The sequence below is a fragment of the Hippoglossus stenolepis genome, chromosome 20, assembly GCF_022539355.2.
Source record: "Hippoglossus stenolepis isolate QCI-W04-F060 chromosome 20, HSTE1.2, whole genome shotgun sequence".
Lineage (NCBI taxonomy): Eukaryota > Metazoa > Chordata > Actinopteri > Pleuronectiformes > Pleuronectidae > Hippoglossus > Hippoglossus stenolepis.
In genome coordinates this window covers 10,526,875-10,655,561 of record NC_061502.1, presented here as the reverse complement: position 1 = coordinate 10,655,561, position 128,687 = coordinate 10,526,875, and the positions used below count along the sequence as shown (strand labels likewise).

At 41.7% G+C, this 128,687-nt stretch overlaps 6 protein-coding genes and 2 long non-coding RNA genes across 22 annotated transcripts; 3 read left to right on the top strand and 5 right to left on the bottom strand.

Annotated features, from left to right (window-relative positions):
• Positions 1 to 9,772: 9,772 nt before the first annotated feature.
• On the bottom strand, positions 9,773 to 13,115 carry LOC118099142. The gene is made up of 2 exons (XR_004694247.2): positions 10,437 to 13,115; positions 9,773 to 10,129 (listed from the first exon to the last, which is right to left on the bottom strand). It is a non-coding gene; the product is annotated as an uncharacterized LOC118099142 (long non-coding RNA).
• A 16,937-nt stretch (positions 13,116 to 30,052) lies between these two features.
• Positions 30,053 to 53,889, bottom strand: LOC118099430 (cAMP-specific 3',5'-cyclic phosphodiesterase 7B). Of its 3 annotated transcripts, none has more exons than XM_035144049.2 (14): positions 53,806 to 53,889; positions 53,596 to 53,726; positions 49,807 to 49,870; positions 38,789 to 38,878; positions 37,339 to 37,502; positions 37,166 to 37,229; positions 36,955 to 37,050; positions 36,690 to 36,790; positions 36,128 to 36,259; positions 35,868 to 35,959; positions 34,999 to 35,143; positions 34,695 to 34,791; positions 34,050 to 34,130; positions 30,053 to 33,907 (listed from the first exon to the last, which is right to left on the bottom strand). In XM_035144049.2, exons 2-14 carry the CDS (start codon positions 53,614 to 53,616, stop codon positions 33,702 to 33,704), a joined length of 1,353 nt encoding a protein of 450 aa, XP_034999940.1. In that variant the 5' UTR covers positions 53,617 to 53,726; positions 53,806 to 53,889; the 3' UTR covers positions 30,053 to 33,701. The 3 variants fall into 3 exon arrangements, with proteins under 3 accessions (XP_034999940.1, XP_034999941.1, XP_047194034.1); XM_035144050.2 differs by having other exon boundaries at positions 49,807 to 49,867; XM_047338078.1 differs by lacking the exons at positions 53,596 to 53,726; positions 53,806 to 53,889 and adding an exon at positions 43,735 to 48,433.
• A 2,866-nt stretch (positions 53,890 to 56,755) lies between these two features.
• Positions 56,756 to 59,134, top strand: LOC118099525. The gene is made up of 5 exons (XR_004694291.2): positions 56,756 to 56,989; positions 57,727 to 57,822; positions 57,946 to 57,992; positions 58,078 to 58,173; positions 58,522 to 59,134. It is a non-coding gene; the product is annotated as an uncharacterized LOC118099525 (long non-coding RNA).
• A 182-nt stretch (positions 59,135 to 59,316) lies between these two features.
• On the bottom strand, positions 59,317 to 64,922 carry mtfr2 (mitochondrial fission regulator 2). The gene is made up of 8 exons (XM_035143973.2): positions 64,776 to 64,922; positions 63,483 to 63,665; positions 63,243 to 63,347; positions 62,934 to 63,058; positions 62,250 to 62,458; positions 61,867 to 62,152; positions 61,167 to 61,350; positions 59,317 to 60,739 (listed from the first exon to the last, which is right to left on the bottom strand). Exons 2-8 carry the CDS (start codon positions 63,552 to 63,554, stop codon positions 60,686 to 60,688), a joined length of 1,035 nt encoding a protein of 344 aa, XP_034999864.2. The 5' UTR covers positions 63,555 to 63,665; positions 64,776 to 64,922; the 3' UTR covers positions 59,317 to 60,685.
• Positions 64,923 to 64,987: 65 nt separating this feature from the next.
• Positions 64,988 to 67,845, top strand: armc1l (armadillo repeat containing 1, like). 2 transcript variants are annotated; one of them, XM_035143974.2, is made up of 7 exons: positions 64,988 to 65,107; positions 65,418 to 65,590; positions 66,096 to 66,187; positions 66,329 to 66,512; positions 66,595 to 66,711; positions 67,053 to 67,127; positions 67,239 to 67,845. In XM_035143974.2, exons 2-7 carry the CDS (start codon positions 65,438 to 65,440, stop codon positions 67,434 to 67,436), a joined length of 819 nt encoding a protein of 272 aa, XP_034999865.1. In that variant the 5' UTR covers positions 64,988 to 65,107; positions 65,418 to 65,437; the 3' UTR covers positions 67,437 to 67,845. The 2 variants fall into 2 exon arrangements, with proteins under 2 accessions (XP_034999865.1, XP_034999866.1); XM_035143975.2 differs by having other exon boundaries at positions 65,024 to 65,103.
• Positions 67,846 to 67,917: 72 nt separating this feature from the next.
• map7b (microtubule-associated protein 7b) lies at positions 67,918 to 94,884 on the bottom strand. 12 transcript variants are annotated; one of them, XM_035143963.2, is made up of 20 exons: positions 94,674 to 94,884; positions 81,029 to 81,193; positions 80,822 to 80,899; positions 80,007 to 80,170; positions 78,421 to 78,538; positions 77,908 to 78,009; positions 77,404 to 77,514; positions 76,677 to 76,772; positions 75,236 to 75,355; positions 73,719 to 73,891; positions 72,598 to 72,740; positions 72,122 to 72,372; positions 71,866 to 72,016; positions 71,622 to 71,781; positions 71,427 to 71,531; positions 71,289 to 71,339; positions 71,161 to 71,194; positions 70,896 to 71,007; positions 70,508 to 70,686; positions 67,918 to 69,732 (listed from the first exon to the last, which is right to left on the bottom strand). In XM_035143963.2, the coding sequence occupies exons 1-20, from the start codon at positions 94,867 to 94,869 to the stop codon at positions 69,722 to 69,724; spliced, it is 2,520 nt and encodes an 839-aa protein (XP_034999854.2). In that variant the 5' UTR covers positions 94,870 to 94,884; the 3' UTR covers positions 67,918 to 69,721. The 12 variants fall into 12 exon arrangements, with proteins under 12 accessions (XP_034999854.2, XP_034999855.2, XP_034999856.2 ...); XM_035143964.2 differs by having other exon boundaries at positions 72,598 to 72,737; XM_035143965.2 differs by having other exon boundaries at positions 73,719 to 73,867.
• A 6,823-nt stretch (positions 94,885 to 101,707) lies between these two features.
• Positions 101,708 to 123,471, bottom strand: ppp1r14c (protein phosphatase 1, regulatory (inhibitor) subunit 14C). Its single transcript, XM_035143599.2, has 4 exons — positions 123,114 to 123,471; positions 106,751 to 106,834; positions 105,961 to 105,993; positions 101,708 to 104,194 (listed from the first exon to the last, which is right to left on the bottom strand). The coding sequence occupies exons 1-4, from the start codon at positions 123,345 to 123,347 to the stop codon at positions 104,120 to 104,122; spliced, it is 426 nt and encodes a 141-aa protein (XP_034999490.1). The 5' UTR covers positions 123,348 to 123,471; the 3' UTR covers positions 101,708 to 104,119.
• Positions 123,472 to 125,357: 1,886 nt separating this feature from the next.
• On the top strand, positions 125,358 to 128,365 carry iyd (iodotyrosine deiodinase). Its single transcript, XM_035143594.2, has 5 exons — positions 125,358 to 125,577; positions 127,282 to 127,479; positions 127,597 to 127,756; positions 127,877 to 128,033; positions 128,146 to 128,365. The coding sequence occupies exons 1-5, from the start codon at positions 125,397 to 125,399 to the stop codon at positions 128,326 to 128,328; spliced, it is 879 nt and encodes a 292-aa protein (XP_034999485.1). The 5' UTR covers positions 125,358 to 125,396; the 3' UTR covers positions 128,329 to 128,365.
• Positions 128,366 to 128,687: the final 322 nt, after the last annotated feature.

The following is a 128,687-nucleotide window of genomic DNA, read 5'->3' as shown; positions in this document are numbered from 1 at the left end:
TTTATTATGTTAAAATGTATCCTTTTACACCGAGCTTGACACTTAACTTCAGAGCGGTGCACAGTTCTAAAAGTCATTGTTCTCCAAAAACACACGCGTGTATGAGCTCCATGTTCAGTCTCTTGAGGGACACTTGTTTTCCTGTGAGGCTGTGAAAGGCAAGGGGCCCAGACTTTGAGTTATATTTAAACCCCCCTCCTCTCCGACCTGCACCCCCACCTCACGTATATCCACCACAGTGCCCTCAAACATAGATCCCCATCTCAAGTGGGGGTCTCAGGGGGACATATACACAGAAATTACGTTCATTGGGACAGAAATAGTTTCCTGAGGGGTTGCAGTTATGCTTATTGCCTCAAGTGAAACTCATACAGTATAAAATCCTATTCATATATTGCAACATTAATGGTGTAAACTGATAGCAAATAGATGATAGTGAAGATTGTGTGCTTGTGTGTGTGTGTGTGTGTGTGTGTGGGAGTCAGTGGGGTCGTCTTGTGGACAGAGGCCAGAACAAGCAGCAGACTTTCACATTGGGAATTTCATCATCTTCTACTACACCCAAAAAGAAAAAAGAGAAAACCCCAAACCCCACGAGATTCACAGACACCTGCTTCCACTGAGTGTGAAGGCAGCTGCCTTTGTGCAAGTGTGTGTGTGTGTGTGTGTGTGTGTGTGCGGGTGTGTGTGCGGGTGGTTTTTTTTATTGGCAAAAACAATATAGAGCCAGATGAATATTGTAAGACACAACATGCTGTAGTGTAAAAAGTGATGGATGGATGTCAGGGTATTGCAGGATTTAAACCGAACACATCACATTACCTCATTGACTGAACCATTAAACTCACAGCTCTTCACTCTCTGCTTGTTTTCTATCAAGAGACGTATGAAGCAAAGTTTAAGGACAAGGAACGTGTTCATGTTATTAACAGCAGTGCAGCAAACATTTGTTTTGGGCTCTGTGGTGTTTTCCTTAGTGATGGTGAGATGCCTCCACTTGCATCCCAGGATTCACTCAGATTCTGGTTCAGCTTTTGGTCCGGGCTGCCATGGCAACAAGGATGTATAGACTTTATAATGACGTAAGATATATAAGTGAAAAAACGACAGGAGTTTAATGAGGGTGTACGTTTTTGAATGCAATGCCTGATGTCAGCTGCAGGAATGGCCTGGGATAAGCCATATATACAGCGTAATGAATGAATGGATGGAGACGTTGTTGGACCATGTTAACATTTTGACACAACATGAAAATGTTAAAGGGTAAACGTCTTTCAAAGGGATCTTTTGAGAAACATTCAGCTCCAAATGTCACTCTCACTACAATTTGTTTTCCCTTTTCAAATCAAACATGTCTGTCGCAAGCAGATTGGCTCATAAATTCAGTTTGACGTGTCACAATAGATTTATAGCCGGATGTTGCAGAAGTGGCGGGATTCTGAACATGCGCGTGCATACTCACAAAAACACACACACACGCGCGCACGCTCCGTGCACTCACATGGTGGCCAGCTTGCTCTGGGTCCGCATAGATTACTCTAGCCTGATTTCCCCATTCCCTGGGTGCTGTTGTGGTTGGAGATACTCGGGCAAGAGCAGCCGCTCCCTGCTGGCAGCGGTCAGGTAGGAGGGCTGGGCTGGGCTGTCCGGGCCTGATAACTACCCTACCCATCCGCGAGGAGAGGAGCCGGGGGCAAAGAAGAGGACAAGTGCTGAAGAGACAGAGACAGAGCGAGAGAGACAAAGAGAAAAACAAAGGGGTTCACCGGGTTTGACACGGGGTAAACCTCGGCAAACCTAGAGCCACCTGGTCTCCTTCCACATATTATTCTGCACCAACAGACACTGAACCAGAAGTTATGCATTCAAAATAAGAGTATAAATACAGGGTTAAGGGTCAAAAAGGTGCTTTTGATGTAACAAAGCAAATAATACGGCTTGTTTTAATGGTGTAGATTTAGGACATTTTGAGAAATACAAGTATGCCCACAGAAGATTGATTCCACTTTTGTGACTGTGTGTGAATAACGGATTTAAGAATTACATATTCTAACATATAACATATTTGAATGCTCAATTATGCATATTATATATTTATGGTTATTTGCTATCTTTATCTTATTTTTATCTAGCGGAGCATTGTTCAAAACACTCTATAAGTCAAATGTATTCTTAATATTCTGGGATTATATCTAACATGCCATTATATAATTTGGTTTACAATCAAATATTTTCTTTTAATTAAAGGAATACAAAAAAGTTAATACTACTACTATAAAAAACATATTACCCCAATCCCCAGATTCAGGGAGTCTCAGTCCAAAGTTAAAAGATTTGGCAGATTTCACCACCAAAGCTCACGTTGAACACAAACATTTATTTGAAGTCATTGACCTGAGTAATTCTCAGTAAACAACAGGTGCCAAACCTTCTGGAGTCTTGTTGACTCTGCGAGGATAGATCGCTCTAAAACCACAAATTGGCATTTTTATGGCTCTGTCTATGTACGAATTAAACAAAAGAGATGAATCATGCTTAGTAGAGCGATTCAGAAATGCCCGTCTGCGCATTTTTTTTTTTTGTACTTTGAAGAGAACCAGACTAAGGTTCCATTCCAGCTCTACAGCTTTATTCTCATGACAGTGGTTTCAAACTTCTCACATTACTCTTGGCAAGAAAGCAAATCAGCTAATTTCCCAGTGTATGGAAAGTATGAGAAAAGCTAACAATATGAAAATGAAGAACAAATGAAGCCCTGCTAATTATAAACCCTGGAGGCTAACACACATCCAAATATTATCTCAATAGTTACACAACTTGAGTAAATTAGTGTATTCTTTGAAAAGAATTCCACTTGTTAGTTATGACTGTTCTATTGAAATGACCAAGTATAGGCCAGATGTCAGCTGGCACATCTGGATGAGCGCCAACTGGGGCAGCTATGGCTCAGGAGTTAAGTCGTCCACTAACCAGAAGGTTGGCGGTTCGATCCCAGTCCGTTCTGTGTGCCAGAGTGTCCTTGGGCCAAACAATTACCCAGAAATTGCTCCTGACGGATTGACCAGCAGTGTGTGAGTGAGGTGTGACAGAGAGATGCACTGTGGGAATGGGTTTTTGAAAGATCATGTGCATATGGAGTGAATTGGTTCCCTTGAAGTCTGGGTAAATAGAATAAGACTATACCAAATAAACAAGGAGTAGCTCCCACAGCAGCTGATATGGTTTGATTAAAGATAAAGAAGATGAACCTTCTAAAGTTTGGGGATGGAAATAAGTGAGAAAACAAAACAAAAATGTTTTTGCAGCAATCAGGTAGAAGTTGATGTACAATCCGTCACATGGCTTTAAAGGCTGAGAGGACTTAAAAGTGAAGGAGCATGGACAATTGTCTCTCGCCCCATATGCAACATGTTGTAAATGCGATATGAGCTTTATCTTGATGTGCTGTAAATAAACAATAATGTACAAGGCTACTTTCAGAGGGCTCAAACAGACACACCTCATAACCGGAGTCAAACGTCCAATGAGACCAATTCTGGTTCTATATGTAGTATGTGTGTGTGTGTGTGTGTGTGTTGTTCATCCAGAGTAACACACAAATGGGTTAAGAACAGTGTTTTCTGTTGTCAGTTGTCTGTTTGCAGATAGAGGTGAAGGTGCAGGGCCGCCGAACAAAACGTCCAAGTTTGTCTGCAGCCACGTGACGACCATAACACACGGACGGCGTGCAATAGGAGCCACATGCAGCCATTGACTCGCAATCACAAAACGCACATACATACACATGCATAGACTCGCACACAACCAGAACACACAGATTGAGCAGATAGACCCCCTGCCATGTGGAAAGAGAGACTGAGGGTGGAGAGATAAGTGGTGGGCACGTCGAGAGAGAGAGAGGGAGAGAGAGAGAGCTACAGAGCGATGGGGACTGTTAGAGCTGCTGCTGCTGCTGAGGTGATTAGACTCGTCGCTAACAGTTACTGTGTCCCCAGATTTGGCTGCCAATCGTTTGGCCGTTTGTTTGTTGTTCTTCAGCACCGAAATGTATAGAGCAATGTGCCTGCCGCAGATAGCCCATAACAATAACTGTACACATTTGAAAAAATGGGTCAGGGCTGCTGAAGTCGTGCCAACGGTGTCAAAGAGCAAAGAAAAACAAAAACAAAACAACCACAAACGTTTGGACATTTGACGAAAGACTGACCAAGAGGGTAATTACCAACGACTAAGTGTGGAGAAGAAAACAAGAAAAATACTTGGATTGTTTGATTACTTACCACACAAAAATAATCTGATTCATACTTATGGCTATACACATGGTGATGACGTATGTATTTGTTTAGTAGAAACTAGACAGACTTCTACCTCAAGTTTCCTTGAAAGAGTCATTTTTTCAACAGGTTTTGGAAGAAGAATAAAATAAAATAACAGTCTAATCATCATCATTTAATGCAATTGTTTCCTTTTTTTAATCATAGTTTAACCATTTGGTCCCAAAAAATGTCAGAGATGGTGATCATAGTTTATTAAATTCCAAGGTGACGTCTTCAAATTCAGTCCAAACCAAGATATTCAATTAACAAGCTTCAGAGACAAATAAAATCAGCATTAGTCCATCAGACCAATGTTCAGATTTAGTGCTTTGATTATACGTCTAAAGTGGGAAAATTGCAATACATAAATGATACAGGTATACTAAGTATTTATATATGAAGAAAAAAAGCCAACTAGACTAATGATTTAAGATAATTACATACTGTTGCACTTTATTTAGGGCTCTTATTTATTCTCATTCCTTTATATAATTTAGCTGGATTACAGCATAATATCTTGTTATTGTAATAGTCATCACCAGGGCACAAAGTAAAACTGAATTCCACAATCTTTTACATGCAAATTTTCTAGGATATGCATGTATATTATTTTATTAATATCCATATCCTCTGATGATAAGTCACTTGGAGTTATCTGGCACCTGCTTAAATCCTAGTTAGATTGTTAAAGATCCAATATTTTATTCACATACCTGTTGTAATGTGAACTGGAAAAGAGTGTGCTAAAACTATTTCATGTTTTCATACAGCATATAAACCTATGTATGTGACAGAAAGACCAGAGAGGCTTCATAGAAACATGATGCATCTTCTACAACTTTTTCTTCATGAATAGAAAAGGTAGATTCAACAACGCTGCAAGTAAATCTAATTCATGGAGGCAGGTGTCATGAGCTGAACAGGATTATTATAAATAACCACAAACACACACATACACCGACAACTTTGCGCACACGCAGGTATCCCCACAGCCGTCTGCTGCTGAATGTGTGGTCAGGTTTATCACCCAGTTTCCTGACTCGCTGGGGCCTTTTCCCTGCAACACCACACCGCACACACACCGCACACACACACACACAAACACACACATGGCCGACACTATAACCTAGACCTCTTTCTGTCTACTTTCACATCTCAGTCTTCTTCGTTACGCGCATGAAAACAGAAACACAAAGAGAGAGGAAGAGAAGGGAAAAGAAAGACACCTAAAAGTAGTTTCATGGATCCAAAACATGTCTGGGAATTTCTGTGATTCTCATTATGTGTGTGTGTGTGTGTGTGTGTGTGTGTGTGTGTGTGTGTGTGTGTGTGTGTGTGTGTGTGTGTGTGTGTGTGTGTGTGTGTGCGTGTATGTGCATGCAATTGTTTGTGTGTGTTTCTGGGTTCAACATTGGAAGTGGGGGGTATGGGGTCATATGGCTCGCTTTTTGTCTTGAGAACTTGTGCTTACATACAGTCACAAGTGCTTAACCATTCTCTCACACACACACACACACGCACACGCACGCGCACACGCACACGCACACACACACACACTACAAAATGACATGTTTTCCCGCTCAGGCTTGGTGCAGCTTCCCTATTCACCTGGGTAAATAGAGCAGAAGGAAGGGCCTTTCAGCGGAGCACACACCACACACATGCACGTACACACACACACACACACACACACACACACACACACACATACACACAAATCCCCTAATTCCACCACTTACCAACACTGCAAATACATTGAAATACTTTAAGTTCCTACTCAATCTGACATCTAAATAGCACACACATTAATTTCCTAAACCAACTCTCTCCTTTCCTTTCCTCTCTCCTCTCCTCTCCTCCCATTCGTCCACTCCATTGTTTTCACTAAGTGATGCTGACAGGTCGATTCACATGGCACGATCACGCCTGACCGCCCCAATTAAGGACACTTGTCACCGGGCTCCCCCAGCCGTCAATAAATCTGCCCTCCACCCCTCCGAAACACACCCGCACACCCCGTTAAGATACACCCCCCTACTGCCCTTGAACTCATTTGGAAGGTGGGTGTGGTTGGAGGTAACGGGGTGAAAGTTGTGTGCATGTGTGTGTGTGTGTGTGTGTGTGTGCGTATAATTGCACCAATGAGATAACAATACTCAGACCTCAGGCTTGTTTGTGGTCTGTAGTTCAAAACACAGACAGGCTGAAAAGGCAAACACACACACACACACACGGATAGGCACAGACACTTGCTCTTTGTATGTATGACACCTGTTATGAAATAAACGGGTGAGCGGAGCCGTGACTGTCCCGTTCAGGCATCACCGTTGTTCCAAGTTTGACAGTTGAGGCAGACAAATGCTCCTCTGTGCGGCCACGTTTCCCTTTTCCTCTGTTGGAGAGGACATATGGGAGGACAGTGCACCATGAGGCAAACAAAACAAAACACAAAAACACAGTACAGCTGGCAGTGAATGCATCACGCAGCTTTATGGGACAGTATGGGAGTATTCAATGGTCATTGTTAAAGGGTCATTATGAATACACACTTTATTACACATGCATAAAACAACATACATATATATATATATATATATAGTCGTGTGTTATACAGTATGTTGTTTTGTTGTTTTGTATTCATATGATGCTTGATACAAACTATGGCAGATCATGAAGCATTAAATATGGCAATAATGACTCATCCTTCCATCAAGAATAAGCTGTAGTGATGAATATTTTTGACAGCCAATTTTATACATGTCAATCTAAACATATTTCTACAATCTGTTGTTGTTTTGTTTAAGGATGCTGATATTCAATATTTGTCACTGTCAAATAATTCCATGAAGAAAACCAACAATTTCTTGGTCCTTCTCTCAAAACTTTGTGACTTCCCCTTTCTGTCTGTGGCTCACAGTGCCAAATCCATTCTGCCTACTGAAGATGTAAATCTATAACAGCTAGTTTTTTTATAGAGCACTCTATTAGGAACACCTTGAATGTTTAAATCAAACATCAGAATGAGGAGAATGGGGGACAAGGATATGATCTCAGTGATCTTGATTGAGGCATGATGAGTGGTCTTGTATTTCTCACACTGCTGATCTCCACTGATTCCCATACATAACAGTCCCTTGAGAATGTTGATGAGAGGTCGGAGACTGGTTGAAGCGGACAGAAGAGGCTACAGTAACTCGGATAACAACTTTTTACAACCGTGATGAGCACAAAACTTTAACCATATTGTGCCATAGTAAGTTTTTACAGCTTCAGGATGGAATACATTGAGTTGTCGTACAGTGGCCGTGTTACTCATTTTACAAAGACATATATCATCCAGCAAAAGTGGTGTTTGTAATAGTTTATGGGCTATAATGGAGGTTTATGGTACAGAGGACTAAAGGGAATATTTAATAGACGGACCAGTTCACTGCTGCTTTTAGTTTTTTGTGGCAGTTTGAAAAACTAAAAGCAGCGGTATATTAAATGGATGGATGGACCACGCACACGCAATTCTACATTGACTTGACATCCCCTCCCACCATATATGCTGATGTAATTTAATTTCTGTCCTCCCATTTCTATTGAAACTAAGAGGAAGAAGAGCAAATGCTGACAAAGTACAAACTGGCCAGAGTGTGAGTGTGTCAGTGTGTACAAGTGGTGCACGCTAATAATGTTTTTTCCCCCCATGTGTAACATAAGAAGAAAGGAGGAAGAATAAATTGAAGTAAATTAAGAAGCTTATGGCAATAAACATATTTTCCGTGTCAAAATGTTGCCTGAAAGAGGCTTTCGGAATGTAATCAAATACATTTAATCTTTTCAGCTGCATATTTTCTTTAATTTAGGGAACAGGAACTAACAACAATGAAAAAAGCTGCAAATGGAAAATTATCTAAATTACTATATCTCAAGCATTGTTCCCTGCGTGTGTTATCAATACCACTCCTGCACAGACATTATGTTATCAATGGCGGGAACTTCTGAGCAAACAATTCTGCATGTGATTGTGTGTGTGTATGCGTCTGTGATAAACATACTGAGTGATGCAGACGGCAGGTTTTTTTGCAACACCTGTCCCCCTAAAGATAAGAGCGGCAGATATTAAAGAGGTGTGTTTCAGAGGTCTTATCTCTGCCCATGTAGTGATAGTGCTGACACATATATGTACACACACAACGCACAAAAGATTATGCAACATGGGGATCTATCTATCTATCTATCTATTAATGAGCAGCTGACAAATCTGCAGAAATTAGGATTATGTGATGCAGTCATGTCAACATGGTGGAAAGGTTTTAGACGTGTTGCAGAAGCCATGAGACAACAACCCAAGGCTGTTCTGAGAGGAAAGGGAGGAACCATCCATAACTGCATGGTGTTCCTAATAAAATGCTCAATTGTATAGAAGGCACTTTAGAATTGCATATAATTCACACTGGTTTATGGTGAGGTTAGTTTAGACTGAGAAAACTTTTTAGGACTGTTTATATAAACCCCTACATATCCTGGACACTTTAAATATGACAAATATTATTTTCTACAGATAATACCAATACATCAGTTCTCAATAGCCAATACTTAAAAATGAGAGCTGTATTTATGGATTTGATGTGTGAAAATGTCCTGTATCAAAACGCTCTAAAACAGATGTGCTTCGTCAGCATTCAGACTGATGAACGAGATATCAAAGTGAAGAGAAGTAAAAAAAAAAAAATCTCAACAAAGTTTTATATTAAAATCCGTTTATTCATGTCGTAAATTAACAGCATCAACAAATTGGTTCTCTCTCACTCTTTCTCTTTCTCTTGAACTCACACCCACAAACACACAAACACACAAACACACACAGAGAGAGAGAGAGAGAAAACCACAGGCTTCACAGTGTAGTTATCTGGAAGCAACATTGGGGTAATGTGACCAAGAAGAGGCGTCTTAGCTCATCAGCAGAATAAGAGGGGTTTGAGGTGTACAAGTGCGTGTGTGTGTGTGTGTGTGCGTGCGTGGATGTGGAGTGTGTGAGGGCAGGGGGGGGTGGCAGGAGCACAGCCGTGTAGTGAGATAAGAAGTTGTGGGATTGTAAAGTCGAGGAGGAGAAAGAAAAAAAAAAAGCAGAGACAACAGATGGATGAAGAAATGTGTGTGTCAAATGGATGCGTGTGCGAGAGAGAGAGAAAGAGTCCATACCACAACTTCGAGGTCCCACTTTGAGCACTCAGGTATAATAACCAACTTATTCCAGTTATAGAAAAATAGTTATTGTTGGACACAGTTACACTTAAGAACCTTTATTGATTCCAATGTTGCTTATATAAACAGAAAATCATTGTTTATAGTCAACATGAAGCTCAGAAATGATTTTTGTTGCGTATACAGAAGGGGATCACTTTGTCATGGTTTTGCACATTGATGAAAATAAAAGGAAAGAAGAAAATCCACATGCCACTCTAATAAATGTTTCAAGCCTTTTATTCTGCAGAGCACGAGTTAATAATGTACAACTGTCAGCCTCACCACGTACCATCTGCTGAGTGGGTGCAGCCCTCTACCTTTCCTTTATCACAAAAGCCGTTAGCAGGGGGTTCCCAATTCCTGCCAGAGTCTTATTCCTGTGATTTTAAGGAGGAGAAGTCCAGTAAAGCTTGATGGTGGTTAAAGATGGTGGTGGTGGTGGTTGGCGTTGCCGAATATTCCTCGTGGAAGAGACGGTGTTAGAGAGCAGGAACCAGAGCCTGATTGCAGCTCCACATGACGCTGATATCCAAATGAGCGGTGAGGATTGTAGTCCAGGTAGCGCATGCGTATTCCCACTGTTGCCACAAATACATGGACACACATTGGTGTGGGGAAGCTCACGCAGGACACGGCATGTGTATTCGCACACGCACACACAACAGGCAAACAGTTTCACACCTGCTGATCATGTTCATGTACAGTGATGCTGTAAAACCAAAATGTGAGAAACAACGCAGCAGAAACAGTGACGTGCGTTCACACGTTTTTCTCACCAAACCGAGACACGCAGCGCGGTTCAGCTGATGTAAGCACTTTTTGTCTTTGCTGACAGCCTCCTCACACTCCACAGCACACACACACTGACACACACACACACAGTACCTTTCATTTTCTGTCCTCCGGGAGATACAAAAGCTTAATTTACCCCTGAAGGAGGGTCCACGCTATTGCACATGCAGTGGACATTCGGGCAGCGGACGCCACGAGAAGCGAGACGAGAGCATGTGTGAGGAAAAGAGAAGCAGGAGTTATGCAAAACCAATCACGCGGCACAACTTCGTCACACAATCAGCATGCCACTATTTGAATGAGCTAAATTGGCAAACAATACTTTTTGGATTGTGATTTTAAGTGTGTGTTCACTATGGATGTGAATTTGTGCAAAAAAGTATAATGATTTCATTTTGTGTCCAGCACAAGAAGTCAAATCATATTTTGAAAATCTGCAAGCTTATATGAGATACATGTGCCAGATGTAATATAGAGATTTACAGTATACACACACACACTGTACACACAAACACGCACATACACACAATGTGTCATAAACAAATAGTCCTGTGGGAGGAAGTGCGAAGGAGGGAAAGTACCTCTTCAAGACATCAACAACAGCAGAGGTGCAGGGAGTGACAGCTGCTCACTGAGAGATGGGTCCCCTCTGCACCATAACAACAAACCCAGCGCTGCACAGCACGGCGACCATGCACAACTCCTGGTGACAGACAGAGGACCAAAATGTGTTGGACAACATCCTGTTGTTGAGGGGCGGCCTCTTCCACATGATGCACAGTCGTCTCAAAAGCTAAAAGTCTCTAATTTAGGTGTTTTCCAAATTGTGATTGGTTTAGAAAAAAAACAAAACAACAACCTTTAAACGGTTTTAATGCAGAAGTTCCATTCTGCTCTTGTTCAGCTTTTTACATTTTCGCAGTTTCGACCTCACTCCTCCTCTGGTCGAGCTCAATCTTGCTGTGTCGAAGCGAGGGAGGGCGAACCCGGAGATGCTAATTAGCCTAATTAGACTGTAGCTTAAACATGAGTAGCCTACATCGGCACTGAAGGTTAACATTCCCCTGAATGTCTCTGGTTCACATTGCAGGGGTGTTGCAAGAAGGTATGCAAAGCAGACGATTGCCTGGGGCCCTCAGCTGGGAGAGGGCCCCCCCGAGAATGGCTCATTAAGTTAGTCCACAGCATCAACAATTGCCCAGGTCCCTTGTTCTTGACAACACACAGACACCGGTGTCAGCTCTTACCACCACAAACTCTCTTGTCGTCTTGGTCGCTGTCTTCTACGTGTGTGTCCCCGCTTTTTCACCAGGAGATATTAGTTTTGTTTTTTCGATTTTTTACTCAACCCCCCCACTTGCTCGTGGTGAATCCCCTGCCCTGACTTTTCCCAGATTTCTAGAGACATTTCCCTAGGAGGCCAGGCAGACAAAGTCGTGTGTCACTCGGACATTTGCGTTCCCGCATGCACCTCCTGCGGAGAAAATACTGAGGAACTGCAGAGTTCAGTGCATGTCTGAAAGCAGGAGCCAGTGGCACACAAATTATCACCGTATTCATCTGTGTATCCTGGAGTCATCTTTGGAATTTATCCTACATTTCATCTGCAGACAAAGTATACGCCACAGACTTTCTGCACTTTCTTTTTGTGACATCACGTTGCTGCTTTGACCTTTATCACTTTTGATTTCTCAGTATAGAAGCCCCAGTCTTTTGTGGGTATGATAGGAGCAAGAAGCCCTGCCCTGCCACACCCATCCTGAGCACAAACCACACACACACGCACACGCACACACACACACACACACACACACACACACGCACACACGCACACGCACACACACACACACACGCGCGCACAATATCTGACTACAGTAGGTACATCTCTTGGCCACAATTGACTACAATCAAACCTACCCCACCATGAGCCATGGCCACACCTAGAACCCCCCATCCCTGCTATTATGCAAGACAAAGGCAATGCCTATTTAGAAGTGATATTTCATTTGAATGAGGGTACATGTTTGTTGTTATAATGGGAATCCCTGACCTGATGTTTAGCTGCATAGACATTCTATGTGTTACATAGTCATTTAGTCATTCATGAATGTGGACTATTGATAAGCGAAAGTTGTAAATTACTTACCTCGGGGGAACTCATGAGTCAGTCTCACACACATGCAAACAGGCGCACACCTGCCTCCAGGGGAAACCACCTCAACGTGCGTCGCCTTAGATAAATTGACTACTCATTGTAATACACAAAATGGCTGCAATAAACATGGACAGGAAACCCCCCCTTGCCCATTGTTACATCCAACAGTGGCCCCCGCGTAGAGGTATTTGATCTGACTTAGTGGTCACAAGTGTTATTGTTTGACGCGTTAGTCATGTGAGTTATAAGGTTCAGATCCACAGCCTTCTGGACAGATAACTTCAGGGCACGGAGGAGTTTTTCCATATGCAAACACACATTCTCATTCTCATGCACAGGTGCTTCCAGGTAGATAACACAGTGTCTGGCAATTTTATCATCTAGGAGGACGTTACAGTTTCTCACCTGCCAGTGTATGAAACTACTTTCCTCCCCATTCTTTACAGCAATAAAAGGAAAATGCTTGTGTCTCCTCAGCCGTCAAGTCCACGATTAAGACCTCTTCCTTTAAAGGGCATTCGCATTTCGTGATGAGTTTATTGTAAACTGGAGACATTTATGCAGAGTCATGTCATTTTGAGCACATTAACTTCAAATTTGTTTTTATTGAAGCCTAACACTACTTGATAAAATGAACTAATTTGGATGATAATACCTGTCTGTCGCCAGAGAAAATGCACTGTGGCCTAGAAGCATTTTATTAAAACTTTATCATACATGAAACCTTTTTTGAAAGATGGACGTTTAAGGAAGCTGCATAAATACAGTTCATGTATCATAGTGCTAAATGCCCCCTCTGAGGGGGGCAGAAAAACACACTGTTCCTGAAGCAGCTAGAGGCAGACGTTTTCTGGAAGGACATGGTGAGGATTGCAAAACAGGAAACACAGGGCCTTGATAACACACACACACACACACACACACACACACACACACACACATTGAGGGCACATACAAAAAGTGTGTGGGGATGTTGCATAGGGCATTTGGAAGGAGAGTGAAAAAAAGTGTGTATATGTGTCACAGTGGGGCCCTATCTGACACTCCACTCTACACACCTCAGTAAGTACAGTGTGTGTGTGTGTGTGTGTGTGTGTGTGTGTGTGTGTGTGTGTGTGTGTGTGTGTGTGTGTAAGATGTGTTTAGGGCCTACGGTCTGTGCCAAGATCATCACAAGTCCTGCAGGACGAACAGGTACCAAAGGAGGGGGGCCTGCGGGTTAAAAAAGAAAAACATGAAGGACAAACATCAGAAACGAAAGAAAGTAACACGAGTAAGTACTCATTAAGATGGATGAGTAGCTCCTCTTCGTCTCTGTTTCTGTGGCGTTATACACATGAACATGCACATTTGACAGGACGTTGTCTTTTCTCTGAATCGTGGACAAGTTTGAACACGCAGCCGTCGGCCCGTGATGACACAGCACACACAGATGCTGAACCGGTCAGGCAGCACTTAGAGCCGTGTAACACTTCATCAGAAACATGATATGGTTGTGTCATGAGTGAATTATTGTTGCAGTTGTTGTGACAAAAGATCCTGAATCCATGTTTGTGGCTACCGCTTTGTTTTTATGCCTGTTAGCATAAAAAAAAATTATTGTACATAACTCAATCACACTTTGGAGGTTTCCTCTTTCTTATGGCCTTTTCCTGTCTCATTTCTTTCATCCCATAGGAATTATTGTTTGTTGGAAATGTATTTTGCACATTTGTTGTACTCACGGTTCGTCTAACATGCAGGAGACTTTCTGATCTGCTTCCCTTGCTGTATTTCCTTGGAACTTTTAGCTTAAAATCTGGTCCCTGTTCAAGTGTTGGGAGTTGTTCTGATGAAAATAAAAAGGTGACCCCAAACTTGGATTCATTATAACCTTAAATTGTCAGGTAAAGACCTCAGTAGATAACTCATCACGTGCTGCAGCTGCTTCACAGTCATAAACCCTTAAACATAAAAAAAAAACCACAACAGTTAAAGAAATGGCATTTTGTCCTTCAGACATTGCTATCTGCTGTATAATTGTTTGTTATGACTTCATCCAGACATGACAATACCGATTCCAGAAAGAGCCACGCCGCTCATGTGATGTTTGGCACATGGTTTGAGGGAGTGGTGTCACTGCTGGAAAACAGCTGTGATGAAGACCGATATATTTTTTCTCTCAGGGTTGAAATTAGGTGTGAAAATGTACAGCCAAAACAGTCAGGCTGGTACAGTATTGTTTTCATCTTGTGACTCATCATGGCCAAATGTGGTCCTGGAGACACCGACTGTAGCTGTAGCTGCTACAGAGGAGGGTTTAAAGCACATTGGCAGGTGCATATGTCTGTCTGTCTGTCTGTCTGTCTGTCTGTCTGTCTGTCCACAGATTTTGTTACAGAGATGGAGTTACAGTCGTGCAAGATACAGTAATAAAACTTTACAGGTGTGAAGCGGAGATCAAAGTGAAGCCAGAGTTTGAACAAAGGTGTGGTCCACTCATGCAATAATGTAGAAATGTCTACTGATATTTATGAGTGTGTTCCATTGGTGGAGATCCAAACAAAAGTCTGGATCTAGAGAATGCAAATGTGGTTTTATAAGGGGACTATTGGGCCTTGGCAGAGGTATGAACTCTATGGAGTGCCATTCTAGTTAAGTATTTTATCAAAGACGACATGTTGTGTATATTGTCAGAAAGATATCTGTAAACTGGCTTGTGTCTGGTGAAAGGCAGTGGGTTAGGGAGAGGTTAATTTGAGTTATTGCAGAAAATGGCTGCTGCTTCACAACCAAAGAGCGTTTAACTGGTTTCTTTATCCCTAAAAACAAACATTCAAACCACTACAGAGCAAATAAAAAAAGATATGTATTTTAAATCAGCTGCAAAGTAAAAAAACCTATTAATAACTTCATAAGCTGGAACTCGCAACAATATTGATATGGCCACTGTTACTTAAGAGAAACACTATATGCAAATGTAGGGTTTTGTCTTACAGTATGCTGTGGTATGGATCCATGAATATGTGTGTGTGTGTGTGTGTGTGTGTGTGTGTGTGTGTGTGTGTGTGTGTGTGTGTGGGGAGGGGGGGTTCTTTGGAACAGGATGTAGCTGTGCAAACACCTAAATGACTCTTTTGCTTGTGTTTGCACAAGAGATGAAGCAGCAAAAACAGCAGATCCTTCACTGTGAGCCTCAGGTCCACAGTGTACCCATGAGGGGGACTTTACCACAACCTGTCAGTTTGAGGACCAGGAGATACAAATCTGAGTTTGGGATTTAACTTATCAAAAGATAAACCTCCAGGCGCATGTTAACAAAGGTTAAATAATTTTATAAATATAAAACTTAATGGATAAGTTGGCAAGCAAATGAAGCAGTATGCAAAACTATGCAAATAAGATGCAAAGGGTGAGTCACTGCTGATGATGGAAAATTTCTTTTTGGCCCAGAGACACATTGACATGATACTTAGCAATCATATTATATGTGACTGATTTCAATGTTTCCATTATGATTATGATAAATGTGATGACAGTAACTAAGTAACTTTAATCAAATACTGTTTCGGGACTGTTTTCATGCAGTGTACTTGCTTTTGCGCTTCACAATACTCTACTCCACTACATGCCACTACATGGATTTAGACAGCATATGACCCCTGACCCTTATGTTTGGAAGATACTAAATATTGATGCATCACTATCAGTCCTAGAGGCACTTTTTCTGCAAAACGTTTTATATCTTAACCCTCCAGTTATCCTCAAATTCACTAACATTGTTTATCCTAGGGGTCATTTGACCCCGGCAATTTAAACCTTCAAAACCCTCCCACCCACTGAATATGTCTAATTTTGATTAATTGATTGATTAATTGACCATATATTCGTAGTAATAATAAAAACACAAAATTCTGTGTATAATGTGTTGTTATCAATGTGCAAAGACACTTTACATAGACTCAAAACAGAGAAGAGCAAATAAAACCAAATAAGTAATAGGTTCACATCATTAGGAGTCCTGAGCTACTCTGGATGGTTGTTTTTTGGGCATTTTTACACCACATAAAAAAATTGGTTGTAAATTGGAAAATATAATTGTAAAACTGATATTACATTAAAGTAAACTATTTACTATTTGAAATAAAAAAGCAGGTGTAATCATAGGCCTTTCTGCACTTCCGACTTCAGTTTAATACAGTGCTCCACATTTGTTGTTATGATGTCTTGAACGGGTCATTTGATCACAGAGGCCTAATCTGCCACCCCTGAGAGTTAATCACACATCAAGAGTAGTTTTGTGCATCTCTCACACATAGTTTCCCTCGTATTCCTACACCAGGGTTTTTGTTTCAGTTGTTCCCTCCACAGAGAGGTCAAAGGTCAGGGGCAGTTACAGTTAGGAACCTCGCTGTAGGACATGTCGGCTGTGCAGGTGTGCGTTTCATCAGCTCAACCCCCTGAAGGGTGCACATGAATTATTTGATAAACAAAGTACTCATAGGGATCAAAGATCTAATAAACTAGTTGGGCTCTCACTCAGCTCATAACTCCCCTGTATGTTCCTCAAAAGAGGAGGAAGAGGCGATGGAGGAAATACATCCCTTCAGATCCAGCTGATAAATGGTGACAAAGAACAGGTTTGGCAACTATGACTTTATCCCCGCAGCCAGGCATGGATGGATGGAGGCGTTGGTAGGAAGACAGGAAGATGAGAGAAAAAAATAAAAGTCACGTCACTGGCAATTCCATGTAATTTAGTGGGTCACATGAGATTCAGCAGGCGAACCACACCCTGGCATTTTGTACAAATATGCGTGTCCACATAAAGCGAGGGTGCATTTAAGCTTTCACGCTGAGTCAGTTGTTTTCTTGGCATTAATGGTCTCCAAGCTGAACACACTCAGTAGACAGTTATGAAAAGAGGTGGCCAGCTGATGCCTATCTGGCCTTTCTCATGAATCTCAAACTTAATCCCTCTGACTATCAGTCTCTAGATGTCAGGCTGCCAAACACCCACCCTACCCACCTGCAATTCATCGAAACATGCCCCTAGTGTTCCCATGCCGCTCCATACAGTATGTATCTATATATCCATCTCCCCGTCTCCCTCACCTGTGCCGTTCTTTTTTCTTTTCTTTTTTTTCTCCTGGACCGAAAAGCGCCGGAGGTTTTTCTCGTGGGAAACTCTCGGGGAGGTATGTTGCTCCGTGAGCAGGGAGTGAGAGTGGAATCCCGTTTTTCTGGGTTTAAACTCATCACTCCCTGTTCCGTGATCCCATCCCAAGCTCGGTGTCACAACCGGCATCGTGTCAGGACTCGCCGCGGTGTTAGGAAACTCTCGCCCTGTTCTCACTCAGCCGGATCTCGTGGTTTTGGTTGCACACAGTAACCTATGCACTATTTCACTCAACTCTGATCCACTTCTAAATCCCTTTGGGTTTTTCTTCTTCTCTTTTCCATAATACAGCAGAATTTCAGATCTACACTTCCATGGAAGGAACATATTGGCATTTAAACATTCAAACTATCTGATTTGTTTAATTCATGCAAAGGTTTTACTGTCTGGGCAGCAGTTTACAAGGAATTTGAAGAAATAAAAAAGTTAATATTGATGAATATTGAATAACTTAAGCTGTAGTTTTAACAGACAATAAGAATCATTTATTAAAACCTGAGATCCTTCCCTCTGTTGTCAGACCCACTTATCAAACTCGCCACTCAAGTCAAACAAGGACTTCTCCAGAAGTCACATGGTTTTCAGTAAGGAGGTTTATTACTTAGGAGAACAAACAACTCTGCTGCACTATGTGGATTTAGATTTGGATTTGTTTCAAATGTAGAAAAGATGGTTAAGGTCACATAATGTCCATGTAATGATGTTTTTTATAGTATATTGTCAATAGGGTAAACAATAAAAAATGTTTAAATGCGCATGTAACCAGCCACTATGAAGAATAACATATTGTATTCGTTTCAATGTTGGTGAGAAAAGGAAGATGTACAATGTATGAAAAGTACAATAATTTATCCATGAAGGGAGAATAGATGCATCTTCTTCAGTGAGACATAAGATGTCAGTGTGTGTGAATGAAAGAATAAGGAAAGAAAGAAGATTTTCTCCATTAACCCTAAATGTGTCACATCGGCTTTCCCCTGTGACTTAGGTCTTGGTTCATGGCAACATAGTGTCAGCAGATAATACAGGTTGTGGTAGACTTGAAAAGATTAATTGTCAGACAAACAAATCTGAATCTATACCACGTTTATTGTTCCTCAAAATAAATGGCCACCAAGGTTCGTGGTGTGCGTACTTACTAACACTGAAGAAGGTCAGTGTGTCGATGAAACCTTTGTACACCAGGCCACTGCATCAAACGGTTGTGCTCTTCTGATTGTCGATTTTGGAAAAGTTACAAATACCATTGAGATGCGACTCCTACAGTTACTACGTCAGGGAGGTGTAGGGGGGGACGTTTTACACCCTGTTCAGAATTCTGACAGGAACACTTGAAATGTTCAAATAACCTTTTCGTCTACATCCGCTAATTCCACTTTCAAAATCTTCAGGGCAGATTGCACTGAAATGTACTTTTACCATTTGAATTCCTGTCTGCATTCAGAAGTCGCATGTGTTAAATGATGACGTAACAGTTGAGTGATTGAAAAAATCTGGATTAGATACAATCATTTAAAAGTGACTGCTCCTGCAAATGGGAACTTTCCGACAGCTGATTAAATCAGACATGTCAGTGTCTGAAAAGATTAAGATCTGTAAAACAAGACTTGGACACATCAAGATATAAACAAGTATGGAAAAAAGGATGATACAGTCTCTCCAGCTAACTTCCTCATTCCTCGTCTCCTCCCCTCGTTTCCCAGAAAGTCAAACAGAAACGAGGAAAAATTCTAAAGGAGGAACCCTGTGTGTGTGTGTGTGTGTGTGTGTGTGTGTGTGTGTGTGTGTGTGTGTGTCTCTCTCTTTTTAATACAAATATTTAAATTTGTTTGTGCATTTAATTATAATCTACCTTGAATACCAAGGTTGATTATAACCTTTGTAATTGTTCGTGATTTTTTGAATGATATTTATCACAAAAGGTCATTGTAAGTTTAACACAACTGAAAGGAGACCGCAGACATTAGCCACTGATGTATTATGAAATACGTTCAAACCAAATTTCTTTTAAGAAGCAGAGCCGGTTCACATCCCCATACTACTTTCAGAATCCCATTGTTAAACATGTACCCAGATATACTGTTAGTTTCTGTTTAGCCTCCAAATCTATATTAGCCATGATAGCAAAGAGATAAACAACCAATCAGAGAGCTAAACACAGAGACACAGACAGGTGGAGCGGCGAGCAAGCTGAACGACCACATGTCCAAACTCCTGTGGTAAGTGGGACACTGAAAACTCAAAAGGAAGACGAAGAAAGGAGCCAAAAGTGAGGACGAGGATGAGAGGAATGAAAGAAGCGAACACGACACAGACTCACACTGAGATGACACAACAGCAGCCGACGTCCTTTCGCTTCGTAGTGCCGAGATGGAAAAACGGCAGGAAACCGAAAATTACTCCCTGGATTTGAGTAGAGCCGCGGATGAACGGACGAGTAGAGAGTGGACAAGAGTAGACAGCAGGAAGTGATTGAAATCCGCTGGGGGAAGAGTATGACGGCGCAGCGCTTCCTAGGTCACTCACACAAACACACGCGTGGGCATACATGCACGTTTTGTGGACTAACACGACCGATGATGCAAGCGACGCCGTGGTGACATAACCACAGTTACGCATCAAACTTACATATGATAGGAGGTGTTTTCTGCTTCTGATATGATTTCACACGTTTTAAATATTTGTCATACACTTACATCTTTCACTCGTAGACTGGAGCCGATCGAGGGGAAGGTCACAGGAGAGGTCACGTGAAGAGCTCGGGAGCTGTTGGGAAATAAAAAACAAAACTCAATTAAGGTTTTATCTGGAAGCCGTTTGATTAAAAAGGGGGAACCATTTTATTGTTTAATCAGCTTGTGGAGAAACTCTTATAAGAGGAAGTTTGATACGGGTGGGGGAAGAAAAACTAAACATCCAGTTATTTTATATGTTTCACATTAGCAACGGAGCATTGGGTGTATCCATCTTAATGCAATACGCACGCAATAACAATACACACACAAGTGCACCCGCCCTGTGGCACATGCACAACAGAAAAAGAGGAAATTCACTTTCAATGAGGTGAACAATACTTGACATATCTTGCCATACTTTTACTACACACTTCCCCTCTTTGTGTCAACTTCCCCACAGTTTTCACTACCCGTACTACTACAACCTGGATATGAATGAAGAAAGACGCAAGCACACTCACACACATATGCAGAGGGAGAAAGAACGAGAAGAGTTGTTTTGCAATTGGAAAGAGGAAGGTGCATGTGTCACTCATTCTTTTGTGATGCAACATGCACAACTCAATGAACACACACACACACACACACACACACACACACACACACACACACACACACACACACACACACACACACACACACACACACACACACACACACACACACACACACACACACACACGCACACATTATCTCCGTCTCTTATCCAATCTCATATGCAAAATTTTATGGATCCCCTGGGTATATTTTCATGACAAAACGCCCTTGTTAGCCCAGGGACAACGAGGAATCTGAGGAGGCATGATGGAGCATGCAAGTAGGAATCCCTCCACACACACACACACACCCTCGTTTGAGCTGACCCACCCCAGCGTGTGTGCACTCAAGTCACACATCTCTGTCTGTGTCCACCTCACTGGAAAGGCAGATTTGCATAGAAATTTGCAAGTGAAATGAGATTCATGGGAAAGGAGGAGTGTAGCTTTGTGGAGAAAACTCCCAGAGAATTCCCCTCATCCAGAGGCCATTTCTTTACAACAACAACAAAAACCACTGACACCCACTAACATCTGGCTTTTGTCTCCATTGTGAGAGGGCACAACCAGCAAGACTGCAGTATAGTCACTGGTATTTATCAGCTCCAGCCCTGACCTGCAGTGAAGTAAATCGAGGAAACTTCAGGTTTTAATCTTTTTTATGTTTAAATTCAGTATAGTCTGTAAATTTGATCAAACAAGCCTGATCAATATGATAGTATTAACTTTTGTACATGTAACATCGTATAACATCCACTTTCAGACGAATGCAACAAAAACCCAGTATGCAATTTGAACACCACAAACTAGGGTGAGCTTTAAAACCATGATCACAGTCACTGACATAAAATAATATAAAAGACTGCACTGGTGATGTCAGTCTACTATTTACACAACAGGAAGCTGTTCCATTTCTTAATGGTGTCAATCTCCACGTTAACTAAGGACATGGTCACACATATGCAAATGCCTCAGTGACGAACCCTCCACTCAGCGAGAGCGAGGGGGCAAATATATCATCTGCTTCCTGCGGCAATGCAAATGTACAGCATGTCTTAGAGTGAAGTTCAAGTTTGGTGACCTTTGACCTCACTTGCATTCCTGCATGTGTTACCATGCCCTGATGCTGCACCTTTAACCTGATGTCAGTAAACGGTCAAAATAATGACCAATAAGATCACAGGAAAACCAGAGTCATCAATCTACAGGATTACAAGAGTTTCCCTGTCAGTAAAGAGACAAATAATAAAGAGCAGCAGGTATGTTTATAGATCATTGGACTGGTTTTGCTGTTCAAGACTTTTTCGTGTAACCTTGTGAAACAGAGCTCCAAGCAAACAGAGGGAGAGGCAATCATACTCATTTAATAAATATGATATCTTAATTTAAATACAGCCAAGATTCTCTGATTTTGAATCCGACTGTGTTTTTTTTAATTTTCTACTCCATTACTACAACTCATGACAACATAAGTGTCAAGTATATATTGGTTTGTATCTTTTGTCAGATTTTGAACTTTTTTTTCTTCTCAAATAAATGTACACTTTTTTCCAAAGTGGCACCTCTACTAATATAATACTGCTCACCCTTTCACAATAATACTAAAAGCTTTCTATCCTATTCTATAAAACTAAAACCCTGATATGTCTTATTATATAAATCATAAACACGCTGTACATAAATTTATATTTCCCATGACATGCCTTAATAACACAAACAGTCTTGACATTATCTGAACTTCTATTCATAATACTCTAGTAATAGTACTCATAGTAATTAATAATAAACGTAATAAATCCAGGACCACTGCTGCGGTCACATCGTGGTTAATGATGGTGGATCATGGATCATGGTGGTATCTGATCATAGACTATGATTACAACGAGACTGCTTGACATATGCCTGCTCACATATTCTACCATTACTGACAATACCTCCTCAATTCATTTGTCATTGCTGCTCCCTTCATCTCTATAAGACACTTTATAATGTAGAAACACTTAAAACATTCACACACTTCTCCATTATTATTACAAAGTGTTTCTTCTGATCAATGTTGTAAATACTGTTATTTTGTTGATGTTCTCAGTTACATCTGTTGCTCTTCTGTCTGTCCTAAGAGAGGGATCCTCACACGTTTCTCTTTCTGAGGATTCCCCCTTTTTTCCTTACTCTTGTTTTAAGGACAGAGGATGTGGCACCTTCTTAAACCCTATGACACAAATTGTGATTTGTCAACACGGGCTGTACAATTAAAATTTGATTCATGGTTGATAAAATTCCTGCAGCATCTACCCTTAGCCTTAATGTGATGGTCAACAATCATTTGGAGTTGTTCTTCTATATTCTAGTCATGCGCTTGTGTTGTTTACATTTCACGTTGGACTGGATTGACCTGGAGCTATGGGGGTTTCTTCTCATATCACATTTAGACAGTTATTCATTGTTTTTCACTCAAAATGGATGACTCACCGCTTCCTCACGAACAAGCCTGTGGTCGGGTATTAAGTTGTCGCTAATTGTCAAACTTCTTCCGCAATGTCTCCAACACACATGTCACCTGCGCACCGTGGTGACTTTAATCCATTAACACCGCAATGACACACCTTCTTTAACCGGCTACACACCTATGCTAACGACGCTAGCCATGCTAACCAACTGCTAGCTGCAACATGGGCCTGCAGAGTGTGTGCTACTAAAGAAGTTTTTCTTTATATGTATCGGCCTATGAGCTACACATAGTATGGGACCGCTGTGCTAACAATGCTAACTAGCTGCTAGCCCCAACTTGGGCCTGAAGAGGGTGTGGGACACCTATGCTAACGACGCTAGCCATGCTAACTAGCTGCTAGCCCCAACTTGGGCCTGAAGAGGGTGTGGGACACCTATGCTAACCAGCTGCTAGCCGCAACAGAGTGTGTGCTAAAGTCCTAAAAGCAGAAATCACATAAGACAACCTCACCTGTCTGTCTGTCTGTCTGTCTGTCAGTCAGCTGCTCACCATCAGTGTGGATGGGAAGACAAACTGTGTCCATGAGGTCCATCTCCTCTTTGCAGCAGGTTTACAAACATGCATGAGCTCATTTAGTTTTAAAAAGGTTGTGAGTCTCCAGAGTGAGTTAAATATCAGCGATGGTAAGTTCATAACTGTCGGGATTGGTCCAATGCATTGACACTAAAGCATGCATTGCACCTGCACCCGTGCGTGCAGGAGTTGGAAAGATCAACATTGCTTTGCAAACTGCACATGTTTGTTCAAAATCAGTGCAGAATAATTCACTGAATGTATTGACGTGTTCAAAAGTTTCCCTGCCATCGGGTAGATTCCAGAAATAAGTGTCGTCACATCATTTGTTTTGCGCGTACATTCACCGTCGATAGAGATGGAAGCGCCAACGTCTTTGTTTCCTGCTAATTGATGCTCGTGGGCGGTCGAGAGCTCGCTGCTATTCACTGCCTTTGATTTCACAGACTTTAATCCAATAAGATAAGATAAAATCAAACTTTATTGAGCCTCACACTGGGGAAATTCAGTGGTTTCAGCAGCAGGCAAGTCAGATTGAGAATAACAAAATAAAAAAGAAGGCAATAGAACAAAAATTCAAAAAAAAATTCAAAAAAATGCAGAGTATGTACATTATATACACCTTTTCACTGTAGTGGTTTGTATGAAATGTTATAAGTAAAGTGCAGTGACACAGAATGATTGTACATAAGGTTTGTACATGAGGAAAAACACGTTTGTAAATAAGAAAACACGGTTTGTACATATGCAAAATGTGCAAAAAGTGATTTTCTGTTGTGTAAATAGTAGACTGACATCACCAGTGCAGTCTTTTATATTATTTTATGTCAGTGACTGTGATCATGGTTTTAAAGCTCACCCTAGTTTGTGGTGTTCAAATTGCATACTGGGTTTTTGTTGCATTCGTCTGAAAGTGGATGTTATACGATGTTACATGTACAAAAGTTAATACTATCATATTGATCAGGCTTGTTTGATCAAATTTACAGACTATACTGAATTTAGCGAACTAGTTTAGCTGTTTACAAATTACTTTCATCCACATTTGAACATTTAGACATTTAGTTCTTGTTTATCCATTTTAACTTAAAAATTTTTTTCTAATAAGCTTGTCCACAATCTTTCCACATGAGCCTGCAGCAACTCCAGGGTGTTAGTACCCTTGTTTGTGAATCACGGCAATAGTCTAATGATGCATGCCACCTTTTATTGACTCAAATATGTATATAATCAAATGGGTAACAATTACAATACTGTAAAATATGAAATTATAAAACCACATCGTCTATCCATCCACCCACGTGTCACAGGAGGTTCTGGAGCCAATAAGCTATTATGTTATAAATCAATAAATTAACCTTAAACTCAGGCAAACATTATCATAGTAGACATTTTATGATTTTATTGGATCCATATCAGTCTGATGTTGAAGTGTTTGTGCCCCGGCTGCCGTCTGCCTTCATTTCAAAGATGATCCCTTTGAGTTTAATGGAAAACATGATTCACACCTCGTGGTTCTGCAGCAGTTTAGAGTATTTCTGTCAGTGACAAAGCCATAAATGTGCATTTTACTTTATTATCTGTAGAGAGTGAATTGCTGTTGATTCAAAATGACGATAAATGATGGAATTGAGGGTTTGTCCCCAGGATTAAAACTACAAACACAACCACAAATAAAACTTGGCCCTGCAAACCACAAACAAACATTACACATCCCCAAATCCCCAGAAATCTAGACAAAATAAACAGAGGCACTCACGGATGAATCCAAAACTAAGCGCTATGTTTACAGCAGCAACAATATTACAAAGCTTGTATAATTGTAGGCTTTGATGGCAATATAATTTGACTGATGATACAGAACTGGAGGAACAGGACGAGCAGGTTGGACTGAACTTGTAATAACAAGAGGGAGTGTGACTTATAGGAAGCTGCAGGTACATTATTCCCTCAACAGGCCTGAAGAGGAACTGCACGTTTGGCTTCATGTACAGTATGTGGTGAACATGTTGCAAAAAAACACTAAAATATCCTCTTTACAATGATTGTTTTGCATCATTGTTTTATGGATGCTACCTTTGGATGTGTATTGACAAATTAGACGAATTTCAAAGTCAACGTTTCTTAAATATACAGAAAACAATTAAAGGAATCTTCAATCTGCCCATTTCTAAGATCTTTTCCCAAACTCGGGAATAAGACCTGGAGAATCTCGGCCTTCGAAGTTTTGATTTTGACAGTTTTGAGTATCCCAACTTTATGAAAGTCCAAGTCCAAAAATAAATCACTAAGGTTATCCTTCATTTCACTTTTATTCATCAAAAGTAATATGTATGGCCCTGCTCAACCATACAAAGGGTTCAAGCTCAAATTTGTGGGTTGAACTGTAAAAATCAAAAGTGAATGTCAGTGTCTATAATAATAATATTACCTGGGAAATTGAACGATGTTGAGTAATTTGCGAAATGCCAAAGCCAAAAAATGAGTAATTTCCTTCCATTGTTTGTTTTGCATTCACCTATATTCTAAATGTACTTTTCGAGTTATTATTTTATTTAAAATACTATGTTTGACCCTAGAGAGTAGTAGGAAGTGCAGGGTGTGAGACTAGATCTCATTATATTGTCGCTTGTGTAACTCAATGAATCATGCATCATGTTGGATAGATACACCCAGTTCTCTATATATGGAGATTGACAGAGCTCCATATAAACAGAGCTGAGTATAGAACAGTTTGTGACTGATAGTATTAAAGCCTGGATTTCATTGAAAATGTAAATGCAACACATGACCAATAACTGTGCTAAATTATGAGAGCCTAAAAAGATATTTCGGGTTTGACAGGAAATGTTAACCACTGCAAACACACACACACACACACACACACACACACACACACACACACACACACACACACACACACACACACACACACACACACACACACACACACACACACACACACACACACACTGAGCAGGTGAAATGTGACAGGTGTGCTGGGGGTTGTGTATCTTTAGGGTCAGACAGCAGAAGGATAGGGGTTTAGATAGTAAGATAAGAGATCTTTACACAAACACACACACACACACACACACACACACACACACACACACACACACACACACACACGGTGTAAGGACTGCAAACAGGTTCTGCTCCTGGATATTGATAGTGTGCATATTTGTTTGCAGAGTGTTCGTGAATGTCTGGTTGTTACATGTTACATACTGCATGACTAATTAATCCTTTTATTTCCCCCTACATCAACAATTTAGTCATTCCACTACATAGCAGCATGGAAACCACCTGCCGAGACAGCTACAGAGACAATCACAGGAATGTAGTGGAGTGTAAACCCTCTCAAATCCAGTGAAATGTTGTCAGGGAATTGTAGGTTTTATCATAACAAACTAGTTTGTATGAGATTCATCCTAAACAAAATATTATTAATTTCAATTTTCCTTTGATGATCAAAGTCTGTTAGTCAGATGTTACATTTTTTATTGTATTTCTCACCACTTAAATGTACGTCAAACCGAAAGTAACTTTAAATGTGTAGAAAAGATTTCTAAAGTGGCATGACTCACAAATTCAAACCATGAGAGCCACAGAACCAAATGATGACTCTTCAAATCTCCAAAAGAGAATGAAATAATTTGGTTTGGTTTGTAGGTGAAGAAGTTCTTGAACTGAAACATTTAAGGTCCATCCAGTCCTGTCATGTTCAAATAAATCACGAGGACAAAATGTACCATTGGTGATGAGATGCAACACAGTGTCAAAGACAGGATTTAACTGCTCGAGTGATGAAGGAACAGTGATCTTGAGCTGAATCTGACTTTGAAAATTGAGTATTGGGGGAGGATGGTCGTACAGCGACTCTAAGGGGCACCAACTGTAAAATACACACACACACACACACACACACACAGGATGAGGGTTGCACTTAAGTTAGAGCTCCTTTTTTTTCACAAGAGGTCAGAACAGATCATACTGGAGGGAATCTTTGACATTTCAACTGCCTCTGCCCCTCTGGCACGACTTTGAGGCGGTGGGGGTCTGGTAATAGTTCCTCATTTCATGAAGTTGAAAATAGAATAGCTCATCTGCTCTATATGGTGACAGTATGCAGTATGTACTGTGAGTTCCTCCTTAAGAAGAAATAAGAAACATTCCTTTGACAAATAGTGAGGTTTTTGCGCAGTTTTTTTTCTTCTGTGGTATGAACAGTGGGTTGCTGTATTTTGACATGAATTATTATTTTTCAAAGACAGAAGGAAAGAGGGAATATATCAGGCTCACAGACTAACGACAAGACGTTAACCCTGTCAGTACAGACCAGGGTTCAGCCAGCCAGACAGAGTGAGACAGAACATGAGTTTCATTTTTCACTTTCCAAACAAACACTCATCACTCTTCATCTTTCAGCAGCGAGGCTGGGGCGGTGTCAGAGCTCACTCGACTTTTTCGGCTCCAATTCTGTAAAACAAATCAATAAGTAAATGAAGGTGAGTTCTGTGTAATGCAGCAAGTGATTCCTGGCGTTCTCTCACACACTCACAGCACAGCCATGAGAAATGCTACATGAAAATAAGAGCGGCCTTTTCCAGGTTTTGCATTTGGAGGGAGATGGTTATCAGCACAAAGGGCTGGTGGAGCGAGTGTTTTCACAGGGGGAGTGGTTGAATTGGTTGACTGTCATTTCAGGGGAAGGAGAGGGGGCTTTGTTTGCAGTGTCAATATTTACAGTGACACATGCTGGATGAGTAGTCACCGGCATGGGATGAGTTGGGTGTGTGTGTGTGTGTGTGTGAGAGAGAGAGAGGCAGAAAGAAAGTGTTATCTGTATGAATGGATGTCAGATGTCATGCTCTGATGAGCAGGGTCTTAAAAACTTAACTCCTATCTTGTCTAGAGTGACTCATGTGTTTATCTGTGTGTGTATACATGTGTGAGCGTGTATGTGTGTGCATACTTATATATGTGAGTGTGTGTATATGTGTATGAATATGTTTATATGAGTTTGTGTGTATGCATTTATATATGTGTGTACATGCGAGTGTGTGTTTGTGTGCAAGCAAGAGTGTGTACATGTGAGTGTGTATATGTGTAAATGCAAATGTATGTATACGTGTATGAGTGTGTATATATGAGTTTGTTTGTATGCATATCTGTGCATAAATATGTATGAGTGTGTATATGTGAGTGTGTATATGTGTAAATGCAAATGTGTGTATATATATTTGTACTCGTGTGTGTGTGTGTGTGTGTGTGTGTGTGTGTGTGAGAGTAAGTGTGTGTGTGTGTATGTGTGAGAGTCTGTATGTGTGTATATGTATGTGTATATAAGTGGTTGAAAAAACTGAGTTGTGGCTTTTTAAACAGGCCCCTGTCAAGATAAAGTTTTTAAAAGTCAATGAGTTCGTAGTAACTTGATTTAATAGGTGACCAATCACAAGTGCACCCTGTCACAATCTACAAGCCTCATTTACAATGCAAATCTGAGATATGCAAATGAGGAATGTGTGTCTGCAGTCCCTGTATCAGTAGTGTAAGTGATATCTATTGTATTTACAGCCGTTTCACATTTCTTTATTCGTCTCTTTTGAATATACTCAATCCCCCATAAATCCTCTTGACGTTCCCTTTATCTTTCCTCTCACATCAAATTCTGCTTTATAAACTTTTTTGTGTTCATCAGAAACTACCTCCAGCTGCCTCAAAGAAAAGAAAAACACCTCAGTGTAAAGTTTGATGATTCAACTGTGACTCGTTCAGCTTCTCAAATTCTCTTGTTTGTTCTGCAAACTGCGACTGAACACAACTTTACGCCGTGTGATCTGATGTCAGCCTGCGATTCCTCTTACTCTATATTCATCTTTGTTTGCATGCGAGCCCATGGCCCCCGGCTCAATGACATCACATAAATGACCATGTTGAGTCACAGGCTGCGTGTTGTATTCATACTGTTCACAAAGCAGCAGACACACACACACACACACCATGAAGAGTGGGAGTGCATATGAATGTGTCGCCATCTAGTGGGCAATCGCTCTCAAAACATTTTCCTGGAAGACAAAACACAGTCATACGTGTGTGACGTTAATTGAAAAACATTTATTGTATAGTTCACAGTGCTCAGAGGTTGGTTATCAGAACAGACGTATACAGTCAAGACATCAGAGCTTAATTTGAAAGGTTTCATTCAAAAGTTCGATAATAATTATTAGGCTGATTATTACTTTTCCTTCAAAGACTTTAAAGCAACACTACTTAACTTTTTTTTACTTTAAAATAGCAGCTTCATAAGTACCACTTGTTCTTGCACTGTGTAACTTTGGTGAGCAGGTATGATCTGTAACTGACAGATAGTCGTCAGTTAAATTCCCCAGAATCGTTAACCAGCAAGTTTAAGAGTAATGCCGAACTGTAGATCAGTTAAAATTACTCAAACCAGTTTTTCTTTGATATTCAGCCTGGAAACTTTTAAAACATCTAGAATTCTAAACAAAGTTTGGTGTATTTGTTAGAACGGTGGCTCCTCTGGTTCAGGAAGCCGGGGATCATGGGTAATATCCACCCTTAAGTTTTTGTTTCAGTGCAGTGAGTGGGACTGTGCGGTCGGAGCCCAACAGAATTAGTCACCACGTGTGGCTGCAGAGGGCGCTGTTGCTCAGTAAAAGTTGCATAGTGTTGCTTTAAGTCCATCAGGTAGTTAACATGTGCATGGAAAGTCACAAACTGCAACTTAAAGCCAACATGGACAAACAGAATCTTAAACCCATTCAGAGAAGATGGACATATGAACATTTAGGTTTCCGTGACAACCGGACTCATGAAGACCACCTGATATGAAGGAGAGCCACTACTACTACAGGTGTTGCTTTGTCTCACAGTGACATGCTCAGTGTCTCACATCAGTCTCAGTGTTTTGGCAGCAGGTCGATCACAGTTAAACCACTGAGCAAAATACAGAAAAAACAAACAAACATTTAAATTAAACTTATCTTAGTAACAGTGGCTTTAGATTGAATCTAAACCATTTAGGTCAAACAAGATATTTTCCACTTCCTACTGGGAGCTGTGGTGAAACTTTGATTAGTGGACAACACAGTTAAATCTGGGGTAGAGCAGCACCTCAGGATTGGTTGATTGAGCTCAGTGGTTACTTCTGAACATGGATGACGCTTTACTCAGGTCATAAAAAAAGGAAAAAATCTCAGTGCACATGCGTAAAAATGTTCATAGTTTACAGACAAGTTGATATTTCTGCTGAGTTATTTGTGTCTGATCTCATAATGGCACTGTTTTATATATATATATATATATATATATATATACCAGTTGAATCTCTTTTTGACAATCACAGTCAGACTTCTTTTTAATAAGATGCTACTTATCTGATATAGTAATAATAATAATCCCTCTGGTATAAAAACACTTAATAAAGACTTTCAGTACATATTTGTTCTTGGTATTAAAACCAGTATGGCTTAGACACCCTGTATCATCGCAGAATCTGAGAGGTATTCAAATACAAGGCAGCCCATGCTTATCTAGAGGTCTACACTACAGCAGAGACGTGTAAAAGTTGCGTAGAGTAAAAATACTGCAGTTTTAGGTAGCATTTAGTAACGTTTCACGCCGTTCACAGGTTTGCTCTCGATACTGAAAGCTGAATAGGTCAGTAGGTAACTACAAGTGAGTGTGTATCTTACAGTAAATGTTCTCAGAGATGGTCTGTGACCTGATTACAGCAGAGACATCAGAAACAGTGACAGCAGTGTGCACTTCAGACGAGCATGTGTTTACGTATGATGGGAGTTTCAGTAAGTGCTAAAGTCAGGATGTAGGTATAACTCAAACAACCAGAGCTATAGATAGATATGAACATGGCCTCTTTTCTTACAACGTGGCCAGTGACTTAACGTTATTGCACCACACCTCACAGAAAAGGTCAATATTAGTTAGTGTACATTTTTTTCTCTTTTAAAAAAAACCCTCACATAAATTCATTATTATATCGTTGGTTTCTCCACTTCTGTATATTTGAGTGGTCTGTAGAATAGACTGTGTGTTGGACTGGGTTGTTAGAACCATAAAGCTCAGGGTTATTCTTCTGTCATAGCTGAGGGAAGACATGTGGGGGGGCCTCTGCTGGCACCGTGCACTCAGCCTCGACCAAGTCAAAAACCTTATGTGTACACATTTCAAGCCGAGAGGCAAAATACTACTGTTTTATATCAGTACGTCTTACAAGTGGAGCAACTAATATTTACAAATACTTTGTTTCAAGTTGCATCAGCTCCACGTGGACCAGTTTCACCACTCAGATTATACATTTAAGTACCATTTTAGGCAACGATCTTACATATTTGAACAATGAACGACAATACACACTTATCTGCATTATTGACTCGATACTTAATAATGAATTAGATGTTAGAATTAAAAGTATCAGTAGTTACCAATTGGCCCAAGATACAGTGCATACAGTGCCTGCTGCCAGTGTAAAAAGACAGTGATATAGAAAAGCCTTAGAGAGGTAACAGAGCAGTGGGTGAGTGTATCAGAATAGTACGTTGGCACCTTGGTACTGAGTGTGCGACCCAGTCGGACCCAAACACTGGCTGAGAGATCAGACGAGAAACAAACAGTGGCGTGTGTTTCATTCTGCTGGTATGGCTGAAGAAAAAACAACTTAACCGTGTAAGAAAAGCTTTGTCTGGATTTAAAAAAAACACTATTTTCACAGAGAGACCAAGAATTAAGGCTCGTGAAAGTGAGGTTATTGGATAAATAAGTGCACCCGTCGAGTTGTTAGAAAGGTAAGAGAGAGTTTTGTTTCACGATATCCATACCCAGTAACAAGGTTTATACATGGCTGGATATTTTGGCATGTGAAGAGCTGTGGTCGTACATCACAGTATGTACAGATTGCTCTGTTTGTAACAAAAGAAAAAAAGGCTCTCGCCTGTGTTGTCCACAACTGTGAGTCAGCCCGAGGCCGACGACATCCTGGTGACGATTGGTAATCAGAGTCTGAGCGGCTCAGCTGAAGCCACTTTGTGTCAGTGAGGATAAAACAGAAAACAACCTTACGATACCTTGACGTACCAAGTCAGTGCTCAGAGTTAAAACGCACTTCAGTGAAACGTGGAGCATCCAACCGAAGTGCGAGCTGTACAAAAGGAGAGAAGTGAAAAGAGTTGAATATGTGTCATCTAAAAGATTAAAAAGCACATTAAAGTCGATATATCCATATATTTCATAACACGTGTTATAGAGCAGTCCAGCTGACTTGTTAGAATCGTATATACTTTTGGCTTTTCTTTATTGTTCTGGCAGCAATGTGCAAATTTGTCTCTGCTGATCCCTCTTCTGTCATCGGTCGCTACCTTTCACTTCTATAACCACGTCTCTGTAAATGTGAAGCTGATTTCACACGGTTTCAGAGCGTGACGTTACTTTGTCGAATTGGCATCTATTTACCAAAAATAATCCGTCCTTTTTTCCTCAATCATTGATTTGTCCCCGTCTTTATTTCCCTGCAGTGCTATAATCCTCTGCACCAGCAGAGGGAGCCATATCTCACTAATCCAGGCCAGACTCCCATCCTGTGCTCCCACTGTGCACACCCAGGAGTGGGAGGAAATACGCTGGAGGACAAACAAGGAGGTTTGCCAAACACTCCTCTGCTCCACTGACAAAGGAAGATGAAAACACCCCGAGAAACAGGAAGAAGATTAAGGGATGTTCTCTCCACCTCCTCCTTCGGGCTCGTCATCAGAAGGGTGCGTCTGTGTGTCTAATGTTGTCTGTGCGTGTCGCAGGCGGCTCCAGCGGGCTTTGTTCTTCTGCAGGTGACCCATCATGGTCCGGCTGAGCAGGCTGGGCTCAGTGAAACGCTGCCACTCCTCAAACAGAGGCTCCACAATGTATGAGATAAAACCTAGGACACAGCAAAGGCAGGGAGGGTGAGACGTATATGCTGAACCTGAGCTCACCTGCAGCCACCTCTCTGTGATTCCTTAACATCAGGGACATGCATTCACATAATGACCTTGGTGTGTGTGTGTGTCTTATGTTCTCACCTGTCTGTATGGCTGGGACAGAGTCCACCTGCTGGTTACAAAGAGGACTGATTTCCAGGTCAAACTTTCTCTCCAGGTCACCTGTTAATAAATACAATAAGAAATTATGATTTACCAGGAAAATGTGAAAGAGAAAAGACAAAGAAAGTACAATTGACCTCAACCTGACCAGCACCAAAGGGCCCATTCACAAAGTTAGTCACTACCAGGTGAACATAGTCCGCACTTATAAGCTAAGGGGCCAAATATTTCCCTCTGTATAATAGTATTAAATGGACTAGACATATCATTTCTCCAAAAGAAGAACAACTGCACCCTGTCTGTTTACATTACCTCAGACATTTTGTTGCTGTGATTGGTTGTAGAACCGTTCTGTGACAATTCATAACAACCATTCAAAATTGAAAAAGAACTCAGAGGTTCCAGATCCATATACACAGATGTATGAATTGGTCTGGTGATGCCAGGCAAGGTGATTGACGGTTTGGATAGAAATGCTAAGTATCACACAATGGCTTTATACTTTACAAAACAAAAGTATTCAGTTTCTCATTTGTAGCTTCAAGTGTCTTAAAAAGGTATCACAATTAATAGTTCTCAAATGATTTTTTTAAATCTTGAATTGGAAGAAGACGCTTTACTCACCCTGTCTGTAGAACTCCTCACACACTCTCTCACTCCACTGTCTGCTAAGCTCCCAAACCCGACACGGGTTACAGATGTCTGCACACTTCAGGGCAATCTGAGGGCAGAGAGATTCACATGTACTCTTGTATAATTATTCATCGTAATTAGAAATTGTGTTGTAATTGGTTGGATAAACTCTGTAGAATATTTAGTAGTAGCATATTTTCCAAACTGTAAAAAATTAAATAAATGACGGCTGAATATCTGATTCACTTTTCCTGCGGTGAACATGGGTGTATTCTGAGGTGGGTGTGCAGTATACCTGCAGCATAAAATGCCTGTGTGAAGCCAGCTGAAGGTCCAGGTCCTGGTTGTCCAGATGTTCTCTGAAGGTCGACAGGAACTCATTCTGCCGGCTGATGTCTGTCGCCAGAATGAGAGAGCCCAGCTGCTGCTCCATGTCCAGCCTGCAGAGCAGAAGGGGTGACGCTGAGGCCTGTGCTAAAGTTCAACTCTAATTGTACAACAGCTACATTTTTGAAAATATACAGGTAAGTGAAGTATATTGGTGATTTATCATGTCCTGGTGTTAACTCTACACTTTCTACTGCTTTCTGCAGGGATATGGTAAATGAAGAGCTCCTGTGTCAGTGTCTGTAACTGACCCTGACCTCTGACATTCCTACAGAGGTAATACATTTCTGGATGCATAATTTTACATGTTGGCAAATATTTTTTTGAGTATTTGCAGTACAGGATCACAAAATATGTGTCATAATAGTCATCTTGTCATAAGATTTAAATAGAAACTGACTTCTTAATGCAACTAGTGGAGTCGCCCTCTGCTGGTCATTCAAGAGAATTAAGGTTTCAAGCACTTCTACATTGGATTCACTTTTGTGGACCCCCAGTCTATGTCCAGTTTTATGTCCAGTTTATAGTTTGCATGGATTAAAAAGCAGTGCACAACAAGCGGTAAAAAATGTCAAGGAGTGAGATATAAAATGTTGTAAAAGATTTATTTATATTGTGCTTATTAAGCTTATTATGCTGCACAGTGTGTGTGTGTGTGTGTGTGTGTGTGTGTGTGTGTGTGTGTGTGTGTGTGTGTGTGTGTGTGTGTGTGTGTGTGTGTGTGTGTGTGTGTGTGTGTGTGTGTGTGTGTGTGTGTGTGTGTGTGTGTGTTCTTACGACATGTCAGCAGGCAGGTGAGACAGCAGTCCTGACTCTCGCAGCATGCCCACCGTCGACCTCCAGTGGTGACTCTCCAGCACAGACGTGTTCTGTTCAGGACGAGTCAATAAAAAAAGGGTTTTCAAACAGACTCAGTTGAAACATTGAGAATTTGATTGGCTAGCAACCGCACTTGATTATATATTACTTGAACGTGATTTGATTGGCTGATGCTGAATTAAACACACTGATGCACAGCACCCCCCTGTGGTGTGTACCTGATAGAGAGATGCCAGGTGGTGTCTGGTCTTGATGAGGAAGGGCTGGTTGACTCCGGGATGGTCGACATCGTGGGCGGCTGCTGCCATCAGACCCAGGAACACGTCCAGGAGGCTCAGCTGCTCTGCCAGCTGCAACACAGACACGTGCCCTCATTTCAAAAGAAACATGATAATCTGCTAATCTAAGATTCTGGAGAGCATAGTCTTAATGTAAGAGAACAGTGTAGAGTATTGAGATTATGTTTTTATGTTTTCATTGTTTTGGCTGCTGTTCAACACACGGGATTTTCAATCTAACACTCTCAGAATAAAGATGAAAATAAGACCTTCAACCTAAAAACTATGTTCTGGATTCCTTAGCCTCAACAAGTGTCTCCTTACATTTTGCTCCTTACATCCAGACTACGGATGCATGTTGCTGGGTTAAAGTGAGCAGGAATTACCCTCAGGGAGAGAAGCTAATAGAATATGTCGGAAGAAGAAGCTCGGGCCTGGGGAATCAGTGACAGGGTGACACAGGGTGTGTGTGTGCGTGTGTGAATACAGTAGTGTTCATTACCCTGGGCTCCTTCAGGTAGCAGTACATGGCTTGAGTGACGTCAGCTGCATGAACGGCGTTGTGATAGGGATTCTGGGAGTGGTAGTCTTCCTGCACCATACCTGACAAAACAGGAGATGAGGTCAAACCAAAGACGGTTTATAAAGATGGATGACAGGACAGCTCCTCCAAAAGTGAAGGTGAACATCAAGTCAAAATCGCGAGATGGTGAAATCCGTCTACGAGATATTTTAGCTCCATCATGGCCATGTTTCTCGCAGCTTACCCAGAAACCTGTGCAGCTTGACCATGTCCAGCTGGAAGTGATGAACGAGACCGTAGACATTGAAGAGATGGCACATCAGAGTCACCAGGCTGTTTCCTACAACACACACACACACACACACACACACACACGCAAATACTCAGATATTAAAACACAGGACTAACAACATGGTATAGAAAATGACATAAAGTCAGTAGCATGGTCATTTTACCATTCGTTAGACGATCGAAGAGGAAAATGTCAAAGGTCCATGTGCCAACCTTTGATAACATGTGCTGTAACAAAACAAAGACAGTTGTTAGAGCTGAGGTGTGATTCTCATGTGGTGCGTATGAGCTGGGGATTCCTGGATCCCTGCACCACGTGAGCGTGCGTCCGTCTTACCGCAGCCTGTCCCAGGTAGTCGTCGTCCAGCAGGTGTAGGGACCCGGGGGTGGGGGGCACCAGCCCCCTGAGCAGCCGGGAGGCGTGGCAGTATCTCTGGAAGCTCAGCTGACGTGTGACCTTCTTCCTGGTGCCGGACTCCACCTCCTCTCGCTGGAGACTGGCTGGAATCACACAGACGCAGTTTGCTTTGAGCAGACCTCACACAGCACCTGATAAATGTTGGACACACGTGAGTGAGTGGTGCAGTTATATTTTTTCTTAAAGTGTGTGCGGCTCTGTCGTGTTCGCTCTCCATCAGGTAAGTACACAACTGTGTGACCCACTTATGAAACACTCACTGAGCGTAACCTACATTTAATGCACAATTACACTGATTCGGTTTATGAGCTGTATTCAGATACAAACTCATCACAGTCAACCCTCAGTAATAATTAACACAAAGGGTTCAGCTTTAATATAATCAAATGCTGAATGACAACAGCTGGATAAATGTGTGATAAATAAATATCGTAAGTATATCTGTTGTAGAAATAAAGACTGTATCTTATCATTTAAGCTTGATGCTTTTATTTTGACAATGAAAATACTGAATATCTTTTCAAGTCTCTTTAAACTTGTGTTTATGTGAACAAGCAGCAGAGCTGGTGCGACTCATATCCATCTGTTTGTGTGACCTCATTAACTACGCGTTTGCCCTGTTCTCTGAAAATCCTCCACATTTACAATCTGAGTGTTTGATGTCACATTTTCCACAAATGCATCACAGTCCTGTCTGACTAAGAGACGAATGGAGAGGGAACAAAAATGAAATGAGTATTCATTTATTAGAAATAATAACAAGAAGGCGAAGAAAAATAAGGGGAAGATAAAGAAGAAAATAAATAAGAAACAGAATAAGATAAATTACAAAAAAGAATAATAATAAGATGATTGATAATGAGAAGAAGATAAATAAGAAGAAAAATAATAAGGGGATTGAGGAAATAAATAAGAAGCATAAGAGGATAAATAAAGAGAAGAAGAAGATGAAAAAGATAAATTATAAGTTCATTGACAAGAAAAATAAGGAGATAAATGATAATGAGAAGAAGATGAAAAATCTTTATTTCTGCAGCACTTTTTAAAATCCATGTTACAAGGTGTTTCACACAGTGCAGCAAAAGGAGTTGTTTGACCTGATCTGTACTTACATGCAGGTATCACATTTACACAAGCACATATTGTGTTATTGGCTGTCACGATAAATAATTTTGCTTTGTTTGTCCCTGAATAAGCAGATAAAAACATACATTTCTATAAACACTTTAAAATTTGAGAAAATTTGGAAATACAGGAAAATTAAACAGTTTACTTTAACCACGTTTTGTGTGAGTGGACTGACCAGCACTGATATGGTCAACTAATGTTCGCTGAGTTTTTTTTATTTGGGTGTGGGGGGGGGGCTTACTTTTCAGGAAGCGGAGGTCGATCAGAGGGTAGGAGCCTCGTCTCTCAGCCAGCAACACACCAGCATGACCAGTGCTCAGTCTGCCATCAGCTAAAGAGAGGAAGGAGACAAAGATGGGGCAAGAAATATCAATATTTTTTTTTATGTCATTTTTGGCAGAGATGCCACCGTGATCCATAAATCAAACATTCAAGGGGGAGTGAGTTTAGAGGAGGTGAGTGAAGGGACTGACCAGAGCGGAAGAAAAGGAGGCAAAAGAGTGCAAAGGAAGGGGGTGATGGTTGCGGGATAAGTCGAGCGGCCTGCGGGGTGACCCGAGGACAACAGAGCAAAGTGTTCCCTGATTTTCAGCATCATCACACTCATAAAACTAGATTGAGGGTCGTCTTCTAAATCAGCTGCTGCGAAACAAGAGGATCTTTGACTTCTCGGAATCCCCCGAAGATCATGCATCTGGTGCGAGTTTGCCCAGGGAGAATAGATTTCATGCCACGCTGCAGCTGTTGTGCTGCGTGTCTGGACATTTTATTATTTATCGAATCGCTGCTGCGATGTCCTGCGTATGTTCTGTTCCTGCAGTGATTATTCCTGTTTTTGCTGTGGTGTCACACAGCAGCGTGATCGTTTGATTCGCTTCATTTCAAACAAAGATTATCTGTATGCCCTCTAAAAGTAGTTTTCTGCTACAAAACAAGGCTTTTTCTGTTTAAAGAGTTTGGTTGTAAAACATGAAATCCACAATTTAAACCGCTGACGAATGTTTTCTACGAATATAATAGGAAATGTGTGCCACTCGTACACGCTCGTGATGCCAATGTACTGTAGTCCTGACATGCTGACAACGCATTTTCTCCTAAAAGGATATTAAGTATTTTTGTCTAGTGTACGAATTCTTTCCACGGGAAACGTCTCGAGTCCCTGAGGTGACCTTGTGGGTTTTAATCCTCGCTGTGTGAACAACAATCAGACGGAAAGGGGGAGCACAACAGAAACAACAGATCCTTGAGCCTCTGTTTAAAATGCACACACCACACACCGTGAGGCCAGCCAGCGACGAGACAAAACAAAAAGTACACTGTAAAAAAAAGTACACCAAATCCCTATTTTTCGTTTTTTTTTAATCCGGCAACTTCACGCACAGAAACCTTGCACACTGAGTCAGATGTGTTTTATTATTCTATTTGTTCTGCAAATTCACTGTGGAAGATAAAGTGGAGTCGAGCAGTGAGGATAACTTTGTGGACCTTTCACTTCTTGAAAAAAGAGAAAGAAAACATTGGGTCCATCCAATCCTGAGAAGCCGTCAGGAACAAGGAGAATTGGGGCTACTAAAAGATATGGGGCTACTGGCAACACTGGGACAACACAATAAAAATAAAACATTTTTCTGTGATCCAATTGATCCTGAACAGCAGCTAGCGGTGTGTCTAAGGTAAGGAGAGACACACACATGCTCAAACAACTCACTGGAACGCCTTTGACACCTGCGAAAAAACATAGCAAACCTAACCTGTTCCAAAATCGTTAATGTCACGGGGGAAAGTTTCGAAATAAGCGCTTAAACGTGATTGACACAACGTGAGGTGGTATATATTTTTATAACAAATCTGGACTAAAAATACGAACTTTGTGAGAGACGTTTGTGCTTACAGTCAAATTACAGTCAAAAAATATTATTCTACAGCTTTTTCTTAAATACAGATACATATACAAACACATATATACAGGAGTAAGATGTGTGAATTTCCGTATATTTACATGGAATTCAATGAAATTTAACAATCAAGACCTTTGAGCAGTTGAATAACCCTGTAAATCTATAATTTCCCAATATATTAATGCACAGATTACAATTTTCGTTTTATATATTTAATAAAATGTTTTTACTGTATTTTAAACTTAATTTAGAAAAATGTAACTAGTAACTTGAAGTTACTTTTGTTTTTACAGTGTAGGCCCCCCAAGTCACAGCAAACAGCATAAAATGTTACGCTTGAATAAACTAAAAACTATGGGAATACTAAATAATTTACAGATCAGATGTGAGGAACTGGAGCATATTATGTCCCAGAGGTTGCCACATCACATCACAGCCCGGCTGAACTACCTGTTAATGGGGTTGGAGTCACGGCGGTAACTCCACCAGGGCTTGCCAGACCTTGCTGTACAAGTGTGGGTTTTACAGGCAGGTGCCGTGGTTCTGGTAAATGCATGTGTCCGTGTGCTGTGTGGGGGCAAGGAGGCTATACATAAAACATATGGTGGAGAAGTGGCATCATTCCCTATTTATGCATTTCATAGTCTGACAAACAAATATAAACTGTTTGGGGCGAGTGACTCAGGCTGAGGGAGCGAGGCAGCAGAAGACCCCTGCCGGCCTAGTTCAAGCAAAGAAAAGGAGAAAAAGCCTTGTTGCTTTTTTTTTTTTTTTAATCCCGTGAGCTGGCGAGGAAGGAGAGGAGGAAATACATCATCTGGAAAAAAAACACTGCAGTAACACACACATCGCCCTCTTCTCTCTATCTCCCTCTCCACCCTCTGGCTCACTTCCCTCACTCCAGCTATCTCTCCATATTTCTCTTTTATGTGTCACTCCATCCCTCATTCCTCCCCAACTGGATCCCGTCTCCACATCCTCCGCTCTCTCTCTCTCTCTCCATTACGATCCCCCTTCATCCTTTGTTCCTTCCTGTTCAACAACAACAATCCCTCTCCCCATCTGATCCATCTTTTCGTCTTCCCCTCCTCTCCCTCTCTTCTCCTCCTCTTTCCCTTCCCCTTCTCTTAACTCTCGGTGCGGTAAATAGGTCATTGTCTCCACGCTGAGCAGAACTGGGTCATTTAGGATAAAGACATGAATCAGTTAAAGGGTGTTTAAAGACACGGGGATGCACACACACCTCTCCGTGTACTTGCACTCACACACAGACACACACCCACACAGACACTTGCAAATGAGCCATAATCCCTGATTCCAAATGCGAAAACACGATCGCACACTTGGCACACAGCCCCCCCACCACCACACACACACACACACACACACACACACACACACACACACACACACACACACACACACACACACACACACACACACACACGCAGCTTCACTGAATCTTTGGGTGTTTACGGCACAAATTGGGCTTTGCGGCTGTTTTCCTTCTCAGAAAGAGACGGTCGGACACGCCGCTGCCATATGTAGCGCCAACACTCGAATACAAACATGTTTTAAACTCACAGTGGCAGATGATGTTTTCTGCTGCCTGCAGCTGCTGCTTTGTCTGGATATATGAAAACATACAGTGCATCCAGCTGCCAAGAACCTCCAGACACAGTTAACTCACTCTCCGTGTGTTTGCATTAAAATCCTTTGTTTATCCTAGTGATGGACGGTCAGATGTGTAAAAACATCGGCCTCCACGTATGTGGGTCTGGTCTTCAATACTTTGTTCACAGACTTTCTAAAAGACCATGTTTTGGATCTGTTAAGGTGAAATATATAATAAAGTAAAATAAAATAAAATACTGTTCGGCCTTGGGGAAGGTATTAGCTCTACACGCTACTGAGTACCCTTCTAGTTTGGTTGATAAAATTACCAGAAAATAGTAAGAAATTCTTTAAACCCATGTTGACATACTCAAATGTGCTTTTTTGTCCAATCAGCAGCCCCAAATCCAAACATCTGTATAATACCATAGGAACTAGAGCTGCAACTTGTGAATTGTTTGGCTTGTTAGCTTCAAAAATAGTTTAAATAAATTATTTAATCAAATTAATTGCCGGCCCTAAAGAGCTCCCTACTCCATTGCTTTGTTATGATCGATAAACCCCCCTTTTGTATAACAAATATATGATAATAATTTAGATCTTTTCAGTCTTTGTAACATGTCAGAATGAGTCACTATCACCACAGACAAAGGATCTCTCTGATCTTAAGGGTGAAATCAAATATCGAGCAGACAGACTTTCACCTTCTGTGAAGAGTCGTCAAAGGAATGAGATCATCATGACTCAAGGGGAAGGTCACGGGCAGTGACATCAGCATACGATGTCCATTTTCCACCTGATGAGTCAGTACATGCACGAAGGTAATTCCCGACAGCAAGAATCATCTCTTCAAAGGCACATCAAAGAATTTCCTTGTACCTTGTTTCTGGTTTTTTTTTTGGGGGGGGGGGGGATCAGCTGGTTACGTGTTTATGAAACTCAAATACTCAAATCACTAAATGAGATGATCAAAAACCGGTTGACAGTCAGTCCTTATGTCATTCTGATATTAACAATGATAATGATATGAATGTATGAGACAGTATTTTTCGTCAAAGCATCCCTAGTCCACAGACGGACAGGGGGTCGACTGACGGCGTCACGTCAGTGTCAAGAGTGCAGCTGCGGCTCAGCAGATGGTTACAAAGCTTTATTTTAACGGACACACTCTGGCTTTACGGCCCAAATCCCTCATCTCACCATCTACCCTGACCCAGCTGTCTGATCTCCTCAGGGCTGCGTCGCCTCGATCCCCATTGCTTTAAAAAAACACCTGCACGTATGACCAGAGGTGCGCTGGTCAAAGATAATCTGTCACAAACACACAAATTTGTCCTGAAAAAAGTCACATATTCAAAGGCAAAAACAAATGCACAGGAGCAAGAACACAACAAAGCAAGGTCAGACTCACTTTTCCTAATCTTTCAAGAGACAACTGAACAACAAATTCGGCACAAAATGTTCCCAAAAACACAGTGTAAAACTGCGCACGCATACACACACACACACAAACACACACTCTCTCTGCTTTCTGACATAAATGGGTTTTCATGCAGCAAACAAAGCTGTTAAGTCAAAGTGAAATAAACAACAAACACGACACATTAAATTATGTTACTCCCATAAGGTTTACTCTACATGTTTGTGTACTCAACATGAATTATGTGTCAGTTACCTTCCAGAATTGCGCTCCTGTCTTCTACATCCTGCTTCAACTCCTCGGTCTCCACCTCCTTATCTGCCTCCACCCAAGAGCTGGCCTCGCTTCTCTCTGACCCCCGCGGGCCTCCCCTGCGTGCCCTCCAGGCCGCCCTGAGCTGCCGTATGAGAGCGGGAAGTTCCAGGGCCAGCGACAGGCCCCCACAGGTGACCGGAGGAGTCCTGAGGGGACCCCACACTGGCGAGCCGGAATCTTCGTCCGGACAGACCCCGACATCGACCCCAACGCCAAGACCAGAGTCTCGCATCCTGAGATCTGGGCCCCAGAGCCCCTCTAACACTGGCATCCTCACAGCACACAAAGTCAGATGGATCACGGACAAGTGCAAAGAAAATTAAAATAAAAGAGAGAAAAAGGAGAATGGAGGGAAAGATAAACAGGAAGAGGAAGAGAGATGACAGAAGTGGAAGCTCACTGTCAGGTAGTCATAGGTTAGAAAGAGGAGGGAGAGCAGAGAAGAGCAAGTCTGGATGTAGGACAGAGGAATAAAGACTGCAGGGAGAGAGGGAATCAGCGGCTGGAGGAAGAGAGGCAGAGAAAGATTGAGAGCAAAGGTGTTCAGAGTGATAGAAGCAATGAAACAAAACACACAAAGAGGGGAGAAGCCAGAAAAGAAGAGGAGTGAATCCGTCTGTATCCCTGTCTCCCAGAGTTGGCCACTGACAGTCTGCTCGCTCCTTCTGCCGCATTCTCTCTCCCCTCAACAGTCTCACTCTCGCTGGCGTTGTTGTGGAGTCTGAGAGCCCCTCCTCCCCCCATCCCCGCTCTGAGCTCACCAACACACACTCTCTCTCTCTTTCTCTCTTTCACTGTGTCGCTTGCTACCCCAACCAACAACAGACTGAGAGCATTTGAGCAAGTGTTTATGGGGCTTTGGGTTCACAGACGCATCCTCTGTCTCACGGTCAGATCAGCGGGAACAGGGCTGTGTGAGGTGAACACACACACACACACACACACACACACACACACACACACACACACACACACACACACACACACACACACACACACACACACACACACACACACACACACACACACACACACACACACACACACACACACACACACACACACACACACACACACACACACACACCATGAATTTCTGTGAAAATAAAAAGAGTATCCGACATTCAGTCTATTCAAAATAGAGAAAGATGTCAATCAGAACGCAACAGAGTCCAAGGTGAGGTCTTCATATGACTTAATTTGTCTTTTGAACCATAAATGCTAATTGTGTTAATTGACTAAATGTATTATTCACGTGCATCGTTTATTTGACCTATGATAAAAACAAGCCCAATCTGAAAGAACACAATAATGAAGTTGTTGTGCTTGAAGGTAAAACGAGGTGCTCAGTTTGAATCAGTCTTCATTAAGGCCTCACTGGAATAGAAGCAGATTGTTTTGATGTATTTGTTCAGGTGACTAACTAAGCAGCCTTGGGCTTAAACACAATGGGTATTTCAGAGGATACAAGCACAACAAAGGGATTTGAAGAAGAAATATCAAAGAAAACACCAAGATTGTTGAAATCATTTTATGTTGCTGAAAACACCAGGTCAGGTATCGACGAGTACACAAATCTATGTACCAATCTGATGCCACGTCTTTAAAATATATACGTTTCACCCAGATAAGAGCTGGAATTTTTCTTTTCTCAGATATCACTTCTTCAGGCTCTTTCACGTGGAACACGATGTGCGCTATGTTTGACGGTTCAGCACAAAATGGGCGGAGTGCGCAAAATAATTAAATATTTCTCGGGGGATTCAGACCCACACAATATGTGCTTTTGCTCCATTGATAATTTTGTGTCTGGCTGGCAGCTTCATCTCTACTGGTCGCATGAGTGTTCTTCACGGTGCACATCGTGGCTCGTCGAGCTGCTTGCGCGGCGCATAACATGGAAAAGTGCCGCTGTTGCATCCATTCAGAAAGAGCCCTTCTGCTTTGCCACGCCAAAACAGTAATTGCATTGAACTGCCGCTGGCAAGTACTGTTTTCACAGCAGTTCTGCAACTTTTCACACTGGAAAGTCCCACAACAGTGACATGTGCCGTATGCTGGACATTAGTTCTGTGACATTCATTCTATGAAATTCATTATGCATTTGTTTTTCAAAGGGTTTGACTTGAGCAAAGCCATACAACAATGGTAGAAATCACTTCCACACAGGGTTAGTATGCGGCTGTTAAAATACATTATACAAGTTATATCGGATCGGTACTCGATATCGGCAAATACGCAAAGTCCAGTTAATGGGATCAGTATCGGGAAGGTTATCTGGATAAGAAAATGACCTCCATCAGGAGACACACAGCGACTGCACAGGACTCAACATTCTTTTGGGAATGAAACCACTTTTTCTTTCAGCTTTAAAATGCCAGTGACTCAAAGGCTTTCCTGTGGCTGCTGAAAACCAGACATTAATTATTGTACTACAATTCAGCGAGGAGAAGCAGATCTATGTGTAATCAAAGAGGATGTAACCATCACATTATTTTTCCACAGAAATGTTTCCCCAGAGGAAAAGTCACATGCTGACAAAAGTAACCGCACACACACATAATGCAGTTTTCATGTACACACACACACGCACGCACGCACGCACACACACACACGCACACACACGCACACGCACACGCACACGCACACGCACACACTCACACTCACACTCACACTCACACACAGCCTTGAATGTCACATATCAGACACAAGAAGACGACAGTGAGAAATCACGAGACAAAGAGCGTTTAGATAAAAGATAGAAGCTGTGGGAAGCTGTGGGAGGCAGACAGTGAGGAAATGTACAGCCGTGCGAAAATGCACCGTGGATATGTACTCAGTGTATAGCTGCTTTGTTGTGGCTGTGATCAGCAGCTGGTATTTAGTGTAAAATATGATATTTTCCTGTCGGGTGTAGTGACATGAGACAGAAAGGACTCTTGATAAATCAACAGCAAGAACCTGGTGTTTTCAGACTTGTTGACCAGAGACAGTTTTAAGAGTCTTAAGATGATTGAAAACTAACCTGGGCTACGTTCACCAACATACACAGATATATGTTCATGTACATTATATACAGGACATTAAAAAACATTTCTATTGGTGATTAATGCGCTTTGCACTCAGTAGGGGAACAAACCCCTTTTCTTTCTTATTAGACCCTGACCAATATGGATTTTTGAGAGCCAGTTCTGATACAATTATTAAGGAGTCAAAATTTTCTGGAATAATTAAATACTAGATTTACCGCCTTACGGTTGTTTGCCTCTGCCAATCAGTGCATTTCAGTCTTTTTCTGACTCATATGAGGTCACTGTGACCTTTGACCATCAAAATCTAATCAATTAATCTTTGACTCCAACTGACAACTGATTAAAATATGAAGAAATTCACATGAGATATCACATTCAACAGGCCAAAATCATATTTTGTGACCTAAACCTAAACCACCCAAATCCAATCAGTGATTCAATTAGACCAAGTTTGAATGTTTGTACCAAATTTGTAGAAATTCCCTCACTGTGTTCACAAGAATGGGAATAGGAAATAGCCAGGTTGGAACCAAACCTGGGGCCACTGCAGGACGACTCAAGCCTCCATCAGTGGCTGCCCACACTAGCCTGGCAGCATGCGAGAGCCCCATCTGCCCCAAAATTGTATGATTTTTATCTCTATTGACTGTTACTTAATCAGTTACTAAATCCTGATTCTAATCAGACCAACAATGTTTTAAAAAAATCCTTTATCAGCACTATCAATAAGTATGACCGTATAATGGGGAAAGATGGTCATCTTTGTTGTTGGCGCCTAATAATAACTGATCAAGTCAGTGGGGAATGGGGGTGATTGAGTTCTCCCAGGAACGAATATTGTGACTTTATTTAATGAGAACATGTGAATGAAGCTGCAAAGAGACTAAGAGCAGAAAACAAAGATTTATAACTGTGTGAATGTGTGAAAAGAAAGCATGAGACCCGTGGAAACATTGATTATGTCCCAGAATGAGAGAGAGAGAGAGAGACAGAGAGCCAGAGAGCGAGAGCGAGAGAGAGAGAGAGAGAGAGAGAGAGAGAGAGAGAGAGAGAGAGAGAGAAATTCGAGAGTCCATGAGGTTAGTGGGCATCTTGACAAGTGCACTTGGAGGTCAGCCAGTAGACTTCTGGCTCCACATTTGTTTCCATTGTTTTTACACATTTGTTTTACTACTTTATGAATTTAATCATCACAATAGTACATGTGATGATTTGCGAGGTTCTTTTTTTGGACTGAGGGTTGTAGTACCCACATTAAATGAAAACGTCACCCAACCAACCTTAGACGCTCAATGAGAACAAGGAAAAACTAAAAAGGAAGAGACCTTAATATTCAGAGCTCAATCAAATGTAGGATTAACTATTGTTAACCATAGTAAACATTAGACTGATTCTAGCCTTGAACACTTTTTAATCAGCTTTTCCACCAACTTGTGACACAAGTAGTGTCCCCAAATTGAATTTTGTCTGCTTTGTGTGCGCGCGTGTGCGTCTATGTCTGTGAGAGCGAGCAACACTCTTACTTCTGATTCTCATTATCGATGCCACTGGTCACGTTCTCTGGCAGGTTGCAGTGGAGAAGTGGGTCAGCCACTGAATGAAATGGTCTGTGTAAAGAAAAAAAAGTGGACAGTGTTTGTGTTGTTTGTGTTAGTGTCCAGATTTCTGCTCGTTTGTGTTTGTGCAGGATGTGAACACGTCTGTAGAATTATTCTTAATTTCCTTTTTCCACACTGATGATTTATACGCTTCACATTTCAAACCAAGTTTGACATTAAAATGAGAAAAAAAAACAGGTTCGGCCAAGGACTTAACAAATCATATTGTGGGAACTGTTGGGTTTCTCTATACATTTTAAGGTCTTGACATAATTATGTTGTGATTTGGTGCTTAAAATTTAATTGAATACCTATTTTACCTTGTTTAGGTAAGTTCAAATATAGTTATTATCAATAAAAGTAAACATATTTTTTCTAGAATTACATTTTGAGAGTAACATAGCAGTAGTTTTAATGATTGATTTATTTATAAATATTCAGTAGGGCTGTCACTTCTTATATTGAAATTTGAACATTCATAATTAAACTGTAATGACCTGTTTGATTTCAAAATATAGATTGTAGAAGCACATTAGACTGTCTTTGCCTCATGATGCAGCAGAGGGCGATCACTGTCAGCTCGACCTATTACATGCCCTCTTCAGCTGTTAGTAAAGTTAGTCAGAAATTATACTGTTTTGCCACGAAAATGGAGGAAGCTAGCAAGCAAAGCCGACCTGAGCAGACAATCACGACACCAAAGCAACTGAGAAGCTGCTCGTGGAAGTACTTTGGGTTCTGCACCTTAGACAGCAAAGTAACCCTCATAAGGCTGCTTGTCATCTTTGTACCGTTCAATCACCTGTTAGCTTTCCACCAGAGCAAGGCAGCAGATCAGACAAGCAGAGCAACGACAAGTGTTCATCCTCAGGTGACATGTGCGGGGAGGGAGTATTCTTATATATCGTTTTTTAGAGCAGGCTCCAGCCCTAACAGTGTATTTTCCTGATGCACAAATGTGACATCGATAACGACTTTCTCACCTCCAGCTCTGACTGACTTCCAGCGTCCCTGGCTTTGGCTACATTTCAAGGTCTGAACCATGAAGGTCTGCAACTGTAGCTACGATAAACCGCTACGTTCTGACTCTAGTCCAAACACTGCTTCCAAAAACATGACTGGGAACAAAAGCAACTCTTCCAGGCTTCTCAACCAGTTGCACTTTTACAGAGTTGTAAATCTAAAGTCGTTCAACTGGACAGTGTGTAGAGAGATGGCCGGAATACACTTCTGTGTTTGACACAGAAGCGTATTCCTGGTCAAAGGTCAGAGAAAGCTTGAAGCTGAGTTACCGAATATTTGGAAACCTTCTCCACCAGCTGACTACATATATGAACAACCCTCTGCACCGAGGTATTCAGGTCAGTTAGTGTTCTTCTTACCCAGCATGCGAACTTGAATGGCATTCTGCTCCGACCTTTTAAAAGTGACAGCTTCACACCTCTGCTGCAGAGAGAAAGAGGGAGAGAGGGAGAGAAAGAGATTAATATTACGACGCCCGAAAATACACCCACAGACACACACAGCTATGAAAGAGCATTAATGAACCTGGCTAATAAATACAAACTGTGCCAAAAGTCATAGTGACCCTCTTCGTGAACTCTTTTGCACCGATGTGCCAGCCTGCACTGTTTTCCCACAAACCCTCAGACTTTAACTAAACGTTTAAAATATGAGATATTCATTCAGATTAATGATTGTGGGTATAAAGCTCAAAGTGACATGAATACTGAGACTGGGTGAGTGTAATTTATTGTGTCACATACTCACTGGGTGTAATTAATACTAATATCCCAAACTGAATCATGGATTTGGAACAGTATGACAGGAATCTGTTTAAATGCTGTTCATCGTCCTAGTGAATGAGCGAGTAAGTGCATTCAGCGACATGTTTGTGCGTTGGCTGACAACAACACTGAAAAAGTGGGTCAGGCAGCAAAACTGGCATAAACTAGCGACAATTTACACGTTATTACACACGGCTGGTCCTCATGGTCAGTGGCCTTTTTTGTTGTCATTTTCTATCGAAGGTGTTTGTGTCACGTTGAAATCATGTGTTTGGTGTTTTTGTCCATAAAAGAGACATATTCCCAGAATTGTTCAAAACATAATAACCTGATTGAATAAAACTTAAAAGGTAGGGTTGGCAAGTTATTTCTTGAACACGTTTTATCTTATTAGTTGATACCCTGTTCACATACCATCAGTAGATAATGTTAAATAAACTCTGTCTGTGACCATCGCAGGACGATAATAAACACGACCAATTATTTCATTTTGACCGAATGAAATGATTGGCCGGTGTACCTGTCCGTCACTAACTGACACAGCCAATGCTCTCAATGACCAGTCTTTACTAGCTGGAGAGACATACATCGCTCATATGTTCTGGAGGCGTAGCTTTGACGAAAAGGCTGTGTGCACATTTAAACAAATTAGTGTCCGAATAAAGCTGCTTCTTCTTCTTCTTCTTCTTCTTCTTCTTCTTCTTCTTCTTCTTCTTCTTCTTCTTCTTCTTCTTCTTCTTCTTCTTCTTCTTCTTCTTATTATTATTATTATGTATCTGTCTTTAAGATAAGATCAGATAATCCTTTATTAGTCCAACTATGGGGACATTTTCTGTGTTGCTAAGAGGACAGTTAAAAAAATTAAAAAATCTGTAAATATAAAAATATAGAATAGAAATAATATAGTGTCCCCATCTCTGCTGAACCTCCAGGAGAGGGTGAATAGACCTGCTCAATCTAAACAGTTTTGACAGCAGTTAGCCAGAAGTAAACAGATGAGGTGAATAACGATGCGAGCTTGGAGCTGCAGATCATGGAAAGACAAAACGACGAGGGCGTCCTGTAAACATGCGAGATCCATGTGGGCTGGATGAGCGATCAGTCATCCTGGCCTCTGGTTTGTCTCCATCCGCCCGTTTCCTGCCCGCCAGTAAACAGCAGTGAGCCAGTTCAGATGGAAATCCTCCTACTCAAGGTGCATGTTAAGGACTATGTTCCTCCAGAGAGGAAACGATGAATACTTTGTAAAACCAGATAACATCAGGTCAGCTAAGGTACCTGCTTTCTGTCAAATGTGTACGTGTGTGTCTCATGTTTCCTTAAACCAACACTGCCTGGTGCACTCAGTCAACCCCTACCCTTGTCCTCTCTGCACACAGACAGTGAGCCATCATAACTATTATAGCCATTACTAGCCATTATAAATAGATGACCCCAATTGGAAAATGTAGCGAGCTGAGTCTGCCTGAACTGCACCGTGCCGCTGTGGATCGTAATTAGCTTCAGAACTGAGCTCAGATCAGGGCACAGTGGCAGCTCTATCAGTTTTAAGTCATCAGACGGAGATGGGCGAGGCATTACTGCTGCTGACTCAAAAGAAGCTGTCGATGGAAAATATCTGTCCGTCACCGGTCATGTTACTGGGCAGGGGGTCGGGGTGAGGCTGCAGAAGTCCTGATCAGCCAGGATTCACAAATAGAGTCTTTAACGTTTCTATTCAGAGGAGAAAGAATTTGTCAGAGAATCTTTAAGTTAATCTTCAGAAAATTAATCAGCAGCTATTTTCATGATCCTTCAGTCATTTACGTCGTTTTTCAATTAAACATTTTATCAGCTGGTTCCATATATGGGCACTTTTAAAAACTCCCATTTCAGACAGAACCAACTATGGAACATAAAAAGTAAGGGATACACGGTTATATACAATTATATAATAAGTCCTCATTTAAAATATATAAATGTAGATTGAAATGAATAGTAAAAACTGCATATTATATATCAATATATAAGTGATGACAATTGCATGATCTCCATGACAACCAAACAAACTCTATCCGCTGAAGTCCATGAGACGTCTTAGAAAGCTCTGGAAAAAGTTAGTTGGTTGATTGTTTTTGTCAAACTGTTTCCAAGTTGAGGAATAAACCCTTTTTCTTACAGACTACTACTTCTAAACTCAGGACTTGGACTGCCATGCTCCAATATGCTCATCAGTCTCTATGTAGGACTGCAACTGTACTGTTAAACTTGTTTCTACAATAGAAAAGTATCTTATTAAACATTCAGACATTTCTAACACACATACACTCATATACAGTCCATACCTACCTCAACATACACACACACACACACACCAAAACACACCACACACACACCCATGCACGCACACACACGCCTGTCCTTAGTTTATGAGGTCTACAGTGTCCAGCCTGTAGGTCTACTGCTCTAAATCCGACAATACCCTGACATGACACGTTGCAATAATGCACACAATAGCAAGGCCTATACTGTGCCTAACACAGCTGCTTGTGGAATACAGTGTATGAACAAGTACACACAAAAACTAGATCATTGCCACTAGACCCCAAGGTCACAATGAATCACGACCCAGAATCAAAACATTTAACCCTCATGGGAGGACGACTATATTTCTATATTCTCTGATATACACAATAAACTCTACTATGGACACTAAAGACAATCCAGGATTATTGTTGGAGTGTAATGAAATGTGTGTGTGAAGTCAGGATTACTCATGTTGTGGGGACCTAAATCTGTATTCAGTCACATTATGTGGACTTGTCTTCCTTATGGGGACAAAAGGCAAGTCCCCATTACATAAATCATTCAATTCTGAGGTGATGCAGACATGTCTTAAGGTTAAGTTAAGGTTAAGCTTAGATTGGGTTATGTTTTGTCTTAAAGTTAAGGTCAGGTGGAGGTTTAGGTTTGAGGGTTAGGTTAGGGAAGTCGGTTAAGGTCTCAAGTAAATCCCTGTCATTCAATGGGATGTGCTCTGAAGTAATGGAGACTGTGTGTGTGTGTGTGTGTGTGTGTGTGTGTGTGTGTGTGTGGGTGTGTGTGTGCGTGTGTTACTGTACTTATATCTTTGTGAGGACCATCTTAAGCACAAACCCTACAGAGTTTGGACATTTTTGGAAAGTGAGGACATTTTTACTGGTCCTCACTTTTTCAATGGGCTGTTTGAGAGGTGTTTTTTTAGGGTTAAAATTAGGGTTAGGCATTTAGTTTGGATGGTTACTTCACTAAGGTAGAAGTAACGTGTGTGTGTGTGTGTGTGTGTGTGTGTGTGTGTGTGTGTGTGTGCATGTGTGCGTGTGTGTGTGTGTGTGTGTGTGTGTGTGTGTGCGTGTGTTTACATACCTCGGCCGTCAAACAGGACATTTAACCATCGTGGCTGCGGCGGAACGAGGCGCGTGCGGCGTGCTGTCACGTCACGGTGACGCAGGACCGGAGCTCGTGCAGCGGGATGTAAAGGTGACCGTGTCTGACACCTGTTTATTTGAATATGAGTATTAATATTAATAAAAAAGAAATAGAAGTGTTTCCTGCTCCGGTTGTGTGTAACCTTACCTGCCCTGTGTGTGCGCGCGTGTGTGTGTGCGCGTGCTGCCGTGTGAGCCGCAGCGAGAGGAGAGGGTGGTTGTAGCATCACAGGGGCGGGACCTGCAACGGGCTGGACCAATCAGCGCTGGATACAAATTACTTTTATAATTAAATGTGCTTTTAAGTTGGAACGTGTTAAACTTACAGTGAAGACATGAACTTAAAGACCCTGGTGTCAACTCAAAAGTATATTAGTATCTTCTTATTTCTACTGGTGCAATTCAGTGGCTAATGTATATGTTCTGTTTACAATGTATGTATTATTTCTCTGCTATTTCTATTTTTATATTTCCTTGTAAGTAAGTATGTAAGTAAGTAAGTAATATGTCTTAAATATAGCTCTTAGACCAAAGTCATAAATCGCTTCACATTAATAAAATAACACCAGGAAGTAGTAAAACACACCAAATATATGCAATAAAAGAAAGTTAATATGGGTTTGAATTGTTTTTAAAGACTCCAATAGATACTGCAGTGTGTAAATCTATAGAAAGAGTTTTCCATAATGTCAGGGCCACAACATTAGAAAGAGCGTTGTTGATATAATTCAGCTCAATAGTCTTTTTGTTGTCGAACACATTGAGCAGCATTTAAATACTGGTTTAAGTTGAAGGATGAAGGGTAACATTTTAAGGAAGGATGTTAGAACACTGTTTGTGAATAAAAACACTGCATATAGAATAACTGATGGTTTAGATATTCAAGGGCACCATCTTCTGGATGAACGTAGTTACAAACATTTTTTAAGGTTGAACTTGTGGACAGAGTTTGCATTAAAAAGAAAGTGGGACACATCTGTCACTCTGGGCCCCTGTTTGAATGTCGCAGCCTGGTTTCACAGCCATGAGTTCAGTGAACTTCAGGGGCCTCCAGTCACCAGGTCTGAGCCCAACAGAACACCTGTGGGATGTGATAGAACAGGCAAGAGCAGAAATGATGTGAAGGAATCATGTCAACACGGAGCATAAACTGAAAGAAAAAAGTTTCTAACATCTTGTAGAATCCATGACAAGACCTGAAGCTATTTTGAAAGCAGAGGGAGGAACCTTCCAGTATGAGTGTGACAATAGATGTGTGTGTCTTCCTGTCTGCATCTTTGTGTGAAGATGCACCACAAGACTGTTGCATAGAATGTTTCTTGCTAATGCAAAATAAAATAATATAATGTCACATTATCAACATAAACATTATGTTATTTTTGCATCATGCTCAGTTTTCATGTATTAATCTGCTGTAAGTGTGTGACCATGAGGAACAATAAACTGCTGACTCTTTCACTGAGGTGATTGAAACAATTAATGGTAAAAAAAAAAAAAGGAAGTATAAATTTATACCATGGAGTCACAAAAATGCAGTCAACTGACACAATGAGTATATGTTTTATTTATGGGAAATGCTGACACCTGCTGGAGAAGAAGTCAAAGTTGAGGCTCTAAATATAATGACTGTTGGAGAGCTCGGGACATCATACATAAACATAAAACACTTTTAACCAGGGGAAGAACAGGTTGCATTATAGCAGCTCTGGTGGTTGGATAATAAAGAACAAGTAGAAGTAGTAGTAGTTAAAAGATAAAAGGAAATAAATCAATAAACAACACATTTCACTGTTCTATATTGGTTGATGAAGATTTTAATACCTGGTGATTGAAACCCGAACCAATATGCAGCGCCATTAAGCTAATTCTATTTTTTTTTTAAGTAGACACAAAAAGTACAAAAAATTGTGTTTGGAAGATTTTATGATAATGTTCTGGGTTGTATGATGTTAAACCTGTTTTAATTCTCATTTTATGTTTCTTGTTTCCTTTGTTTCTCAGATACCTCAGCATATCTTATTCCACAGGATGTGGGTAACAGCAGGCAACTGCAAACGTTGTGCTGCTGTACTTTATAATATATATCCTGTTATGTAAAAAGAAAGGCAGTGGTCTACAGTGGGCTTATACAGAGAGAAACCTTTCTTATACATCCATCCACTATATAAATGTCTCATGATAGTACTGACATAAATATAACCCTCTCTTGTACTGTGCTTCCTAAATGGAATTACAGGTAGTTTACCATAATATCTAAAAGCTACAGTAATTATAACATATGAATATGTAGGTTAAGTTTGTTAAGATAGCACCAGGTTAGGCACAGGGGTAAGATTTGAGCTATAGGTTTGGATTTTATAGACAAAAACCTATGAAGAGGACACTGAAGTCAAGTGATAGTTAGACAATGTGAATGTTTTTCAATTTTGGCTGTAGTCGTTTATTTGTGTGAGAGCTGTAACTGAATTCTCCAATGTCCAGATGTCATCTGCTAACTGTAACTGTCAGGACAGATGGTGCTGTTTGCTATATAACACTATTATCAGGTTATATATACCTTACTCAATATGAGTTAGACTGCCATATTTTCTTTAGAAAAATAATTACATTCATATAGAAGATAACCTTTGACTGGGCAATCAATTGCTTTCACATAGAAATCTTTTTTGTGTGCAATTTTTACAAATATACTACAAATAGTATAAGTCATAAATTGTCTGAAGGAATATTTTATTAATCGACTGTAGCTAGAAGTTAATACAGATACATTTTCATAGATTTTGATTATTTCCATTTTTTATCCTTACCAAAAATCTTTAGGTGAAATTATGTTTATATACAATGACAGCAGTGCTTCATCAAAAGATGCCTTCTGTCTGTTCATGACCACTTTACTTCACGATAATTGTCTTCAACAGAAGCACAGCATGAAGTTACTATATCATGCAAAAAGTGATGATAAAATACATCCATAAGAAATAAATGTAAAGTGACTACAACCATCAGCATGAAGTGAACATCCTGTGGCTTCGTGGGCGGCTGCACCACAATTGAAGAGCTATTGATTCCTCTGAGAACGGAAACACTTGTTCATCTGTGACACTCAACAGCCACAAAAAAACAAAAGGTCTTGTTTCATATTTGTTCTGCATCACAGGTATAGAGATGAACTCTACTTTTCACTGAAACAAAAAGATGATGAGAAGACCGCATACTGGAGCTGCTCTACCCAGCCAACAGGGATGGATGATATGTATCTTATTTCTCATGGTCCGATGTGAATCAACGTGAAAAGAAGAACAATTCTCATCCTGTTGAAGAATCTTAACAAGGTATGATTTATTTCTAAGGGCTCTGGAGGAAATTAACAAATGTATGTGCTGAATTTGAAAATGCAGATTCATGTGTTGTCAGCATATAGGGAACACGTGGCTGGAAATGTGCTACAAAGTTAGCAAGGGTTGTGGGGGAACAGAGGTACCTTTATGTTTTTTGTTAGGTTTTAGTTCATAAAGGGTAATTAAAGAGAATCTTTGTAAACGAAAAAACAAAAATGGTCTCTAAACACAAATAAAAAACAATTGTCTGAAATAAACCAGGCAAAGCAAAGGGTTTCATGTAATTATTGAAATAGATAATTTTGATTTGCTTAACATTACTGCACATGCATTGGTATAGTACATAGTATAATGAGTTAATGGTCTGACGACACACAACTCTTGTGACGTATTGTGCATCTGCGCGGAAGAATAAAAACAAATGGCGGCGTACGATGTAAGTTCGATCTTTTCAGGGCTAAAATTAAAACACATGTACAGGTATTTAAAATACCTGTACAATACAAAGTATGCAGATGTTGTTTAAATACTTGTAGACATACTTGTAGACATACTTGCATAAAACTGTTTGGATTTGGAAGTGGGTTGACTTGCTTTGACTGTGCTCGTTTGTTTGATGCATTAGCATTGTTAGCATGTAGTAATGTATGCGACCCAAGCACTAGAGTTTGGTATTGTAACAAACGGGGCCATTTGATGATGATATATTTCATTTCTCGTTAATTTTAAAGGATTTGCCGATCTCGATCGAGTGTGTGGACAATGCTGCTGGATGTCCTGGTGAAGTCATTTATGACGATCAAACATTTCCCATTTCTTCTCATCAGGTGATGAACAAACAGCCGTTTAAAAAGTCACGTACATAAGGAAACAAAAAATCAGAGTTCACGCAATGAATGCATTTTTATGTACAATAGTTAGAATTGTGTTTTCTCTCGTTGCTTGGCCAGGATGCTGCACATGAGACGGCCAGTGGTGATGGACAAGGCCCTGACAGGTTAATGTAACTTATTTTCAGGTGCACAACTCTTTGCATATTCAACATGGGAACTTACTAATTTGCCATTTTACTTTTTCTGTAGTTCTGTGACAGTTTTCCAATTAGACTGTTACGCAGATGAGGACGCCATCGTGGCGGGGCAGGATCCTCCTGAGATCGTCCCTGATTCAGACGCCAGGTAAAAAAGAAGTAAAATTCTAACTGATTACTTTGACAAATCACGTCACAAACAATGTTCACTTGAGGTTGCACACAGCTTTTGTTTCTTTTATTTGACCAAATTGTTTACTCTATTGAATAGATTTACAATTTGTTTAGCATCAGTAAAAGTTTTCATTTGTTGGTTGATGATGAATTTAAATTTGATATTCACACATCTTTACAAATTTTACTGTTTGTCTATGGTAATTCTAATTCCTAATTATCTAAGACTAGGTACTGTACAACTGCTGAACATGATTATTCTATACAATTAAGACACATTGGTATTAAGTCACTATAAACTTTTTTGTTCCATTTTACACAGTCTTGAGGACGAGGTCGATGAGGACGAATAACTATGGAAAAAAACGACATCAACATCACTGTTGTGTATTTGAATGGACACTATAGCATTAAAGTAATTATTTAAGCCATTAACTTATCAACATATATCAATATTTGCAGTTTAATATGGGCGATATAACAGGTCTAAAAATTACCCTGTAAAACTAAGCTGCAACAACAAATACATACTAAAGGAAATGTAACTGTGACCCGGGGTGAAGTTGAACAATCCAGTTTGCGTAGGAATGTTTCCAACTGAGTGAAATGACCTGGATGTATTTAAAAGGATGCAAGGCCATACTTGCAACTGGGCAGACCAACGTAAATATAAAGAAAGCAGAACGGCTGTTTTGTTCTAATGAAATGATCCAGAACTGATGTAAATCCTCACGTGACCGTCTAAGCTCCGGATGTCTTCTCTGACCAGTCAGGACTCTCAAGGAACAACAAACACGTTGAACTTGAAATGTTGAACAAGAAATCCACACTTAAATATATCGAAGGGTCAAACGCACCAGAAAACTCTATATTCCCCTACATCATGTCTGAATAGGACTTTGGTCTCTTGCTCATTAAAAAAAAACATTTAAACATTTCGGTCCTGTTTGTTTTTATTTTCAATAATAAGGATTTTGTTATGTCCTGTGAGTAGTTGATGGTTAAATGTATAATCTGAAAACATCTTTTTCTAGGAGCTGTCCTTCTGTTTTGGACAAGAAATGTTTATTTGTAGGCGTACAACAGAGTAATCCCAGATTCATGAAGGAGGCGTGGATTTGTTAGAAAATTTATTACATAGTTGAACACACAGACATTCATGTACCAAAACTGGAACAACAACATCTGATGCAAGTCAAGGCTGTTTTTATATAAGGTGGGTTGGGGCCCCCTGCGAGAGAACACTGGTGCCCCCGAGGAGAATAATCTTCATTATGACAATGGACACTATTTTTATCATTATTTAAGCTAAATTTAATCAAACATCATCTGTAAATTAGAAGCTTACACGATAATTAATCCCTGTTATGATTTATTCTGGTTTCTGCTCCTGTGTGATTTCTCGGCAGAGACAGGCTTGTGTACTCTAGCAACAGAGTCGGATATTAATTAAAAAAGATTTCCTCTTCCTCGTTTTATCGTGCCCGGACAACACCAAGCTCACATATGCTTAAAAACAGCCCTGAACGCAACAATGTAAAATTACGTTGTCATGTGCACAATGTTCTGCAGCAGTTTGAGCCTCAATTAAAACATTAAAATTATAACATTTACAGGGATTTGGACACAAATCAGGAAGCACAACAAAAGAACATTAGTGCACTTGAACATTTTCACAAAATAAAAATACCTGAAACTGCGGTTGCATAAAGTAAAGCTACATGAATCTTAAAACACAATGTTGTTTATTTCACTTGGTTGAAATTAAAGTCTCATAAAGCGATTTGAGATACACGAGGGCAGATAGCTACAAGCTACAGTGTATAACTGTTTAAAGGAGACATGTTATCCTTTCCACAGTGTGTAGGTTTTTTTGTGCACGTAAACGGCCTGTGCCCCCGAACAAAGACAGGTCAAGCATAGTCGTTTCCTACACACAATGGAAACGGTTAACCAATCACAACAGAGTGGGCCATCAGGCCAATCAGAGCAGCCTGGGCTTACTGGGAGGGGGTTCTTAAAGAGACAGGAGTTAAAAGCAAGCGTTTCAGACAGAGGCTGAAACGAGGAGCAGCAGCGATGGACAGTTTGAGGAAAGTGATGCGTTTTCTGAACATTCGAGCACGTAAACCTTTTCAAGTAGCAACTCAACTTAGGAGCTAAATATGTCTCCTTTAAATACATTATCTCCTTAAAAAAGAAGCTCTGCACACAAACATACCACTGTAAAAAACACTGGAAACATAGGAATGCAATTCACAAATAAGACAAAACAACACTATTACCCTTGCTTACAGCATTAACCTTAACAAAAATATACATTCAAACCTCCCAACAAGGAAAAACACGCCAGCATCAAGCGCTTGGTCCATTGTGAGACAAACACTCGTACAAGAACACACGAATAAAAAGACTAAAATCTGTGGCAGCTGTGATTGGCTGATGCGCTGTCTTACGTTTGACCTTTCGGGTTCAGCGGTGATCATTTAACGGGACATCAGGTGGCGTTGTCCCTGACTGCGTCTGGTGTGGTGAGGGACCTGGAACAGAAGTGTCAGGTTAGCAGCCGTTAAAACTCACAAGCCCGATGTTTGCCACAACATTTTTAAAGTTCCTTGTGATAAAGAACCTATATGGACCATAAACTGTAAATAAAGAACGACACGTGTCCCATATGTCCAGATATCTAGAAATTAAGCCCAAATATACGGGATATGAACCATCCTGTGCTGTTGTGGATTAGAGCTAGAGTCTGTGTTTCAGTGATCGGGGATGGAGCCACACTAACGACTGTGCCGATACGCGTTCTCGACTAATTACAAGCCAGTCTCAGCTGTCAATCATGATGTGTCACTCCACTTTAGCATCAATCAAACATTAATGGGATACAACTATCTAAAATGACATAAACCTGATACAAACAAAGGTGTGTCTGGGAGCATGGGGGTGAGTCTGTGGACGACAAACCTTAGGTGTTTCCGGGCTGCCGAAAGGTGAGAGTTCGAGGGAATTCTCTTTGTCGGACGAGTTGTTATGGCGATACAGGGCGAACTTTCTCTTTAGCGCTTCTGCGATAAGAGCTGCTGGGTCACTGAGCAGTGCCCCCCCTCCCTTACTGCCTCTCCTCCTGACTGGTGTGCCCCCTGGTGACCTGGAGGGAAATGAAGAAAAAGGACAAAAATTATACCACAGTCACCAAATTAAATTATTAAAGGAAGGTACTGTGCAATTCAATGCTGAATGTGACTGTATACATTCTGCTCAGTGTATATATTTCTATATTTACTTGTGTTTATATTGCATGTTTAATTATTTATTAGTTTTATTGATGCTTAATTTTTTTATGTCCTCTTTGCTGCTGCGACAAAGCAAATTTCCCCATTGTGGGACCAGTAAAGGATCATCTTGTTTTATCTTATCTCGATGTTCCTGATATATCATGTTAACAAGAGCACGAGTTCACTTTGACCTCGACCTTCGACCACCAAAATGTATTTATCTTTGAGTCCAATTGAAGATTTTTTGACCAAATTTGAAGAAATTCCCTCATTCTTGAGATATCATGTTCGCAAGATTGGGACGGATGGACGGAAAACCAGATCACAAAATAATATAACATAATAAAATCACTGACACGCCTACATATTCTGTTCAAGCTGACGCTTACCTCTCCACCATGCGCAATGTCACTTGGCTTATGTCCTTGAGAACATCCAGCATGGAGGGGATCCCTTTAACTTCCACCCCCCTGCTGGGGTCTTTATCGTTATTCCTTCGTTGGCGGATCAGGTCTACCATAGACAAGGTCTCAGTGGAGGTGCCAGGGCAGGGAGGGGGGGGAGGAGGAGGTGGCGGAGGTGGTGGTGGAGGAGCAGCAGTGCGAGGTGTGGAGGTAAGAGGTGGCCGAGCACACATCAGAGGTGTACCCGGGGCGTTCTGGCACTCGGTCAGACCTAAAACATGTTGAGAGGTTGAAAACCAAATTGCACATGCTTGACGTACTGAGAATAATTGTGATGAGTTGCGGTACAAGGATCAAAGAGTGAGCACCTGAGGCTGGAGCGGTGGTAACAATCATGGCTATCTGAGCTCGTAGCTGAAGCAGCTCGCTCTCCAGTGCTGTGATCTTCTTCAGGGCCACTGGATCAGTGCTCTGACTCACAGCTCTGCCTCCTCTCAGGGTTTGCCTTGTGGCCGGTCCCGGGTATCTCACCCCATCTCGATTTACAGTGCTTCGCTTCTGCGGAGGTAAATGGTTCCTGCACATGGACATTTCACCTCTTTATACTTGCTGAGCAAATTCTTTTGTGTACACTCAGAAAATACAGTTTTTCTCTGAAGTACACAGACACTCAATTAATCGTGCAGGGGAAAAAAACTCTGCATACTAATCTAAATGAATCATAAATAAACACTGAAGCTAGTATTTGCAGCATATTAAAGAGATGCTGCATCTTAAAAGTGTTTTTTGATCTGTAAACTAAATTATATGACTGTTCTTTAATAACAGTTAATTGCTGGTTTTAATATATTATTTTATACCAAATCTTGAAAAACAATATGTACATTTATGGGTTGAAGATGGCTCAAAACGCCACCCAGTGTTTAAAACCATCTTGGACCTTGCAAGGCCAATGCTAACACAGATACCCCTTTTCTCCTTATGAATGTAACATGTAATCGAGGAGCAGGAGCGTGAAAGGAAAAACAATCCATGTCTGTTTATGTGTTTACCTGGTCTTGGAAAAACTTTCCCCTTCGTCCTCAAACACCCACATGACGTCAGCGAATGAGGGGATGGCAGGCGTTTCCACGGTGACATCACCATATCCATTGGGCTTATAGGTGAGCAAAGGGACCTGAGGCAAAACATGGACGTTACACACTAAGATGCGCCAAACAATTATAGATATTCACACAAGTTATGAACAAGGCACATAGCTCCACAGCTGCTTAGTAGAAGTGAAAAGGGTAAAGTAGGTCATTTTATATTATAGTTTTATTGGTTTTATTACATCACCCAGTTAGAAAGTTGTACAGTACCTGAAAGTGAACACGTGGTGTTGGTGTCAGTGGGAGATTTGTCCCAATCATCCGCACAATGCTGCGATACTGACCGCAATGCTGACTGTCCCACACTGGGACCAGCTACAGACCAGACGACAAAAGACACAGCAACAAATGGATTAAAATACAAAAAACAACCACTTTTAGTGAGTAAATTCTACTGATTTTTCTTGGCCACATAAAAGGATCCCAGGGATGCACAGTGGCAGCACTCACCATGTCTGGTTCCACGCCAAAGTACTCCAGCACGATGCGCAGCATATCCAGAATATCCTCCACTAAAGACATTGGAAGGACTTTTCCCTGCACAGGCTGACAACTGCAGAGCTCCTCTTTCTGCTGACGGACTTGGTGAGAGGCCAACACAGGGAGGATGTCACTGAGTCACATACTTGGCACCTGGAACACAAGATGCAACACAATTAACTATAGAAGAGAACAAAGGAAAGGTGGACCTCAACTTTAACAGTAATCAAATAATTGAAATGTTGTTATGGACATCCACATTAGGACAATTTCTCAATCAGCCTCATGCCACCTTTACACTATTGCAAGAAATTCGATCTCAGCAAGACTTCGACTGATTAAGAGTGTGTGGGTTAAAATTTCAAAGGGCCAATTTGTGCCAGTGCATGATGGCTGTTTGTGGAGCCCCTTCCTCACTGATACTGCATTAGACACTGCAGTTTACAGTTTTCTTCTTCTTCTTCAGCGACTCAGTCTCTCTGCCTGCAGGAGAGAGGAGGCCCGTGGGGAGGGAGAGCAAACGACCCGACTCAGACACCAATGGTGTTGAGAGTGCGGGTGCAGGCACAGAGAGATCGTAGCTGCAGTGTGAGAGGGGGAGGGCTGCTATGCTGTGTGTTTATTGTACACAATGTGGCAGGCAACTCTGAAACTGTGACCAGGTACCACAAAAATAAATCACCCTCACATTTTCCCAGAGCTCAAGGTAACATTATAAAAGATTTTCAGTGGATATTACTTTTTCCTCTTTGTAATCTAAAATCCCCAGATACTAGATTTACTTGAAATTTAAGACAATTGCATTTTTACTTGAAATGGACTCAAACCAGTCAGTACACCCTGATGAAGGCATATGCCTATGACGCGTTGGTGTATTGCAATGCTTCAAGCCAATTGAAATAAAGGCCTTTTACATTTTTCAAACCACTTTGAGTGCCTGAAGTTTTCCTCCTCCTTCCACCTCTCTCTCTCTCTCTCTGCTGCACTAATATATAATTGTTTATTATTTCACAGTACACACACACACACACACACGCACACACACACAGCTGTCTCCCTCTGTACCTCTGGATGCTGACTCGGCTGAGAAATCACATTGGATCAGCACAATAGATGGTACACAGACACACTCACACTCTCTCTCACACAGAAACAATAATGGAACACCCCCCCCCTCGGTTCAACACAATGCAGGCAACACTCCGCAGAGGAAACACGCCGCAGCAGAACATGCGGGACGAGCAGAAACACACGCGCACTCACCGTGAACTTGTTTCCTTATTGAAAACCAATCAATACACTGATCAGAATCTCTCTTCATACAGATCAACACACACTCGAACCTGCAGATAAACACCAACACACTGCCAACAGCCTCGCAGCTCACGCGCTCAACAGCCAGGACTTCTGCAAAGTCAAATAAAGCAGAAGCAGCAAAGCCTTCTCTGATTGGCTGGCGATACCGAATCAGCAGCAGAAGCCAATAGGAGCGCGCGACCGTGCAGCGTCGCCAACGGCCGGTCGACCAATCGCGTGTCGCGTAAACTCCAGACCCAAATTTGTACTTTTGTCCCACGAGCGGTTCCTTGTTGTGAGTAAGTAAAACCAGTTCCGTCGCTTTTATGACACTTATTACTTTTATATGTGTGTTTATGATTTTATTTAAAGTAATTTATTAGTTTAAAGTCCAAACAATGCGCCGGAAATCAATTTTTCCTAGCGTGGAAAAAGTACCTCGCTCCCCTTAGCTAGCCACAACGCTAGCATTAGCAAACAGGCTAACTCCAAGCTAACTTTGACAAATGAGCTCCTCCCCACTAAACTACCGCGTCCCCTGGATTTAAGTCCAACTTTTTGGTTCCCTGTTGATAAAGTGTCTCGTGTGAATGTCGCCTCCGCCCTCAGGTCCGCTTCGGTCATCAGACATGATGGACGCTCTGTCAGTGGTGAGTCAGCTCCGGGACCTGGCCTCGGAGCCGCAGAACCGGGAGGTGATCGTCCAGGACCAGGGCTGTCTCCCCGGGCTGGTTCTCTTCCTCGACCACCAGAGCCCCGAGGTTCTGCTCGCTACTCTGCAGGTGAGCGGGATAATCTGAGCAGTGTGTTTACAAACGTCAAAGGATCAGACGGTGGATGATAATAGAAGAATGACTGATCTGTCATTCATTAGTCTTTACTGTCATTATTCAGTTGAATGCACCTCATCTCAGATATTTTACACAATCCTCCAGGGATGATAACGTCGATAAACTTGCAAGTAAATAAATGGCAGGCTAATATTCCCTGCTTTACTGAAACACCATACAAAAACAATGACGTAAAACAAAGATGGAGGAAAAATAAAAGATGTGATTTATTATTTGAATACAGGCATTGTTTCCATGTCAGGGGAAATTATCTTTGGCACAATTGTTACACCATTTCTGCCGTAATTGGAGAAGATACCACACTTGTGTCATTCTTTGTAAGCTCTGAATTGGGAAGATATTGGTGAGTTTGTAAGTCAGGACTTTTTACTTACTTGGTCAAAACAGATTTAACTGCTAAATGTACTTAATCCATGTTCCATCTTTACATTTTCAGACCCTGCGTTACTTGGCTGATTTGCCTCCCAACATCCCCACCATGAAGAATGAGCTGGGTATGATGGTGAGCTTAGAGAATCTCATGGAAAGGTGAGAGGATCATGTTTTTCATACCCTCTCCTGAATATTTTGATATTTCATTTTACTGTACAGAATTAATGTTTTATTTTAACTTTGTAATTATACATTTGTTGTCATGTCTTACATGATCAATTATGCTTCTCAACACAGGGAGGCTCTGTCTGTTGACATCACAGCCTTGGCCCAGGAGGTGTACAACATCCTGCGCACACCTGCTAATCCTCCACCCAGGACACCTGAGAGGGAGAAGAGAACGAAATCCCAGTTCTTCATCAACTCCTCCAACAAGAAGGCCAAGTCTGTCACTCTGCACATTCAGGGACTGGACAGCACTGTGAGTAGACTGGATGACAGTCACACTGTTGCTTTTAGGTCCGGCCTAACCCTTACTAAATACTTCTCCCTCTGTTACCTAGGACCAGCGGGGCTTGTGTGAACAGGCTCTTCTGAAGGTCAGAGGAGTGATCAGCTTCACGTTCCAGATGGCCTCCAAGAGGTGCACTGTCCGTATCCGCTCCGACCTGTCTACTGAGGTAACACACATTTACTGTCAGTGTTTACTTTGGAAACTATCCCCTTTAAAAAATATATTTAAGTATTTGGTACAAGATCAGGCAGAAGAGAATGGTGCATCTTGTTTGATGGTCCTGTTGCACTACTGTCTTGTATAGTTTCACTCTATTTGCACATAGTATGTTAATTTGTTAGCTTACTTTGTAGTGTGTTATTACTGTATATCTATCTTTGCAAGTACTGAGCACAATTAACACCGGAGTCAAATTCCTAGTATGTGCAAATACATGGGAAAACAAGTTGATTCAGATTATTCCAATAATCCCTGACACTACCTTCCCTGATCTCACTTCATTTACAGAGTCTGGCCTCAGCCATCGCTGCCACAAAGGTTCTGTCAGCCCAACAAGTGGTGAAGAATGAAGCAGGAGAAGAGGTGGGTACATATTTTTTAAGAATCCGTTGGAAAATTTCTATTGTGGTGTAAAGTTCACATTTAACTTTTAAAACATACATTTTCTCTCCTTTTTATTAATGCTTTATTCAGGTTTTGATTCCTCTGAACTCCTCTGGAGTGAAGGTCGAGCAAAACTCGGCAATACCAGATTACCTCCCGGAGGAGGAGGAGGAGAGCCCAGAGAGGGAAGTCGACCGAGCAATCTCCCGCACCACGGCGAAGGAAGACTCCAACGGGAGCTGGCTCAACGCTGCTGCCGGCTTCCTCACAAAAACCTTCTACTGGTGAAACTCAAGAGTTTGTCATAGAGTTGAGCTAAAAGACTGCCCCCTGCTGCTGTGTATGTTACATGAGTGGACATAAATGGATGTGAGTACGCCACAGGACTGCATTCTGACTGTTTGCACAGTCAGAACTTCGAATTGCCATCGATCCCTGTGACTAACTTAAAATATCAACTTGCTCCAAAGCACTTCAGATTTTAGGATCTAGAACTGTTCTGCTTTGAATTGAATGGAGACCCTCATACTTTCTCAGGACTTCAATGCTGTTTTCTATCCACTTTTGTCATTGTGTAAATATTTTCCTAATTTTTCCATGTTTACTTCAAACTTTCCCAGTTTCTCATTGTGTTGAAAAAAGTTTAACAAATCTTTGATTTGTCTGTAATAGTTGGAAAAGTAAATACTAAATATTACTGTGTTTTCATTTCTCTGCTGTTCTGCCTTCGCTTGAAAAAAACAAATAATTGTAAGAGCACATCAGTGAATAGGTAATCAATTCAAAAAGTTTTATTTTCCTGCCACAGCTGAACAGTTGTACAAAGATTTCAGTTTTACAGTGGTTCAAAGATCTTATCCCACAGCCCTGTCTCCTCTGAAGTAAAGGACTTTTCCAAAACCTCATGGTCCGTCTTAGTAAAATAGATCAACTTTTTATACACAATTTATGATATATATATGTATAATATACTTAAGAGGAGATGTTGCTCGTGTTAAAGCAGTTTCTTTGCAAGTCAAGTCAAGTTTCTATGGCGATAACGACATGCTATGTACCACAGGCTGAAACCATAACGTCAGCCAAGATGTGGATAATCTCTTAAATTTCCTTCCAGTTTGGTCGTACTGCAAGATTTAGAACAGCGGGAATGAAGTGCAAAGGTTTGAGAACCAAAAACAAGTTTTATGAAAAAGATGGAAACAAAGATCACATTAGTGAACAGCGTTTTACTAGAACCCCCCCCCCCTTTAATCATTCCTGTTGCTGTAGCAAAGACCCAGTTATTTGACATTACAGCTCTGACATAACATTTCATCATGATCTCTAAGACTTCAACATAAATCAAGAAGAGGAAGCTACTGGAGAGTTTGTGGGCAGAATGTCAAAAGCTCAAACCGGGAATGCATATTTAGAATTTCCGTTCCAAGTATAGACAAGACCCCTCATTCTTCCTATAATGCGGTAAGGCAAAGGAACGTCAAGAATTAGCAGCATTTCGTCATTAAAAAAAAAAAGATCAAATTAATGAGATTATTTCAAAATTAACATCAGAAGTAAATTAGTTTCCTTGCTCGTTCAGAATAAAGGGCGAACTCGGAAACAAGATTGCTGAGCTACCGCGTGCTCCTCGGACGCTGCTCACCTGCCTCGGTCGGACTGCGACAAGACAGAGGATTCCGGCTTTGACGGGGTAAACGCGTGAAAAGCAAAAAGGGGCAGGACTTGACGTCAGAGCAGATTTCTTTTTCTCTCAATTTGAACAGAAAGCAAAGATAGGAGAAGGAAACAAAGAATCACATTTTTATCTGTACAGCAATTAAATCTAAACAAAAGAAATCTGTAGTTTACACATTAATCCTCAGTGTTTTCATAATTTAACTTAAACTCCATGATACTCCAACGCTGCCCCAATAATAACCTCTAATTTTAAACACTATAGACACAGCAAAATATATTTTACATGACACCAACCTTTACTGTCGTCTTAATGCAACATCATGCACTGATGTCATCCCAGCTCTTGCTCTGATCCTGCTGTGTGAGGTCCAGATATAACGTCCCTGTGCTGATTCAGTCAATCTGATTACAGTATGTTCTACACAAACAACTTCAAGTATCACGACTGATCTCATTTATATCACTATAAGTTTCTCTCTCTCACACACACACACACACACACACTCAGATGAAACGCTCAATGCCCTCCATCGCTTCAGGGCACTCAGGGGTAGTTGGGGCTGTACACAGAACAAACATTATGGCCGAGTCTAAATGTGGTCAGAGAAAGAAAGACAATCTGTTCCCCCAGAGAGTCTTGTCGAGGGAAAAGTGAACTTTTCTCTGGAGATGCTTTTTTTAAAAAAATTTTTTAGGGGAGATCTTTGGGAGACGCCATCTTTGGGATGCGTGCTCTGCTGTAGCGGGCCGGACTGAGAGAGTCAAACCTCCAGGTGCTGCGAGTGCTTCCTTTGGATTCAGTCCGGCAGCTCTGTTGTTTCTCCAACTCTCACTCTGACCTCCTCCCTGCCTGTCTCTCTCTGGGTGCGGAATCATCTCGGCCTCACCGGGGGAAATCAGGCAACATCTGAAAACCAAAGAAACGGGGAAAAACACATCAGCTGCTGCGTGTTGGGTCACTCATGAAAACTTCAAATTCAAAAGTGTCCAAACTAATCTACATTACGAAACAGACAGAAAGCTAGTTAGTGAGGCACTAGCTTTCTGTCTGTTTCGTAATGTCGATTTCTTTTAGCTAAAATTTGAAGAGATACATCCTTCTTAACATTTTACTGTCACTTCCCACATACTTCAAGGGTTTGTTTACGATGGCATTGTTGTTACGCATTATGCCATCATCCACTAGAGGGCAGCATAGAATCGAGTTTCAGACAACAGGAGATTGTGATTTGATAAAGTCGCTCTTGAGGAAGAGGCCGAGGGAAGTAACACCATAGAGACACCTGAGTCTCTCCTAGAAAAGTGAAATCTCTTCCTTGTGTCTAATTTGTCTCGCTTGAGCTATTCGCTACAGTGCCACCCCCCCCCCACGATTTCCTGTGGGTACAGCTCTTCGTCTGTTTCATCCGTTTTCCGTAAGCTTTCAGAAAACAAAATGAACGTAGAGTACGGACACAAGGCTCCATACGTTTAAGAATCTAAAGTTGAGCAAAAATTTGCCTTTATAGTTTTAACAGGATGAGCAGCAGCTCTGCAACTATTCTCAGGTGCTGGATCAACACCAACACTAAGCAGCAAGTTTCAACGTTATCACAGTGAGAGTGGACAACAGTGACCCGACAAACAGATGGGAGACAAAGAAAAGGACCAGAAAGCAAAGCAGAAAGAGGATGTTTGTTGACCTGGTCCCTGCTGGGCTGATATTTCCTCTATTCCACTCAGAGGCTTTAGGAGACCGTTCTCCCTGAAGGCTATGACAGGAACTCTCTCCTCCAGCTGCTGCTGCTGCTCCTCTCCCTCAGGAGGAGACAACCTGGAATGTGAAGGCAGTACGATCACCTCCTCGAAATCTCCGTTCTCCCTGAGAAACAGAAACAGGGATGAAACAGAAATAAAATAGTGCACTTGTTTTTAAAGTTATTTGGCTTTATTTTTGACAGAAATAGAATAGAGTAGAGACTCGTAGCCGGCCTGGGATGAAATCCTGTTGCTCCATATTAATCATAGATAACAGTAATGTGACAAATGATATTATTATTAATTATATTTGTCGTGTTGCTGGCGTACAACCTGTGGTCAGGATGGCTCAGTGCTTCGGTGCTGGGGCTTGGGTTGGGCTCAGTTTGTTGACCGTTGCTGTTGTGTGTCGGTGTTGTCATCACTGCTGACGGAGCAGAAGAGGCTGATGATGAGAGACACAGCAGTCAGAAACACCATCATGGCAACAACTACAGATGTTACTCCAGCGTAGATGGAACTATTTATTTAAAGAATTTCTAAATTATAAAAATAAATATGGAAAGGTTTGATTATGGAAAAATCTGTTTTCACTGACCTGCACTGTCTCCATTCCTGCTCGGAATAACTTTCTAGAGGTGGGACGTGAGAAAAAGAGAATGGACACTCAACAACAACAAAGATTCTCCACAGTTTGTGAGAAGCCACATTTCTTCAAACCTTTACCTTCTCTGGTGCATCTGAACGTCTCGTTCTCTTCATAATCTCCTCCAGGCGCTGGGGATGAGAACAACAAAGATCTTTTACATTGTACACAAGGATTATTATGAAAACTGTGTGTGTGTGTGTGAGAACCTGCATCACCTTTTTTCTCTCCAGGCGTTCGGCCTCCTCTTTCTGAAAGTGTTTCTCTCTCTCCTGCCTCACTCGCTCTGCCTCCTCTCTCTGTCGAGACTCCTCTTCCTCTTTCTAACACACACAAACCAACACAAAAAACATGTTGTAGGATCAACAGATTTCTTGGGGGTGTTGTAACTTCACTTGTACCTTTTCTCTGACCTGTATCTGGAGTTTCTCTGCATCTTCTCTCTCTTTCTCAAGCCTCTCTTCATCTGCCTTCTTCTCTTCCTCCTCCTTCATTCTCCTCTCCTCCGCCTGCCGCTGAGACTCCTTTACTCGCTCCTCCGCTTTTCGGCGAGCCATCTCCTCCTTTGCTAACCTGTAACAGAAATGATTCAAAGTCAAGGATGCACATACACACAGCTTCAGTATCCTCCACTGGGAGATCATAGACATACTGTACCTGGCTTGCTCCTCCTGTAGCTTGCGCTGCTCTTCGTCTCTCTCCCTCTGCTCGCGGGCCAGCCGCCGGTTCTCAGCCAGGATACGACTCGCCTCCTCTGGATCTGTGGTGCCTGCTGAAAGTCTTTGCCCTGGAGGACTGGTTATGCTCTCTGGAAGACATAAATTAAGATTTGATCAGTGTGTATTTCAAAACGTTAACCATCCATGCTGCATGATAATGTGGATGTGAAAGTGGCTGAAGAGTAGCGACGGACCGCTGGAAACTGTTGGTGCCGTTGGCGGCTGCTCATTCGAGGTCCTGTTCTGACCCAGCGGCTGAGGTCGCGGCTGAGGAGGGCTGAGGACCTGTTCCTGCTCCTCTTCTTGGGGTTGGGCTCTTTTTGGTGTCGGGGAGTGGGGTCTCTCGTGTGAGATTCTGAAAGGCCGAAGGTTACCGGGGTCTTCTGCCCCCGGGGACTTAAGCAGCTTGGGGGTCGGAGGACGCCCTGGTGTCTTCTGTGGAGGCCTGTGCAGGAAGAAAAGCTGCAATTGTCTACACACTGATAACCATGGGTGAACATTGGACATTAGTCAAAGAATCACCAATTTTCACATACTGCCAGCCATCCTGTGTTGAGCCCGATCAAGGAGTTACACCTTCTTCCTGCTCTAAATAAGCTGGAACTACGATCTGTCACAAAACTGATTATGGTCCTTGTGCTGTAAGCAGTTATAAAAACAGTTCTCCTACCTGCCAGGAGAAGGTGCTGTCGTTTTACTGATCTTTTTGCCCGTAGAAGAGGAGCGTTTGCTGGGGGGGAAAATCACAATGGGGACCAGTGGGAGTGACAGGTTGCTCCAGGACTTCCTGACATGGTCACAGTGCTTTCGCTGCTGGTGCACAAGATGAAGAGGAAACAAATCATTATTTATTTTCACTCAATCAGGAGCCTGGTAAGCCACGACCATAACGTCACTGGAATAGCACATAAAGGAAATGTCATTAGCAACACACACTCAAAGTAATCAGGTGGTACAGACGGTGCTGAGACCCAGGTGCCCCAGTGACAGCAGCAGAAGATGATTAGTTAAAGGATTAGACTCAAAAAACCTTCCTTCAGCCGTGCATCACCGAGCCCGAGCCCAGAAAAATCTCTTACATCCATTAAAAATCAACTAATTCAGTCGGTGGATCATCATCAGGTTGTTATCTCCATTTTTCAATTTTTTATGATGGAAGTCTGACGTAAAGGGAACCAAACATTAGCACTGTGTGGACATCAACAGTCGTATAAAGATAAAAATCATTACACGACAAACATACAGCTTCATATGACTGGATTGTGTCTGGTGTGTCTGTGGGTCAGTGTGTGGGATAGTGCAGAAGATGCCCTCCTTCTAAGACCTTAATGGCATAAGCTGTGAGACAGCAGCAGACAGATGGACCGTGGATGCAGTGGCGTTTATCTAAGCGTGTGTCTGTGTACGTGCACGAGTGTGCGTTCAACAGATACGCTGATATATTGTGTCTGACTGATCTGGAACAGCATCATAAAATAAAGATGTGGAGAAAAATGTAGTGCATGACTTCTGTGCTTGAGCACAATATAAAAAACAAAGAAAAGGGTAACAGGAATATATATAAATATTTAATAGCAGCAATGAAGAAAAGAAAAGTTGAATGATCACAAAAACATCTAATTTAGTCACCAAACATATCAATTGTAACATCAATCACACAAACCTTGCTGTTGATATAGTGTTTCAATATATTGTAGTTCGTGTCTTGTATGTACATATAAATGAAAGGGATTTTTACTTCCGGAACCAGGCTGTTGAGCTCTATTTGTGCAGGTTAATGACCTGACCTACCTGTGTGGTTCCGGTCGTCCTCCGGCGTGGGGTGGTGGAGGAGGACGAGGCCGTCTCCCTGCTGAGGCTCCTCTCCTGGCTGCGGCAGTGAGGCAGCGGCTGCGCCTGCAGGGCCTTGAAGGACATGGAGCCCATGGGCTGGCAAGACACTGAGCGAGGACACACAGGCATGGCTATGGTGATGTACGGGGTGGGAGTTTGGGGTTTTGAGGACAGTAATGGATTGGGATGGTGCGAGGAGTCGTGAAACATCGGACAGGGTTCGATAAATGGCAGTAAAATAGTAGGAAGGAGAGGAAGGAGGGAGAAGGATGTCGGATGAATGAATAGAGAGAAGCAGAGGAGGTGTTGGGAAGACGAGCGCAGGTGTGAGAGGAATGAAGAAGTGGTGGAGGAAACAGAAGAAGAGAAAGAAGACGTCAGTGCTCCCGACTGGAAGAACAGGCTTTAAGAGAAGGATTTATAAGGGCTGAAAAATCTGATTAGACATTGAGACATAGAAATGCAACAACTTGTAAAGCAGAATACGTTTTTTTATGTTGCACATTTCCTGCTGTGAGACATCGACTTTGTTAATAGTATCTTTTTCAGACTGAATCACATTAAACTCAACACCACACACAGAACTGAGCAAACAGCCAAACACATGCAGCAGGTGCACCTTCACACACTGCGCACAATACAGACTGTTTAAATGTGTGCAGTAGAGAGGGGGAAAAAAGATAAGAGTGTGATTGTGTTGCCTGTGGGTCAGTGGGAGTGACGTTGCGGAGTATGTCAGCGTGAGAGGCAGAAATAAGAGTTCAACCAGAACATACAGGGTGCCTATGACGGCTGCGTATGTTGTCACACACAGAGCGTTCCTGCTCCTTGAAACAGGTACAGGATGTGATTCAAATAATTATGTTTGTGTCATATTCGATATTGAAACTGAGGTGATTGATCACTTTCACATTTTGCAATGAACTGTGTGCGGCACACAGAGAAAATAGTCGAGACTCTCGAGAAGATCAGCATGGCTTACAGCTTCTACAGCAGCGTGGGTGCTCTGACCTAATAACACGGGCGCCGAAATGAAAACCAAGACGTCCCGCGATGTACACGTGTCGCACATCCAGTAACGCCTGGGTGTCAGCCCAAGTCAAACCTAAACCTAACCCTAAAACCAAGTTTGAACTCTCAAATAGAACTTTGAAGATGTGCCATCCAAAATGTCCCCACAGTGACACACACGGGAAATAAAGATTGATATCAAGAGTGGAATACCTCCTAAATAGCTTATTTGATTACTTACCCCTATGTGCGTGTGTGTGTGAGCTTTGAGTGCCTGACACAGGCTGGTGAAGAAAGTTTCAGACGGTATAATGCTTTAAGACCCTCCAAATCTGATTAAACAGCCTAAATACTTTGAGCAGAGCTTTAAAGTGTTGTGTGTGTTCATGAACGTCCTCCGCTCACGACATGAGCCAGGAGGAGGGGTGTTTTGTGAGGGATGCGTATGTGTGTGTGTGTGTTACCTGCTTGATCTCCAGACAGACTCATGGCACTGCGACTGCGGGCCAGGTAGGAGTGTGTCGGCTGCTGCAGGCGGTTGACCACATTGCTTTCCCATGGCGTCAATGGAAGACGGCGGAGGCCTGAACACACACACACACACACACACACGTAATGTTTGAGGTTTGACGACAACTAAAGCTATTAACTGCCCACTGATTACCCTGAGAAATCAGTCACGGCAGATTATAAATGATGAGTTATTACTGTAGCTGCAGCGTCTTCCCTCGCATTGCACAGCAGTGAAGGCAAGCGCTTAAATGAAGTCGTAACCATGCACAACAGGCTGTTATGTTACACCTACACCTGCATGCACCACATTGTGAATTAGGAGCGGAAGCTAAGAGCCTGAAGTGGAGCCCCAACCAAGAGCAAACACAAAGGAGAGCATTCAAAATAAACAGGACAAGCTGCATCTGCATTTTCACTGCAAATGAATCTGGCAAATGATTCGAAAAGCACTGAAAGCTTTGATGCAAATAACTTATATTTGGCCATGCAGAGTGCTTGGTATCTGGGTGGGAAGGATGCAAAAATGAATTTAACCAGATTTTCCACTTAAAAGAGACAAAGGAGAGTTTATCAGGCAAAACATAGAGCATTGCTGGCGCTGATAATGAAGCAGAGATCAAGGTTGCAGGTTTCACAATGAGCAAAGATACAACTGGGCTGGAAACTGGGCAAAGGAATTTGATTTTGGGCCTTCATATGTGGCCCAGGACACATTTGTGTTCACACAGCGAAAAAGAATGTGGCCACATGCGTCCCCGACCACCTCCCAATGTGTTTTTTGTGATCGGAACTTAACACTGACCACTTGTGATCTGATCACTCAAGACGTATGTTAATACCAGGTCTGAATGGGGTCTACCATGCACCACCCAGTAACTGAGCGAGTTTCCCCCAGTGTCTGTCTGAGTGTGCCTCTGAGGTGTCTTTATCTACACGTCCCTGGAAATGTGGGTGCCGATCTTTTCAGCTGGGATGAAAATCGTTCCCACAAAAACAAAAAGATTATCCAACAGAGGATTAGAGAAAGGGGGTCACGCTAGAGGGGGAATTCTTGATCCCTCTGATGAAACACACAAGTGCAAACACATACACATACAGTACATTCTGCTAGCCGAGTTTGGACATTAAATATAATCTCAGATCACATCCTTCTGTAAGAGCAGGACGTCGAAATTCAAGGTTATTCAGACAAAACGTTATCCATTAAATGGCGCAGAACATTTCATTATCATCCATGTTTTCTTGATTTCACTCAGAGATTAGGCAGAGGACTTATTGTTTATTTATTTTTGGAATTCCTTGTGTTTCCAGCCCATGATCTTTTTGCTTTGTGACATAGTCCGATGCGTCTTAAATGAGGGACCGCGTTGCAAATAATTTCCCAGAAAACACCTGTGTCTCTGTGCGGGTTGGTCTTTCCTTGATGGAGGCGGAGTTTGGAGTGAGCTTTGTTAATGACAGGGGAGGAGGCTGTTCTCATCTGTAAACCTGTCAGCAACATACGAACATCAAAGGATACATGACAAACTGTTTGAATATCACTTCTAATGCATACATACTTAAGAGACAGACATTTTTAAATTAATGTTTAATATGAAGCTACAGTCGATTATCTGATGACCAGAGTTAAGATTTTGCTTGGCTCTGTCCAACAGTAACAAATCCCACCTACCAGAACCTCTAAAGTTCAATTATTAACATGTTATATTTCATCTGTTTATCGTGAATATTCACACTAAATTTGAAGAAATTCTCTCAAGGTGTTCTTGAGATATTTAGACTTAACAAGAGATAACCTGTGAATTTGTGGTGCTAGGCCAAATTGTTACTTTTGGACATAGCCAGGCTAGTTGTTTCCCCCTGTTTCTGGTCTTTATGTTAAGCTAAGCTAACTATCCACTGAATATACCTTCATATCGACCATACAGACACTGATCTTGTCATCTAATTCTTGGCAAGAAAGCAATAAGAGTAACCAGAAGAAAACAGTAATGAGTGGTTACAAGACGATAAATTAAGAGTCCAGCGTACAACAGACACAAACAATGGCACTAGATGCAGTCAAAGGCAGATAATCACGTGTGAATAATGTGAGGAATAACACAGGAGTTTTCATTACCTCGGTCTGGTGAGTGCAGGAGTGTGGCGGAGGAGTATGAGAGGCGCTTGGTGATCACAGGGTCTGCATGTTTGGATAAATTCATTGTGGACACTGACCGCCTGTCACCATCTAACAAAGGAGCAGCATAATGATATCAAATTAATGAAGGACTTAAAGACAGAGAGGAGAAAGAGAGCTGGAGACAGTTTTACTCTAGTCTAAGAGTTCTAGTTACGTCAGATGTGAAAAAACTACAAATATGTCACTAATAGGGATATTAAATATAATATTAAAACATGAATTAGTGCTCAATGGGTCTTTTTTAATCTAAAATGAGACTAAATGGTTTGAATGAATGAAGATGTGCTTTTGAAAACTTCAAGACAAACTGGTCTGCTACACGAAAAATAAAACACACACTAATCGTGCCATTCATATTGGCCTACATTTACACTAATGCCACTGTGCTGAAAAGTAGCCACCTAACACTAGCCAGCTAACCGACAGTGCTTTAATATTCACATTGGGAGGTCATTCCGTATCTGTGGTAGAGACTGAAAGCACTCTGCATGTGCTCCAGTCCAGCAAGGTCGAGTGGATAGAGGAAAGCCGACTCGACAAAACCTGGACCAGGAGGTGGGAGGACAATGGCAGAGAGACAAAGAGCGGAGAGGAGAGAGATCCGAGAGAAAGGGGGAGAAAGTGAGGCAGGCAGAGGTTGAGAATAAGGGAGAGACAGAGAGAGGGAGGGAGAGGCAGAGAGGTGGAGCAGGGTGTGAGTCAGCAGTAACAACAGAGCGCAGTGGATCTGAAAAGTTCAAATATAAACATGGCAGAACAATACTGACACGCAGAGGCAGGCAGTCATATTTACACAAGAGGCTCGCAGCCAGACATCAGGGAGATGAGATATCAACAGTGTTCACTAAAGCTGAAATTCTCACACCACATGAGTCCAAGAAACTCTAATGACTGTGGGAGAGGGATGTGAGTCTGTGCAGGTCATGTGTGTTAGTGTGTGATGTGTTTAAGTACCGGCCGGTGTGCTGGGAGTGTTTGTGCTCAGGGCCCCTCCCCACGACCAGCGGATGGGCTTCGGCCTGGTTCTCTGGCTCCTCTCCAGCGTCCGACGCATCACTGCCTCATGACGAACCTTCAGTCAGAAGATAAATGACATTATCAGCATTAAAAAACCAAAACACTGGAACAATTCTGGTCTGAATGGACATGTTTAGTCAACTGGGATGAGACTTGTTTTGTGTGAACAGTTGTAGCTGTACTTGGAAGTAATTACAATTAAAATGTAATTTGTATATGTCTATCTTAATCTGGAAATGTTACAGAATCCAGGAAGAGAAGACATTTTCTGGGCTGCTGTAATGTCCAAAATCTTTTGCTTTTAAATATCCTACAAGAAACAGTAAAAACAATCGTTCACAGACATACCTGTATTGACATCAGGTTTTATGTTTGCAGAAATGAAATGATGCAGAAAAGATTAATTGAAGTTTTATATATATATATATTATGATTGTATTTGGGTTTTCTTTTTATTTATAGAAGAAAAAGTATAAGGTTAAACTCTAACATATAACTAATCCAATTACATTTCTTTGTCACTGAGGTTTTATAACGACATCATTCGTTGCCAAATTTTTGTAATACATATATCTGCTAATATAATTATCTGAAATTTTTTACTTCGCTATCTGCCTCCAAAATCTTTATTCATAAATGTAAGAATTTAGCTACGCAAGTGCAAAAGCTTATCAAGATTAAGGGTAAAGAGTTTTTTGAAAGAATTTTATCACATTTTGCCTTTATTTCGTAAAACACTGAGGCCGAAGGAGACTGTGATCACATGATCGATCACTTGACCACAGGGACTCGATTTTTTAAAGATTTTTTCAAACTGTAAAGTTGTCGACTTGCACTGCGTCAGAATCATGTTGTGGGTTTCTGACTTATCAATGTCCCAGGGTTCATTAAATCAATGACCTAATTAAAGCCTGAATTCCAACTCACTGTAAAGTGAGACACTAACTACTGAATAAGAAGCCTGCAATTAATTTAATAAAACATTACTCATAAAGAAATCTCATACATAAATTTAAAAGAATTCAAAACGTCCCAACTTCTCACTGGAAACATTTAAAAAGTGTTTTAATGATTTTTTTTTAAGCCATGATATTTGCCACATGCTTTCCTCACCTCACCTCCATCCAGGACTTTTAGCCTTTGAAAATATTTGTATTTTATAGCTTGGACTATCAAAATCCAACCCACACTGAAGCTTTAAAACATTATGTCACAACACTACAGGTGACAACACAACACAGACATTAGGAAACTCCAGTCTATGACCTGGTGTGTGAGTAAAACAGGAAATAAGGGTGCAGACAGGATACAGCAGGAGAGTTCAAACTCCAACTCAGTAATGAAGGAAGTGGCACAGATCATGTAAATGTTTTACTAAAAATAGATATTCAGATATTTAGTGGCTTTTTCTTGAGGATATATTAGTAGAAGTTGGTGCATGACAGTATGTCAGACTCGGAGGTGTGTGTGTGTGTTTCTATGAGGCGTGGATGCACAGGTGTGTACATGACGTGTGTCAGTACCCTGTCCTCTTCCAGTTTCTGCCGTCGTTTCTCATCAACGGCAGCCCGTCTCTTGTCCTCCTTTACCCGCTGCTCCTCGAGCCTTCGCCTCCTCTCCTCCAGGTGCTTCTCATAGTGCTGCCGGGCTCGCTCCTCACGTGCCTGCCACTCCACCTCCTTGACAGCTGAGGCGTGACACCCCCACACAGTAGATAATGATTTGATGTACATGCATAAGTGCTCACATATGCTCACATCATAAAAACAGAAAGAAATCATACTAGTGCACACAATCACGTGCGCACACACACGCACATACACGCCAGATGAACACTAACACACACAGAGGCTTACAGCAGCAGTGTGATGGGTCAGCTGTAGATCATGTGACTCGGCTTTAGCTCTCAACACAAAGCAAATCCCTCTGCCCCTCAGCTGGGGCCAGAGGAATGACCACTGTACACAAACACACTAAAAACAGACAAACTGGCCATGATTCCCGAAAACTGCAGTATGTTGTTCACTTACACATACAAGAACACACTTTAAAAAAAAAAAAAAACTGTCCCTAAAAGTTGTCCAATGGCCTGACCCATTATCTAACATGGGTGCCATGGCAACGGGGGTGCTGGGCTTTGGCCAAGACTTTATGTAACAACCAGAGAAACAAGCATTTTGACCATAGCTAACAACCAAGTTTCCAAGTTCAGTCGTGAAAGTTCGCAGGAAAGACAAAAAAAGGAATGAGGGAGCATTTAAAACCCCCTTACACATTGTAAAGTCTAAACTCTGCCCCCCCCCCACCCCACACACACAAGGTGACAGAATACACACACCATTCTGTTTCTCACGCTCTTCCCGGCGCTCACGGGCCAACTTCTGTCTCTCGTCAATCTTGTTGAAGAGTAACGAGTCTGCAGCACAAACAACAATTAAACAGCAGAATAACAACAGTGTACACAGACTGGTGAAGACAGACAATCCTGGATTATGTCTAATTTTTACATGACAGACATATTTCCCTGTATACCAGCATGACTTACCCATTTTGGCAGCAGCATTGTTACTGGGGCTGTTGCCAATGGTTGTGTGACTTGGGGTTGGAGTGGGGATAGGGGTGGGAGTGTAGGTCTGCCCAGAGCCTGAGGAGCTCCGGCGGGTGGCTGATGACACTGTGCCATCCTCTGATCTATACTGGGAGTAAGAAGCTAGAGAGAAAGAGAACATAGAAAAGTGTCACTACAGGTAATTCAGCAGCATTTCCACAGGACAGTGTGCCCATAACAAACTGTGTCTTAAAATCAAATTAAAAAAGGAGCTGCTCCACAAAATGATTAAGCATATACAACATCACACAATGCCTTGAATGCATCGCATATACTGCTCAGCACACACACAGCATTTAAACAAGCCTATTCTCCAGCACACTACACAGTATCCATGGTGTACTTTACACCAGTTAAAAACACCATATAGCTATATTCCATATTTCTGGTGCCAATTTTGGGTGAAAATCTTTTTTTGGCATATCTATTTTATTCAGAGAACAGAGCAAACAGTTTGAAAATGTCTCTCCAACTACACGTCTGTTTTGTTTTAATGAGACTACACACAAAAATCCCTGTTTCTCTATGTCTTTAAGGCAATATATTTGTATATTTAGTGACCTAGACTTCAGAGTTGAGGAAGTCAATGTGTGTATATCCAGGCAAAATATATACAGGTGCAACACAAAAAGGTTTCGAATACAAGGTTTACAAAAGAGTAAATCTGCACACACTTAATCTGCCAATAAATACTTTTACTTTCTCGTGAATGTAATGTGATGTCAGGGTGACCTTGATCTTTGAAAATCTTATAATTTTATCTTTGAGTCCAGTAAAAGTTTGTGAAAAATATAATGAAATTCCCACTGGGTGTTCGGAATATATTACATTCACAAGAACGTAAGTGGCCTTGAACTTTGACCACCAAAATCTAATCAGTTCATTGTTGAGTCCAAGTGAATGTCTTTGCCAAATGGTGTTCCTGCATTCACAAGAATGGGACAGACAGACGAAAACATAATGCCTCTGTCCTCGACTGTCGCCAGTGTGAAGGCATTTGAACAGCACGCAATGAAAAGAGAAGCTGCACATGACAAATGATAGAGACGTAGAAAGGAGGTCTGCATGCCGTATTTTCTATATTTCCAAGCTCTGCAGTTTATTCTGACAGGAAACTAAATGTAGTGAAACTATATATATCACGTATTCTCAAGTGCTCCCGGTGTGTTGCCTTGTTTCCAGTCAGCTCAGAGCTAAAGCTATTGATTAATAGCACCATCAGGCTCAGGATGACTCAGCACTTTCAGGTCAGCCTCCTGGACACAGACGCACATGCAGCTTAACTTTGGGCTTGATGCAGAAACAGATGGGCCTGTCTGAAATGTGCCAAAATGAAAACATGCACAAGCCTTTGTGCTTTGGGGAGGAGGCTGGCTTAATTATTCAAGGACCTAGGGACAAAAAGTATTATGGTGGCAAATGTTAAAGAGAATTTTGTGACAGCTAAATAAATCAGGCATGCAGCAACATACATGATCCATTATACACAGGGTTGGATACTAGCTGCTCTTTTTACAGTGAGGAGTGAGAGGGATTTGAGTCTCCACTGAGACCACTGTGTCCTAGAATGTTGAAGACCAAATTAAACCAGTTCCTCTGACCTAGACTAAACTGACAAACTGAAACAGATCAACTTTACCTGAAATAGCACCAGGCACACACCCTCATCTACATTTTTCTGTCACTTTGTTTCTACATGGCATCTTTATCTCTTTGCTGTTATGTTAGCTCAGTTGGGTAACTAACGATGCTTCTGGAAGAGACGAACAAAGAACAGGTAACATACCCAGTGCTACAAGTTGACTCTCTTGAGCCTTAATGAACGCACTTGGGTGCACTTTGCATTTAAACGTGACAGAAAAAGGACAGTTTCAGTGAGTAGGAGTAATTATCAGAGTACGATGACACTTGGTGTGGGACGTATTTAACAGCAAGTGAACAGTCACTTCTTGAAGTTGATTTGTTGGAAGCAAGAAAAATTGGGCAAGCATAAGAATCTGAAGGACTTTGACGAGAGTCAAACTGTGTCAGAACTTCTCCAAAATGACAGGTCTTGTGCAGTGTTCCTAATATGCAGTTTCCAGCAACTACCAACAGTAGTCCAAGGAAGGACGGCCCATTAATTGGCTCAGTGATTAACCTGGAGGGCAAAGGCTAGATCCTCGTCATCGGAGGAGCAAGTGCAACTTACATTGCTGAACACAGCTATGGTAGAAAGCTGCAAGGACGCAGTGTATCACAGTTTGCTGTATGTAAGGCTCTGTAACCACAGACCAGTCAGTGGGCCCATGCTGATCCCTGTATATCACTAAAAGTGCTTATAATGGGCACAAGAGTCAGAACTGAACCATGGAGCAATGGAAGAGGATTGTTTGGTCTGATGAAACCCGTTTTCTTTTACCTCACATGGATGGTTAGGTGTGTGTGTGCATTGTTTACCTGAGGAAGAGATGGCATCATGATGTTTTATGGGAAGAGGGGAGGATGTTGGAGGAAGTTTGATGATCTGGGATATGTTTTGCTGGTAAACCTCGGGTCCTGGCATTCATGTGAATGTTACTTTGACATGTTTCACCATCCTAATCGTGATTCTCCATAGTGAGACACGAAACGAATGCTAGGAAAGAGAACCCTTTCTGGGACAAGTCAAATGAATGGACTGTCCCAACCTGCAAATTGACCTCACTTAAAAGGATCTGATGCTAATGTCTTGGTGGAACAGGAAACCTTCAGATGTCTTATTGAGTCTGTGTCTTTCCAGGTCAGAAGTGTTATGGTGGCATGAAGGGGACCCACAAAATATTAGGCAGGTGATATATAATGTATCAGTGTATAAAAACTAAAAAGAAGTTACTTCTAATAACAGAATTCACTAGGAACAGATAAAGGTCTATGATGGACCAAAGACTTTAAAAAAAAAGATTTGTTAACTCAAGATCTACTTCCTAGCTTATCCCTGGATTTCAATGTATTTCATTGCCTTCATTGTTGCATGCGGAGCTTGTTCCGTAATGGAGATTTTGTGAGAAAGGTGCGATCATTTGAATTCGTGGTTTGTGAAGTTTACAGAAAATAAATCCAAACTGTCGGTGCTGCCTCCACCCAAACACATTCAGATGTCACAAAGGACACGCTGGACAAAGACGTGAGGTCATAGCTGCAGAGGTATTGCATGTCACAGACTGTGGGACAGCCACAGAGGAGTTTAATCAAGTATTAACAAAACTATCCAGCCTCAGGTGCACCGGCCTTGGAACAGGTTTCATAATGGCTATTGTTAAAACAGGCATGGTTCGGCTGGGCCAGGTTACAATAATGTCTAGTCTGTCTATTCCTTCACCTAAAATCATTCTCAAACAAAAGATTAGCTCACGAGAGAGGATTCAGATAATGTCCTGCAGCCAAAAATCTGAAGTTGGAATTTGTGAATGGGCTTTAGATCAAGTACTGTAACAGTATAAATGAAATTAACTCTGAATGAGAGTCAAATGGACATTAATTAAAAAGACAAAATGGGGAGCTCATTTCATGCTACTTAACGTCTGAAGAGTGATGTAGAAGACGCTCTGACAGGCTGAGAGGGAAACTACACAATAAGCCAGGGACGACAGGCTGAGAGCAGAACCACTTCATTTAATTCCACTGCTTGAACTGAAGCACCTCAATGAAAAGAGAAACTCAAGCCACACAAAGAAGAAACTATTTCCTTCCTTTAAAAAAATCCAGACACAAAAGCACAAAGAAGAAGAGGAGAACAAGATGGAGGGAAGTAATGAGTGATGGAGAGGAAGAAAAGAAAAAAGCAGTAAAATGTTTTATGATTGATAAAAAAAAGTTTAAATAGCCACTTCCACAGTAACTGGCGGTAAAGATTCTTGTAGGAAACTTGGAGCAGAAAGCAGTAATGTGATACATTGACAAAAAACAGTAATAAACAGGTGTGTGTATTATGTGTAAATACAGTGCAGTAGGTCAGTGCAATATAAAAAGTGACCCATATTCACATTACCCATATTTGTCACTTTATAACAGCCAGATGTTAACTTTTCAAAATATTTGCACATTTGATGCATGCTGAATTCTGATATAAAGCATTATATGTGAGTTATAGGATGTCAAATGATGCCGTGTCAGGTCTGATGACTTGTGTGTATCATGCATTCTGTGACCAGCATGTGGTTGTTTTAGAAAAGTTGCACATAATCATGATTTCTTTATCTTAAGGGCAGATTGTGCAGAAGAGTAGAAAAGACTCGGCTTTATTAACACAGCGTATTCCAGGTGGGACTGTTACGTCTTTTTCCCAACTCACTGTTTGGTATAAAGGGTGCAAACACGGAATGGGACAGACATTGTTGTTCTATCTTCACGCCAGCAAGGGACATGGCCACAGAGTCGGATCGATGTCTGTGTTAAAAGGGAATGATGGTGATGGTGGCACAGACGACGCTGTTGTGTTAGTATTGCCTCTGATTCCAGAGCACTGGTCGGCGTTACAAATCACACACACACACACACACACACACACACACACACACACACACCGGTGCAACGATATGCCAACTTGTTTGTGTCAGTGTAAACAAGCAAACAGCATAAATATGGGTCTACTTAAAGGCAATGGTCTTTGCATAAACATGGGATACTCAATCCTGTGCACATATGCACATACTACATCAAAATAAAGATGAAAATTCCCAGACATCACAACTCATTAATAACACAACAGCCATCCCAGCTTAGTTCTTCACATGCGGCACTTAACTTAAAAGCAAGTCTGTGGACATAGAGCCCGTTTTAGCTTTGCATATCCCAGACACAGCAGTTACTGGAAGTTTACTCTGCATATAGGCAATCAAAGGGCATCCTGCAACTCAGATGAGGCTGTTTGCACATCTGGACTGCAATCGTTAAGCTATGGGGTTACATGACAGAGAAATGAAGAAAAGAAAAAAAAGAAATACAGATCGGAGGATACTTCACAAACCCTGAAACATGCAGGAATCTTAAATCGAGTGGAAATTCATATCACAGTCATGCAGCAGGAAAGAAGTACCCGTGTATTTATGTCCACAGTTCCATACAGTTCACACAATCCCTCAAATTGTCTAGTGCAGCAGCCAAAAAGGGGTCACTGGCCTCGTTTCATTTTTCTACATCGTCCCTTCTTCTTTCGCCCTCTCATCTGTTCCTACATCATGTTTTCACAGGCAATATAGCAGCGATATGACAAATGATACATTCAGTGTTGATCAGTGCAGTTTGCACAAGGTGTCCAACTGAACTAATTCAAATTAATTTACATAGGAGTGTCACCTATGAATACACCCTGTGACCTATGAGGTTTCCACCGTTTAATGTGTTTGTTTTATTCCTGGTGCAGTTTTGTCTGCATCTCACAGACTGACCCATCTGTTGTAGAGGTCATTAAACAACAAACCTTGAATGGCAGCGAGTATATTTGCTCATGTGCACTAGACAACTGTTTAAGAGCCTTTGCAAACAAACCAATGCCAATTTAATTTGGTGTATAGTGTATATAGATCCTAATGATGAAATATAAAATCTACCTCCAAAGACCCTGAGCACCTTTTTGCCATGTTTGCACACATTTCCAAAAAACAAAAAAGCGAAGAGCTCATTTGAATGAAAGAAGCAGACAAACTCCAAAGCAATAGAAAGAAGATATGTTTTTCAAGGACAGATTGAAAATACAGCAACGGCTTTAAGGTCAAATCCCTACTGGGTTAACAATGTAGGTCTTGTAAAGTGTAAAATGATTTTAATCTCATGGTAACTGTCTTTTCAAATCCAGTGTGCTAGAGTACAAAGCAAAAGCAAAAACAAAACTATCCTGATACCTACATACTGGAGCACACCTGTGTTCATTGTCACCCTGCATTCTGTTCAATCACTGTTGATTCACCATGTCTCAGCACAAGTCATTACCTGGATTTTGGTTCATGATTCCAAGAGAGTCAATCCCAGGATGGGACCTGCTGAACCTCCGGCTAGTGTCCCACTCCAAGAATCAATGTTCCTACTTCCTGACAACATCCTACACAACGCGAGATAAGATCAAATCCAAAGTCCATGGTGCAGTGAGGAGTGGGTGGTGAAGGGAATAGCAAAAGACGAAATTCCACCAAAACCGAAAAAGTGACCACCCAAAGCTCAACTGTTTCCAGAGTAAAAGGGAAAGCAGCGAGGGAATAGGAGGCAGTGGTCAGTTGTTGTCGGTGTCACTGTTGTTGAGAGCCGACTTAGTGTGAGCCAGGTTGTGGTCTCTCCAACCCCCATCCTTTTGTCAGTGTGTGTGCATGTATACGTGTGTGTGTGCGCGCGCGTGTGTGTGTGTGTGTGTGTGTGTGTGTGTGTGTAAAAGAGACAGAGAGTGAGACATAGAGAGAGTGAGACTGTTTAATCTGGCCCTCCCTCCCCTCATGCTAGTGTGTGTGTGTGTATGTGTGTATGTGTGTGTGTGTGTGTGTGCACGCTCCCCACCCCCAATCTATCTGCATTCATTGGGAGTCAGATTAAATGGTCAGAGTTAGCGATTAATGCTGTGCTGTCCGGGCCAGTGGGTAGCAGGCAAGCAAGCTGTGTGTCTCCTCCTGCCTCCTCTGCAGCCTGAGAGGATTAGCCGCTGCTAATGCTAAGCTAAACGCTAAGCTCCGGCCAGCAGAGGCCCTACAGGCCTAGATAACAGGTGCAAGAGGGGTGGCTGCTACTTTATGACACATCCGTCTGTGTTCGTTGCACATGACACTTCAAAGTTTCAGTTCAGATCCTTGTGGGAATGTCTGGTGTCTTCACTCACTTCTGACAACAGGTTTTTACAAAAAAAGGGCCATAAATGATAGAAACTGCTGACATCCTATATTGAAAATTTGTAACTTTGGGATATTTTTAAGAAGTTGTACTGTTAATGAAAAAAAGTGTTTATGAACCTTTGATATGATAAACAATATTGATATAAATTTAGAGTTTGCTTCCCAAATAGATTTGAGAGGACAAATTTAGAGAATAAGGACAAATACAAATAACTTAACAACAAATTTCATTAAAAACTCAATTTGATCCATATGATTGAAATCATTTATCAACAAAAACATTTTACACCTTTAAAAGCTCAAAAGAAGTCCTTTGATTTAAATCAATCAATCTGTTATATGAGCTTAAGCTTCTGATATAACTTCAAAGAGAGAAAAGCATACAAATGAAAGGTTCATGAAAGAAATAATCATCAAAATTTCACTTGAATCAAATCTTCCAAGCACAGCAGTAAAACAGCATTACTGAGGATATAGGTTTTCTGTTTTCATAGCAGCAGAGTTCTGTCCAGTCAGGTTCCTGACACCAGGTATCCTTGGAAATATGCCACAGCTCCAAGGTTTTAAATAAATTAAGGAAAAAGTAAATGGATAAATGACAACAGAGAAACTTAAACACAAGCTGTAAGATTCCTGAAGTTCCATTCAAAAGAACGAAGACGATGAGAGAGGAGTTAAAAGTGAATGTGCTTTTTTTTATCCCTGCAGTGACTGCAGACACTCGCTTACCAGTTGACTGACTGATCTCCTTACTGATGCATTAAAACCACACACACGTGTGAGGCGGACTGCACCTTCACTCATCTGCTGCCCTTGTGTTGACCTAATCTTGACCTGTCAGCTACTTTCCGCACGCACGCACGCACAGTGCTTTCTCATCAGACCTGTCAGCCACCTGTCTTTGGATGGCTGAACATCCTCTGCAACTGCAAACCATACACACATATACAAACAGCAAGCGAACAAATACACACACAGACACACAGACACACACACACAGATATGGCATGTAATACAATAATTTCCTTACTATTCAACACATTCACTAAAGCTGTTAACAAACACACACACGCTCCACAATTTCAGATCAGGCTTAATTGTCCACTGCTGTGACTCTCCAGAGAAACATCCCAGTAGCCTCTCTGTCCCAGATAATACACTCACTCAATCACTCACTAACACACACACACACACACACACACACACACACACCAATAGCTTCGACAGCACAAATTACTCGAACCTCACAAATTCATCTTTCAGTTTCCCTCTCCGTACCTTTTTTCTTCCTTCTGCAAGCATCTCTCCGCTTCTGTCCCTCGTCTTCCTCAGTGATGGTGAAAAGTGCGGGGATGGCCGAGCGGCTGCCTCCCTTCCTCAGCTTCCACTTGCCCTGCGAGCACCCGCCTGTACCTCCTCCTTGTCCTCTTCTTTTACTCTCTGGCATCACCCACCCTGTTGCTAACCCTCGAGCCCCTGGCTAACTCACCCAGCCCCCTGCCCATGGCACCCTGCACTCATTGGGTGGATGGGTTAGGGGGGGCTGCAGGTCTGTGATGGACCACAGAGGATGGTGGAGGACGAGGTCACCCCTAAAAGCCTTCCTGTCAGTGAAGATGCAGAGTGCCACGGGCTAATAGCTGACGCTAACAGCTAATTTCCAGGCTGCACACTGCAGCCCTGTCTGTGACAGCAGGAAGGAGACAGAGAGGAAGAGAGAAAGGGAGGATGGAAAGAAAAGAAGGAGATATAGAAGAAATAGATGATGAAAATGTGGTAGATGGCAGAAAATGATGATGAACAAAGAATTAAGTACAGTGTGATGTTCAAGAAAGGAGTTTGAATGAGACAAACAGAAGCTCACTGTGCCATATCCTCAGTGCCTGCGATGGCAGTGCCAGGCATGGTGAAAAGAGTGAAAGATTGAGAGAGAGAGAGAGAGAGAGAGAGAGAGAGAGAGAGAGAGAGAGAGAGAGAGAGAGAGAGAGAGAGAGTGCGACAGAGTCTGAGGATGAGCTACTGTAGTCTGGCTTAGAAAAGAAGACTTAATCCACAGGACTGGCTCGGGCCGAGAGCTGGAAGGATTGTACCTTTCCTGACTCCCTCACTCCTCAGGAGATGCTGCTGCTGCTGCTGCTGCTGCTTCTGTCACTACTGTTGCTGCAGCAGCCCCCCCCGCCCTCTAATCCCTGCTCGACGCTCGCTTGCTAGATCTTTTCTGTAACTGCAAACTTGTCCAAAGAATTGCATCACACATGCACGGGCTGTACAGTAAATGCACAAACGCAGACATAGACTTTAGACAGAGGGCTGCAGGGTTGTTAAAATATTCAGTGAGAATTCAGCAGTGGAAGCTGAGCCGGTACCAGTGACAGGTTTCCCTAACAACAGCAGCACATGGGCCAGTGACGCAGTGGGAGAGTGGAAGCCAGAGAGCAGAGGACACACGCTTTAATGAGAGGACACACACACACACACACAACTGGAGCAGCATCTGTAGAAGGGGTGTGTTCATCGAGCAGCACATGGTATATGTCTCCACCCCATCCCTCTCTTAAAGAGCCACCACAGCTGTATATAAAGCTGTATATAATATAAAAAACCTTCAGTGTATGTCTGACTGGTCTTTGCTAAGACAGAGGGACACAAATATAACATGAGTGAAGCAGAAGCAGCATTTTCAGTACACTCTGACGAACTAGAAGATTTAAGAGGTCTTAATGTCTGACTATATACTTGTATCAGTCTATATATGCATACATATATGTTTATTTCAATATTTCTTTATAAACAATGCAGAAATACACTTTACATCTTCCTGTGCCACCGCACTTCACTCAAGTACATCTCTCTACCTGTTATATTCCCCCTGAAGTAAAGGGGTTTTATTGTATTTTATACTTTTCACTCTTGTCATTTTGACTATCTGCTGCTGTAAGTGTTTCCCAGGTATGGGATCAATAAAGTTTTTATCTTATCTAATGTCAGTCTATACTTCATACAGATAATTAATCAATTTATCATAGACATAATTTACAATTTAATTCATGGTGGAAATCATCAATCTTCAGTTGCAGCCCTTTGCTACTATAGTACTCTGAGTTATGTTTTACTTTCATTTCAAGTATGTGCAAAACATTACAGTGGATATTAAAGATAAAGACCCTGGTAAAGACATAAACAAGGCAGCCGCCATGGCAAGGAGGGAGAATTAAAAAGAGGAAGTTATCACACTTTTTGGAGGCCTTATTATTGAAGGCCTGTTCAACTACAACGAAAACACCAGCCTGAATAACCTTTGCTAGTGGTGTGTGCTTGCATCTGCTTATCTCACATCTACCAAAGCAAATACACACAGAGATTAAACAACCTGTATGACAGCTTGAAATCTAATAGCGTCTTAGAGGCTGCGGCTCAAAACATCAGAGTGACAAAATGACACAACGAGTGTTGGGCACCTTTGCTCAAACACAAGACAGGTGAACACCATGGAGCTGGCCTTACAGTAACTTTTGCAAACAAGCAGTCTGAGTTTTCTAATAATAATTATCAGAGATATTTAATATATAAAGCTCCTCAGGACAAGACTTGCTGCCTCATCTCCTCAGGGAGCACGTGTTGTACAAACACATATTCACCAAAGAGCAATCTGATCTTTGTCCCTGCAGGACAGAGTAATCCTACACCCAGACTTTAACCGGATAGGCTGGGCAACACGCCCTTCTCACACCTATTGAGTGTGTGTGTGAGAGACACAGATATATGGGAACGAATTAACTATTGTGACCACAGTTACGTTTAGAAATAATAAATCTGAATCTACAGGTAAACAGCTGTATTCGTCATTTTGTCAGCTCCAGCAGGTGATTATCAGAAACAATGAAACTATTGCAGTTGCAGGATTTAGTGTGGAGTTATTTTGGCATCTTTAAGATTTGAACAATACTACTACTCCTTTTGCATCCTCACACTCTTTATATAGCATTGTATTTGATTTGATTTATATTGAGCTCTATTCTATTGAAATGTATCTTTTTATTCAATTTCTATATATTTTTCTTTTACATTTTCTGTGACATTGCTCTTATTGCTGAGCTGACCTGTCCGTATCGTCCTACACTTTTCATCGTGTTCATTTACATATGACAAATATAACTTGAAACTCAACACACTGATAGTGCTTATTGATCTAGTACCTAAACTGTACTCTTATTGGTTATTTTTCTTAACATAAAATGAAACAGAAATAACATAGCTTTCTCATACTATAAGCAGAGAAGCTAATTGAAACAGCACTGTCTTGGCTATATGTGATTATTTACATGTTAATTAGATAACGCATTTCCACAGCATTTTTATAGTGCATTAGTTTGCCTTCAGGCCACAAACCACTAAATCAATCGGAGCCCCGAGTTACCTGGAATTAATTTCTCAATGACTGCTTTTATGATACAATTCCGGATGGATTTAATGGCCGCATAACAATCATCTGCCTAATGGTCACTTTTAATCATTAACCCATGTTTGTATCATATAGTTAACTGTGTGTGGGCAACTACAAAGTTGAAAAATGGGTAGAAGACATATCATCAGCGCAATATAGTGGTCTTCACCGGGTTCAGTCCCAGTACCTTGTGGGGACAAGATAACCCAACAGAGGGGTCCACCCAACACCGTCACGTCACCAGAGCAGCCCAGTACAGTCAAGAAAGCTGTACCTCTCCACTAGAGTGAGGGACAGCCAAACAGCCCTCCAGGATGGGTACTATTATCATCATGGCAGGTGAACAGAGGCTGCAGGTAAGGCAAGTACAACTGTGAATACCGACAGGACAGCTGCAACAAGGAGCAGAGCACTGGATGGCTCAGTACGGAGAACATCTCAAGGGTGTCTCCGCTGAAGAAAAGAAATGGCTGTAGGCCAGATGTCGGCAGGGTGAAATGATAGATGTGTAAACGTTGTCTGTCATTAAAATGAGGGCAAATTGAAGAAGAATAAAAAGGTAAACATCCTGTTTGAAAGGAGTCGGAACAAAGTGCAATAGATTTGACACCTGACAACTTGCTGTCAGTAGAAAACCAGTTGTGGAATTCATTAGTCAGCTGATGGGCAAGGAGATAATAAACTTGTTTTGCCTTGTGGGAGAAGTATTTTTACGCAGGCACATTGCGGGACGATCACAGAATGTACTGTAGGATACGGTGATCACAACACATAAGCCAGAGTCATTGTTGTGCAGTGAGTGGATTGTGCATCTTGTAGAGCTCACTGCAGCATGGGAACATGAGATAAATAATTCATTTGAAAGGAAGTTGTACCGATACAAAGCGAGCGACAGGATTGTGAAGCCTGAAATCACAATGTGATAGAAAATGGATGCTGAGAGTTTGCAGCAGTGGAAAATATTGGACGTACAGACTAGATATCAAGGCTTTCATGGGGAAACTGAAGGAGGGTGATAATGGGGGGGGATAGAAAGAGACAAATGGTGACCCTGGAGAGAAGCTGCAACCTGGTGTGAAAATGTATCTGAAACTGCGCTAGAAACAATGTGAAGGTAACAATACGAGTTCCGCTCACATCAATGACTTCCACTATGAATCCCTTTAAAAAAAAGTGTTATGAGCATATTTCCCAACCTGCAATTTACAAAATTCTCCAACAGAGCGTCTAATACCAACAAGGGTGTGAGGTTATTTACCACATAATAAACTATTTTGGGCTTTGCCATCTGGACACCCACAGCACTGATGAACATTTTAGTGTTTCATAAGCCACCACCATTAAGCTTTGAGAATTAACCATAGAAATGAACACATTACATCAGAAATAAGCAGGCTGTAGCACTGAAGTGAGCATCAACAGTTTACGGCCCGATGTAAAACATCTGCTAACTGAGGAGTGGCCACAGATGAAACGTGCAAACATGCTTCAAATGTTGAGCCCGGTTATAATGAACTACAAAATATGTTTGTTTGTTTTTTCCCCATCTATGCTAAAAAAATACTTAACTATTCTTATTTCTATGATTTTTCCAACACCTCTGGCAATATTGATTTGATGGTTTGTCCCATAACAATGATCGTGATGTAAATAATCAACACACATACAAATATAATAAATAGCAATAGTAATAAAATTAATATGAAATTAATTTCATAAATATTGACATAAGCTAAACTAAAGAAACTCCATTTTACTTTCACATTTATTTTACAATGTCAGTGAAGCTATATGAGTTGTCATTATTAGTCATTTACCCTGTAAATGTGCAGATTGTGACCCAGGTCATGTGGTGTTGTAGAAAAGTTGAGGACAACACAGATATATTATATAAAAAAGTCAAAGCCATTAACCAAACTAGCTGCTGTCCCCCTGAGCCCGTTCTGCTTCCATTCACCTGTCACTTCAGGAGAAGGACAAAATGTCAGCAACAGGTGTTTTGTCTGAGGAGCTCGTTCACATCCACCATCAACCGCAGCGAAGTAAAACGTACTAAATGTTCAGTTTACGCAACAGGTCGTGTTTAATGGACGTGAAAGAACCGGTTGGGTGAGTCGGTGGAAAGTTAATCCCATTCCCGTGACCGACACACCGGCTCCGGGGACTTTGAGTTTCTCGGTAACTCCGCCGTTCAAACACGGACACAACCAACACGGAGCACGGATAAAAGCCCGCATCGTTAAAATGGAGCTGGGTGCTGTTTAAAAAGCAGTTAAAAAGTTTCCTTACAGGGAGAAGAACTCACCTTGAGAGTCGGGAGAAGATGCGTCGCTGCCGTCCAGGTCCGCCATTTCTCCTGACGTCAGCTGAGAGGGATCAGAGGCAGGAACCGGAGCGACCTGCCGCCGCCGCCGGACTGATCCCTCCAGCTCAGCCCGGGGCCGGACACCCTCCCCCGGACAGGTGGGGGTGAGGACACCGGCTGACGTGCAAGCTAACATGCTAACATGCTAACATTACCACACGTCACGTGAGAGTTGCAGAATAAACTTTGCATACCTTTTGTTTTACCCTCACAGAACTCACACAGGCCTCTAGCTGTCCCCATGCACCAGCTTCACTCTACTTCATTCTACTTCAAACTTTACTTTAAACCTTACTTAAAACCTTAAGATGTACATTTGTGCTCACCTCATGATATTTTTACTACTTGTATACGTGTATACTATATGGTGAAATCATTTAGTTCCCTACAATTGCCACTCATCAACACGTCAGCTTTGCTTCTTTATTTTAGTTCATTCTTAAGATAATAAAAAAAAACTAAATATAGTAATTACAATCTCTTTTTATTTATTTATTTTTTGTTTTCCTAACTCTGTTAAGCAGCCCCAAGAAAAGTGCTATATACAATGTATTGTTGTTGTTGTTATTATTATTAATTATATAATATATATTATATTAACTCAATTTCCCCGGTGTGTGGATCAATAAAGTTTTATCTTATCTCATCGTATTATTTTTAGTGGTAGTAGCAGTGTTAGTTTACTTAGTAAAACAAAAAAATTGGAACAAACCCAACGCTCTTAAAATAAACCAAACATACACTATTGCAAACATACAACATTAAAATATATCGCCAACGATAAAAGTAGGTTAATTTTTGCCTCCTTGAGAAAAACGTACTGAATCAGCCAAACAAAACAATAACTCGTCATTGTAAAATATTTGTAATGCTAATTTGTGGTTCAGTTTTCTCTGAATGACCCCAAGAACCTAGAACTAAAGGAGCGAAAGGGAATTCAGCCAGCATTCATTTTTTATTATATCATTAATTTTATACATTTGTTTTTTCTTACTGTGACATATCAAAACATACCTCCATGAAATATAATAACAACACTCAACACAATGGAATTTAACAAGTTTTATTAGGTTTAAGAAGTAGGGGGTATTTTTCTGTATGAATGAAAACTGAAACATCACCAAATTTAGAGGGACTTGATTTTCTCTGCACAGTAAGTTATTCTAGAAATAGATAGTTGCAAGAGGTTTTGAACTTACAAGTCACAAATCGTTCATGTTGATTGTATTGCTGTTATGTTATAGCACCAGCAGAGGGAGCCATCTTCTTACGTTGAAAATATTTGACTCATCAAAACTCCATTCAACCTTCATGGGGGCTTTTTGCCTTTCTCAATAGGTTTCAATGATACATCAATACGATTTTTAATGAAAAGATTCAGCTAATTGCACGACAGTTGGTTGTTTAAGTATTATATAATTTCCGGGGAAATGTATAGTTTACAGCTACAGCGGGCACCACGAATCAATACAAATTTATCAGTTTAACACTAAAAGCAGATGAATAACAGAGTGAACAGAGAGATAACGTGCGTTCCACCTCAGATTCAATCTTTAATGACCAAGAAAGAGACGCAAGAGAAAAGAGAAAAGATGTCACCGTTGTTTCAACTAACCCAGTGATATTTGAGACAGGATTTACTGTTCCTGACTGAATGTATGCTAATCTCCACTCATATCGTTTCTATTTCCCAGACTGTGCAGGCATGCACCCCCCCAAAAGACCCCCAGTAAAATGTCTACTGATTGGTGATTGGTTCACAGGAAACTGCAACCATGGCAACCAGCTGTTTGGCAATTCCTCTGATGGGAGAAGTGGAGGGAAGAGATACTGGCCTGTAGGTATTACTCACATACTGAAAGACAGACACACACCCACACACTCCTGGACATCACTGGAATGATTTTTTTTTTCAGACGAAACCCCCTCCAGACAAAGCCGCCCCCCCACTTCTCCTCTTTAACGTCTGTTGGTGCTCGATGTCTGTGTTTGTTTTTCTTTTTGCTGCTTGTGTCAGAAGCCTTGAATGTTAGCCATGAAGGTTAGCACAGGGTTAAGTCAGTAGGTGGTGGTTAAGCCGAGGGGGCGCGGGGTTCAGGGTCATGTGTGTCTGAGTGTGTCCACATGTGTTTAAAGAAAGCCGCCCCAAACTGTCTGTAATTGGTTCCCAAGGGAATAAGATCTTACGATTCTCCTCACTCATCAATAAAAGCTAACCATGAAAATATACACATTCGGAGCGTCTGCATGGCATCGAGTAAGTGAGGGACGACACTAAAAAGACTCTTTGCTTGACCCAAATGTGTAAAAGATTGGAAGGGAATGGATGTCAGACATTTCCACATATGCTGATCCTCTGTTGATTAACGCTCACTGCTCCTCATGGAAGACTATAATCAACTGAGAGTGGGGGGGTCAGCTGCAGAGGAATAAGCAGATCGAGGAAAGGATTGATTTTGAGGACAAGCGCCCCGCTTGTGCTCACTGATTCATTTGGTTTAATTTGTAGCCGGAGCAGAGGCTGGCGAACATCATGGTGGAGGTCAGATGAGTTTCTAGATTAAGTAGGCTGGTTTAACAAGCTGGATCAACAAAGTAGGGAAAAATCATGTATTTTAGGGTCGGGCATTAAAAATAATCATCCAAGACAAAATGAGCAACAAAATGAAAAACAAACCTTGGGTGTCATGTAAAATCAAACTTTCCTTTTGTATTCAAATGTCTTCAAGGTCATTATCATCTGTCTGTATCTGTAATCGCAATATTTCAAACGGCATCTAAAACTTGTGGAGCTGAACAAATATTTAAAGGAGAAATAACCTAGGAGGTAATGAGGTAAACAATACATCATCAGCAAAAAATTATATACAACCAGCATCATGAGATAAGCCACTGTGTTGACAATAGTGAGACGTCGCCACCTACAGAACACTCGGCAAAGAGTACAAGTAAACAGATGTCAGTGGAGTGGTGATAATCTCTCCAGTGATGGATACTCACGTTTAAGGAGCAGACAGAGGACAAATCTGCACAAGTGTCATCGATTTGATAACCGAGGCCAACCAATCACTTTTTTAATTACCAAATCATATTGAGAAAAAACTAAGGAAACCAACCAATCAGAAGATTCATGCTGCTTTAACCTACCTGGGAATACCGTTCTGTGGTCTCCTATCAGTCATTGTTTTGTTGTAAGAAAATATACAGTATGTAAGTCTTTTCTTTTTATGAGATAATTATTGGTCTGATTAATGATTGATCGACTCTTTAATATTACATGCAACCTGTTTCTCTCCTGTTAACATGTCTGTTGTTGTTTGTACACATGTGAGACACTGGAGCGTTGTTTTGGTAGCATGATGCTAAGAGCCTCTTTAATTATCTCGATCTCTACATAATTCACTATACACAGATGGTATAATGGAGAATGATCTGTACTCACCCCCTGCAGATAGAACGATCCCCCAGGAGGACACCCCCATTTTGTCTGCATAGACTTGCCCTGCCTTGAGCACACAGACACACAGACACACACACACACACACCACTGCATGCTGTATCTAGGTATGAGACCGTTCACAGCTGACCAATCTCAGCCCTCTGGGTACGCACAGAAAGGACCAATCACAGCAAAGACAACAAAGCTAAAAAACAATGACTTCATACACAAACAGGCCAGCCGACATATGGCTATGTGACTCAAGTAAATAGTGCTATTAATTCTAAATCCCTGCAATTAATCCCCCCGGGTGGTTACAGTGGTATTGTCCACATAGTGTTTATAACAGCAGTGTTTAGAGCCTGATATCCAGGCATGTATTGTGTTGGACAAGCTTAGGGGGTGACTTAACTGTACGGCATTAAATCCACAACATATAGGCCCCACATACATCCCTGCGTTTATTGTCTAAAACCTGTCTGTCATAAAAATATATATAAAAAAAACAACATAGACCCTAATGACCACTAATCACATCTAAAATAATGTAGAATATGTTAATATTAATGTACATCTACTGTGTTTAATAATCCCACAAAGGAGCACAGGTTGTTCATTGTTTCTTGATAATTCTTACTTAAGTATGGATACCTCTGTGCTTTACTTAAATTACCTGTATGAAGCATTTTTAAATTGTGGTGTTCGTATTTGTACTTAAGTAAAGGATCTGAGTACTTCTTCCATCACTATAGTACACAGAAGATACACTCTTCTTTTGCCCAGCATTTCTGCTATTACCATTAGAAGCACATGACTACTACTACATTTTAGTCTGAAAGTTTTTACTTGTTCTTACTAAAACTGCCTCAGACAGCAACACGTTTATAGTAAAATCTCTGTGTAGCTGTATATGAGTAATAGTAGTTGTAGTAGAAATGGTCACAGCGTTTGGCAGCAAAGTCTGCGTGATCATGTACACGCCTACATGTTTTTATGCTTGAAGAGCAGAAGTTGTAACATTTATGTCTGGAGTGCTGAAAAATTGAATGGGCTCAGTGTAGCGCAATTAAAGAGATTTCCCATGAGATGCTTTGTGGGTTAGCGCTGCACACACACACACACACACACACACACACACACACACACACACACACACACACACACACACACACACACACACACACACACACTTTTACATACTCACACATATTCCAGCAGAACACATGCATGAACATTATATAGTATTTATAAAGTGAAGAAAGAAGGTTGTTCCCAGGCATGTGATTGCACTTAAGGTTACAATAAAATATTCAGCGAGTTTCCAAAACGCATAATCTTGCTAGAAGTTAAAGGCTAACTTTTTCCGGCCCTTCGACATGTATTACATTTTATCTGTTCCTAGTGTCCTCTTTTACACACAAAGCAAAAGGTCATTATTGTGTAGCGTGAACAGCTCTGTGTCAAGGAGATGACAGGGGGGAAAAAACATCTCCTCCCTTCCTCTTTTCCTCTCTGTCTGGGTAATAAGTGATGCTGTATGGCTGAATTGCCTGTCATGTGAATGAATGATCAGGCTACAGCACCGTGACACGTCGCCCCAGCATTTGTCTGATGCTGCACTGGGGTTCCACAGCAGCGGAGACAAGATGGGATCTCTCTTCAGGCTGAAGGGAACCGTGGCGGGGGGGGGGAGGAGGAGGATGCTGCTGGTATCACCCTCATCTCTCATCTCTATCTTTACCAGCCTGGTCATATACAGAATAACTGCCTGTCTTTTTATATTTTCAAGCTGCCAGCCCCCTGCTCTCTGAAGTACTGGCATGATGGATCTCCTCACCGACAAGGGAGAGGGGGGGACCACAGAGGGAGCTATGAAGAGTAGGGAGGGTGGAGAAGAGCTTGTAGGATCAAGAGAGGGAAAGGCAAAATGAAGAGGGGGGGATGGGAAGACATTAAATTTACAGTAGGATCTGCCGGGGCTGTATCACATAAGGAAATGTGATGTATTGCTATTGTATTTCTTGAACATTCCCAGTGGCTGTATCACTATCACTCATTCCAATCTTAATAATTTCATACATCCATACACTTCCCTGTCTTCTGTCAGACAGCTGCCTCCATACACATCGGTTTTAATATTCTGAAAAGGCATGACCGACAGCAGCTCGGGGACTGGGCTGGTGTGAGGCTTGCTGGTGTGCAGCCAGCTGACTGAACCCGGCACGCTGGCTGGGGGGTCACAGCTCCCATCCGCAACGATTCTCCTCACACTCACCTTGCAGTCCCAATTATTCAAGGCAGCGTGCACGAGCGCTCCCTGCCAGCCAGCCCCAGCTGTGAAAAGTGGGTCATGGAATTTAAAGGCACACGCAGCCCTGTCACGCTGCGCGGCTGCACTGGCACCGGTTTGGCTTTTCGATTCCTTCCAACACGAGGCAGCAGCAGCAGCATCAGCAACAGCAGCGGCACTTTGTGTGTGTGTGTGTGTGTGCAATTCTGTTTCCTTCAGTGAAATGCACAAGGCTGTTGTGGGAATGTGTGTCAGTGAATCAGAAGACATTCATTGCCACGTTCTCTGCGGGAATGAAACCAGTGGCGCATTCACTGAGTGTGTCTCTCCCTCTGTCTGTCTCCTCTGTAAACTGGCCTATATTCTTCCACATGACTTGCCTTCAGAAATAAAAATATATGAGCTTTGATTTGCACTGGGGTTTACTTACGTTTCTTTATGGCTATTCTTTCTTATAAAGCCCACACAATGGCCTCTTAAACAACCGTGTTGAATCTTCCTCAGAGATCCGTGAAGACTTTCTACCTAGCAACAGTGTACAGTAGGGCAGTAGGTTGTTCCATATGGGGCTAGACATGCTGCAGAGGAAGGCTACTCATGCGCACGTTGAGCAATAATGTCATACCCTGATGAGCTCTGTACAGAATCACTCAGTGCACAGGAGTGTCCTACTAAACCGCTGCCCCACAGTGTGGCACTGAGAGGGAGCACACTGGCAACCATCATGCCCTAATGTGCCCCTTATGCGGAATCACAAGCACGTGAAAGCACAAGCACACCAAGGACTACTCTCTCTCACACACACACACAAATCTCAACACGTTTGAATAATGAAACACACTCAGCCACACACGCATCTGTATGAATTAATATAAAACCATTTCCTGCCTTGTTTAGAGAAATAGTTTTAGCATTTTGGAAAAATATACTTATTTTCTTCTTGCTGAGAATTAGACGAGGGTTCGTTACTGAGCTTTAGAAGTGCTGATAGGTGGATGTTGTGCCTGCAGACAAGGCTAACCTCTTCATCCAGTCGTTATGCTGGGCTACCATTCGCTCTTAGCTTAGCTTAATTTAGCCACAATGCCATTTACCCGCCCTAATCAAGTGTAGTAATGCTCTTCTCATATAACTCTTGGCAATAAAGCAAACAAGCTCATTTTCTCAAAATGTCTTCCTCTAATTAAACACAGAGGACATCATCCTTTATCCATTAAAAATTTAAAACAAAATACACAGGGGATATACGTTTAAACAGTACAGAGTCGTTCTGCATTTTTATTATCAGCAAAAACAAACCACACAACACATTACATTTTAAAAACAAGGACTCTTATTGTGGATGTACAGAAAAACAAAAGAGAAAAACAGAATATTTTAGTCTGAATAATAATTGTAATGATAATAATAAAAGGTATAAAAAGGAAAATGTTTATTTAGTGAAATAAAAACCTTTGGGCCAACAAAATGTTCCCTTCAACATGCTACTTTAAAAATACATGCAAATGTAGAGCTTTCTAGTATGGACACTTCCAAAATACATGAAATCCCATAAATTATAAAATATCAGTCTTTCGAACTGAACCACTTCTTGACAGAGAAAATCCTATGGCGGACCTTGACACGAATCCTGGATGCATCTCAGCTGCCTGTAATGGCTTCCTCTTCGACTTCTCCTTCCTATTCACTGATCCAGAAAACACATGACGTTTTATAAATAAATCCACCATAGCTAGCGTGGTGACACTGATCCATCCCAGCTCAGACTGAGGAGAGGAAATAGAGAGAATGCTATACTTTAGACTGAATGCCCTCCATCCATATAGACAGACATATTTATTTCAGACACATTTCTCTGGCATCAATCGGACAGTGAAAACCCCTTTTATTACAACCGAAACCTGGGAAGAACATCAAAAACAGCACCATTTTTTAAATTTCCTGGATTCTCTCCAACGTGACGGTCACGTTGTTTCAACACAAAAAGTTCTACAAAGTCATATATGGTAGTTAAGTCTAAAAAGTATTTTTTTGCTTGATTACAAGTTTATAATATATATACTCTTCATTAATGTTTTTCTCTGTTGTTAGCATGCAAGACGGGTGGTTTGGAAGTGTTATGTTAAAATCAAACATTGCCCTGCTTTTGTCTTTGGCAGCTGAGGGTATATACTGTGTGTATATATATATATATCATATGGCAGGTTTAGCTCTGCTCCATTCCAGTTGGTTCACAATTGACTGCCCTGAAATGAAACTGGGCCCAACCCCATAACAGAGTCATGATTGTACCAGAGCTTACAGCTTTTTGAGAAGTGTGTTGGTGCACAGAAATTCAGTAACAAATAAACAGTGGGTAACTTTTAAACTTGGGATTATGCGATTACAACTCATTTTCTGCAACTTGGGGGAAAAGTTTTGAAACATCCAAACCAATTTGACAAACAGTCTCTGTGAAAATGTTGTGTCACACTAACGCCTCCGTGACGTGTAACATTTAGGATGTAACAACCCCAGGTTTGGCACACCTTCCCTTGCAGGACCCGACAGGTTTAAGTGTCAAAAGTTTCAAGTTGTCTTCAGGTTCTGACTCCACCACATTTAGCGTTTAGGTGGTCAGTAGTTAAGGTTCAGTGCTAAGTAAAAGGTGAACTGATCCTGAATGTCCTTAAAGGCAACATCGACAACTATTCGAGAGGCTAGTTAGTAGAGTTAAGTGAAACCGGCTATGACAATTGGTGTTTGGGCTTTGTGCTTAAACCTATACAATCAACTGATATGTACTCTGATGAGGGACAAGCAATGAGCAACACCGCGTAACGTGATAAGTGAAAGACTGCCAATCATATAGGTGTTGTAGAGAGAACTGCAACACCCATCATGCCTTGCTGTGGTGAAAAGTGCATGAGAAACAGTGGGTAGAAAGCAAAACTCTCCGCTAAAATGTCGCCCCTCTTTACCAGAATATAAACTGACAGAATTGATGTATTTACGCCTTGTGCCTAAAATAAAACTGCAGAGCTCCCTTACATTTGCAAGAACTGACAGAGGAAGGATAAAGAGGTTGACTTTAAAGAAGGACAAAAAAAACAAACTGAAGACCACATATGAATCGTGTGAACAACATACAGTACTTTTTGAAGAAAAGAAGTAACAGCAAAACACCTCAGTAAAAAAGACAAAATCATTAAGCACTGGGTTTACATAGTGCTACAGCTAATTTAACACCTACGTCAGTACAAACTTTTTTTTTTTAACCACCTCCCTTTTTGAGATTTATCGGTGTCTTAACTCTGTATGGCTGTTGGAATTACAGCAGCGGTTTTAACATGGCTCTGACATGTAAGGTCATATCAGGTGGTATTCATGGTAAAGCACAGTTGCAGTTCTGGCACGTTGCGGGGTTTTACATTTTCCTGCGGCTGTATGGATGCGATTACACTATGTCGCCTCGGTTTTGCTAACGTACCTTTCAACAGTCAAATATTATAATAAACCTTGTGGTGCTATATGCATGGATTTTATGGTGCATGATTGCATTGGCTAATGTTTTGACAACTTATTTTTCATGTGATGACAGTCCATGTGGAGTGCGGTTAAGCAGGTGGTGCTGAGATGATGTAGTTGATGTCTGATTGATGGCCGACACGGCAGCGATTATAGGCCCTTCTTAGTGGGAGCGCTGAGTTTTCTCATTCCCCTTATCCTGCCCAGCAACTCACGGACAAAAACCTGCAGGGACGAAAGGGAAAAATTTGTGAGATAGACAGCTGCACACACGCACGCACGCACATGCACACGCACACGCACACAAATCCAGCTAAAACAATTCTTTCTTTAATGGACAATCAATGATCACGAGGCAAAAAGTGCTGCACACACCAAGTTCTAGATCTATTATTATATTATGAGAAGTGTAAAAAAATGTTTGGTTCCTTATGAGACTGGTGGGACAAATCAGAATAACGCAGGCCGCCACAGTCCAGAAAATTTATGCGAATACATTTTTAAAGGGGAAACACTCTTGGCATCCGTTCAGGGTGTTAAATGGGAAATTGGCAGACTTCCCACCCTATAAAACTAATTCCAGGGAGCTCCCCTCATCTTATTCTCAGTTAAACAGCCGTTTAGGAAAGTGTATTTCCTAAAATGTTAAACTATTCTTTTCAAAATCAGACACATCTGATGCAATTTTACAAAATTCGACTGTCAGCCTCTCATTCATTCTGATCCGACCGAACTAGACTTTTTGGAATCGCTAGTGCCGCAGGGAATTATGAGAGAGAAGGAGCCCTGGATATTGACGCTGATTCACAAATATCCACGTTTTGCTGCATGCATGTAAAAGCAGCCAGAGGTAATACTGAAAGGAGGGGGAATGAACACTGAGAAATACACAAATACTGGATTATGAGACAAAATTGAGGAAGTGGGGCAAAGACATTTCTTATCTTGGGTCTAAGTCCATGATAGTGTGACTGTGGTGGAGAACATGCTGGAATATAATCTCTCTCGTTACATCAGGGGTGACACTGCTCATGACCTAATTACTAATGCCTCCCCCTCCGCGTGTACCTCTCCTCCTCCTCCTCCTCCTCCTCCTCCTCCTCCTCCTCCTCCTCCGGTCTGCTTTTCTCCCTCCAGCTGTCTTGTCATATACCCCTCTCTTCCCATCTCTTTGTACAGGCTTCTATCTCTTCATCACCTAATGTGCTGTGCTTCTTTCTTCCATCCCTCCCCCCATCCCTCTCTCCTTTTGTCACCTTCACCTTTTCCCTCCATTATCTTTCACTTTTCTCTTTCGCTGCTGATGGTGTTTTTGTGGGAGCGTGTTCAAAATGGCATCTTTGCTGCTCCATACTCACGGGATTACAGTGTGTCTGTGTGTGTGTGTTTGTGTGTGTGTGACACATATCAGCGGCTGTCCACTACTGTTGCTTTGAATACCACCTTGACCTTGTAATAGCTGTAACAGGCTGACCTAGTGACACACACACACACACACGCGTACGGATGACAGATGGGGAGTCCTGGCATTGCCACCTATAATCACCAAAATAGCCTAACCTCGCCTCACCCCAAAACAAACACTTAACACCTTTAGACACACACGCAGACACACACCCAAATAAATCGTAAACACACACTACACACACTCAGTAAACGGACACAGTGTGTGTATACAGTATGGCAAACACACACCAGAGTGACAAACAGTGTTCTTTGTGTTTATGTGTGTTTTTTTAAGTCTTTTTAAGCCTTTGTCGTACTATAGTCAGGGTGTCAGTGAAAAGAAAGAATGATTGTGTGTGCGTGTGCGTGTGTGTGTGTGTGTGTGTGTGTGTGTCATCAGACGTTAATTAACTACAAACACACATCTGGGACATGGTGGTTTTACATACTCTTTTCTATACGCAGCAAATTGAATAGAGCATGTGAGCATCAATAGTGTCTAGGTCACTGATATTGACTATTTTATTGTTGAACAACATACTAACCTCTGTTGGTTTGTAGCAGTCTATTAATGATTCCTGTTCAGAGAGGAAAAAACAGATACAGTTGTTAGACGTGTTCCAGCATTGTCATCAATTCACTGCAGCTCCACAATGCACATAAATGTACGTTTTTGGGGTCTGTTTTGCTGGTGGTCAATGTGAGCTTTGGATCATGTGGATAGCTATTGCAAATTTAGACTAAGTAATGTCACTTTTCAGTTGATTGCTAATACTAGGCTTTGCTACCAGTGCCAGAAAAATACACAATTGTTAAGAATCACACAAGGAGGAATCTACACAAACTGCACAAAAAGTATAACAAAATTTGATAATTTACTTCATGTTCTATCCGAACCATATATATAAATATATAAAGATGGACGACAGGACCCCAAAAGCCAACAAAACTTTGAATCGCCCCCAGCCAGGTGGCTGGCTGCAGTATAGGTCATGAACCCAGCTGATGGGATATGGACCAGACAAATTTGCTTTGTTTTTAATTCGTAAATTGATGCTATAAATACTGTGTCGTACATAATGGCGGACTCCTGATTGGTCCAGAGTGTTTTCTCAGACTCAGAAATCAAATGATGTCTAAAGCACAAGATGGCATCCCCTGGATATTTTAGCTTCATTTTTGTACAATGAGTGGGAGAGGACATGTGTCATATATCTTTATATACAGTCTATGGCTTGTACACGTCGTCAAATTGACACTTGTATTCTTTATTATAGGGCTGTTTGCTCAATGAGACATAGGCACAAGGACAAACATTTACACAGGGTAACATACCTGCATTTTGCTGGCTCTCTCGTCGTCACTGGTGACATCCAACAGGTCATCTATATCTATCTCCACCTCAGGCATCTCCTCCTCCTGGAACAAAGAGATGCTCTTGGTTAGTGAGCGGCTGACACAGAGGCTCATCAGGCAGACAAGGACATTGAAGAGGATAAGATGTAAATGGGAAACAAAATGAAATTGAAAAAACTATCACCAAAACCAATCACACACTTTCTCTCACTCTCATTTCCTTCTCTCCACCTCTCAGCACAAACCCTAGTCTTAATTCAAAACACTGTTTCCACATCTCTGCACTCCAAACAGCCCACACATCTATTTGCCTATTACGAACAGGCATCGCATGGAAATGTCATTGTGCTGGGGCAGGGCCATTTAGTGGCTTGGTGGTTAGAGGCTGTATTCAGCTCAGCACGACTTCAAAAGGTCCTGTGCTCTTTTGGTTCATTTTACTCCACCACAAGGCTTGTGCAAAAGAGCCGTGCAGGGAGGATCAACCGTTCTCTCCCAGCTACCGCACCATCTCCAAAACGCTCCCTTCTGGGAATTAAAGCCTCTGCAACCATGTGCAAGTGCAGCTTCTTCGTCCAAGTGGTGGCCTGCACAGACAGCGAACTGCTCACTGACATCATACTGCAATAAAATGGACTCTACTGCTGCTGCTGCTGCTGCTGTCCCACCCCAGTTTACCTTGGAAAAATATCTATGATTACAAGCTTCACGATTTAAGTCCAACGACAACATTAAGTGCCAAAGTGAGGGTGTGAAGGTCGGGACGTTTATGCAGGGAACCACAGTTTGCGTTACAGGCCTGTAATTAATGTTTTTCTTTTTATTAACAGTTGTCACAGTCTTTTCCCAAATGTTTACAAAGCTTTTTAGTTGCACAACCTTAACCGCAGTTTGTACGTGGGCACAACATGAGAAAAGGGAGGGAATGAAAGCTTTTACCTCATGAAAATTAAATAGACTTCAGTGATTCCTCCCTGAAAAACGATGGTACTACCACAGCTACAAGGCTCAGTCTGACAGAGAGAACCCCTTGACAGGAAACATGCCTGAAAGGTACGACACCCTCTTGCTTTAACATTCCTGGACCAGCCAGGATGCTACAAGACTAAAGCTGACTCTAGTTATAAGTTGTATTTGTATTCAAGCCTCTCTGAAGACTCCTGTATGCTTTAGCCTGAAGCTTGCGCTGGTATTTCTACAGAGGAGCATGGACGGTGGAAGGATGATTAGATTTTTGCTCTCAGCGTCGAAGTTCAGTCACTGTGATTCCAGTTCTGCACGGGTGGGTTGATGTGCACACAATGAAATTAGCTCACAATTACAGTACCGACAGAGGAAAGCATGGTACATTAAGAGCTGTGTGTTTGAAAGCATGACTACCGCAGATTAACTGTACCTAGTGAAGATGTGCAACATGGCGACCTAACCTCACGAGTCTTAAAATATCCTCTCGACATCAGTGACACATATCGACGCTTGCTCAAATCTCATCTGAATTTGCTCACTCGCACACATATGGCTAGCCCACCTTCATCCTTATTCCTGAGCCGTTAAGAGGCATTTACATCTGCAGCATTTTAAGCATCTCCGCGTCTCCACAGACAAGCCAAGCGTCCCCTTCGACCTCCAGCTCCGAAATCTCTCTCCGTGTCTTAACGAGAGGGTCTCGCTCTGAAATCCCCCCCCGCATTAAGGAAACAGAAAAGTATAGCAGAGAGAAGGGGGAATGTGGCAGGACGTATGAAAGCCTGTCATCATTAGAATTGGCGTGTGTGTGTGCGCTGTGGAACTGAGGATATATGCAAATGTTCCACTATCAGAGGAGGGATACATGGATGGGGGATGGAGAGAGGTTCAAAAAGGAGAGGAAATTATGATAATAATGTTATTACATTTCTCACACTACTACTTTTTTATTTTCACATTTTGACAATATACTGTTTGGAATGATTGTATCATAGAAATCTGCATTTAAAAGTAAAATTAAACATAATTCGCAATAATAAGAAAACAGAGGCCTACGACTGCACTCTAGCTCGTGTAGCTCTTCGCTTTCTCCTAACAACTGCCTCCTGCAACTGAAAACTTAATTTGATTCAACAATATCTGACTAATTTAGTTTTATGACATTAATAAGGAAATAGCAAAGTCTAATCATTAAATTAGATAAACTAGTCCTGCTAAATGGTAATTAACCTAGCTTGGCAGAGAAGCAGTAATTGCCGTCTCAGTGCTTCTGGCTGTGTTCAAATTCACGTGAATCATTGTGGTTTAGCTAATGATACCTGAAAATAACATATCAAATGCATTAACATACGTTTATTAAACTAGTTTGTTGGTAAAAAAGAAAGCTAGGAATAAAGATCACTATGTGTCTTAGCAGTGTGCCATAGGTTTTCCACAGTTCTAGTACCTCTTTTCTCTCAGCCTCACTATTTTACTTCGTAGTCATCGCTCTTTTGCATGGGGTTAGATGGCGAATTAGAAAAACTGTATTCTTAATTTAGATCCTGCAAAGCTGACCGACGAGTCAGTTCATGCCCAGAGGACAGATGAAACCCATAAACTAGAATTTCTAGAAAACACGGATGCTTCAACTTGTTGACTGCACCTGAGAGAGATCAGGGATCATGGCCTCAGTCATTTATGGTAAAAAAACAACAGTGAGTGGTGTTCTATTTGCACACTGTGGTATGTTGTTTTTCATTCAGAGAGAAGACCTAACCTAATAATAGAGATGGATAAGTGAATTAGAATGAGCAACAGAGTGAAGGGAAAGTCAGCCAGGAGGGAGAAGTTTACAAACTGACCTACTTCTATCTATCTATCTAACCATCCATCCAGTTGTCATTCAGACTGCCTATCGAGTGTGTGTGTGTGTGTGTGTGTGTGTGTGTGTGTGTGTGTGTGTGTGTGTGTGTGTGTCTGACTATTCCACTTGTCAGCATGCAGTCCATCACCCTCTGCCACAGGGATTGGTGATGACTAGGGCAAGTATGGCATGTGTGTGAAGCATGACTGCAGGCAATAGTGGACGACATGCAAATCTTCTCTCACACGCACGCACGCACGCGCAGCTTTTTTGCAACCATCAATCCTTTGCAAAGAAACGCTCACCACTGGGCCTCGTCTTTCTCTGAGGTGTTAGATAAGTGTGTTAAATATCCAACGACAAGAATGGAAACACACTTACACACTCACTGACATTCCGATAAACACTGGAGTTGCTGTTGTCTGGATGTGATTGAGAGAGAGCCTAAAATAGTTTGAGATCACAGCCATTACCCGGGGGAAAATAATTTTCCATCTCGCCAGCAGTGGAAGGATGACAAAAATGACAGCGTGCAATGTCAGGAGAGATAGACTCGCATAAAACACACAAAAAATACATTTAAAATAATGCACATACAAAATCTGACTTCTCTATGATTTTCTTAGACAGTAGGTAGAGGCATGGATTGTAAAGTGGTTCATACAAATCACACAGATCCTCTCCCAAAAAATGTTGGGGTTTGGTTTTAATATGTAATGAATATTTAGCAGCAGAGAGAACAATATAAACCAGGCAGAAATAAAGAAACAACAATAGAAAAGGTGACAGAGGCTGTCAGTTGCAAGGTGGTTATGAATAGTGTAAACATAAATAAATTTGTTTTTTTGTGAAGTATACAGTACTTTGTTTAGTTCAGTCCTTTATTTATGCCACCATGTACATGAATTTAGGTTAAACAGTTCCTATGATGTCTCCTATAACATCCTAAACAAAATGCAACACCACAACAGCCCATTCACAATGGCCACACAACTGAGAGACTATATTTAAAAAATGCTAGCATGAAGTTATCGCACACTATTTGCCCACACTGCAGTTTATTAAAGAAATAAAGAGGCTACTCACAGGTAAAATCTAGAGAGGCATACAAAAAATAAATAAATTAGATTTACCACACACCTCCACCAAGGCCGAACATACTACGCATGACTGTCGGGAAAAGGAATAGGCCTTATTACCTAAATTATTTATTTGTCATAAAACAATGTCCTGAGTTGAATAAAATACTGTTCTTAGGCTACTCTTTGTCACTTAGTACACATATCAAAATTACTGTTTAGTTTTACGATGTGTATAATGTGTGAAATCAAGCAATAAGTAATTCTGTGTTAGAAGCAACTTTTGCCGCAGATATGTTTGCACATGTAGAAGAAAGACATAGTAAAATCAGCAAAATAGAGTTAGTGTGTAAATCATGTGTCGAGGATAGTGTGTGCAAGAGAGATAACAAGGAGCTAAGTGTTTGTTTGCGATGAACGCGACTTTGTTTCGACGAAGCCCACGAGCCAGCAAGCAAAAGAGAGTCTGAGGGAAACATTGAGAGCGAGACACCCGTCCAGTGTGTTGTTGTTGTTGTGCGCAGAGGAAGTGTGTGACTGTGTGTCGGACCTGTTTTCGCCAACAGTCAAGCAGCTGCAGTGTTTTCAGTCTGGTTGGTCCGATGAAGTGAATCAAAGCTAATGGAATTAGCCCGACCCCGTGACTCACCACAAACTCTATTCAGGCTCAATGCAAACACACAACTCGGAACAAAGAGTCAAACCCCTGGTGACAGGGGATCACATCACTCGGCCCGTGATTCATTATTATTTCCGTATGAACCAGAACTACCAGTTCTCCATGTTCTCTCCATGGAGTGAATATCCAGCTGAGGTTCACCATTGTTTTACATCGGTTTCTGTCACTCTCCGTCTTCTCCGTTGTTTTTGTTTTGCCCCGGTAGAGTTTCCACAGTTACTCCGATCATTCAACTGCCAACCATTTCCGCTACCTGAAAGCTAACGATAACTAGCGGGGAACGGCAACATCCAATTTGTTTGCACAGTGGCAGGCATAAATTTAGCCTCAATTGTTTCATCAACTTTTATTCCTGGCTGCAGACAGATTTGCACTGACACATTTTGTTCTCATGCAACTAGTTGTATCATAAAAGTGAGAAATTATGCCATTAGTTTAGCTCTATTCAGTAGCATTACTGCAGCCCATGCATTTGACAAGTGAGGCGTGAGGCTGGAGCTAAAAGGTTTTGTCTGAAAGGATCATGGCAGCTGTCAAGTGCGGATGCTGAAAATGGGAGGCATAGCAGTTGACATCGTTGTCTATCAGCTGTCATTTTCTCTCTGGTCATTTTCAATGTGTGTGTGTGTGTGTGTGTGTGTATAGCTGCTTTTAGACACGCTCTGAACTCCGGATATATTATTCGGTGGGGGTGTATGTTAGAATCCAGAGGATTTACAGCGATCAAGTGGGCAAGTTGATGAAAAAAATTAAAGAAAACAAATATCTCTGGATGAAAACTTTGTAGTTTGCAAAGACAACGAGATTCAAGAGCTTTTGGCGATAATGGCCGACGCTGGGGTCATTGTGTTGTAAACAAACAAAAAAAAGTTGACTGTTGCAAACGCATCTTACTTTAAGAATCTACTGCTCTCTTGTTCATATATGAAAGGCAACGTCTGGAGGCAGTCTGGACCCAATTGTCTGAAAATGGCTGATGTTTGTGTGTTTCAGGGGTTTTAATGCTCCAAATGGGAAAAAAAAGTACTGGAAGTACAGGCTGACATTGACAGATCCCCCACACAACATAGATAATACGGTCTTATCCGCTTTTAAAGAAAAGTTAACTAGTAAATAAGATCATAACACCTACGCTCCTTTAATCACAGCTCAAGTTATAAGATGCTGTGGGGAGAAAGTGAGACAAGGCACATGGCAAAAGAAAGAAGGCTTTAATAAGTCAAATAATGAAATAACAAGAGATGTGCTTTAACGTAGGGACGGTGTAAAGATGAGAGTTACAGAGAAGAGAAAAAGGGAAATGAAGGGTAAGTATAAGAGCAGTAATTAGAAAACATTTAAAATAAAGATAGAGGGAAACGGGGAGTGTTCTGATAAGTGGGTCACTGTGGTGATGAGGCAGAGGGGACGGAAGGAGGAGGATTGTGCAACAAATAAAATCCTCACAGCTCAGTTTTCTACCTCTCTCCGCACTGCCATGCTGTGTCACATCAAAGCGGCGAGGAGGAGCTCAGGGTTCGATGAATTCATCTTATGAGACAGAGTGAGACGAGGGAGAGAAAACTACCGCACAAGGAAAAATACATGGGGAGGGACGGGACAAGAACAAAACGAAGAGACGGGAAGCCCAGAGGATGAAGGTGAACAAGAGGACACGGGCAGGAGACATGATTTACAAAGCACGGAGAGGGGGATGAAAATACCTGGAACAGTGACGACAGATTAGAGCGACTGTAAAAACATGTGTTTCATCAGCTCCTCATCCACCCCCCGCCGTCTCACAGCACCTCCCTATTGCCCCTCCAGCGATGCAATTTGCTGAAACCATGCAGCACAGATGAAGTGACTTCACTGGGTAAAGTTAGCTGCTGCAGCAGGCGCTTTCCCACGCTGATTCAGCTGTACTCTAGAGGACACACTGCCGCATATCAGAGGGAGAAGTGGTTGGAAGAAAAAATGGGTTGGAGGGAGAAATTAACCCTCAAGGGAACATTTTGGTTTAAAATAAGAGTGATTATGCAGGATGGTTATGGGAAATTAATTGTGATGTAAATTAATCATTTGTTCCCTTCTCATTGCTCACTCTATCTGGATAGGGATACCTCCACATTAATACATTTTAACATATCACTTTTCCACATTTACATCCACTGTCCACACTACTCTGGAGATGCTTGTAAACAAAGCTTGTAAACTCTGCTTGTAAACTCTGCTTGTAAACTCAGCTTGTAAACTCCAGGTCTTAGTCTGGACAGACAGAAACAATGACACGCATCTTCGCCTCCTAATTGGATCCTATCGTCACAAGTCCACTACCACTGGTAAATGCAAATCGTTGCTACCATTTACTTCCAGTAACAGTTCAATCTCGTCATTGGCCCAAGCCAAGAAAACCTTAATTTCATTCGGCCGTTGTTGTTCATGTTGTTATGCAACTAAGCAACCAATAATGAAAATAAATATGTCTATTATTTCTGAAATGGCACTATAGCACTTGTCTGGACAGATATTCTGTGGACGTGGCCCTAAAGGACAGACTCAAACTAGTGGCTAGTGATTTACAGTTAATTGTTGTATTTCCTGCATTATAACTACATGTACAACCTTACTGTGCTTTAATTATATTCCCCCATGTTTTTCTTTACTTCATGATAAAGAGTTAAGCACACTATGCGCCTATGATGCCTAAGACGTGCAGGACGGTCAAGAAGCTTCGGAGACCCTCACATCAGATGATGGGAGGTTGTGCCTGAACATTTCTGTAACTTACTGAAACCAACAATCCAACATTCACACCAATTTCATGCTATGACTTGCCAACTGTGCAAAAATAACTAATAACCACTACAAACACTTTTGATTTCCTACATGGCTGGACAAGTTTACCGAACAACAGGCTCTGATTGAGCACAACCCAAACCTTACTTACACAGCTAGAGCTACTTCAACTTCCATTTCACCTTTGTCTCCTAGAATTGAGACTATCATCCCCCCCATGACCCTCAGAAAAGCATAAGCAATATAGATGGCTGGAAGGTCAAAAGGCTTGAAATCATATCATCTTCTTTTGGTAAAAAAAAAAATCCTGATTTAAACACACAATAACTATTAGGTTGTACTGTCAACCATGGAAATGCTAGCATATATCTTGTGACCCCATTTCATAGTTTTGTGGTTCAGGGGCACATGATTCATTTCACTGCATTAACCAGACAAACAGTTTCCCCCTCTGGCTGATGTATTGACAGCTGAGGCCCATTAGGACCTTTACCCTCAGAGTAAAAACAGCGGCTCCAGCTAAACTGGACAAAAACGTCAATGGCATCAAGGTCACAAGCAGTCAGCCAATCAGCAAACTAGCATATCAAGACACAAATGGATTTATTCAAATTACAGCGACGATTAGAAAACCCTTTGTTGTGAAGGCAAAGAGAACAAGCAGAGCTGTAGCAGCAATAAATCAAAGCTGACCCGGTCTTTTCTGTCTCTATTTCCATTTTCTATGAAGTGATTTGACTGTGCCACTTCCAAAATGTGCCGAGTCATCCCGCACATGCAAAGGTAAGATATCGAATAAACAACACACCCTCATCCGAACACACCTCGGACTTTGAAAGTCAAAACAACAATCTTCCTTCTTCCCCCTCCGTCTCAGACACGTGTGAATGACGACAGTGTCTTACATCTGTTCACAGCGCCAACCATAGAGAGTGAGTCAGTGTTTTGTACACAGCCAGTTTATAAACGGCGACAGTGAAACCAGTGATTAAGGGGATCATCGCGGGATGGGAGGAGATGTCATAGGAAGACACGAAAGTCCGTGTGTGAGTGTGAAAAGTCAACATCTCTTTCCTTTCACAGGCTCGGTGGTGATCCACTCTGCAGCTGGTTCTCCGTTTGCCTGTCAAACTAAAAATCACTTTGAAGCTGACATCCCCAAATGAAAGATGGCTAGAGAATAATTCACAAAAAAATTATCTAAATGGTTAAAATGGGAAGTATGTCACTGACTACGATTGCACTTGGCGTTTTAAGATCTTTCTCTCGTACCACTTTGTCTTGGGACTCCAGGGGCTATATTTGCAAGACCCATAATTCAAGTTTATAACCTACAGACATTTTGTTCTTTCCCAATCTTTTTTTTTTTTTTTTTTGCCAGATCCATCTTTTTTTTCCTCCAGCAGGCAGACTGATATGCCTCCCAAGGGTTGGCAGTAATATCCACTACCACTATGACAGCATTGTGCCATCACAGCTCAGCCCATAAACACAGAGTACGGGGTTAATAGAGTGGGAAACCACAAAGGACGAGGAGGAAAGGGGAGAGGAAAGAAGAGAAAGATGGAAGCTGACAGCAAGAACAAAAAGAACGGTTTCATTTCATCATTATTATTTTATTTTTATCATAATTTTTTTTCAGAACATTAGCTTCTCTGGAAATGGAGATGCTTTGGCTTCACCTCATGGAACCCGTCATGTCACACTTTAACATTTATGATGATAATTATTGATATAGACTAATATAGACATTTTTGATGATATTGTCCCGACCTATTTGGAACCACTCATATGATTATCGGTGTCAGCAACAGACCTATGACGACTAATCCACATTTATGTGAAAGCCACACTGGCGGTACGACAAACACTGGAGGGAAAAATCACAGAGAAAGAAGCGGAGGAGGATGAAAAGCAGGTGGGTGGGAGTCTTGACGGATCTGAAGTTGAGACGAGGGAGAGGAGTAAAAGGAGGAGAGAGTGACAACAGGATGTGAGGGATGACAGGAAAAAGGGGAACAAACACATTGCAACCTTTGCCCTTGGTTTTGCATTTGCGATAAGACACTTGACACCTTTCTGCTGCCGGTGTGTTTATAACCGTTTCAGCAGCTGGTGGCTATCTGCTCTCTAAACGGCGTTCATGTCAACACCGCCGATTTGTTTAGCAGCAGACGCATGTGTCTGCAGGTGTTGTATGAAATGTGTCAACGCGTGCTTGGACACAGACGCCAAGCGAGAGTCTAATTTAGTCTGTGCAATTTAAATGGCTGATAGATGAAATATGTGCCTTCCCACACACAACAAACAACTATGACCTTCTCCCAACCGGATCCATTAACGCATCAGGGACACTTATTAAAACAAACATCCTCTGTATCATATTCCTCTACATATCTGCTACCTGCTTGTTTGCACTGTTTTTACTTACCCCTGATAAATGTGCAATAATATATATTAATATGCACTTATATAGAATAAACATGTCACTCTGTATTGAGCTCTATTTTATTTAAATGTATCTTATTTAAATTTCCCATACTTCTTCCCACAGCACAAAGTGTAGCCAAAATATCGCAAATACGGGCGCCACCATGATGCGCTTTTGACGTAATTTGGAGCCAGAGTCTGAGCAGTAGTGTTCGTGGTGTTGAGTTGCAGTATCAAGGTCCCCTAGATACATGTGTTCAACTAATCTCATCAAATAACAAATTAAATCGAAATAAAACGAAACCTACAAGAAAAATATTGATCGCCCCCTGGTGGCTGGCTGCAGTACAGGTCATAAACCCAGCCTGGATGGGAGTTGGACCAAACTTAAAGGTCAAAGTAAACGTCAAATACATTTTTCTTAAAGATGGTACTTTTAGGAAATTCAAGTGTTAATTTTACCGCTAAATTTTGTTTTAATTAGTCATTTGTTGCTATAAAAATGGGGCAAGATGTCACGATTGACAGCTGAGACTGACTCGTGATTGGTCGAGTGCATTTATCTGCTGGACCTACCATACAACGGTTTCGTTTGATCGCTACGGCGTAGACGCTGACTCCAAACAACGTCTCTATGCAGATATCCTCTTTTTCTATTTTCTATACTTATCCGCACCTTCTCTAATGTCTTTCACTTTGTGTATGATTTCGACCGTCACACATTTTGAGGGCGAGCGTCTTGAAAACGAATTAGGTAATCACGCTTACCTCACTTCCTGCTATCAGTCAAAGTGAGATGTGCTCGATTGATCTCATCCATCAGCTGTCAGCGGTGATGGATGCACATTAGACAGGGACAGTAATGAAGACGCCTCCTATATACCCGCAGCATGACCTACACTATAAAACATAGTCTGCTTCCACCTTTATGTCTGCAGCATGTGTACGTACAGTATATCCAGTAGCATTATGTTTCCGTCTTTGTGTGTCATTATGTGTGTGTTTCTCCCCGGCGTGCTATTCCTAAACCTATTGAACATCGATAATGACTTGGCTTGAATTGCACTGTTTACTCCTCCTCTGCTTTCCTACGAGGTTCACATGATACACGGTCGCTCTCCTTCCCAGCAAGAAAAACGATGTGAAAGGCGAGGATGGGGGAAGGTTATTGACAAGGTCGCAGGACAAAAGAAGTGGGGGTGGTGAAGAGGCTTGATTCTTTCTTCTCATTTTGATGCTAAGGGGGAAATGAATTCAGCAACAAGACCAAAATGTCTTTGTCCATGACACACATGTACAAACGTCGCCTTGAGACAGACCCTTCAACACAAAATAGTGGGAAACAACCCACCCCCACTTCTTGTGGTGATCATTATCCAGAGAGAAAGAGAGCAACAGACAGAGGAGTCAGTATTATCCACGAGAAGATGCTCCTGATGATCTCCTACTTCCCCTCCCCTTACTCTGCAGCATGCACCCCAACAACACACGGAAAAACTGCAGAGTCCGCGAGCCGACATCAGATTTTGAACTCTTCATCAGTTTCTGTTCGCTCTGGGATTCTCTCTCTCTCTCTCTCTCTCTCTCTCTCTCTCTCTCTCTCTCTCTCTCTCTCTCTCTCTCTCTCTCTCTCTCTCTCTCTCTCTCTCTCTCTCTCTCTCTCTCTCTCTCACACACACAAACCAAAGGTCTTTTCCTCGACAGCCTCCATCGATTGCGTCGTGGTGCTCTCAGACAGACTGACACACTCTGCCTTTTAATCACCTGGACGTGACCTCAGCATTTAACTGCAATCCTCAACAGCCCAGTCTGGGACAGAGTGGAGGGGGTCATTTAGAGTGTGCAAAGGAGAGAGAAATGAGGACTGTGCTTCGAACTAGGCGAGATTACGCGTAAGATTTACATGGTGCATGAGCGGGGATTATGAACAAATAGTCCCTGGGCCCAGTCAGGTAATGAGCCCACCTTCCTTCCTTTGTAGGACCCCAAGAGAGTGAACATTATTGTGTCGTTTATAGTCATTTTGTTTCTCTTTCTGGTTGTTATGTGTCTTCTTTTTATTCATTTATTGTCCCTATGTGGTCGTCTAGCTTCTTTTAACGAAGCTCTGTAAATTCAAACAAGAAATTTTAACAGTCGCTTTAAAGAGAGGCTCCGGCACATGAGTCTGCTGACTTCTCGGGCTCCTGGGCCTGTGTTAAGTAGCGTATCGGTGGCCCAAAGCTAACAGGTCTTTCAGTTAATGGAGACTAGAAACATGAAGGATTTGTTTTTCCTTTTTTTCTTATGGACTCAACTTGAAATCAAAATTTGTGCTAAAAAAATCAGTCAATCAATGAGATGACAGAAAATGAATCTGTAACTTTTTTGATAAATCGATTCACATACCTATAATTTTTGTTCCCAGTCAAATTTTAGGGTTCACTACTCTTCTATGCAAAAGAAAATCAGCAAATCCTCACATTTACTAATATATTTAGCTTAATCTAACTTTCACAACACAGTTACCTGATTTTTAGTATTGTTTAATTAGTGACTTTGATGCTGCTGTAGCCAGGAGTAGAGCTGCACTGGGAGCACTTGGATGTTTCGTGATCTCTCCCTCCCTCCCTCCCTCCCTCCCTCCGTCTCTTCAAGTCACCCCCTCCTCTACGCTCTCTGCCTCTTCTCCCCTCTGTCCTCTGAACAGAGGAATGAACAGAGGCTACATTTCTCAGGAGAGCAGAGAGGGATCCATCTCTGACACATCTCACCCTCTGTCATCCAATAGCCCAGAGAGAGAGAGAGAGAGAGAGAGAGAGAGAGAGAGAGAGAGAGAGAGAGAGAGAGAGAGAGTTTCAAAAGGGAAGTCTCTTTCTATTTAAATGTCTTATCTGATTGTCTTGAGGTTAAATTAGCTTTTGGATATTTTAAGTAATATGCTCACTGGGCGTTAGATGAGAAGAATGATACCAATCTGTAGCTTAGCATTGCCCGCGGGAACAGCTAGCTTGGCTCTGGCACGTACTTTTCCGTTAAAACATACATTGGGCTGGATGAAGTACAAGTCATAAATCCCACCTCCTCTATGTTAGCACATATGGATCAAACCTTTGACTGTATATTACTGTAGATGGACAACATGACAGCTCCTAAAAGTGAAGCCAAAATCATCTTGATCGCCTCCTGGTGGCTAGCTGCACTATAGGTCATAAACCTTGCCTTCTCCACGTTAGCAGGTGGGACATTGACCAAACTAAAATGTCAAAGTAGACGTTAAATAGATGTTTTTTAAGGTGAAATGTCGTGATTGACAGCGGAGACTGACTCATGATTGGTCGAGTGCGTATAACGGCAGTACCTCCACACCAAGGATCACAAATGCTCAGGTGACCTCAAAAGTGCAAGATGGCGGCAGCTGTATCCGGGATATTTTAGCTTCATTTTTGTACAATAGGAAGAAGAGGAGACACATCGTCCATCTTTATATGGCTTATGGTTAGTGTCCTTATATGTGAATGGTATCGGTCCTCTCATCTATGTGAGGACACAAATAAGTATATTTCCCCAAAATGTTGACCATCAAAGTTTTCCTACATTCATTATGTAGCAGTAAAAACCTGTTAATTTGAAATGTATCTCTTAAATTGGGTGTTAGCTACTGACAAGTCTTTTCCTGCTCTGGATTTTTATGTTGCTGCGCCTGGGTCATATTTTTTGCACACAGGAAAAAATCCCGGACAAAAACAAAATCCAATTTGCGTGAATTAACCTTTTCTCCACTTTGTTACTTTCAGCATCAAGGCTCCACCGTCGCCCCCCCCCCAACACAAACACAGTCTGTGATGTCCTCCAGTATCAGGTTTTCTTATGAAACAGATACAGAGGCTGACCTTTAAGCCAGGTCAGTGCAGCCAAATCTCTCTTGCTCTTTAACACACACACACACACACACACACACACACACACACACACACACACACACACACACACACACACACACACACACACACACACACACACACACACACACACACACACACACTAAACACTAAACACCTTTGTCCACCCTATGGTCTTAACGTGGAGGTGTTAGCAGGCATAAAGTAGTTCCGATTTCCACTTTCGTGTGACCAGACATCACCAGTGAAGCAGCGTTCAGATGAAAGAAAGCTTCCACAATGCACCACAGCAGCGCGTCACAATAATGATCTACACATTTCATCACCTGTCATCCTCTGAAATCCTGCCATGCCTTTCTACTGCCATTCAGCACTGTGCTGGTTCCAGCATCCAGCATGATATCAGATTTTATCATGCTGGCAACAACGCCATGGAGCAAGAGGATTATTGTATGATATCATCCCATTTGATGTGCGAAAGTCATAATGTGAGGAGGTGTCATGCTGCTGGGAATATCTTCAATGAAATGTGGGAAAAGGGAAGTCAAGACAAGGGGGACGTCTGCAGATAATAGAGTGAAGGCTTTTTCCCACAGTGGAGCCATGATAGCTGAATCAAAGATTGATTTCTGTTCTTCAAGAAATCACAGCAGGGAACGCAGAGGCAAGACAAAAGGCGAATGTTGCATGGCCGAGACGTGACTGTCTGAGATCAACACTGGGACGGTGCACGCCTGCTCTCTTTGAAAACATCAAATGGACTGGTCGATCAGTGTGTGGGGAGGCAACATTCGACTTGTAGATCAAGCGCACCTGCTGACAACAGACCGACGTGCAGCCAAGAGCTCGTCCTGCTTTGAAATGTAAACCAGTCCACCCTTAGACTGACTGCACAGCTCTTTTTTTACTGAGTGAAAACCACAGCAGGGCTATAAAGAGAGGAGGAAGCTCACAAACAAGACGGAAGACATGAAGACAGCAGCTGAGGGTTTAGACGGCTGCAAGGAAGATTCACCTTTACTGATGTCTTAGATAGAAGCAGATTGGAGCTGCAGGAGACCACAAGGGCTCCATTTGAAAAGTCTATTCGCCTTCAGTGTTTGCATTGCAATACTCTCAATGTTTCCTGATGACAAGCAGCGCCTTGCTGTGATTTGTGCAGGTGTTTCTCCTCTGCACATGCACACACATTGCAATCGATCTTTGGAATAACCTGAAATTCAGCATGCTGCACAAATGAATAACCACATGTGCACCACTGAGTACACAAAGCTTGACACACACACACACACACACACACACACACTGGCACACAAATGCATCAAAATCAAACCCAACCCCTCAGCTATTCGTCTGACAGGTTCATGTGAGCACGCACGTGTTGTGTGTTCACGCTCACACCGCCCGTTCCGTCTCCGATTGGCTGTGTTGGAGGTGACAGACACGCCGAGGCTGTGCCCGTGGCGTGCACGCGTGCATATGTGCGTGTCTGCGTGCGGCCCCACTGCTGTGAGGAAGCGGGTCAGAGCCCGAGGAGGCGATTGGCTGGCGAGGAGAGTCACAGCATCAGCAACATCCTTAACCCACTGCCCTTCTTTCCTCCTCTTCAGCCCAACACCTCCTCCCACTTGGCTCTGGCAGCATACTGTTTATATGCGTGTGTGTGTGTGTGTGTGTGTGTGTGTGTGTGTGTGTGTGTGTGTGTGTGTTATCGGGCACGCGCACGCACACATTAGCTATCCATCTCTCTCTCTCTCTCTCTTTCACTCTCCCCTCTGTCCCCTCCTCCTCTTCCACACGCAACCCCCCATACCCCTTAAAATGTTAAAGAATGCGACTTGTGGACGTGAGAGCGCAAATTAATTGGACTGTCAATATCGTCTGGCGACAGATCCTCACTCTAAAGGTACAAAGGGTTTAAAAGGTCAAATCTCTGCTACAGCAAGGATGCAGGGATTCATTCCAATGCGCTCTTTATATCGATCATGCGTTTAAGATACATTTTACTCTAAAGGACATCTCGATATAGAGACTAATATGGTTCAGGGAATAAAATTACAACCAATGCAAAAAAAACCCGCATCTTCTCAATCTAGACAAATTAGATCGAGTCTGATGAATGGCACGTTTTCGGTGAAACACTGGTGCGTAAAAGGCGCAAACCGTGCGCTTTCTCTCGCCCTCGACCTCGTTTACACCAGCCGTCCCTCTCTCTCTTTCACTTCGCGACAGAGACGGTGAGAGATGAGACAATGCATCGTCAGGCAAAGAGCCACACCATCAAACCAGACAGCTTTGTGTCGCTTAGACTCTGCAGCAGCGACTCACTAGGGCAGCAGGTATCAATGTATCAGAGGACAAAGACACATAAACCAAGGGCTATTCACTGGAGGGGGTTAAGGAGATGCAGTGAACAGCTTGGAACATCTAAAAAAATCACAGATGAGAGGCGAACAGCTGCAGTCTGGTCCAGAAAACCCAAATACATTCATCAAACAAAGGAAGAATCACCAATCCTATATCAAATTGAGTGTGTAAATTTGATATCCGGTTATATTTGAGTCATAAACCGATAGAATTGAGAGATCAGGAACCCAGGAGCAGGATTTCTCCACCTGTCTCCATGTGCATTTGAGGGTGTCTGTGCCAAGTGCCGAGTCGAAGATGTGCGCTCCACACTCACCTCGCAGTCGTACAACTCGCTGAGCTGCTCGATGATCCACTCCTCCAGCACGAGTCTTTTCCGCAGCTCCTTCCTGTCGTACTTCACCGTCACTTTGCCCTGCCGCTTCTGCACCGGGTCGTCCCCGGTGATGGGGCCGGAGCCCACGCAGCTCACCCCGGACGCACCTTGGAAGAAGACGCGGCTGCCGGCGGTGGGCAGAGGGGCACTAGTCTCGGTGCTGGCGGCCGACATTGCGGGATGCAGGGGGGGTTATTATAACAGAGAAGTGTGTGTCTGTGTGGATGAGAGGGGGGATGCTGAGCTGAGAGGTTGTGGGTGCTGCACGGCAGACAGGAGACTGGTGAGGGGCTTTTAAACAGCTGCTATTTAAAGCGCAGCGCCGGAGACAGTCGAGGAGGCGGAGCCACACTGTAAGAAATGAGCATAGGTGCCTGTCTTGTTTTCAAATAGATGTTCATATTTCCCATAATAGAGAAAAACAAATGTTCATACCCAGAGTGGAATTGAATAACTGAGCTCTAACAGTATTAAGGTGAATTTCATTTAATAAAACATGAGAAAATTGTCCATTCCACCACTAAAAATGGCAAAAAAATGGTTCTGCAAAGAATTGAATTAAAATCTCTCTAATTACCCTTAAAGATATCATCAGCAGTTTGTGGTTCAGCCAACATTATTAAAGATGTCTATATTTGTTGCAGTGTGTCAGCTAAATTCCCTACATGGTGCTCCTCGTGCACCAGCGCGCACTGGAGAGTTCTGCTCCTCTATAACCATGTGTTTTTGATTTCATTATTTACCAAACTATTCATGTTGGGTATTTACGTCTTGTTGTGTGATGTGCAGATGTGAACAGGATTGGATATGCACACCTGAAACTGGATCACCAACATGGACTGTATTTATATGCTGATCGTGTCTGAACCCAAACACAGTCAGACATTGAAGGACACCTTTGCGCCACCTTTTGGTCATATGGAGTATTTTTTCATAATTAAATAAATATATAAATCAGGCTACTTGATTACTTTGTTGCAGGATTCTCTCGACAAAAAACTTCACTGAAACATGCCATGCAATAAATGATGCAATGTGCTATTTAATTGACGATTTGTTCTAAGATTGTGCAAAATAAGGTCCTGGGTAACACCTGGCCTATAGGGTATCTCTCTTTAAACCAAGTGTGGGTAACCTCTGGACTGCGGGCCACATATTGCACATAAAACTATTTATAAATATAAATAAAAATCATATAAGAAAATAACAAAAACTTGTAGACTAAATTGTCCTTCAAGTTAGTCCCTGATTTACGCCCCTCAGTCAGGGTGAATAAAAACACATGTAGATGTTACCTATCATCGCTGACACTGAAAATCATCTTGCTTGGTGATGATCAAGAAAGATGAAAGTAGATGCAGACTGTATTTATTCAAAGGAAAAATGTTCTTGTGACAAACCCATTCCTTTTGTGAAAAGTAGACATGGAGTTGATATTCATTATCATGTCCTGTTCAAGCATAAGGACATCTGACTATGCTGAGACGTGTGAAAAACCTTCAGGCATTTGACAAAAGGTTGCAGGACATGAAAAGTAAAAAAAAACATCTTTAATCAGCAAAAACTAAGTATATACAAATGACCTGCCTCTGCTCGAGTTCTATTATCTGAACATCTATAGGATTTTCCCATTCGGAGGAAACATGCACTGAAGATCTCCAACTCAAGACTCATTTTTAGCTCAAGACCAAACCTGGAAAATCCTCTGAGTTTCATCATCATCACTACCATCTGACATCAGACATCGTCATATTGTAATAATCTTTACTTGAATGTGTTACAAATGCTTAGGAAACAAAGGAAATTGCCACATTACAGATAAATCTGAAGTACATAAAAGCTGTGATGTAGTAATCTAATGTAAACTTTATACTTAACACCATAACAACAAGTTGAATAATTAACACAGTTTAAGTTTATAGCACAGTAAAGGAATTTATGATAATGTTGCCTTTATGGTAGCCATGCATAAGATATATTGTGCTGCTACACATCAGTCATGTGATTTAGCACCTTAACCAGCATCCGGGCTGCTGATAAATCAAAGTCACACAACAGGGAAATAACAAACAACCCGTTTGACCTCTTGGCAGCCGCATGCACACACGTCAGATAACAGTAACAGTGTTTCATAACATCAGGTCAGTTGCGCCAGACCGGAAAAAGAAAAAAAATGATCAAGTACCCATATCCTCTTCTCTGCAGCCTGCCAGGCAGGCAGTCATGGCTCTCCTGTCCATCCTCACGCCTGCTCTGGTTGTGGTCCTGTGCCTGGTGATAGGCTTCATGCTGTTAAAGCCACAGGAGACCACGTGGATCTCTCCGGCACAAACCACAGCGGGGTCGAGACCTTGGGTGGACCAGGACCTACAGGATGATACAGAGATCACAGCAATGGAGGACGGTAAGAGAAGAAACTTGGCAGGGCTGAACTTTCCTTTTCAGTCCCAAAAGTACATTCAAGTTTACATTTGTTCCATTAAAGCTTCACAATGATAGAAAATGTATTTTACACAGCATACACGATTTAATGTTCTGTGTTGTTGCTTTATCTTAAAACTTTGATGTCTTTTATTAAACAAATTGCCAAACATTGGTAAATATTTAACATGATTATACATTAACATCTGAGCTCATCACACATTAACTACCTCTCTTTCTTTCTCTTTGCTTTGGCAGCAGAAACAGCTGCTTTCGTTTGGCTAACTGTCTAAAACCTTGTAATATTCAATGTACTGTCACATATGACAACGATGAAACAAGATCTATGGAGAGCTTCGTGGGCTTGATTGAATTGAAGGGGATTGTGGGAACTTAACGGAGGTATAGTGCCATTCTAGTTTAGCCCTTTGCTTTAGTTTTACTCTACAATACCTCACACTACACTTCATACTAACACAAGAACACTGCTGATGTCACTAAACACATCTTCTGCTCGTCCTTCTGGTACAGTAACTTCTCTAGTGGCCTTTTGGCCCTTCTCCTGTATTTGGTCTTGGCCTGAGGACCTGGTTGTGACTGCTGCACTCACTGTGGTCATCTTATTTGTAAAGATTTTAGCATGAATAAAAATCTGACAGAGCCTTAATACGACAGTGAGAAAACTGTTCGTGGTCTCTCTCCCCCAACGTAAGTGATTTGGGGCTATACAAATTCATTTAAATTGTAGGAGGTGGAGGACCGATTGTTTTAAAGGTGGAAAATAATTGAATTATTGTGTTATTGTAGAAGGCAGTTTTGCACAACTGATGCTGGAGAGAAATGTGCTTAGAGGATGTAAGGCAGCGAGGACGAGTGGATGGGAGAGGTTGCAGACGATGTAGAGGTTGTGGAGTGGGAACAGGTGGAATGAAGGTCTATTCCACCACAGACACATGCAGTGAAGTGAATAAAATAGTGGTCAGAGTGCTGTGGTCTGATCGTATGTCAGTTTATGGCACAATTCTGGGTGGAGCATCCCTCCACCCTCCTATTCATCCCAATCTCCTCCCAACATGGACATCGCCCTTTGCTCTGATCATAATTTCTATAGTTGGCACAGGTCACCTCATAACAAATGATAACTATGGGTTGTAATGAGCTGCTGCACAGAGAACCTCTGGAGCTATTTATCACGAGAGGACAGACTTAGTCTTTCATATTGTGACGTAAATGTTTTATGGCAGACTGTTGCAACCATTATTTTTGCATTATTCAAGATGACTTTGACTCATCAAAACAAATCAAAGAAGTCTTTGCAGATGCCCTCATATTAATGCCTCTCTTGTACCCAAATAAATATAATTATTGACCTGGTGTGCTCTTGAATGCTAAGAACCGTGGATGAAGCCCATGATGGTGACTCGCTTGGTGTCAAACAGTGATGGAATGTTTGATGTCAGAGCCCCCATATGGATTTTGCTCCCTATTTAACGTAGGCAGACTAGTTCTATTCTAGTTCTTCTTTTAAATTGCTTCTTAAACATACACATAATCCTATTTATGTATTTTATCCATTTCTCTGCTCATGTCTCCTTTTATCAACCTGCAATTTCGTCCTGGTAAAGCACTTTGTAACAGTGACCAATTTTGAACGTTTATATCAGAATCTTTTCTGTCATTGTGTTAGAGGATGTTGATTTGGTGGACAACAATGAGGAGGATGACCTTCCACACGTGGCCTTCTCCCTGCCGCGATATCCCGAGGAAACAGCTCTGAAGAGAAGCAAAGATTTCTACAATCTGATGAACCAGCGGAGGTCTGTCCGATTCATCAGCCCAGAGCCGGTCCCAAGAAAGGTCATCGACAATGTCATACGCACTGCAGGCATGTAAAAAAAACTGACCACTGTCAATCTGCCATTAAGTAAGTTAGATGCTGCTATGTAATGTATTGTCTTTCTAATTTTGTCGGTGTATTGGCACCTCTTTTCCCTCTGGGCAGGTACGTCCCCCAGTGGCGCACACACAGAGCCCTGGACATTCGTGGTGGTCTCAGACACAGAGGTGAAGCATCAGATCAGACTGCTGGTGGAAGAGGAGGAGGAGACGAACTACCGTCAGAGGATGGGGGACAAGTGGGTGCAAGATTTGGGCAAAATAAGGTGAACACCAACACTTGCTCCATAGTGAGCTCTGTACCAAAATTCATACGCAATGATTATTAGGACCATTGTAAAGTTTAACCTCATCTAATTTCACACATCTCGTCTTTTCTCCTGCAGGACGAACTGGATAAAGGAGTATTTAGATGTGGCACCATACCTGATCCTCATCTTCAAACAGACCTACGGGACTCTGCCGAATGGCAAGAAAAAGACACACTACTACAATGAAATCAGTGTCTCCATATCCTGTGGAATCCTGCTGGCAGCACTGCAGGTAAAGGATTGAATCAAACCTCCATCTGTTGTCGCGGTCAGTTCATAAGAGCATGCAAGATAGAACTGCCCAGCAACTGACTACATTTTGTCTCTGTCCATTTGCTCATCAGAATGTGGGTCTCGTTACTGTCACATCGACTCCCCTCAACTGCGGCCCCCGGCTCAGGCTGCTCCTCAAAAGGCCGGCCAATGAGAAGCTGCTGTTGCTGCTTCCCGTAGGTTACCCTGCATCTGATGCCACCGTGCCGGATTTGAAACGCAAGCCGCTGGGTGAAATTATGGTGCACGTATGACAGGATCAATCTGCAGAGGAAATAAAGTGAAAAAAAAAAGCTAATTATATGTTTCTTCATCTTCTTTAACAAGGCATATTTGATATGACCCTAAAATGTTTTTATTCTGCTTTGAGTCTTGCAAACAAGCATTCAGTTCACAATCAAATGTTTATTTAAGAATGGGATGGATTTATTTCCTAATATTTATAATAACTGAACTACAGAGACCACTGAGAAACAACACATACATTAACATAAATGGCCTGGGGCAATTATGTAGGCAGCATACTTACCATAGAGAGATTCTATCGCAACCTCCAATAGACAGCACCATGTGAGCACACTGATCACCCTGCAACTTACACTGCATCGACAAA

Bases quoted from the DNA above. Each gene is read 5' to 3' on its own strand.
- LOC118099430 (XM_047338078.1), bottom strand. From the start codon at position 44,065: ATGCCAGTGTTAGAGGGGCTCTGGGGCCCAGATCTCAGGATGCGAGAC. The intron at 38,879-43,734 runs GTAACTGACACA...TCCTCTCTTTAG, and splicing joins CAGGAGCGCAATTCTGGAAG to CTGATGGCAGACTGAGCACT. The intron at 35,144-35,867 runs GTAAGAACACAC...TCTGCTCTGCAG, and splicing joins CACCTGCCTGCTGACATGTC to GCTGGACATGGAGCAGCAGC.
- mtfr2 (XM_035143973.2), bottom strand. From the start codon at position 63,554: ATGTCTTTAGTGGAGGATATTCTGGATATGCTGCGCATCGTGCTGGAG. The intron at 63,348-63,482 runs GTGAGTGCTGCC...TCTGGTCTGTAG, and splicing joins TTGGCGTGGAACCAGACATG to CTGGTCCCAGTGTGGGACAG. The intron at 61,351-61,866 runs GTAAGCGTCAGC...ATTTCCCTCCAG, and splicing joins ACATTGCGCATGGTGGAGAG to GTCACCAGGGGGCACACCAG.
- armc1l (XM_035143974.2), top strand. From the start codon at position 65,438: ATGATGGACGCTCTGTCAGTGGTGAGTCAGCTCCGGGACCTGGCCTCG. The intron at 66,712-67,052 runs GTAACACACATT...CTTCATTTACAG, and splicing joins GCTCCGACCTGTCTACTGAG to AGTCTGGCCTCAGCCATCGC. The intron at 67,128-67,238 runs GTGGGTACATAT...TGCTTTATTCAG, and splicing joins AGAATGAAGCAGGAGAAGAG to GTTTTGATTCCTCTGAACTC.
- map7b (XM_035143963.2), bottom strand. From the start codon at position 94,869: ATGTTAGCTTGCACGTCAGCCGGTGTCCTCACCCCCACCTGTCCGGGG. The intron at 76,773-77,403 runs GTAATGAAAACT...TGTTGCTGACAG, and splicing joins CCTGCACTCACCAGACCGAG to GTTTACAGATGAGAACAGCC. The intron at 71,782-71,865 runs GTACAGTATGTC...TTTCTGTTACAG, and splicing joins CTACAGGAGGAGCAAGCCAG to GTTAGCAAAGGAGGAGATGG.
- ppp1r14c (XM_035143599.2), bottom strand. From the start codon at position 123,347: ATGTCGGCCGCCAGCACCGAGACTAGTGCCCCTCTGCCCACCGCCGGC. The intron at 106,835-123,113 runs GTGAGTGTGGAG...TCTTTGTTCCAG, and splicing joins GCGAGTTGTACGACTGCGAG to GAGGAGGAGATGCCTGAGGT. The intron at 105,994-106,750 runs GTATGTTACCCT...CTCTCTGAACAG, and splicing joins AGAGAGCCAGCAAAATGCAG to GAATCATTAATAGACTGCTA.
- iyd (XM_035143594.2), top strand. From the start codon at position 125,397: ATGGCTCTCCTGTCCATCCTCACGCCTGCTCTGGTTGTGGTCCTGTGC. The intron at 127,757-127,876 runs GTGAACACCAAC...TTTCTCCTGCAG, and splicing joins CAAGATTTGGGCAAAATAAG to GACGAACTGGATAAAGGAGT. The intron at 128,034-128,145 runs GTAAAGGATTGA...TTTGCTCATCAG, and splicing joins TCCTGCTGGCAGCACTGCAG to AATGTGGGTCTCGTTACTGT.